This window comes from Diceros bicornis, chromosome 10 (genome assembly GCF_020826845.1).
Source record: "Diceros bicornis minor isolate mBicDic1 chromosome 10, mDicBic1.mat.cur, whole genome shotgun sequence".
Taxonomy (NCBI): Eukaryota; Metazoa; Chordata; class Mammalia; order Perissodactyla; family Rhinocerotidae; genus Diceros; species Diceros bicornis.
The window spans coordinates 50,636,894-50,759,649 of NC_080749.1; the positions used below are offsets into that span (position 1 = coordinate 50,636,894).

Here is a 122,756-nt window from a genome sequence, read left to right on the forward strand (position 1 = left end):
TCTTCGTTCTTGTGAGTTTTATGCCTTCTGTAATTCTTTTAATGCCATTTAGTGGTGTTCTATGGGAGCGAGGACAAACATCAGTGTTTTTCTGCCATATTTAACTGGCTTTTTTGTATAACACCATATGAAGCTACAACTAGGTGAAATGTACTATTTTTATTTCATAAATAGGATTTTGTAGAAACAAAGGACAGCAACCAATGTGGAGGGGCAACGAGGAGTACGAGGCCTGGGACAGAGCCCCTGCTACAGCCACACTGGCAGATTCTAGTCTAGTAATTGGTGACTTCACCACCCATGCACTACACCCTGAATCAACAAATCAGCACCTCTAACTGGTAAACCCCTGCTCATACCCGCTCCTCTCTGCCTCCCTCAGCCTGAGAGCATCCAACGTGTCAAAGTCCCCCTTTCCCTATCCTCATCTTAGAGATGAGTGAATCTGCTTTCACACGCAGGAAAGCTTTAGTCAAGAAATACAGTTTGGGGGCTGGCCCCACGGCGCAGCGGTTAAGTGCGCGTGCTACACCCGGGGTTCACCGGTTTGGATCCCGGGCGCACACCAACGCACGGCTTGTTAAGCCATGTTGTGGTGGCATCCCATATAAAGTAGAGGAAGATGGGCACAGATGTTGGCCCAGGGCCAACCTTCCTCAAGAAAAAAGGGGAGGATTGGCATCAGATGTTAGCTCAGGGCTAGTCCTCCTCACAAAAAAAAAAAAAAAAAGAAATACGGTTGGTCTTCAGTTCTTCTGTTCTTTTCACATATGACCTTGGTCCACTCAACAAACATTTCTTGAGTGCCTATTATAGACCAGGTTCTGTGTACATTGAGGGTTTAAAAATGCAAAGAGCAGTCCTTTGCCCTTGAGGAGTTCAAAGTCTCATTTACTCCAAGACTTCTGGCTAATTCCCATGTAGTAACTGGGACTGGCTCCTGGGTGGAGAAGGCACTGGGTGATGGCTGAGCAGCTGCTTGACATGGGATTTTCACTCACACTGACCCTAATTTCTTTCATTTTCTATGTATAGACATTGAAACTAAATTATTATTGAAGGTCACTAGAATTGAAGGTCACCAGAAATTAGCTTGGATCCCAGTGTATGACAATGTCTGTAAAAGTAAAATATCAACATTTCTCCTTAAAGAAAAAAAATAATCCCCAGTACTCCTGTAACTGGCGCATCATCTGTGCATGAACTCCTTGAATCAGGTCAACTGACAGGGGCTCCTGTGGTGACTAGTTTGTAGTAGGCTTCTTTCTGGGCCATCAGTTCTTCATGGGTCCCCTTTTCAATCACTGTCCCCTGTGACATGACAGCAATGATATCCGAGTTTTGGATGGTGGACAAGCGATGGGCAATAACAATGCAGGTCCGACCTTCTCTAGCTTTGTCCAGGGCAACCTGCACCGTCTGTGAAGAGAAGATGGAAAGTTGATGCAAAGACACATGATTGTTCCTTGGCCCACCATTGCAAGAGTTCAATTTAATGCCACTTGAGTAATAATGCTATACTCAGGGGTTAAACCCAAAGGCTTGATGTGAGAGAGAGGACTAAATAAGTATTTGCTGAACGCAATGCATCAATGATCTAAATTGCAGTCCACAGGCTGAGAAATTTCAGTGAAGCAAGAATGAACCAAACTACTGGGGGTCACTACATAATTTTACAATACCTGATGGTCTAGTTTGCTAAAATGAAACCAAGGAAACAATGTAGAGTAGCAGTTAAGTGGTCATTCCCCATACTGTTCTTCATTGAGGGCATTTTAGCTCTCTCCAAAATGGAATCCTGATTTTTAAGGAGCTAACTATAAATGGCAAATTTCATAATTGTGTTTTGCTCAACTGCATTTCCTTTCATGCAAACTGCATATCAGATACTGCCTCTTTCTTCCTGTTGTATGCTGTCTCCCTGCTCTGCCACCCAGATTTAGAACTATAAAATATGAAATGCCTAACAGATGACCTGGATTATTTTATTTTACTTAAGAAAGCTAATTATTTGCTGTTGAAAAAAATGTCACCCAGCCTAGAGACTCTTAAAGCAATTCTTATTTTATTTTATTATTTAATTTTTAATTTATTATTATTTTTTTTTGTGTGAGGAAGATCAGCCCTGAGCTAACATCTGTGCTAATCCTCCTCTTTTTGCTGAGGAAGACCGGCTCTGAGCTAACATCTGTTGCCAATCCTCCTCCTTTTTGTTTTTTCCCCGAAGCCCCAGTAGATAATTGTATGTCATAGTTGCACATCCTTCTAGTTGCTGTATGTGGGACGCGGCCTCAGTATGGCCGGAGAAGCAGTGCGTCAGTGCGCGCCCGGGATCTGAACCCGGGCCACCAGTAGCAGAGCACGTGCACTTAACTGCTAAGCCACGGGGCCGGCCCAAAGCAATTCTTATTTTAAAGTTAAATTTTTTTTATTTGAAACAATCCTATTTTAAATCACTTTCTCTTGATTATTGTCTTTTGGTTCCACAAAGTATTGGCAATTTCTACTGTTAATGAATCAGAAAATTGAAAATAGTGCCATTTTGTAAGGACAAATATTACAGCAAAAGACTCATTTATAATGATTTAAGACTTTAGAAAATCAATACATACCTTTTCACTTTCTGTGTCTAAGGCAGAAGTAGCTTCATCTAGTAGCAAGATCTTAGGATCTCGTACAATGGCCCGAGCAATAGCAATGCGTTGTTTCTCCCCTCGAGAGAGTTGAGACCCCTGGGACCCAACATTAGTTTCATATTTCTGGAAAAAGTATGGTAAGTTTGAGAACCAGAAACAGTCATCGCTCCTGTGCCACATGCAGCCCACATCAAAGACCCCTCTGCGAATTTAAACAATTTGTTTTTGAAATTGGGAATAGTGAATGAGTCCCTCTATAAGGAATGTCAAATCTGTTTAGGAATATAAGAAAAATATGGAGTTTATGACCTTTCATGCTGGGAAACGATGGGACTTTACATCTTCTTCTCTGCATTTCTTTTAGGTTTGGATTTTTGATCTCTTTCTCCCTGAGTATGAGATCCTCCCTGATTCAAGATTCTCTGATTTCCAAACTCCTATCTGGAAGATCTTTCCAAGATGGAATGAACCTAGGAATGCAAGGGCCTTTTGAGAGATCTTCTGGTTCATTCCCTTATTGAGGAAACATCATTCTGGAACACAAGCCTAGGTTTGAATCTCTACTCTGCTTCTTACTAGCTCTGTGATCATGAACAAATTATTTAAATTTCTTTGAGCTGTAAACTCTTCTGAAAAATTCAGATATTAATAACTAGTTCACATATTTGTTGTTTTAGATGGAATTCTGAAGGAAAATCCCTAGCTAGATGCCTGGCATCGCTACATAAATAATGGTTAACATTCATGGAGTATTTACCATGCATTGGGTATTGTGCTAACTATTCTAGCCAGATTGTCATTGAATATTCACAGAAATCATTTTCTCCCTATTTTATAGATTACAAAACCTAGGCACAGACAGGTAAGAAAATTGTGCAAAAACAAACAAGTAAATGGCAGTGAAGGTGCCATCTAAATCCAGGTACGTCTAGCTTCTGAGCCCTTGTCCTTGACCACTCCTCTACCTGCCTCCCACAACAAGGTCTGTTCCCCTCCCCTGACTCCCTCGCATCCTGACAAATGCTCAACCAAGCCAGGTGAGACTCATGACATCCTACTTTGTGCTTGTGGAGAAAAAGTGCTCAGTGAAGGCTCATATGGGTATGTCTGTATGAGAAAGAGGCAATAAATCAACTCTAAGCCAGTGTCTCCCACAAAATAAGTAGGTGCTCAACAAAGATTTGTGGAATAAATCAATCTGCCAGGGGACACACAAGCTTTGCTTTTCATTCAGGATATAGCAAATAGTAATTTCCACATGCTTGTGGGTTAGGCTCCTCAGGTTAGAACCAGGCCAAGAGCCTAAGACTAAAGAGGCTTTAGGAAAAGAACAAAGAAAAAAGCCCACCACTAACACCACAAAATTTATAACCATAATCACTTACAAAAAAAGAAGTAATTTTCCAGTGGTATTTAAAATAAAGAAGTGGAAAAGGTTAAAGGTAATATTTGGCTCCTAAAATTCAGTTTCCGTGTCTTGATTTTCTTTGTGATCAACCACCAAGAGAGACCTTTGGTGGATGGAAAAATGCAGAGTCGATATTGTGCTAAGATCAAACTTGGCTATGGAAAAGTGAGGTACACCAAGGCAGACGCAACTTACCCCACCACGCACAGTACAGGCTGCCAAGTAATGAAATAGTGATGATGACAATGATAATAGCAGCAGCTTTCTCCATGTGGCTCTTATGTATAGTCTTTCATTCCAGTGTTATTTTTTGCATTTTGCAGATGACTGAATGTCACTAAAGATAAGTAATTGTTCCACAGTTTCCCAGGTAGTGAGTGGCAGAGCTTGGATTCAAACCGATGTCTGCTCCAAATCTCAGGACTTTTTTCCACTACGCTAGGCTGATGCTCAAGGTACTACTGCTTTACGTCCAAGTTTTATGGCATCCTTTGTGTTGGATAACACAATATTTTCCCAAACTAAATAGTATGTTGATGAAGGCCTTTCATTTTGCTTAAAAGACTGAGACAGTCCCGGGGCACTAGGAAATAAATTGTTTGGCCTTTGACATTCTCCTTGAGCCACGGTCATTAGGCTTTTTGGTCATTCTACCTCTCCGCATCCCCATCTCCCACAGGGAGCGACTCTGACTGGGTACTCACCTCTGGGAGTGACATGACAAAGTCATGCAGCTGAGCCTGCTTTGCAGCTTCTATGACTTTTTCCATGGGAATTTCTTTGGTGTTGTCCCCATACTTGATATTGTCCATTATGCTACAGGCGAACAACACTGGTTCCTGGGAAACAATCCCAATGTTCGAGCGGAGAAACTGGACATTTACTTTTTTGCTGTCATGCCCATCTATCATCTGCCAATAGAGGTGACAACCAGGGCATGAAGTTTTAGATTCCAGTGGTGAGGAAACGTTACATTCTAGAGTTAGTGCTCTGCAGGACATTTGCTTTGTCTAAGAGACAGCAATCCCATGACTCTTGGAAATAAATTATATGCCTTTGACTTCCGGAAGTGATGTCTGTCAGGAGTGGTGTCAAAGTTATGCTCAGACTGTGGTTGTGTTTGTTTGTTTCCCAAACTCTAGCTCTACCAGGTAGTACAAACAAGAGAGGCACTCAGGACAGTATTTAGTTAAAAAAAAAATTCCCTTTATACTTAGGTGCAGCACATCCTTTACAAATATGCCGAATTGCTCAATTTTGAGACTCTGTAGGTTATTAAACTGGTTTTTCTATTTAAAGCTATTGGACAATATAAGAATCAAACTTGTTTCCTTGATTTTACTGATATTAACCTCTGAATAACCGAGATAATAGACCCAAGTAAGAAAGGAGTACATTTATTCACTTAGTCAATCAACAAACATGTATTGAATTACCTACCACAAAGGCACCATGCTAGGCAGTCCTTTGTCTGCTGTATAGAGAAAAAATAATCTCTGTTTTCTAGGAACTCATGGTCTAGTTAGGCAGTTAAGTCAGGAACTCAAATATCTACCATTTGAACTGTTTCACTTAAAAGCCCTAGAAGAGTAAAGGTACAGTATGTCTATCACACTACTGCAAACACACTACTACCACACACTTGGCCCTATGATTTCAGAAAAATATTATGTTAAATGCTGTGAATATATTATATTTTAGATAATTTCTCAGCAATGGAAAAAGCAAACACTATTAGAAAAAATATAAGGCATTCCTCAATAACAATTAGCCCTTGCTCATCTTCCTCTACTCATTTTCCGTAGTACTTATAGATTGCAAAGCACAATTTAATACTTAATTAAATACAGTCACGTGCTGCATAACGATGTTTTGGTCAACAATGGACCGCGTATATGATAGTGGTCCCATAAGATTAGTACCATGTAGCCTAGGTGTGTAGTAGGCTATACCATCTAGGTTTGTGTGAGTCCACTCTGTGATGTTGACACAGTGAGGAAATCACCTAACGACACATTTCTTAGAATGTGTCCCTATCGTTAAGTGACGCATGACTGTACTGGGGCTGTTTGCTAATTGTATATGTGCTAGTATTTTAAGCTCCTAGAAGACAGGAGACATGCTTCATGCTCCTTAAAATCTCCCATTGGGCCTGATGCAGTACTGCACATCATAGGTTCCAATTAAATGTTGAAAACGTTGAATGCTTGCATTTGGTAGCTTCTAACAACAAAGAGGAGTTTTTAAAATTGCATAAAAGGTGGTATTTCCCCCTTAAAAATGTTTGTAGAAATGTTTTACAATGATACAACAAAATATATTGTGTCTATGAAATGCAAAGAATCATTGATTTCTTCATGAGCACTGCTTCCTACCTGTGACTAGAACATTCACTGAGCACATTGAGAGAAATATACTTAATATATATGGTAATGCTGGAGACGTCAAGCATGAAGGATTCAGGTCCCTGCATGTCATGTATTTCACAGTCTACCTGGGTGGTAGATGTGATAGATCTGACATTTTGGGAAACTGTACCCACTTCTTTGCAGAGATCAGACACCTAGTGCAATGTGCTTTCTAGGTTCATCAACCACCAAATACTTTCAAACAAATTAAAAATCTTTATACCTAAAATTAACAACGGAAATGATTATAAATTACGGATCATCAACTCTTACTCCTTATTTTCATAATTTCCTGGATTCTACCAATATCTGTTTGCTTGTTTCCTTGCTTTGCTTGATGAAAGAGAATCTTTAGTTGTCTCTTTCAAGTTTCTCTCAACGTTTCTTTCATAATGTTATCTATCCTCTTTGCAATGAAGATTACACTATTCAGAGAAATCAGAAAGGTCTTTCTAAAAATATTAGAATTAAACAATCATCAAGTAAAATATTAATATTAAACAATTATCAAGTATTGAGCAGAATAAAACATTTTCAGGGGCTGGCCTGGTGGTGTGGTGATTAAGTTTGCAAGCTCCACTTCGGGGGCCTGGGGTTCGCCGGTCCAGATCCCAGGTGCGGACCTACGCACCGCTCATCAAGCCATGCTGTGGCGGCATCCCATATATAAAGTAGAGGAAGATTGACATAAATGTTAGCTCAGGGCCAATCTTCCTCATCAAAAAAAAAAAAAATTTTCAGACCCATGCCTCTGAATCATTTCTTAGAAAACTACTTGCAGATGCACTCCAACAAAATGAATGAGAATCAAGGAAGAGATAGATATACGATCTGGGAAATAATGGATCTAATCCAAGAAAATATTGCAGGAAACTCACAGGGTGACAACAGTTCAGCAGGTGCAGGTTGTAATCAGTCCAGGCAGTGGCAGAAATAAGGGAAAGAAGCAGGTCTCTCAGAATAGGTAGCAGGATAGAGACATTGGAAGAAAATAAAGATTTTATAAAGGCAGAGAATGCAGGAAAAAAGAAAGCCTCTTAGAAAAACAAGAAAGCAAATGTAATGCTAATATACCTCACTATCTGACTATGGGATGAACAATATTTACATAATCATAATAAAAGTTGTTAATTGATTTTCAACTCTTAGAATCAGCCTAGAGTAAAAGTATGAAAGATAATAAATGTTATAAATAGAATGTAAGCCTTTTGTATTCTTGATAATATAAAAGTGTAGTTATTAGGATTTGAGAGGTAAAAAGAGGGAGGAAGAGGTGAAAATAAAGGTAGAATTGCTAATATTCTCATCTTAGAAGGTGAGAATTCAAGAGATGTTATCTATAGGTGGTAGAAAAGAAACAGAAGTGTGTTAGTTAAATTTACAAATAGAGGAACTTTTAAAAGTGATATATCTATGTTGGGGGGAGGTGGGTAAGAGGAGGGGAGTGGTGAAGGCCAGCTAAATTTCCATCTCTTGAGAACAAGTCAACAGAGTGCCTAAATGTGTTAAATCATGAAACAGCAGCATAAGCATTTAATTTAGAGACATGAGGTAATCATTGGGAGATCTAAAAACATCAAGTGGTTAAAAATAGTTACCCTTGAGCAGAAAGGATAGAATAAGGGGTTTCTTTTTATTACAAATCTTTCTTATTTTATTTTGTACTCCTCCGCATATACTATTTGGAAAGAAAGAAACGAGAAAAGAAGAGAAAGAAATGCTGTGAAAATAAGCAATAAAGCAATCCATCAATTTTTCAAATATCCTTGCCAAGCTTTATGGCACAAGACAACCAATTTGAGTTCCTTCTATTATTTACATGTAAGCTTCTCGAATCAGGACTGTCTCAGGTTTTTCATAAGAAAGCCCCTTTCTTGCTCATTTATCATTGTGTTCCTTATCACCCCTGCTTTTTCCGTTCCCAGTCATTAGTTTCCTGATTAGTCTGCACTTTCTGCTCCATTTACGGGTAAGTGAATGCTTCTGTTAAATACACTCGTCTCCAGCTTTGCAGTGTGCCCAGTTTTCTTTGCCTAACTGGTCAGCAAGCCATCTGGAACTGGGAAGAATATGATTGTGAGGTAGAATCAGGTCAACCAGCGAATGACTGAAACTGGAAAATATCCATGGCAAGCACTTTAGAATGAGTCTGGCAAGGCACAATCTTGAAGACCACTTTTAGGGGTTGGAGATATTCTGCAGAAAACAAAATTCTCCAAAGCATTTGCATTGCTTACCACCTTCCCTTGGTCAGGATCATAGAAACGTTCCAGCAGCTGAATACTGGTACTTTTGCCACATCCACTGCTTCCAACAAATGCTAGTGTTTGCCCTGGACTAACCGACACTGAGAGACCATTCAGAACTTGTACATCAGGTCGAGAAGGATATGTAAATTTACAGTCAACGAAGTCAATCTGCCCTTGGAAGTTGTCCTGTAGATGGGAAGATTGGAATTATATATGATCTTACTAAACTGTAGAATATTGAAAATGCACCTAAATCTGAGATTTAAATCCCTGCTTAAGATACCTTCAACACCATGTCTCCAAAGTGCAAAGTATAAAGACAGCAATTTAGTGAAATGGTATTCTATTCCCTATTCTGGCAGGTGTAGAATAAAGGGAGGCTTGAGCAGTAAAATTAAAGGTATTTGATCTCTTATTCCGATTCTATCCTAAGAGGATTTCCTTGTCTTCCATTCCTTGACATTCTGAATGGAAGAGAATAGCCAAAAGATATGATTACATCACAGAAGCCAGAAACTGTCCAAACCCCTACAGCTCTGTTCCCCCAAAGATTTAAAATAAGGGCATTACACTTGAAATGACTTAGAAAGTTACTTGAGTCCTATATTGCAAAGGTGAATACCTTCAGTTTTACCATTGGAATTATGAATTCTGGACATGGATAGACATTTAATAGACCACATAGAGGCTTTACTTTTAGTGAGTTGAAGGAGAAACAGATCATTTGACCAATTTAAACAGATTTCTGAATTTAGTTTAACTTTGCTGGGGTTTAGGTTTGTTTTGCTCTTTTGAACATACTATCATATTTAAAAATAGGCAGGGAAGATTAAACAACATGTGTGGGGACTACCAATTAGAAGAAAAGATATTTTGTTGAGATCAAATTAATCTTCTGGGAGTCCACATGAGCGCTAACTTGAACCCAGATAAACAGGAATGAAATCAATATTATTGGACAGGAAGAACTGGTTTTTCTACATTCCATACCAGAACATTAGTAGAAAACATAGTGGTTGGGTAGGTCTCCAAAGATGCCCAGCTTCATTCATTCTGGAACCAAGTGTGTTTTATATTACACAGAATTTAGCATTCACTGGATATGGTTGCCTTATTCAAATGCAAGCATTATGAATAATTTTTAATGATAATTTACTTCATTCCTTTATGTTTATAACCTACTTCCTGTCCATTCTGAGTACATATGAGTGAACCCATACACTGCAGGAATTTAGAAGCTAAGTGATATTGTAGAACCAGCCGCAGTGGCTGTTCTGCACACACACACACACAAGTGCAACCCTCCCCCACTCTCCTCTTACCCACACCTCAGTTCTTACCCATTTTTCACCTGCACCACTGTATACATTGATCAGGGGTCGTCGGTCCAGCAGTTGAAAAAAGCGTGCAGCTGATATTTTAGCTTTGGCATAACTCGGGGTGTAAGAAGAGGCTCTTCCAAGAGCTGTCGCACTCATTACAACTGAAGAGATCACCCTGCAATCGGACAGACACCCAGGTGGAGAGGGATGTAGTATGGTTAGTGTGACGGCCTAAGAGGCAGGATTTTAGGAGTCTAGCCCTGGTTCTGAGCAGCCTTGAGTAGGTCACTTTAGACTTGTCTGGGAATGTGGGCTTGGAGAGATGAGCAGTTTTCAAATTGTGTTCTATGAACAAAGGGTGAGGGGAGGATTGAACAAGGGGGGCTCAGACCTCTAAACCCTGCTTCAACTAGAACAGCCTCTTTTAAATTTGTTTGAGAAAAAAAGACTTCTTGGGAAAAAAAAAGGAGGGAGGCTTGAAAGATCACCAGATTGGGTTGATTTTTTACAGTGCTAATGTTCTTTGAGTCTATGATAAATGTGTAAAAGATAATGACTGGTGATAGAAGCATCAATTCTGTACCAAGCACGCACGTCATTCATGCTTCAGACAGCGTGAGAAAGATACAATTGCCTGTGTTCTTCTACTTGTCCTAGCCTCTAACTGTATTCAACATGTGCATAATTACTAAGCAAATGAGTGAATGAATAAATGAATGATAAACATGGTGAGAGATAGCTCTGTTGCTGAAGAGACTATGATGCAAAGTAGACACTCTCCAAAGTTGTCCACCTGAACTGCCATGCAGAGCGCCTGGCTCAGTGGTGGTGGGGGCAGTGTCTTTGCGTGTTTTACTGCTCAGTTCATAAGCAGGAATTGCTTTAGGCCAGACTTGCAAACCCAAGCATCTCTAGGAGCCCAGTCCAAAGCTTAAAGCAATGAAAAGCACCTGGAATAAAATGGGAGATGGTGGAAGGTGATCTTGCAGTTTTTAAAGAGAAGCCAGAAATTGGGAGTTTTCCGTAGTCTCCCAATTTTCACATGTTGGCAAATAATTCTTCAAAAATCTTACATAAACTAAACAAGTCAACAGTTTGTGATTTCCGATTTGGGTTTGTAGCTCTAAATATGCAAAAATTTAGAAAATAGACTTTCCTGATTGGGGTAGGTGGAGTGGGACAGGAGAAAAAAATTCTTCTATCTTTCTGGAAGAAAGATACAAGACGAGAAGACAGAACTCGTGGCTTGAGAATGAACCCAAAAGAACAAATTTCTATTGGAACCTCTTTCCTTAATACCCTTCAAAGCTTTCTCAGACTGTTTCCCCTTCACCCCTCTACGGACTCTCACCCCACCACACCACCCCCGCGTACATGCACACTCAGTCCTTTGGTACCCTGACACCCTTGGGCTCTCACATCTGGAAATGTGAGAAACTGGACTCTAAGCTAATCTTGTCGCAAGAGCAGCCTCCAGCTATACGAAAAGAACATAATTCCCCTGTGCTGGCCTTTGCTGTCTCTACCTATGAGGAGTCTGCTGGAAACATGCCCTCTTGTTTACAGGAAGTAGAGTTCATTTTAAATAGTTCTGGGGCTGGCCCAGTGGCGTAGTGGTTAAGTTCGCACCTTCTGCTTTGGCGGCATCCCACATAGAAGAGCTACAACTCTACAACTATGATATACAACCGAGTACTGGGGCTTTGGGGAGAAAAAAGAGGAAGATTGGCAACAGGTGTTAGCACAAGGCCAATCTTCTTCTAAATAAATAAATAAATAAGTAAATAAATTAAATCAAGTTCGGATCCCGGGCACAGACCTATGCACCACTCATCAAACCATGCTGTGGCAACGTCCCACATACAAAATAGAGGAAGATGGGCACAGATGTTAGCTCAGGGACAATCTTCCTCAGCAAAAAAAATTAATTAATTAAAAAATAGATATATATTAAAATAGTTCTATGAACCATCTTATTCAAGGCCTCTAGATTTTTTCAGCATTAACGAGTATGGTAGATTGTGAAAATGGTTAATTCATCCTATTACTCTGTACACACCGCTTTGCAATATGACTTTTTTGCTCCTCAGTGATATTGAGATTTATAATAAGAAACATATATTTGGTCTTGGGCCTGTTCTGGCACAGAGCTCCTAAACGCTTGGAATTTCCTAAATTTGTGTGCCATCAAGGTGTCTTTTGTTATCTTAACGAAGTGAAGTGACATTTGAAAAGTTCCTAGGTAACCTAAGGATGAGGGCTGGTTGCCAGGGGAAGCAGCCATATGATTAGAAAGGTGGAACTTTCAGTCTCATACCCCCAACCCCACCTCCAGGGAAGGATAGGGGATCTGAGGGATCTGAGAGGGGATGGGTGAGCAGTCTTGTAGGACTGAGCCCTTAACCTGTGGGATCTGATGCTATCTCCAGGTAGATGGTGTCAGAGTTAAGTTGAGTTGTAGGACCTCCATCAGATGTCTGCAGTGTTGTGAGTGTGATAGCCATGTGAGAGAAAAGGAGAAACACACATCCGATCCTTTCCTCAAGAGGAGGATTCCACTTCTCTATTCTTTAAATCTGGGCTTGATTGTATGACTTTCTTTGGCCAAAGAGAGATTAGAAAATATGATGCACGCGGAGACTTGAAAAGTGCTTGCATGTGGGACTTGCTCTCTTTTGTTACACTTGGAACTCTGAGAACATAATGTGAGGAAAACCACCTCAGGTGAGTTCGAGAGGCCACATGGGGACAGAAGCCCACTTAGAAGCCTGACTGAGTTGGCCCAGTGCAGAAGAACCATCCCAACAACCCACAGAATCTTCAGAAATAATAAATCCCAGCTGCTTAAGACACCAAGTTTGGTATGGGTTGTTAAGCAGCAAAAGCTAACTGATAGAACCAGGCTGTTTCTCCCCAGAGTGTTGATCTTTTATGACCTTGGCTGGACAGTCCTCACCTGAACACATAGCTGAAATGGAGCCCCTCATGGAGGATTAAGTAACCTCCATATCTGTAGGAAGCAGAATTCGCAACAAACACTATGCATTGGGAAAAACCAAAGCAGATTCCATAAATATTCGCTTTTCGAATGGCTGTCTTGAATGGCTTCTCCAGCTCAGTCTCAAACGCTTTAATAAACCGCCTCTCCTTTCCAATTCCAGCAATAGTGCGGATATTACTGAGGGCTTCATTTGTAATCTGAAGAATGAAAAAGAGTTTTAGGAATAAAAAAGCAGAAATGACTACTTTTGTGACACTTCAGCTGCTACATGGATTAGATGTGGAGCAAATGGCAGAATGTGGTACAAATCAGAGACGCAGGCATTGTTTGGGAACGCAAAGAACTTGTTGGAGACCAACTCAACTGGACCACGAGTCAGTTAAACTCAAGTTCTACTTGATACTAACATGGCTTTGTTGCCTCCACTTGTGGAAGAGAGAAGGGAGAAAAAAAGTTACCTCCGGTTATCTTGAAAGCTTTTTAGCTTCTTTTTGAATTAATTTGAAATGTCTAAAATGGTATCTTTAGATGTCTTCTGAGACAAAAGATATTTAATAATATAAATTTAAAATATTAGATTCTATTTTCTTAAAAAATTAATCTGACCAAATATTATATAAGATAAATTAAAATTAAGTGTAAAGTTTATCTTTTAGCCTCTACTATGAATTTGAATTTGTTTCAATCCACACTCTAGGGTTAATAATCACTGTTTCTGAATTAGGGTCCTATCTAAAAAAGGCACAAAGGTGGGTTACTTTCTACCATTGGCATAGGAAATCCTTTTGGCTTCTGCCTACTTGGACAGTGTTCACATTCCCTCTCTTAAAAGAGACAAAACCTAGATTATAGTAAATTTGTTAAAAGAGTAAGGGTGTGTATACGTGTGTGTTTGGTTTCTTATACCTGATAAATGTTTATGCCACTGTCCCCTCATTTACCCCCTGGTACCAGATAGTAATTAGAACATATTTTTAAAAGTGCATAGCTAAAACCTGAGTGTATTTGAAACCTACACTGTCCTTCATGGTTCTATTTAGGAAAGACGTTGCCACAAGTCTAGCAGACATTGAAGTGTGAAAATTAAAAGTGTGTGTCATTACAAAGGTGATGGTTCCTTTCTGTGTGGGCACATGACCTGGAAATCATTAAGCTGAAAAAACTGAACAGACAGAATGCTGAACTATCCACTCTTGCAAATGAGAATACACCAAATTGGGATGTGGAAAAAATAACTATTTGAGAGGAAATTGAACATGTAACCCTCTGTGTCTGCCCTACTATTTGTCCATAGCTGCTCAAACTCATAGCTTCAGAGCTTTATCGTCACAGCCTTTGGGTGGAGGCACATATGAAAAGGGCTAGTGGGAGGTTGCTAGTCACGAATGTTTGCAGGCTAACAGCTTCTTTAAGTCTCTTTGTGTTACTCATTCTTAAGTTTGTCTGACAGCCACTCAGCCATAAACAGTCTGAAAATTGGGTCTAAGATTACCTGTCCCACTGTCTCCAGAGCCTTCTTGTCTTGAGAGGCAAATCCCGTCAGCATTCTAGTCTGTACAGCTCCCGATAAAGCCAAGAAAGGGAAGAAGCACACTACGACCAGGCTTAGCTTCCAGCTAAAGAAGAAGGCAATGATCATGGCAGCAGTGATGTTAGTGAAGGAATTGACCATCATCCCGATTTGAGAGCCGGTAGCCTGCAGATCAAAAGCAATCAACCAACTCAGACACACAGTCTCTTTTAGCAAATACCATCATGTGAAAAGGCTATTTTACACCAAAAAGATAGATTTTTTAAAATTATTATGATAAAATATACGTAATGTAATGTTTATCATTTTAGCCATTCGTTAAGTGTACAATTCAGTAGTGTTAAATACATTCACAGTGTTGTGTAACCATCACCACCATCTATACCCAAAACTTTTTCATCATCCCCAACAAAAACTCTGTACCCATTAAATAATAACCCCACTTTGTCCTTCTCCCTAGCCCCTGATAACCTATATTCTACTTTCTGTCTCTATGAATTTGCTTATTCTAGGTAACTCATGCAAGTGGAATCATACAATATCCTTCTGAGTCTAGCTTATTTTACTGAGCATAAAGTTTTCAAGGTCCATCCGTGTTGTAGCATGTATCAGAATTTCATTCCTTTTAAAAGCTGAATAATATTCCATTGTATGTATATACCACATGTTGCTTATCCATTCATCTTGATGAATACTTGGGTTGTTTTCACCTTTTGGCCTTAATGAATAATACCAGTTATGAACACTGGTATACAAATTTCTGTTTGTGTCCCTGCTTTTAATTCTTTTGGGTATATACCTAGGAGTGGAATTACTGGGTCATATAGTAGTTCTATATTTGAAAAGGTAGGTTCTTTTTTTTTTTGTGAGGAAGATCAGCGCTGAGCTAACCTCCATGCCAATCCTCCTCTTTTTTTTGCTGAGGAAGACCAGCCCTGAGCTAACATCTATTGCCAATCCTCCTCCTTTTTAACCCTTTTTCTCCCCAAAGCCCCAGTAGATAGTTGTATGTCATAGTTGCACATCCTTCTAGTTGCTGTATGTGGGACACAGCCTCAGCATGGCCGGACAAGCGGTGTGTCGGTGCGGACCCGGGATCCGAACCTGGGCCGCCAGTAGCGGAGCAAGCGCGCTTAACCGCTAAGGGGCTGGCCCTCAAGGTAGGTTCTTTTAAATAATGGGCTCCCCTAATGCATTTGAAGTCTGGATTAATGAAAGCTCATTTTATTCACAGCTTCTTGGGAGCTCATCTATTGACTAATCTCATTTCATGGGTGTCAGAGCCAGGGCAGTCATCCTGAGATTAATTCAGCCCTAAGCATGGGCTTTGACTTGCTTGAAAAACCCAAGTTTTTCAAGCCCAAGGCATTGGGCTTATGGTAGTATTTCTGATTATTCAGTGAAGATTTATGCTTGCTCTATAATTATAGTTTTGAAATTCATATAAGACTGTTACAAGACACCACTTTGATTCTCATTGAAGTTAGCCTACTCATTGGTACAAAGTTACATGCTGATTTAATACATAGCTGTTTAGTCAACACAGAGGGACAAAATGGATTCAGTCCCAATATAGGTGGAGCTTGGACCACTGTGGTAATTATTATCTACACTAATCAAAAAATCGCTTCTTGGCCTTTGGCTAAAATCAAGTATTTCTGTCATAGAGAAAGAAATACTAATCAAAAGTATTTGATGATTCCACGCCTTCATTTCAGTTGCAGCTATGCAGATGTGACCAAAGGTTGGTGCCTTCTGAGTAGAAAACACTTGGGTGGCTACAACTACAGGACTTCTTGTCAAAATTGTAGAGACTCGAGCATTATTTAAGACAAAGAATGTAAAACAACCAAAGGTAAACTATTAGGTAATCACCAGTACCAAGGCAGTGCTATTCAAGAATAATCTGCATCTTCATACTGTTTTGAAGACTCAAATGGAATATGAACTCTGTTGTTCAAAGAATTCCCATGTGTTGGTACTACCTCCCTTGAAGACAAGAGTAAAAAGCTAAATTATGAATTTATTTGTACACCTATGTTCATAGCAGCATTATCCACAATAGCCAAAAGGTAGAAGCAACCCAAGTGCCTATCTATGGATGAATGGATAAACAAAATGTGGTCTATACAAACAATGGTATATTATTCAGCCTTATAAAAGAAATGAAATTCTGACACATTCTACAACATGGATGAAACTTGAAGACATTAAGTGAAACAGGCCAATCACAAAAGGAAAAATATTGTATGATTCCGCTTTTATGAGGTTCCTAGAGTAGTCAAAATCCTAGAGACAGAGTAGAATGGTGGTTATCAGGGGCTGGGGAGAGGGAGCAACGGGAAGTTACTGTTTAATGAGTACAGAGTTTCTGTTTGGGATGATGAAAAAGTTCTGGATATGGATAGTGGTGATGGTTGCATAACAGTGTGAATATACCTAATGCCATGGAATTGTACACTTAAAAATGGCTAAAATAGTAAATTTTATGTTATGTATATTTTACTACAACTTTTTAAAAGAAAGAATTTCTGGTTGGCAAGGACTTTCAGGCATTATAGAGCATTTGAAAAGCAGCTGTGCAGTTTTTCTTTGAGATATTATTTTGTTTTCTTTTATTCAATTGATATTTTAAAAAATTAAAAAATGAATACAGCCTAAGACAGATAAAATATATATACGTGTATAACAATATAAATACATATTTATTTGTTTTCACAAAAAAGAGATCATACTCTACATATTACTTTGTACTTTTTGATTTTTTTCACTTAGAGTAATATAACCATCCCTGTAGATCCTTATGTATAACACTTTTAAAAATAGCTGACTAATATTCCTTAGTATGGATGTATCATAATTCATTCAACTATTTTCTTATTAGTGGATATTCAGGTAGTTTCCAGGGGATTTTATTAATTTTTTTGCATGAGACTGTCAGTTTCTCCTCATCTTTGCAAATACAGGAAGTTGTCATTTATGATAGTTGTTATTGAGCTGATAGGTAGAAAATGTTATCTCATTGTTTTATTAGTATTGCTTTATTAATGAGGTTGAACAAATCTTCATTTAATTGTCCTCTTGCATTTCTGTTTTTTTGTGAATTGCCTGTCTATACACCTTTTTTTTTTTTTTTGAGGAAGATTGGCCCTGAGCTAAACATCTGTTGCCAATCATCCTCCTTTTTTCCTTTTTTCTCCCCAAAGTCCCAGTAGGTAGTTGTATGTCTTAGTTGTACATCCTTCTAGTTGCTCTATGTGGGACGCGGCCTCAGCATGGCTTGATGAGCGATGCATAGGTCTGTGCCCAGGATCCAAACCAGCAAACCCTGGGCCACCGAAGCAGAGCACATGAACTTAATCACTATGCCACCAGGCCGTCCCCTATATACCTTTTTTCTAACCTTTTTTATTAGTTCATTTTTGTTCTGTTATCAATTTTAGGAGCACTACACATATTAGAGTTAATAGGTATATTAATTCTTGTTATAAACATTTTCTTAGTTTATCATTTGTTTATACACAAGTTTTAAATTTTTATGTAGTCTGACAAGTCTACTTTATAGTTTTCTGTATTGCTTAAGAGAATCTCCTCTATTCCCTCTATCACTACTCTATTCAACAGTGTTTGAAAGTACTAGTAATGAAATAAACAATAAAATAAAATAATTGGTATAAATATTGAATTAAAAAAGATAAAATTATATTTCTTTGCATATAATTTTCGCATACAAAAACCCGACTATATTAAATTTTTCAAAAATTGCAATTAATAGGTGAATTTGAAAAAGTGGATGGCTACAAGATAAATATGCAAAAACTAATACCTTTAGTCTCAACCTGGAACAAACATTTAAAAATGGAATTGAACAAAATATTCCATTCAAAATAGTGAAAAAAATACATCAAGAAAATGAACAGGGGCTGGCCCCATGGCGTACTGGTTAAGTGCATGCGCTCTGTTGCTGGCGGCCTGGGTTTGGATCCCGGGTGTGCAGCAGTGCACCACTTGTCAGGCCATGCTGTGATGGCGTCCCATATAAAGTGGAGGGAAGATGGGCACGGATGTTAGCCCAGGGCCAGTCTTCCTCAGCAAAAAGTGGAGGATTGGTGTGGATGTTAGCTCAGGGCTGATCTTCTTCACAAAAAAATAAATAAATAAAATAAAGTTCTCTCACTTGGTATGTACCCTCTCTTAAAAAAGAAAGAAAGAAAGAAAGAAAATGAACAAGATAGTGGGATATATTAATATAGCTATAAATCTTGGTAAAAACTAAAGAGTCTCGTTTGTATGTCTCTCTTGGGAACTTTTAGTATCCCCACAATAGTGATTTGTGTGTGTGTGCACTTGTGTGTTTTTAATCAGAATCAAAATGAAATTTTTGAAGAAGTCAAGATGATTTTAAAGTACATTTAGAATAATTAATGTCTAGGAATAGATAAAAGAAGGGGAAAATTTTTTTTTCTTCTTTTTTTTTTTTTTTTGTGAGGAATATCAGCCCTGAGCTAACATCTGCCAATCCTCTTCTTTTTGCTGAGGAAGACTGGCCCTGGGCTAACATCCGTGCCCATCTTCCTCCACTTTATATGGGATGCCGCCACAACATGGCTTGACAAGCGATGCGTCGGTCCGCTCCCGGGATCTGAACCTGTGAACCCTGGGCCGCCACAGCGGAGCGTGTGCACTTAACCGTTTGCACGACCGGGCTGGCCCATGAAAGAAGGGGAAAATTATTGTGCAGGAATCTGTCTTACCAAATAATAAAAATTTATCATAAAATTACAATACATAAAACAGTAAGGTTCTGGCACAGAGTAAATCAAATTGATCAATAAAAAAGAATAGAGAAACCCCAAGTAGTTCTAAGTGTCCATGGGAAGTTGATATTCACAGTGGGCCAGAGGATTTCAAATCAGTTGAAAATGGAATCTATATTAAATACTTTTGGAATATTTTCTATCCAGCTTGAAGGAAAAAATGCCAAATTTCCGCCTTATACCAATTTTAAAATAGATTTGGCCTGGGTTAGTGATCTCATTTTTTTAAAGAAAGGAAGAAAAATATTAGAAAAACTCTTAGAAACCTTTTGTTTTTTAAAGGATATGTAAAATTTTTGTGAAATGGTTACACTCTACTCTCTGAATTTTAGTTCTAGTGAATAACCTGAAAAAGCCCCTTGTAGATTGAAGGATGCAAAAATAGAAGAGATAAGATTATGGCTTATTTATTTAACCTAAGTTCAAGAGCAAGGTGAACTGGACACTAGAATACTCAGATGATGAAAGTGAAATTGGTACATTTCTTACCCCATATACAAAAATAAACTCAAAATGGATTAAAGACTTAATCCTGAAAGACCTGAAACCATAAAATTCCTAGAAGGAAACATAGGCAGTAAACTCTTTGACATCAGTCTTAGCAATGTTTTTTCTGGATCTGTCTCCTCAGGCAAGGATAAATAAAGCAAAAATAAACAAATGGGACTACATCAAACTAAAAAGCTTTTGCACAGTGAAGGAAACCATCAACAAAATGAAAAGGCTACCTACTGAGTGGGAGAAGATACTCGCAAATCATTTATCTGATAAGGGGTTAATATCCAAAATATATAAAGAACTCATACAACTCAATATCAAGAAAATAAGTGATCCTATTAAAAAATGGGCAGAGGACCTGAATAGACATTTTTCCAAAGAAGACATACAGATGGCCAACAGACACATGAAAAGATGCTCAACCTCCCTAATAATCAAAACCTCAATGAGATGTCACCTCATGCTTGTCAGAATGGCTATCATCAAAAAGATAACAAATGAGTGTTGGCGAGGATGTGGAGAAAAGGGAATCTTCATGCACTGTTGGTGGGAGCGTCAATTGGTGCAGCCACTATAAAAAACAGTATGGAGGTTCCTCACAAAATTAAAAATAAGAGACCAGCCTGGTGGCGTAGCAGTTAATTTCATGCGCTCTGCTTCAGCAGCCCAGGGTTCACAGGTTCGAATCCCAGGCGCAGACTTAAGCACCACTTATCAAGCCATGCTGTGACAGCATCCCACACATAAAATAGAGAAAGATGGGCACAGATGTTAGCTCCGGGCTAATCTTCCTCAGCAAGAAGAGGAAGATTGGAAATGGATGTTAGCTCAGGGCCAATCTTCCTCACTGGAAAAAAAAATTTTAAAATAGAACTACCATACAATCTAGCAATTCTACCTCTGGGTATTCACCCAAAGAAAACAACAACACTAATTTGAAAAGATATATGAACCCCTATGTTCATTGCAGCATTATTTACAATAGACAAGATATAGAAGCAACCTAAGTGTCCATCAATAGATGAATGGATAAAGAAGATGTGGTATACATATACCATGGAATATTACTCAGCCATAAAAAAGAACAAAATCTTGCCACTTGCAACAACATGGATGGACCTAGAGGGTATTATGCTAGGTAAAATAAGTCAGACAGAGAAAGAGAAATACTGTATGATTTCACTTATATGCATGATCTAAAAAACAAAACAAATGAACAAACAAAGCAAAACAGAAACAGACTCATAGATACAGAGAACAAACTGGTGTTTGCCAGAGGGGAGGGAGGTGAGGGATTGAGGGAAATAGGTGAAGGGGATTAAGAGGTATGAACTTCCAGTTATAAGATAAATAAATCACGGGGATGCAATGTACACCATGGGGAATATAGTCAATAATATTGTAATAACTTTGTATGGTTACTAGACTTATGATGAAGATCATTTCATAATGTGTAAAAATGTCAAATCACTATGTTGTACACCTGAAACTAACATAATATTGTATGTCAACTATACTTCAATAACAAATAATAATAATAAAATAAAAAAGAAATTGGTACAAAATTTCTTTAAGCAGTAAGACAATACATATTAAAACCCTTCAAAATGATTATACATTTTGATCCAGTGATTACATGTTGAGAACTAAAAAAATAATCAAGGATGTGCCAAGCTTGATGTAAAATGATATCAAGGATGTGCCAAGCTTGATGTAAAATGATATCAATTATTTGGGGGGCTGGAGAAAGGAAAAAACCTAAATAGAGAATTCTTTAAGAAATGATGATACATTAAAATGATGAATTATTCAGTCATTAAAAATCTATTGAAGAAGAATATATAATGACCAAAATATGCTCACATCAGATTGTTTTAGGGGAAAAAAGAAAGATTACAAAACAATATATAGAGTGTGACCCAAAGTCTGTGGGAAACGCATGTATACATAGAAAAAGTCTAGAAGGATCAAAAGTAAAATATTTACAGAGATTTTCCTCTGAGTAAGAGGACTCCATGTTCCTTTGAAATTCTCCCAAATCATTGTCCATATTTTTGGTTGAACTGGCTGGGAGTCGAGACATACAGTTCAGCATTATCCATCTAGGGAGTTTTTTTCTTCCATTAGCCTCACAAACCATGATTTTTCTTTTTTCCTTTTTTTTCATTTTCATAGAAAGTGAGTAGAGGTGTTGGGAGGCAAATTGACTCTGGTTACTTTAATCCAAGTGCCTGGTTTTATCAAGGTGTTGCCTCATCTTATACACATGTGTAGGTCCCCCGAACAAGGCTGCAGGTTCTGAGGTTTCGAAACCACAGCTTTGCCTCCCTTCGACAGAAAGACAGCTCTCCGAATGCTTCTAGATTCTAGATAACATTCGTCTTTCTTTCCTGTTTCCTGACAAGGCTCTTTCAGAGGCAGCTCAGAATAGCTTCTCGTTTCCTAAGACTAACTGCACCCTGGGCACCTGTGTAAGGAGGCTTTTCTCCACACACTCTTTGCTTCCACCCTCTGGGGGATACTAAAAAGTCTTGTGGAATGTGAGCCTCTGGGCCTGAAAAGAATCTAAGAAATGAGTATCAGGAAAGTTCTTCTCAGTTGCTACGCTCAGAGAAAATCCAAGACCCTGGTAGATGTTGACTCCAGCCATAATACTGAGTCTGAAACCTGCCTGGGAGACACTGTGCTTTAGCTGCTATTTGTCAGCATTGGAAATGGGGGAAGACGTGGCTCTGGGATAGCCCAACCCCGTGAGTTCCTATTCCATAGGAAATACATAGATAGTTATCAGAATACTCAAAGGATAGAATATCTAGTCCAGTTAACACACCGCTGGTCCCTCCAGAGCTCACCCCTTGAACTTGGGAAGCGTCTGTAGCAAGCCTTGTTGTCAGTGCTCCAGGGCTATTTCTGAGGTCATCAAACCAGCCAATGTCTTGCCCCAATATTGCTCTGAAACCAAATTTACGTAGCCTTTTTGTGAGGAGTTCTCCAGATTTAGCAAAAGCATATCCCTAAAACATAAAGGAGTCTTTAGTGATGTGTTTAACATGAAAAGAGGGGAAATACTAAATTACTTACTAAAAAATAAAATTCCTTACCTGCAGAAATTGAGTGCAAAGGGATACACAGCCCAGTGCTACAAAGAGCAGGCACACACCATTGATCTGCGACCTCTGTTCTTCTTTATCAGGAAGTGAAAAAGTCTTTGCAAGATGGTAAGCAAGGAAATAACTTTATTATTACAAATAATGGCAAAAGAAACAAATTCAAATATGTTTAAAAGAAATTTCTCTTAGGTATTGGGTTAAAAATGGTTTCACTTTAAGCATGCTAGCAATTAAACCAAAGTTAACTATGAGTATGTATACTTCAATTCCCTGTGGGGAGCGAAGCCTGGTGAATGAAAACCAATGGTTACGGTTTAAAGAATTTTTGTCTTGTTTCTTTGCCTGATGTAGGCAATTGTGTGAGTTTTTCTTTGATAGAGATGAAAAACATGATGAAATGTCTCAAATCCTTTGTGTAATAAGGAAAAGAAAAAAAGGAAGGAAGGAAAGGAGAGAGGAAGGAAAGAGGGAAGAAAGAAGAAAGGGAGGAAGAAGGAAAGAAGGAAAGGAAGGAAGGAAGAAGGAAGGAAGGAAGGAAAGGAAGGAAGAAAGAAGGAAGGGAAGGAAGGAAGGAGGAAGGAAGAAGGAAGGAAGGGAAGGAAGGAAGGAGGAAGGAAGAAGGAAGGAAGGAAAGGAAGGAAGGAAGGAGGAAGGAAGGAAGAAGGAAGGAAGGAAGGAAAGGAAGGAAGGAAGGGAAGGAAGGAAAGAAGGAAGGAGGGAAGGAGAAAGGAAGGAAGAAGGAAGGAAGAAGGAAGGGAGGAAGGGAGGGAGGGAGGGAGGGAGGGTGGGAGGAAGGAAGGAAAGGAAGGGAGGAAAGAAGGAAAGGAAGATACTTGAGAATCTGAGAATGTTATCTGGGACAAAATTCAAAGTATTATTATGACCTCTGTCTTTCTTAAATAATAGATGCAATAAAGATGATTTTCACACTCAGGTACCTTACCTGTTATTAGTTTTATAGATTATATATATACAAATAATACCATCATTAAAAAAGCAACTAGCTATCAGGACATCGACTGAAATTGGCTTAGGAGAGAAAAAGTTTCCATCAATCTGAGACTGACTGAGGTTGTTGCCTCTACATCTCCAGAAGCTGAAAACATTCCCCTCAAAACCCCACGGAAATTGAGAGAGGGTTTTTTTTCTGTTTATAATGAGCAGTAAACTGTACTCATAACTGTATTCTGAACTTACAGGCATGTGCTCCAGTAGCTGGCTGAGGACCACGCTGTTGCAGTAATAAAATGGAAAGAACAGCTGCGTATTCTAATGACACTGCCCTACAGTGAAACGGAGTTTAGGTACAATAAAACCTTCCTATTTCAGGCTAAGTGAGGGGACTGCGAGAGTTCAGAAAAAGTACGTATGAGAGAGCTATATAATAAATCTTTATTTATTGCTCTGAATTAATTTGAATAACTAAAACAAGACCAACAAGCTGTTGCTCAAAAAAACCCCATTTATTCAATGAATATTCATTGAGTGCCGGCTACATGCCAAATAAATCTCCCGAAAACATGGTATACTACTCCATTGACAAATCCTTTTTTGTAAAGCAAAAATAACCTCTTCAAATTATCACAAATTTCAAAGTGGGGGGAGGGGTTCTAGATTCATGAGATTTGCTGTTTCTAGGACAAAGTTTCTAGGGCCTTCATGGTTCTTAGTACAAATGAGAGTGGGTTCAGAAGTCACCACAGTCATTCTTCCCAGCGTAGACTAACTCACATGTTTACAGAGTTTACAAATTCAGGGATTTAAAGATATATTTCAGTTTGGTTTTGAAAATCACTATGCAAATCCCCTGCAGCCCCAAGCTGTGACGCAACAATTCCCATTCCTCCCTTATGTCACCTAATGTAATCGTGGACTATGGAACCCCAGACTAGCCAATTTAACTCTTATTTTATAGATGGAAAAGTAAAGCCTGAAACAGCAAGTCTTCTGTCCAAGTTTATTTAGCTAGTAGGTATTATTGGATAAGGAAATGCCTATTTTTCAGATTCCAGTGCAGTAGCTTTCTTCTGGGCATGTTCTCCTGGCTCTTGGTATTACCTATCTTCTCAGTGTTAAAAAAGAATGTTTGGCTAATGTTAAACACACACAACTGTCCAGTTCAATATTTCCATAATAATAATTCCCAAAATTCTGCTCCATGAGTTCTTTGTATATTCTTGTTGAAATGCAACCCAATGGGCTACCAGTTCACAGGTTCCTCTGTTCTTAGACTAGCTGTAGTTTGAGCATCCATCTGTGCCATTTTTGTAATGGTAAATTTGCTTAAGGAGAAAACAAACATTCAAGAAACTCTTAATATTTACCAGATGCCAAATGTGTTACTTAACTTACTTTAATTTGAGATAATTTCCTTAAATTAGGATTCTTGAAACAACCCAGTGAGGTAGATTTTCTTGAGGTAGAGATGAGGAAACTAAGGCTCATCAAGGCGAAGCCACTTGCCAAAACACACACAGATTGTCCAGAGCAGAGACCACTACAAGTGCAGGGCTGACTGACTCCCAAGTTCATGCTTTTTCCCAGCATGCTACATCCAAATTGCTGTGTTTGGAACGCTTGGCACATTTTCCAAGTCAAATAGACCCAGGGAAAGTGAATCAGATAAATTATGCCTTACATGTATATTAAGGCTTCACTAGATTAGCAACCAGGCTCCTAACAGTGCCCAATTGTTTGCTGGGTCCATGTTCCCAACTGTGGTCTCAATACACCAAATGCGAATATTGTGCCCTTTAGATATGTCACAATGAAAACAGCGCAATTAAAAACAGCCTATGATCTGACTCATGATTATACCCTATAAGATGAAAGCATCATGAATCTACCGATGAATATGTGATAATTATGCTAAGAGACAAACAGAAACAATCTTCTTTATCAGAGAGAAAAAATAGTAGCTTGTTTAGCATCATTCTCTGAGCAAATATAACCCTGTGAGAACATTACCCAGGAGCAAACTTTGGACTTCACCAACTAGATTGAGCTACTGTGGTCCTGCAGCCCTTAAGCGAAAAGCTCAATTGCTTGGGCTAAGTCCTTCCAAGGATTTCTGGTTGTGACAAGAAGAATCACAGAGAATATTCTCACCACCAATAACTGGTGGGGGCTCTAGGAGCAGTGGTTATAGCTGAATCATTAAGTTTTTTCTGACTTGGTCATTTCATAGACCACTAGAGCTGGAAGTATCTTAGAAATCATCTTTGTCAATCCTTCGTTTTATGGTTAAGAAAACCAAAGCCCACAGAAGTGGCATGAAGTGACCCCAGGACATACAGTACTTGATAAGTAACCAGTAGAGCTAGTTTCAGAAAAAAGGTCTCCTGATAGGGACTCTAGGACTCTTTCCACAGCAGCTCATATATAGGGTTTAGGTGAGGTTGGGTGAGTCTATTCCTTACTCTGCTTTTATGAGAGAGAAAGAGATGATCAGCAAAGAGGCTGACAGCCTGGATTTGTATTAAAAGCAACCATCTAGAGCATAGTCTTGGGTCTTTACAGACTCGACCCTACCCCTACACCTGCTACAGATACATCACTGCTCAGCAAGATGCATTTCCAGAGCCTCTCCCTACTAGAGTGTCAGCTTCACGAGAGCAGGGAGGGGCTTCGGTTCTCTTGTTCACCGCCCTGTCCCCAACATCAGCAACAGTGTCCGGCAAACGATGAGTGATGAATAAATATTTGTTGAATGATGAGTGGATTTTTCTGTTTAATGCCTGTCTTTCTCAGAGACTTGAATCTCCATTAGGGAAGGCACCATGACTGATGCTGCACTCCCAAGTTCCTAGCACCCTATCTAGGAGAGATAATCAACAAATAGCTGTTGAGTGAATAAACAAACATTTCTATTATATTTATAAGTTTGAACTTACTAGACATTAAGGAATATAAATGAATTATTTCAAAGATTTTGAGCATAAAGGGTTTCACATAACCAGAAATTCGATTTGCCAGAGTTGAAAGTCCCTGCGTTTTCAATTTCCTAACTCCCTGAAATTAGCATGATTTCCTCACTTACCACAAGTGGGCAGTGTGAAAATCAAAACTGTGGCTGAGGCCCTCCCTACACAGTCAACTTGATTCTGTTTGTGGACTATTCAGGTCTTTCTTTACAACTCATGCCTCTAGGGACATTTTTCTGGTCAGGACCTCTACGAGAGAGGCCACAGAGAGAGATGTATAAGGGGAAACTAAACCTTAGGACTCTTACTAAGCCTGACAGTGTGTTGTGCTGGCAAATCCTTTACACTAGGCTTCAGAAAAGCCACAGAGAGAGATGTATAAGGGGAAACTAAACCTTAGGACTCTTACTAAGCCTGACAGTGTGTTGTGCTGGCAAATCCTTTACACTAGGCTTCAGAAAAGCTGGATTCTAGTCCTGGCCCCATCACCTAATGCTTGTGTTACCTTCAACACCTTAATCAAGTTCTCTAAGTTCTAGGTTTGTCTCCTTGTTGACCTCACAGGATTTGTGTGTATGTGTAAATTTCAATTAGGAAAACATGATAGCATTTTGATAACTAATTTTGCAATGATAAGCTTTTATTACAATCTGGCTCTACAGTCAAACTGTCTGGATTTGAATCTCTGATCCACCACTTGCTATCCTAAGTTCTTCTATGCCTTGGCTTGCTCCTTTGTAAAATGGGAACAATAAGAATACCTAGCACAGATGGTTATTAGGAAAGTTTAGTGAGCTATTATATATAAAGTGCTTAGCACCTAAGCAATGTTTGTAGTTATTATTATTATTATCACCATTATTTTATTATAGTAATAAAGTCAGATAGAGAATATCAAAACTCCTAGGAAGTGAAAAGTTGAAATAAGCTTATTCTTTATCCACGTGCTATTTTACTTTTCTCTCCCTTCTCCTGTTTCCTCCCCTCTTCCCCATTTCAATAGTGCAATCAGCAGGGGAGCAGAGAATTATACAACATGCACTAACATCTGCGATTGTAAGTCAGACTTTGTACCTCAGCTGTTCAGCAAGTTCAAAATGGCCCTAAAATCCTTTTGTGTTATTCAAAGAACCTGCTTTGCATTCTGATTTGGTTTGCATATAGGTACATTACCCTCTTCTAACACTAAATTTGCAGCTATAGTGCTGTTTGTTCTGGACAGGATGACTACGCGAGTGTCCTGCCAGCCCAAATGAGAGCGCTCAGCTTCGCCTTCTCACCTTGTGTGTGATGGAGACTCGAGGCATTTTTAATCCTTTAGCGACGAGAAAAAAAGAGCTAACCAAAAAGAGCTAAATACATTAAAACAAAGAGCCAACCTCTCAAAAATGACAATATCCACTGATAGAAAAACAAAAGGTATGAGGAGAATAAAACTAGTCTAGCTGTTTGCTTACCCCAAGAATCTGGCTGAATAAAAAGGCATAGAGGGGTGTGACTGTCCCATTGACAGCTGCCCCCACAGCCCCTACCAGCACGTAGGGCCATTCTGGAGCATTGAATTTCAGAATCCTTCTAACTGGGGCAGGTTCAATTTCTTCTTCCACAGGAATGTCCTTGTCCTTGAGGGGAGAGAGGGTTACATTAATCATCCAGAAACATACACACAGATATTTTGCATATACTCTTTTATTATACAGCAGACCCTTTGGCACTCACAGATTTAAAAGTCATGGTTTGGTTGGTTATGAGTGACCTCAAAGATCCATGAGGTGCAGTGATGTGTTATTTTGTGAGAAATGGTCTTGAATTGCTTGAGACCATGCTGTGACTTGGAAGGGACCGAGCCTAGAGGGACTACTCATCTGAAGGCGAGCTTGCAGTTCTCATTTCATAATCAGGTATGAATTAACTCTAATACATATGTTGGATCTTTAGGAAAAGTAACCCCCCAATTTAAAAAAAATTTTGTGCTTTAGTGATATTTACATATTTGAGGACTTCTGAAATTTTCAGGATATATCCTTCATAAATATCATAATCTAGTAACTGGCTAAAGCTCTAAGGCAGGCCAGTATATCTGAAACAGGCAAAATAATTTTAAAAATTTATTAAGTGCTGTCAGCAGTTATAATTTGCATGTTTTCTGTAATGTGTTTCTTAGTTAGTACCCAGAAGTACATGGTAATCCATTTGGACTTCTGAATTCCACATTTTCATCACAAGCAGTAAAAATTATTTCAATATTTCCCTATTCTGACCTCTTTAGTTGCCATTAAAGTGTCAGAGCTGGCAAATTTTTATTCTCTGGAAGGCAAATATTATATCCAGAAGCCCATTATTTTAACTATCATTTTTCCCTGCTATAGATATTACTCAGTCTTTAGGCCCATTTATTCAATCATTTATCAAATTTGTTACCCATTTTGTTTGAGAAAGGATTTTAGATGGCTTATATTGATTTTTTTTTTTTACTTTTTCCATTAAAATATACTAAAAATATCTATAGCAAATTGACTTACAAAACTATTAATTGGCGCTCTTTTTCATTAACACATAGCAATTTATCCTTTAGGTAGCTGAATGTCAGGAACAGACAATAGCGAGGAACTTTAACTACTTTCCTTTTGATTACAAAGTCAATGACCACATTACCAATTTGATTTAAATATAAGTCTGGCGTCATGTCCATGTCATAATAGTTGCAAGCCAAATAGGATGGAGGAAGGCAGCTCAACTGGTGATGGGTTTGTTAGTGCCTCCATTTCAAGCTCTCTCTTGGCCTGCCCTCAACGTTTGCACTTGTCATTACTACTCACTCATGCAGCAAATCCTTCTGTTCATGATTTCATCTCTGACAGCTTACTAACTCTAGGAAATCAATGCCAGAGAGGAAGAAGGGCATCTAGGAAAGCATGAGTGGAACAGGTGTAGAAAGAACAGGGTTCTTGGATGAGCCCCACATGACCACCAATGAAATACATCACCAAGCACTTTAGTTCTCTGGGGCTCAATTACCTTATCCTCAAAATGAGAGAGTTGGACTAAGCTGTTTTGGGAAGATAATTCTCTATAGGTCTCTCGTGTTTCTACATATCTTGTGAACAGAGGCAATGTGAACCTTTGTTTGGACTATTTTTTCAAGGATGTTTGCATAGCAAATAGCCTTGAAGTACAGAGATGGTGTCTCCATCCCAAGAAAAGGGCACATGTGCTTACTGCCCGTTATAAATGAGTCAGGCTCCTCAAGGGCGGGATTTCTTTCCTGTAACATACGCCCCCTTCATTTGCTGGTGTCATCTAGCCCTCTTTGCATCAACTTATGGGAAGTAGGCACTGGGCTGGGAAACCAGTGCAAATGCTGTACTCTGGCTACTGCTCTTACTGTGAGTAATAAAGTCTTTTGTCTCTGACCCAGGGCTCTTGTGTATTCTGCCAGCATCCATGAAATTGTGTCAGGCCAACTTGATAACTTCTAATCGAGCAAAATATCAGACCCTTTATAGTCCGAGACAGTGGTGGTATCCAGATGTAGATGCATACCAGACTCATGTGGGTCAATGATTAAAAATACAGATTCCTGGGGCCAGCCTGGTGGCACAAGCGGTTAAGTGCACACGCTCTGCTGCGGTGGCTGGGGGTTCGCAGGTTCGGATCTGCTTGTCAAGCCATGCTGTGGTGGCGTCCCATATAAAGTGGAGGAAGATGGGCACGAATGTTAGCCCAGGGCCAGTCTTCCTCAGCAAAAAAAGAGGAGGATTGGCAGATGTTAGCACAGGGCTGATAGCCACACAAAAAAACAAAACAAAACAAAACAGATTCCTGGGTTCCATTACCAGAAATTCTAAGTTAGTAAGCCTAAGTGTGAATCTGTGTTTTAAAAAATACTCCTCCGGTAATTCTGGTGACAAAGCCCAGTTTGTGAGGTCCTCAGCAGTATATAATCTTCAAGACTCCTTCCAGCATTAAATGTCTAGGATTCCATGATTCTACGTTTTGAAAGTGTCAGCTGTGTCGTACCATCTAAGGATATTAAGCTCCAACATTTCCTGGAAACACTACCCCACATGATGATCCACTCACAGCCTGACATGACAGAAATTTTCCTGGCCTTCTGATACCTGAAAGTAAACTTAACCCTTACAACAAAAGCTAAGACATTTAAAAGCAATGTGAAGTAACTTTTGTCAAGAAGTTATCATTCCAAGATAAACTAACAAGAGGCAAAATTTAATTAAGTTGAATAATTTTATTTTGTTCCCTTGCACTAAAAGTTTGACTTTAAAGAAATCTGTCCCTTAATCCCAAAAAAAGATGTGATTATCAAGCCTGAATGATGCAAAAACTAGGAAACCTGTCCCTGAGTAAAGGACTTTTGATTGACTTTTATTTGATATAGCTAAAAGAATAATAGAAGAATAAAAGAAAACAAAATATAATTAAAGTCATTATGTATGGAAGGGTTTTATTCTCTGATTTGGCAAAGCTAAAGATATGTTTACTCATCTAAAAGCTAAAAATGAATTTATTCATCTTCTCTACTATATAGGCAAAAAATAAATATATATTTACATTTATATATATAATATTTACATTTATATTTATATATAAATTTACATATATTTATATATATTTATATTAATATATATATAAATATATGCATAGGGGAAAATTATATACTCATAAATTCACAGCACACCAGTAACTCACAGATGGAGATAAAATTATAAAAGTGTACGTGTGTTTCCACACTGCAGAGTTACTGCCTCTATTGTAGCAATGTCAAGTTGCACAGTGCTCATTTGTTTATCATGTGTAAAGAAGTATCCTGCCAGCAACTCCAGTGCAGGGAGAGGGACAGTGGCTCTTGTTCATCTTTGCAGTCCTAACACAATACCTGGCACGTAATAGGTGTGCAATCAATGTTTATTGGATGAAAGAATGAATGAAGCTTTTATGCCCATGGTGCATACATGCAACAAAACATTTACTTAAAAAAATACTGCTTGTTCACCTACTACGTAGATGGTTCAATACTAGACGCTGAGCTTTTCCAAGTTTCCTTCCTTCCATCTCCTTGTGTAGGTCAAGTGAAAATATAACTCCCTACTTAAATCTTATGTCCTGCTTTCTATACTTTATTACACTGGTTTCTTCATGCCAATCCATTGAGGTCGCCTGCCTCAATAACGGCTTTAAGATTTGATGATAAGAAATGGTAACTATGACAAAGGAGTAGTGATTCTCCAAATGAACAAATACTGATAGTCATTTTTATAAGTCCTGTCTCTGTCTTATCTCTTAACCAATGCCTAAAGCCTATCTTACAGTTCCCTGTGATGAAGTGATGGGTTTCTAATATTTGACCTTGACTTGATCTCATATATACTCTACCTTGTTTTTTTGTTTTTTTGGTGAGGAAGATTGGCCTTGAGCTAACATCTGTTGCCAATCTTCCTCTTTTTGCTTGAAGAAGATTGTCCCTGAGCTAACATCTGTGCCAAGCCTCCTCTATTTTTTGCATGTGGGACACCGCCACAGCATGGCTTGATAAGAGGTGTGTAGGTCCAAGCCTGGGATCCAAGCCTGCAAACTCTGGGCCACCGAAGCAGAGCGTGCAAACTTAACCACCACGCCACCGGGCCATCCCTCTACCTTGTTTTTTAGTTTCCTTGAAAAAGATGCCTAGATATCAGAGATTGGAACCTCTAGCCTGCAGGTTTCCCCTAATCCTAAACTTAATTTTATCAGCATTATATCTAAGATCTGACTCCATTTATGGGAGCCAAAAGCACAGGTTGGAGAGCAAGAGAAACAGGCTGTAGTCTTAGTTCTGTCACCAGCTAACCATGAGACCTTGGGTCAGACCCCTCTTAGAGTTTGGAAGTACAGACTTCTTACGAAAACATCTCTCCTAAGTTTTCAGAGTCAAAACTCTAAGAGACCACAAGGTGGAGATAACTCCTTTATGCAAGTAAACCTTTTGCACTGCACATAAGATAGAATATTTCCCAATTAACAGAAAGTAAGGTTAGAGCTTCTCCATCAAAATGAGAAAAAGAAAGGATTTTGCAAGTGCTTGCGGTTGCAGAATTTAACTATTAAAATACTTTAAAATTTACTTGGTGTTGGAAATTCGGTAGGTTAAATTTTATTAACCCTAATTCTATTGTTTCCTTTTTAAAAATACTTAATTCCTTAAATCTAAGAGACTCTAATATAATTATCATACAAACAAGCAATATTAATACAAGCATAAGACATTTTCCTCTTGGAGCGCTAGCAAAATCACATTGGCTTCCCTGTCTTTGTTTTCCTCCTTCTCCCTTTCTCTCCCTTAACTAGAGAGAAAACATAAAGTGGCATCCTTTTAAAATTACACTGGTTTACATGTAATTGAGTTTAATTGTTCCATCCTAATTTACAATGCTGATGAGTAGAATATTACACAGAGCATTTTTATTTCCCTAAAACTAATCTCTGTATTTGATTTAGGTTTCCTTTTGTTTAAATGACTCCCTTCTGAGTTTTCTCTGCATCATAAGAACTCGATGGGAATCTGATCTCCAGGTCTCTGGGGAATCTGATTGTTCTCTGCAACTTCAACAATAACAACAACAACAAAATCAGATTTTCTTTTCCTTTCTTCCTAACTCTCTTGCTTTTATTGTCAAATGTTTACCTAGAAACTAGAAAGAAAAGAAACATAAAAATGCAAAAATTGAATAGGATTGGTGCTATTATGTTTGACATTTCAATGTAGTGTTTGGTTCTTTCTCCCTTGAAGCTCTGTTAAACTCCATATATAATGCATCTTGTAGTTGTTAGTGGCAGCACCATGGACATAAATGAAACGCCCATTTTGAGAACTAGAAGAAGAGTTGAGTCCTTACTGGCAAGATGCAGTAAACAACCATGGTTGCTAAATATGTTTCTCTCACTGCAATTCATCCTGCTGCTTCTGAGAAAAAGTGTTCTTCTATGAAATTTATTTAAACCAACTCTATTAGATACTGAGACCTCTATTTATTCATTATTAACATGTGACAACTGAAAGAGAGCCTTAACGATCCTTCTGTCATAGTCACAAGATCATAAGTAGTACTGTACTTTTTTCCAAATTTGTCATTGTGAATCAATGTTTATAATTACTTCCAAAATGAATTCTCATGTTCAAAATTTTTTACGACAATTTGAAATTACATCATGCGTAATGGATGTGCTTGTAATTGAAATATCCTCTGCCTTATTTGCTTTGATAAATCTTGTGGTTTGGACTTTATTTTATTGTAGAAATTCAATTTTTCATCCTAGTTTTAAAATATCCTGATGTCCTACTAGGCTCGGGGCACTGGGGTAGATACCCAAGTTGATACAAGCACAAATAATATATAGTCATTAACTTTAAGAAGCTCATAATTTGGTAAGGGGATAAGATAACATGTCCTCAAATAAGGCTCAATAAGAAAATTGCTATGAAAAGATTCAAACGAAGAATAATGGGGGATAGAAAGTGAAAGTATCAGGGCTGAAGAATGAGGTGTGGTGATTAAGAAAGGCTTTGAGGGTGAGAGATGGTCTCCTTGTGTGAAAGTTAGACTGTGCCCACAACAGCTTTGATACCTGCATCCTTATGAAGAAAGTTTTATATGGCTATATGTGTTGATTCCTCTCCTATCTCTTCAATTTTTGTGTCATTTTGAATTACATTAAAATTAATAGTGTTAATTTTAAACACATCCTAAAACATTTGCTATAAAATTGTATGAAGTAAACAGATGTCCGTAAGACCAAATCAGCCCCCATTAATTCAAAATTTGTGATAACTTGTATAAAGGCTAGCCTTATCAAATACCTTTGTTGATCAAACACTTTTGGCAATTACAATTTAAGAAAGAGATTTAAAAACAAGGGAAAAAAATGTTTTCAGATATCCTTAAAAACTTTAAAAGGGTACCAAGATAATCAAATACTACGCTAGATACATGTAATTTCCCTGTGTTTATTTCAATGGATGGTCTAAGAATTACTAATTAACAAAAACTCTAGTTTTTGTTACCATGTATTCTTAAAAGCAGTTAATTAAATCTGTTTCTTTTAAAATATTGTGTAAAATTTAGAGTTTTCATCATGTCCTAATGGGTTCTCCCATTTAGTCTGACTCAGTAAATTTTTACTAGATATAGGCCTTGAAAACTCATACAGGATTCTCAGGTTTAAAGGGCATACAATAATCCCCAGGAGCGACTTCTTCCATTCCCCCATGAGCGACTGGTGCCTGACCTTTCTGTCTTCTTCATGAGTAGACTTATGATTTACAACAGCTAATGGAGGTTCATGTGCCAGGTAAGAAAGCTGAGACTTGGAACGTTGCCGGATGGAAGCTCTGTAAATAGAAAGATGAAAGAGTCTGTAGATGGTGGGCAGGCTGGAACAGGACTCAACTGGTGTCCAAGTTTATATCACATGTGTCAAATAAACAGAAATGTTTGCTAGGGCACATGGTAACCAGAAAAAGGAGCTTCCTGGTTAGGTTTGACAGACCTCTTCTTAGGGCAAAGCTAATCAGGTTGGTTGCTCTGGGCCCCAAGCTAGACCCTGTTTCAGAGTGTACTCAAGAAGGGAGGAAGAGAAGGGGGGCCAAGTTGTCCCACTAGTCCACCAAAAAAAAAGATTGAAGACTCAAATCCATTCCAAATCCTCATAGTACTGCTAATTGCTGTAATGGCAGTGGTCCATTGACTCTACTTCCCTTCTGGTTGTAGGTTATAGCTTTGATCTCTCTCTCTCTCTTTCTCTCTCTCTGTCTATACCTGATGTTTACTTTAGTATAATGCTACTCCGATACAAATGAGCAAGTAGGATGAAATAGAGCCCCTAGTGAGATTTTCCCCAGGCTATATACCATCCCTAGGGATGCATTTAGTTAACAAATATCTTACTGAAATATAATTTAGCTTATACATATACATTTAGCATATTCATATACATATGAATATGAATAAATATATTTAGCTTCATTCATTCATTCATTCATTCATTCAACAGAGGCTTATTGGACACTTACAACACACAAAGCAATGCCAGGTGCTGTGAGGCATAGAAAGACTGGTCAGTCACAGACTTCTCCTTCAAAGAACTTAAAATCTTATAGATGAGCAACGTGTGTACCCAACCTTGATGTAAGGAAGAATGAGGTAAATGCTGTAAGGCAGGTTTGAATAAAGAAACGTATGGCAGGTGTTACCATGAAAGGCTTTGTGGAAGAGATGGCTAAGGTGGGATTTGGGTATTTGTAGGCTAGAGGGAAGAGCACTTATGATTGAGAGAACAGTGTAAACAGAAGCATGGAGACAGGAGAAAACAGGGTTACTAGTACAGTAAGTACAGGATAGATATGGGAAGTGATTGGTTCAGGTTGTTTTGGTTTTTTTCCTTAGATTTTTTGGGACGGAGACTCCTACTCTCCTCTAAGTTAAACTTGAAAGAATATGGCACTGGGAGCTGCTGGCAATTATGTTGAGACCCTTAAAGAGAAAAGCTTCCTGAAAAATGAAGCCAATAGTGAACAAAACGAGAGTTGAGAAGGGAAGAGGGGGAATCTATATGTATCTTGGAAGTATCACTGAAGTCCCAGCCTTGCCTGAAGCCAAAGCATCCTTGGACTATTTAGTTATATTAACAGATTCTCTCCCTTTAAAGGTTAGACCAGGTTGGGTTAGGTTTCTAGTTATTTGCAAATAGAGTCTTAAGTGTGAGAGGCAATGCTGAAGACTTGAGAGGAGGGAAGTTACATTATCAAAGCACTTAATCTGAAGTAATATGTTGTTGAGAGAGATGTTAGAGAGTAGGAGACCTGCATCAACTGTTTTAGTGCAATCTAGATGGAACCATTCCCAAGTCTCTCTCTGTCATTTGTATTTAGGTGAGATTAGACTAAAACTATTATCAAGGTGGTGCATGTCTATTATATATACTCATCTAGCCTTCTTGTGAAGGCAGTAACACATCAACCTAATTATTTTAATGTGTTCCCACATTCTGTTAATGGCATTGCCATCCTCTTAGTCACCCAGGTTCAACAAGGCACATTTATCTCAAGTCTTCTGTCTTCCTTGTTCTTGCACATTCAAACTGTTGCCAGGTCTCATTATGATCAGGCATAAAGCCACTCCTCACTCCTACTCCCTGCTACCAAACTGGCCTCTGGGACACTCCAGTTCCCTCCCATTAGACCTGAAACTCTACAACAACAGAGTCGTTTCTTAGGGTTAGGTAAGTAAGGTCAAGTTGTCTTCTCCAGAAGGTGTGAGGAGTAGGCATATGCCAACTGGAGGGAGCAGAGTGCATGACAGGGCTGAGACTTAAGGTCATGGACCTAAAACGCAAACCCAGAGCCTTGGAAGCCAAAGTAGGTGTATGTGGAGAAGGAGAGGGCATCAAAATATAGTTGACTACCTCCTAGTTCTGAGCATGGGAAGACCTAAATCCTTGTCCCCTCGGATTTCTACTACTTTAGTCTTATATTTCTTAAGTCTCTCTCTCTCTCCCTATTCCCCAAACCCTTCCACCTATCTAGCATAGGCTGTCCCAGTGAGACCACGGGCAGTAAGGGTACTAGGCAGTTGCCCTACCTGCCATATGTTTTCCCCACCACTCTACCATAAACACCCCTTTTCAGAAACCTATAGCATCTGCCTCTCCCTTTCTCAGAAGCTGTGTACCACTTCTCACTGCAAATAATAATTAATTCAGGGAATAAAAGCTCTGTCTCTCCCAACATTATTATTTAGAAAATTAATTACTGTTATCTATTAAATTGTCCTTGAACCTAAAATATATTACTAAAGAGGGGCTTAGCCATCAGAAAGACTGAAGCTAAGGAAATAACATACAAATTAACATTTCATTTAGTCATCTTTTAGCAAAATCTCTGTCAGCATACACAGTGAGATATTTTTAACAGACCTTCTTACTCAAACTTGTAAATATTTCTCTGCAGGAGGTTAATAGCTACTTTCTGGGTATAGCTTGTATTTCTGAATTTCTCATCCTAGTCACCAAAAGGTAGAATTTGTGAGAACTAATAGCCAAATATGAAATGTTTATATTAAAAATGGTTATCTGGTCCTAATAATGAACTGTAAGTAAAATACTTAGAACAGGGAGAATTTTGTTCATCTGAAAAGTTAAGAAATTATTTATTTTCTTGTTGACAGACCATGAGATACACGTCCTCTTCGCAATCTTTAACCTAGTGATAAAAAGAGATGCTGAGTCATTCTCTGTGTTTAAGAAGTTAGCTGGTATCTTCAGGTTCTGATTCTAATGGCCCTTATAATTTAATTTTTTTTATTCCAGTCAGAAAAACAAGATTAAATGTAATGCAAGATGTCTATAAAAATTGGCAATATTATTAGGCAATTGCCAGTTTCTTAGGCAATTTTTATAGCTTTTACTTTATAGAGTAACTTGAAGCTATTGCTTTATTATTTTCCAAATTCAATAAATTAATTAAAACTAGCATTTCTTGAAAATTTTCTGAATAGACCTGGTCTCAAAAGGAAAAATAAAGAACCCTAAGCATAAACTCAGTAAATTATTCTTTGAATATTAAAAATAAATAAATCTGTGTTTGAACTACTTGGAGCTGTTGCATGAATGTTTTATTTTAAACCTTTTTAACCATTTTTCAATGAACAATTCACTATCTTGAATGAGCAAGTCCTACAACTGAGCCTTTGCTCAGAGCACAGCCTTGAATTAAATGTCCTAGAAAAGGTAAGGACAATGGTAGAGAAATATGCTGTCAGCCCATTGCTTACCAATAGTCTCCTAACATGAAACAAAAATCTTGAATAACATTTTCACAAATACAGACAACTTCTCCTGTGTATTAAGAATTCCTCTAAATACACAAACTTTTAACATTGAAGGAACTATTTTATTGAAACTCTTAAACCAGGATGGAAGACTAAAAGTTACAGTCTTGCCATAGCATAGGCCAAAAGTGTGTTTTGAAAGTGAATACTCACATATTGATCCACAAAAAAACAAATGGTTCATGTTTAGGAAAATTCTCTTTAAGCATCAGAAAATACATTAGAAATATGTTGTAAATCTATTCCAGCTCAGTAGGTTAAAGAATGGAGCTAAAGATGTGAACTTGACCTTCATATAAGACAGTGCTTCATACCACAGGTAGCTTTGGGGACAAGACTCAACACAGAATTTTTAAAAAATTTTCCTTTCTAAGCTCAATAAACAGCATTTTAACTATAGAGCATCTCTATCATGACCCCATCCCCAATAAAGTTCAAATAAAAAATCTCCATGAACTGGAGACAGAAATGTCAGTATAGTAACCAAGGATTCATTTACGTGTTCGTGTTACACTAGACCTGGGCTCTCCTTGTGGTACCTGAGATATTGCCTGAGGATCATAGCTGCAGAGGGCTCCTAGGAATAATTGAAAACTTTAAAACCTGCTCCATGGCTTGAGCTTACCTTAAACTAGCCTGGTAGCTCCCTCTGCTAAAGGTCTGTTTTCTCTCAAGTAAGGCACCTTCAGTTTCGTCTTTTCCTGTTCAACACAACACAAGTGATTCCTTAGTGTATACAATAAGCAGAACCATATAACAATAAAATTATTTACTATGCTTGCCTAGCATATTGTTACTATGTCTGATGCTAAAACATTCTATTAACTTTAGTGCAGTAAATGAAACTCAGCACTTGTCTAGCACATTCTAACAAAAAATTTCAAAATACTCAGCAAGATTGAATCTTTTGAATTGTAGATAGTCTATGTGTTGTCAGCACAGAAATAGATATCCCATAGCTGCAGCCTAAATGAATCATAAAAAACTTAAAGGAAGCCCACTAGAAGTGGGAAAAAAATGATAGACTCACCAAATTTTTAAAAAATCTTTTCAGAATAAATCACATGTTCAATGTCATCATACCCAATGGAGTTCACAAATCCAGATATGATATGGTAGAGAGAGTTTGAAGCGGTTGGTTAAGACAGGTTGAGATAAACCACCAAATGTGAAAATTCAGATTGAAAAAGAGAAGGTGCACTAGGGCCAGAAGTTATCTATTTACATCAGTGAAAATAAGCATAAAACTTTTTAGTCACTAATTCACTCAACCAATCAGAAGAGAGATCCTACTGTGTGCAGGACACTCTAGGAAGCCTCTCCTATTTGCAAAGTGCAGGGGGGAAAAGGGGAAGGAATTGAAAGTTCTTCCACAGAAGACCTGGGTTTTACTCTATGACTTGATCAATAACTAAACCTCCTGAGTTTCTGTTCTTTTCTTTATCGTCTATATAATGCCTCCCAGGGCTGTGGGGAGAACAAACAAGACAGTGTATACTAAAATGCATTGATATCCATAAAGCATTATATATGCTAACTATTTAGCATAATGTACAAGCATAATGGAAAAGACACTTGCCCTTTACGTCCTCTTCATTAAGAGCTTGATCTCCTTGACTTTGCAAAGTCACTAGAGTGAAGTAAACTCCTTTCCTTTCCAACAATTCTTTATGGGTGCCTCTTTCCACTGCTGTACCATGTTCAAATCCAATAATGACGTCTGCGGCTCTGACTGTGGATAGGCGATGAGCGACTGAAATGATTGTGTGTCCATGCTGAATCTGCAAGAAGGTACAGTGAGCCATTAAATGAGACCATAAGACAGAGCTAACTTTGACATTTGGATCATCTCAGAATCCACAGGTAAGTCAGAGCCTCAGTCCCTGGGAAAATCCTTAAATAGGCCGTGTAGACATTAGAAAAGGCCAGCACACTTTCTCATGGTCATAAACACCATCACACATTGGTCCAGTTTCTGCTATTAATTAACAGCTAAAAACAAAAAAGGAAAAATTTTAAATCACATATTATAAGGTAGACTAAACAAGATTTTAAATGTGCAGCTTTTGGAAGCACATCATACTGTCTTCTATTCAGCTGTGAGGAACATTGTAGTCAGTCAGTAATTTTTAGACAATCAAATTAGATACACTGACTCACGTAGTGTTTCTCTCTCTCTTTCTCTCTCCTCTCTCTGTCTCTCTCTCTCCTCTCTCAATGAGCTGCGTTTCCTACAGCAGCACAAGCATTTCCACACGGACCTGTACAGTGAACTCAGACTTTCAACAAACCTTACTCAATGCCTCTTGTACCATGGCTTCACTCTCATTGTCCAGTGCTGAGGTGGCCATGTCCAACAGCAGGATCTTGGGGTTTCGGACAAGGGCCCTAGCAATGGCTACTCTTTGTTTCTGGCCGCCACTCATCTGGCCTCCTCCTTCTCCAACAAGAGTGTCGAATTGCTAGGAAGAAGATGACATCAGTAATGAAAAGGAAGAATTTGATGGCTCCTGACACTGATCCATTATGAGGTCCTTTCTAGCTTCCTCCTCAAGCATGAATTTTCACAGGTCCAACTTTAACTGAAAGAAATACCCTTTCCTGAAACAGCTTATTGTCTAATCGATATTTGTGTGTAAGGTAAAGAAATTGATTTATTCTTTCATTCCCAGGTTCACTGGGCTGTATAAATGTTTCTCTTTAGCTCAGCTACAAATAAAATGTTTCCACCAAAGTAAAAGTTGATCAGGGTCCCGAAAATCCATATTAAAGGATTAAAGCATGTATCAAATCCTTGTCTCTTTTCTCTAGCTAGACAACACAGCAAAATGCAATGCTAACACTGTCTCTATACCATGAACAAAAGCTCACACTAGCTTTATAATCATTACCATCTACAGCAAATAGTTGCTGAGTATCGTGCATGTCTAGCATTACGTTGGCATCTCACAATGAGGCATTGTTGTCAGACTCTTATTTTGCTTATTATTAGCCAACATGAGTTGAGCACCTACCATGTATAAAGCATGGAGCTGAGCTCTTTACACATATCATCTCATTTAGTCCTCACAGATGCCCCATGATGTAGGTACTGCTGTTCTCCTCGATTGGAAATGCTGGGGTGTAAGGGGTAAAGTAACTTGCCCAAGTTCATAAAGCTTGCAAGTGGAGAAGCTGGGACTTGTATGGAGGCAGTCTGATTCTAAAGCTTTATACGCTTTAACCACTAGACTATATCACACACAGCTGCAATCCTATTCAGGTAATTTAGAAGGCCGAAGAGGAAGCGTTCTAGAGCACTGACTCCGGAGCCAGACCACCCGGGTGTGAACTTTGTCTCTCCTTCCTTGAGCAAGTTATTTGACCCCTGGGAACCTCAGTTCTCCATCTATAGACAGGGATAATAATAGTAGCTGCCTGACAGGATGCTTGTGACAGTTAAATGAGTTAATAGATGTAAGGTGCTTAAGACAGTGCCTGGTACGTAGTAAGCACTATATATGTGTTAACTAGTAATAATAACTCTTCTTGGATGTAGCAGACCATTGGCCACAAAGTCCATATAAGTATGCTATAAGTATATGGAGCTGGTTTCTGTTGTTGTTGTTTAACATGAAGATAAATGCGGAATTGTTTAATATGTGGGATGCAGTACTGAGGACACAATATTAGCTGCCTAAGCACAAGAAAATTAAAGAACAGTGACAATGGTAGACATCAAAAAAACATTGTGCAAGTTCCTGCCACATGACAAATTTATCATCTGCATAGAAAAATGCTTAATAGATGGAATAAGGAAATTGTATATATGTCAAAGGGAGTTTTTAAAAGAAAGTTCCCCAGTTTGCTAGATTTTTAATATAGTAACAACATGTTTTCAGACAAAGGGGAAAACTCATGGTACATTTCCAGGCATGAAAGTAAAACACGACATTAAGAGTTTAATGATCTAGGATTCAAACGAAAAGAAATGCATATTATTGTGTGACTTTTTTCCTCCTATGACTTCTGGGTTTCCCTCTGGAATGAGAGGCTAGGGGTACCTGTGGCAGGTCCATGATGAAGTTGTAGGCGTTGGCTTCCTTGGCAGCTCGGATTATATCTTCCATCGTTGCATCTTCTCTGCCATAGCGAATATTCTCTGCAATGGTGGTGGAAAACAGAACGGGTTCTTGCTCCACTATGCCAATCTGAGCTCTAAGCCACTGAATGTTAAGAGAGCGAATGTCATGGCCATCCAAAGTCACCTAGAGAACAAGAGCAGAACATCACATCTCTTAGACCCCTTCTGAATCGTAATACTATGGTGTACTTGACCTACAGGGAGAAAAAATAGAGACTGACAAAATTGTAACAGAAACTATTCCTCTTGTACTGTGGTTGTTAATATAAGGATGACAATATATAATTGAAATCAAGTATAGCTGTAGGAAAATTCATTGCAGAAACACAAATGATGTAAAGGTCACTTAATTTAATACTATTGGTCCAGGAATGGAAAAGTTTCAATTCCTCATTAAATAGTAGAGTCAGTTATTTACCATACTTCGAATATTTTTATTATCTTTTGACTTGTGACCAAAAATGGACTTCAAAAGGATACAATGACAATAAGTAATGATCCTTATCTTGTGTATGTGTTTTATAGTAAAATCTTACTTTCTGGCCAGATTCATCAAATAACATTTTGCTGTTCAAAAGCAATTGAAAGTGTAAGCAGCATGAGCAAATAAAAATTACTATTAGCAAAAACATGAAAATTTTACATCAAGAAACCATGATTTCTATATAGTCAGAGTGTAGTTATGGTGGTATATAGTAGAGAATACCCAATCCGAGAATGAAATATCTGTGAAAAAGGAAAACTCGATTATGTCTGCCATGTCAGTGTAACAGTACGTGCATTACAGAAACTCGTTGCATTGAAGCCATTTAATATACGGTCAAATGATTCTATCTCAAGGCATCAAGGAGATGTTGGCAAGAATGATTTTGAGACAGAGTGAAAAGAGCATAGCCTTTGGCATCCAACAGACCTGGGTTTAAATCTGGGGCAAGTCTCAATCTCTCTATTACTCTCTGCTTCCTCATTTCTAAAATGGGCATATTTACCTTTGGGGATCATTGTGAAAGTAAGTAACCAGTTTTATAAAGTACTTGACATATAATATGTAATGAATAAATGTCAATTATTAATAGTTATTTTCTTAGTTTCAGTCTATGTTTATAGTCAAATAAACACAAGGAAAAAGAGACCACATAGTTTGTGAAATTATGTATATATTTTTTTAAACCTAACTTCTCCAAGTAGTAATCAAGAGCTGTTTTCTGTGAATTCTAGCCATGTAAGGTTTCCTATCTTTAGCATTTGGAGAACTTTAGGAAACAATAATGATTATGTCACAATGTGAAGAAAGAAATGGAAATGTTAGTTCAATGAAGAGGCAGCAATACCATTTTGAATATATCTGCACATTCAGTTGTATCACTGAGTGAATGGGTTGGTAATTCACTGAACATGACCACTATGCAGGGAATTAGTCCAGTCAATTCAGTCAAAACTCATTAAGTCAACTACACATGTCAGGATGGTCTTAGTGTATGCTAGGCCTTTGTGCTTGACCACTATATCATCATTTGCAATCTCCTGTCTCCATGTATTGAAAAGTTTCTGGAAGACACACACCATGCCTTCACTGGGGTCATAGAATCGCTGAATGAGCTGTAGTGTTGTGCTTTTCCCAGCTCCACTGGATCCCACCACAGCTGTCATTTCCCCTGATTTAACGACCATGCTGAGGTTATTTAAAATCTATGGAGAAAAAAAAAAAGAACAATGTTCAGATTGTCAGCAATTAGGCTACAAGTTAGGATGCTTTGTGAAGACACCATGTATCTATTTGGTTATGCCCCCAAAGCGATATCCATCGATATCCTTCAATAACCAGTAAATCAGTAAACAGTGCCTAGGATGAGGTTTTAGTATTTAGCACATTAGTTATTATTTAACTGATAGTTGCAGCCAACAAATAAAATGTTGTGTTGTAACATTACTGAAATAAATAAGTCATGCTAACTTTTAAAAGTATATTTCAGAATCTAATTTAAAACACTTCTGAAATACTAGGATACCCCAAGGAGACTGTCTCGATTAGTTGAGGGAAGAAAGCCATTTAGTCAGAAATATATTACTAATTTACTGATCACAGATTAATAATAAACCAATTTGCAAATTTTAAGCTGTCATATACTTGTGTCGTGTATGAAAATACTACTTGAATAACTTTACCTGACAAATGTTTGTGGTGTTTGCTAGCTACAAAGCACTGTTAAAGGCAGGGACTGAATGCTGAGAAGTCTAGACGAACAAGAAACTAACTCGTAACGATCGGTTGGATATTTTCACCACTTCAGTGGTGATTTTTGTACTTACTATGTAAAGGTGGTTTGGGGTCCTCTATGTGACAAAATCTCACATGTCTTTCATTTCACACAAGAGAGTCAGGCTTGCAAATACATTTCCACTCACTGGACTGTATAGGACTGTAAGCTCCCCCAGGGCAGGCAGGCATCGAGTGTACTTTTTTATATTATAGCCCCAGTACAATGTAGCGCCTAGCAGAGCTAAATACATACTCATGAGATGAATGAAGAATATTTATGGGTCTAAGTAAGAAGATTTTACTAAAACAAACTTTGGTATTGGGAATAGAAGATAAAACAGAAATGAAATAAATGTGTTTCAATTCAACCAGTATTTGTTGAACAGCTATTATGAGTTGGTTCTGAACAGATATTATAAAGGACTTTTTTAGCCATCCATTCAAAAGTCTTTACTGAGGGACTACTATCTTGTGATTTATATTTCACAAAGCACTTTTACATATGTTATGACATTTAAAGTTTACATACATATGTGATATATAACATTAATCAAAAAGATACCTTAGAAATGTAATCAGAATATACATATGTCCCTATGTTATGTATATGTACGGTATATGTGCGTGTGTATATATATATTTACCTACATTATAGGCATGTAGTATCAGAATTAAGTTGCATAGGATTTAGTTCTGTGCGGATAACAGAAATATTATTAAGAAAGGGTGGCTAGAGATAGTCTGTTAAAAATGAAGAATAAGTCTCATTTCAAAGCCAATTCATTCAGGGGGAGTAGATCCTAATTTTCCTATAGAGTGATTGCCTTGAAAGATACTTGCTCAGCAGGTGCAGGAAAACTGTACATTTTCTTCACCACATGCCTGGGACAATCACCTAGTACAAGGCGCGGGAGCATAGTATCACAAGATTACCTTTCCTCCAAGGACGGACCTAGTGACCATTGTGAAGGTACAGACGGGAAGTACAAAACGACAAAGACAGCACATTTCCTTTGCCACTTCAGGCCCTACCCACTGAGCGTGCTCCGCCTTCTGCAGTCTCTAAGGAGGTGGTTGACAAAGCTGTACTTCTTGATTGTTCTGCTTGCCTTGCAGTTTATTTAGCTTGTGCTTACAACGACAGGACTTGCCACTCATTTCAACAGAGCATCACAGTTGACTTCACCTGAATGTGTGCCAGACTGCGTTCCTGGCAGAGGGATTTGCACATTATTATTATCACAAAGGACTGTGGTAGGTCACCTGAGAAATGACACAACACCTGAGGACACATCCGGATAAACATGCTTCTGTTCCTTGTTCCTGGAAACTGAGTCATGCTTCAGAAAAACAAGTAATTTGTGGCTCTGGAAATGAATCATCAAAGAAGAAAATGCCGTTGTTCCTGGGGAAAAGATTGGCACTTACCTTCACCTCTGGTCTGGAAGGATAGTAGAAGGTCACATTATGGAACTCAATTTCACCCTTAATTCGATCCAACTTGTAACCATCTTCTGACATGCAGTCGATGATGGGTTTCTGGAGTGGAATATAAAAGGGATACAGCAACTACATGTATTATATGTATTTACTGTCCATCTCAGTTTGAATTTACTCATAAAACAGAACAATAACCAGGTAAAACATTTCAGAGCTATGCTAAAGATAAGTTACTTTCACATTAAATAATTATTAATAATAATAATAATACCATTTATTGAGATATTAATATGGGATATATTACTATATATTAATAGCATTAATATATTACATTACATATATGATATATTGATATTTAATCAAGCATACACAAATAATTAATATGATTAATTATAATTAATATAAAATATGTCAATTAATATATAGTATTATTACATTAGTAAATGCAATTTAATGTTTTATTATTTATTGATACAATACTATGACATACTATTATATTATTACATAATAATATAATATATAGTATTGACATAATTAATATATTAGTATATAATATATTAATATTATTATGAGTTGTTATATTATTAAGATATCATGGAAGACAATGTACAACGTGTTTTAACATGCTTTTCTTGATTTATGTAATTGTCACTCTAACCTAACTAGACATTTTTTCGCTTGAGGAAGTAGAGGAGTCTCAGAGAGCTTCAATAGTTTGCTTAAGGCCACATACAACCAGTTAACCAAGCTGGGATCCAGTAGTACTCTACATTTGAGTATCTATTGTAGATGATGATTAAAAGTAACTGAATATCCTCAAGTGGTGTCTTCAAATACTACCAACTTTCAACTGATATGCTGAATTTCACCTCTGTTGTTGTTAGTAGTGAGCCTCTAGAACATAACCATTCCAGTTAATCAGACAAGAGTGAGGGCCATCTCCTGCTACCAGAACACTTTACAGTCAGCTTCTTCCCTCTTCCACACTAGTGAGAGAAATTCGTCATCATATCTCTATTTGAGGCTATAGTGTAATCTACTTTCTTCTTCTTGGGTCTCTAGTAAAGATAATAAAATAATGTTTAAATGTCTTAATTGTTTCTAAAAAGCTTCAGGGGTGTTTTCAACTCATCATCTTATTTGAGCATATAAGAACCCTAAAAATGGGGTAGAATTTGGATTGCTCAACATTTCTGTGTGGTTTTCAACAACCTCTTTATACTCCAATATATGAAACCCCAAAATATAAGACAGATATAGTGATGAGCAGTTTTCTCAGGCAGGTAATAGCCTCATTGTTTAACAAAAAATACTTATGGTTTAGGGGACCCACGAAGCACCTCTGGATTTCCAGGGCTCCTAACTCTTAGCCCAGGGCATTTTTTCAGAGAGGAAGAACAATATATTGCCATCTTCCACCTTTTGTTCTTGGATTTTGACTCTCTAGCTTGACCACCAATGTGTTGCAATAGATTAACCAGGAAAATCTCAGCCAGGCTACCAGGGTCCTTTACAAGCTTGTAAAGACTTTCTGTCGCATTTAGAGGATAATCCAATCTTATGAACCTGGCCTTAAAGTCCTGCATGATCTGGCCCCTTCCAATCTCTCCAGCCTCTGTCCCTTGTTCACTCTGTTCAGTCACACCAACTGAAATTTAGTCCTTGTTTTAGTTCCTTGAACTCACTAAGCCCTTTTCCAACCTGGAGGTCTCTCTTCTCTGAATACCCTCCGTGCTCTCACCTCCCTGCACCACTCCTCCCCCCAGGTCCCCTTTGCATGGCTGATTCCCCTTCTTTGCTTCTCAGCTCAAATATTACATGTTCCAAGATGATGTCACCATCACTCAATTTAAAGACTCCTTCCCCCACCCCAATTACTGTCACCTTGACCTATTTTATTTCCTTCATTGTACTTATGACTGTCTAATATTTTCTTTCTTTGACTGTGCCTACTTCTTTATTGCCTGTTTCTCAGTATGGTATGAGAGCAGGGGCCTTATTTGTTCTATTTCACTCTTGCTCTCCCAACTCATAATGGAGTCTGGCTCCTAACAGCACCTATTAAGTATTGTTGAATTAAGAATTGTGATAGCTCCTCATATTTTTTAACATTGAGGGTAAATTCCTCAGGAGTTCATTCCTCTCCCCACCCCCAACCTGCTAATGGCCTTTACTTCCTACATACCCGGTCTATTGTTTCAAAAATGCTGGTGGCCGCTGCACGTCCAGTTGCAAAGGCTTCCAAACAAGAAGACATATTGCCAAGATTTAAAGCTCCTACTACGACACCAAGGAAAATCTGAAATGAAAAGAGATAGACATCGTTTTCATGTGTTTTTGTCAATTCGTCAATAGTGCTCACTATCATTTGGACTATGCATGTAAACTCGGGGATTTCTCAGAAACACTCTTGCGTGGGAATTTGAAAGCTAAATAGCTCTTTGGAAACACCTGGAATAGTTTTTGTTCTGTAAGGCATCTCCAATTTTTCTACTGATTTAAAAGACTACATTATTTTTGTCTGAATATCACTCTTCTACAAAGAACATGTTTTGAAATGAGTAAGAGGTCTAAGCAAGGCAGCTTGTAGACATAGAGTGGGTTAGAACAGTGAGATGATAATTTGATTCGTTACATAAACAGCCTTATAATGGTTTTCTGGTTAAAGGGTCACTGAAAACAATAAAAACACTACCGTTAGCTTGACTGTCTGAGACACTAGTACATGCAATGCTGATCTGGTACTACTCTACTACCACTACACCACTACTAGCATAATAATAACAATAATAATAAGATATGTTCCTAAGTGCTTTACCTGCATTACTTCATTTAATTCTTACAATAGAAGAGGAAACCGAGGTGTATGGAGGTTACCTAACTTACCCTATGTCGCAACATGTATTAAGTGGTAGAGCAGTATTTGTACCCAGGTTCTTGACTGACGCTCTTTCTAGCTCCCAGGCTCATCTGCTGCTGACTGCATGCAGGTGGAGTGACCAGATTCCTGTGCAGAGCTGGGAAGCTATCCTTTGACTCACCAACCCAGCCATCTCGCTAAGTTAGGGGAAGCCTGCCTAATCAGTACCAGATATTCCTGGCAAATAGCACTCTGTTTATTAAGAGGCAATGAGGCAATTCCTTAGATTGGCCTCTAGGAGGAGCACAAGACTCCTTCTCCCCAACCCTTCAACCAAAGAATGGGTGCTAGTCACATGACTCCCATGGAGGATGTTTCATTGGCTACCATCTAGTGGGGACTGGAGTTATTTGCTGAGCTAAAGGTTGGCTTCTGTGGGAATGTTATCTTTTTCAGGTAACCAAATGATCTTAGTCTGTGGTGGTTTCCACGTAATCAAATGATCCTGGTCTGTGGTGGTTTCCATGTAATCAAATGATCCTAGTCTGTGGTGGTTTCCATGAGCTGGATTCTCCCACTGGTTATATCACATCGGGGCTAAATACTCCTGACTCTCTCCCCATTCTCTTTATTCCTTATGGCCTGACCATGAGGCCTCTCAGAGCCTTCCAGTCATCTCCCTCCCTCTCCAGTAACCTTTACATTCCACACATCAGGATGACATGGGCCAGGCCCCTTTTTCCTTCTCCTTGAATTCCCTACTCTATCTATGGGGACAAACATCTTCTCTTCGTCTGCCCTTCTTGTTCCTGTCCTTAATTACAGCAGGTAATTCCTCCCATGGGCACATTAATCTTTCAAGCCCCAGTTTCTTTATCTGTAACACAAGGATGATGATAGCATATGCCTCATGAAATTGTGATGAGGATTAAATGAGATAATATGTGTAAAGGTGATTAATTGAATGCCAGCCACATAAATAATAGTGATGATGATGATGAAAGAAATGAGATTCTACACCTAGGAAGTGATAAGACGAACAGACAGAACAATACTTGTGGTCTAATTTTGGTTAAGACCACCTTCACCAGAGATCTTCCTACCTGAGCAAAGAAAGTCTTCCCCACATCCTAGATCAGGGGTCAGCAAATATTTTCTGTAAAGATCCAGATAGTAAATATTTTAGGCTTTTCAGGCCATATGGGCTCTGAAATAACTGGTATTCAATTTTGTTATGTAGCACAAAAGCAGCTATAGACAACAGTAAAGAAATGATTGTGGCTGTGTTCCAGTAACACTTTATTTACAAATACAGACAGCAGGCTGGATTTGGCTTGTGGGCTATAGTTTGCTAACCCCTGGTCTAGATTCTAGACTAATTCACTAGGGGCCTAAACTGATGTTTGGGGTCAACTCTTTGCTCAGCCTGGCCTTGCAAGCACTACCTCAAGCAAACGTCTCTCTCAGAGTTCTTAAGTGAAGAATGAGTGAGACAGGACAGAGGCACATACCTAATACCGTCACAGTAGCTAGCACACATCCCAATAGACCTTCAGTTCTCACCCCAAATATCACACTCTTTAGGCCTGTGAACAGTAGTGTGGGAAGAGGGAGGGCAAGAGAGACTGCTTGGGGACAATCTGTCTGTGGGTGTGCTGTGCTGGAGAAAAGGGGACCTGTGGCCCCTTGGAAGATGGATTCAGAGGTAGGAAAACAGTGGTTAATGGATCAGGCCCTAGAGTCACAGAGACCTGAGTTCAAATCCCTCTCTATGCCACTTGGCACATATTTCTCAACCACATGGCTCTGTTTCATTTTTAAGTGGTAGTATGATGACATCAATTACAGAATGAAGTTGTGAGTATTATATATGGTAATTGTATTAAATACCCCACTCAGCGCTTGACAACTTGTACGCCCTGAACAGTCTACTCTCTATTACTGCTAGGTGTGATTTTTTATTATTGGGTCCCGAAACTAAAGAGGGGCATGAAAGAGCAGCCTTCTGCACCATTCAGTTCCCATTCATCTTTTTTGTCTGTGTACAAATGATACTAATTACAGTCTTTATGTGAACTACTTACCATTTACGCCCAATTACCATGCGGCCATAATGATTTTGTGCATCACAAAATGTGTTAGATTAACCTAGTTGTTAATTAGTTTAGTGGATTAAAAACGGTCAACTCAGCTCATGCATATGCAACCTTCATAGTTTCCTGCTCAGAAGTACAGACAAAAACGTGCATGAGTGTTCGAACAAGAGAAAGAGAGAGAGGGAAGATGAGAGAGAAATAGAGAGACACAGAGAGAGAGAGAGAACAATCAATGATTATACTGTTAAAGGATGTCTCTCATCTTCCCAAAGAAAAATTTTCTAAGGTGTAAGTGGAAGCTTGCAGGAAGAGGTTAGGAGTGAGAGGTGAGGTTAGTAATTGATAATTAAAATGTTAGAGACACATACTATGGCATACTATGTCTGCACATCGTAAGTACTCAAGAAATATCAGTTGAGAGAATGAACCATTTACGGAAGGTATAAAGTAGCCCACAACCCAACTGGCAGGAAACTTGAAGGTGAGAACTGTTAAATTAGTTAAACAAGAAGGCCATTACACTGAGGTGGCTTTAATGCCTTAAGGGTCTATATAAGCAAACCAAAACCCAAGCCTGAATGCCTCAGGGTGAAGAAATCAAAACCTAAGGAAAATTGATCACAAACAGCCAATTAGGCTTTCCTAAAGAAGACAATCGCTTAAGCAATAGCCAATCAAATCATTTCCTTGCTTTGCTTCTGCCTCTTCTCTATGTCTTTCCCCTAGCTCCTATGAGTGGAGCCCTTCTAACCACTCTGGTTTGGCGCTCCCTGATTGGAATTATTTTTGCTCGAATAAACTCCTAGACATTTTTATATGCCTCAGTCTGTCTTTTAACAGAACCGTAAAATCAGATTCTTGGTAGAGAGAGTTACCCAGGGATTTTTTAATTCAGTGTTTCCAATTGGAATTGCGTATTATTTAAGTTTCAATTTACCAATTCATTTTTCCCTCTGAACTGTTGCACGTGCACACCTCTGTCCTCTCCTTGCAGGCACAGAATGAAAGGAAGGATGTCTTTTCTCAATGCATGTCTCTCGCAGAACGAGCAGATATAAACAGCTGGGACTAAAGTCAGCTACTGGTATCTCTAGTTTGGTAAATGTTGAAAGTTCTCCAGAGTCATTAGATCAATAAAGGCAAGGGACTTTACAGTTAGATTTCAGACCTGCAGTATCTTCACTGGCTTTTCTAATGTGCAAAGCTACATTAAAGTTGTTAAGAAAGTGGTTAAGTTACTATAATAGTAACACTTTCCATCTATGCTACCTCTGTAAGGTTTACAAAACACTTTAACGTGTACTATCATATTTAATTTTTTTTAAAGAAGTTTTTTTATTTTTAGAGAATTTATTTTTTGAGGAATATTTGCCCTGAGCTAACATCTGTTGCCAATCTTCCTCCTTTTTTCCTTTTTTCTCTCAAAAGCCCCAGTAGATAGTTGTATGTCATAGTTGTACATCCTTCTAGTTGCTCTATGTGGGACGCTGCCTCAGCTTGCCTTGATGAGCGGTGAGTAGGTCCGTGCCCAGGATCTGAATTGACGAACCCCATGCCGCCAAAGGAGAGTGCGTGAACTTAACTGCTATGCTACCAGGCCAGCCCCTCATACTTAATTTTTTTAAACAAAGTTCAAGTGATGCCAGTTGTTCATCTTGCAAAGAAGAACTGTATTTAAAAAAGTTGTTCTTAGTGTATTATCATGCTCTTAATGAAATAAAGTCAATGGATTAGAATGATTATAGTTTGACCATTTCCATTCAATTTTCCCTAGAAATGTATTTGTATTAAAGCAGTAGATCTCAAATTGCAGGCTTTCAGCTGGCAAATTTCTGGTATACAAGGTTTTGATATTTTTCACTGTTTAACTGGTACCTGTCCTACCTAGAATCTGGAACCAAAATATCTTATTTAAGAATCTTATATAAAACTACTTCCTATCTCCATGCTTTTTAAGTTAATATACTTAATAAAATAATTAATAGGCCAAATGAAACATATATTTCATGTTTTACTTCCCTAACCTCATGGAGCTTACTGTGTGAGGGCAGGACGGGGTGGGAACCAATGTAAATAAACACAAATGTTAAATTTCATTCAAATGCTCTGAAGGAAAAGTTCAGCAAGCCATATAAGAGAATGAAAGATTGGATGAGCATGGAAGGCCTGACTGGGGAAGTGCCATTCAGCTGAGAATCTGAACAACGACAAGGGTCTAGCTGTCATGAGAATGGCCATAAGCTAAGGAGGAAAGGCCTTGGGATAGTGAGCAGGAGGAATATCTTTCCCTGACCCCAGCCACACCTGGTTACCCTGCTATTCACTGTCAAGTTCCTTGTCCCCTACTTTATAGCATGTGTTACCATTTGTCATCACGCACGTATGTGATTAGTTAATTATTGCTTATCTTCCCAACCAAACTATAAGTTCCATCAGAGCAAAAATGACATTTCTTTTGCTCACTCTTGAATCCCCAGCACTTTGTATGGGCCTGGCATATAGTAGATGCTCAGTAATTAATTCCTGAAACAACAACTAAGAGCATACTGAAAATTATAGTAGCCATGGCATTAGCTATAGCATGGTTATAGCACAAGTGAGCAATAAAATATGTTTGTATTATCTGTTCAGTTGAGGATAGTATTGGCTTAGTATTTTAGTAACTCATTATGTTTCACAAATATGTCCATATCTTGTACTATTATTCAGCTCAACTACGTGAGCTGTTAAGTTTTAGCTGAGAGGTCACTGACTTTCCATTTTCATGTATATTATCTTTTGAACTCAGAAAAATTATTGTTTTACAGCTGTAAAATCTTCAGTTAATTGGAAATCATTAAATCGCTGATCTCATCAATTCAAATGCCCAGCATCCCTTTACTATAAAATGTATAAGTATTGCTTGTTTCTATAGATGAACTCCATAAAATCATTGATGTTTTCCTCTCTCAGATACTAAAAGAATAAACAAAATGCCTTAACTGTGGCCTTTTCTGAGATACCAGCAGGAAATGTTATGTCTAGGTCATTAAGATCAAAGTACCTGGACGAGGGTTCCTGCTGTATATTCTCCATCATCCAGAACGAGTTTGGAGCCATACCAGAAGGCCAGTGCATAACTCAAGAAGATGAGACACCACATGAATCCAGTAAAGAATCCCATCACTATCCCTTTTCTAATTCCCCAACGCTGGGCAAACACAAGATTTTTCTCATACCTGTGAAGAGAAAACATTTGAGTCTATTTCAGCAGCAGCAGCAGCTGCAGCTCAAACTAAAATGTTTAAAACTGCCCCCAATGTAGTGGTTTTACTCAATGATTACAAAATCACCCCAAACACAGAGCAGCTTTAGGGAAAGAAAACGACAATAACTTCCGTGTAGTTATTCAAAGTTTGTTTCAATCTGGCAATGAAACGTGTTGAAGAAAGTTATGCCTAGGAAAGCCTAATAGTTAATTACTTTTTGGACGAATCGTGGGATAAGCTTTGCCCCAAGAGAAAAGAATTTTCAACACAAATGTTTGGACATGAAAGATCTAGTACTATTTGTGCTTACTGTTTTATTAAGTCATATAACATGCTTTCTCTCGGAAAATGATGCAACTATATCCCCCCACCCAGGTTTGAAACTAGTGTTTGCACCAACTCCTCTACATTGCACCAACTCATCTGCCCTGTGACCAAGAATGTTATATTGCAGCATGACTGGTCCAGTTCACAGCCAGGGGACATAGATAACTATGTGGAAATTCAACCCAAGCACTAACCTTCAGTAAGTCTATGATCTAGCCATTAATAATGGGCACTGTCTTAAAGCTCAAGGATTCTGTAACTGCCTTCCTACATCTCAAAAAATAAATTCATGGAGACCATTTCACAGGACAAAACTGAAAGTCTGTCCTGTTACCATTTTTAAAACATTTCCACTGCTTCTTTTCTTAGCAATAAAAGATAATATCTTTCATGGTGGAGGACATATGCTACCGAAATTTTTTATGAGAAATAAGGTAACTTCACAAACCAAAAAAGCAAAAGGAAAAGAGGATAATTAGGGATTGTAAATCATATTCTCTCTTTTTTTTTTGGTCAATTTGGTAGCAGTTGAGAATGACATCATCAGACTAGACCTACAACAAATGAAATAAGGGTTTAATTAAGTTGGTTATTTTATAAAATCAGTACCTGGCACATGGTAAGCACTCAATAAATACTAGACAAATGGAAGAATAAACAAAAGCAAATTTTTGACAACTGTGCTGTTTTGGTCATTTAAGTTTTTATTTTCATTAAGAATTAATCTCCTAGAAGGATTGTATACAACATACCAATGCTAAATTTTGTTTGATCAAATGGAAATCTTATCAGACTTTATAAAGAGCATGTAGTACAGTAGCTGAATAAAACATATTGAATAAAAAAGTTCAATAAAAATGTGTAGAATTGCATTTTGGATCATGTAGGCTTTTCCTTAATGGCAGCAAACAGGCATGAAGTATAGTATGTGTTCCTATACATCAGCAGAGTTTAAAATAAATATCTAACCTAAGATGGCTTTCTAAAAATCACCAACAACATCTTCAAAAACACATAGCTAAAGGCTTGGGAGTCCTTTTAATGCTTTGACCAATCTAATTACTCTTTTTGCTACCTCTTGAACAAAAGCTCCCTCAGGGTACCACAGACCAAGGTGAATCTGCCACTTTGTACAAAATGGGGAAGATTCGGGGTAGTATGTGGACCGACAAAATTCAGGAAAGTGGCAGACATTTAGATTAACCAACCTTTCAACCTCTTTGTTCTCACCACCGAAAGCAGCCACTGTTCGCATGGATGAAATGACTTCATCAGCCACTGACCCTGCTTTGGCATAGGCCTTCAATTCCTGGTCAGTAAACTTGGACACACTCTAAAATCCAAAAGAAGAAAATAAAATGCGAAGACCATTAGGTAATTAGGTAAGTCAGCCTATCACTCAGTGATTCATTTAGCAGAGTAAACACGTGGCATGGTTTAACACAAGACTAGATTCTCACTGAAGTAGCATTCACCGAGGAAAGAATTTGGTCCAAGTTGATTCATGTTAAGCCTCATCCATGGGTGTTTGGTTGTTGACACATCAAAATGACTCCATTAAAAGTCAGCCTCAAAAACTCTCTCACAGAGTGTGTCCCAAATAGGGCATTCTGTGAGACTACAGTGTTGCAGTCATTATACTAATGAAGTTTTCAAATCAAACCATGGTACGTTTCATTGCTATTGGCCAAAGACCAAGGTACAATTTACAGACAAACACCGGAGGCAAAGATGGGAGGCCCGTGCAGGCATGATATTAGTTAGAATATAGAATGAGAGAGATTCTGAGCATGCAAAGGCATGATGCTGCCGAGGTAATTCCTTTCCATAGGAGAGAGTTTCAGATAAATATTACACTATTTCGACTCAACTGTAGGGGCTTATCTAACTAGCTTTGCTGTTTACAAAAGGAAATAAAAAGACATTGCACTTAATATTAAACGTTATTTTTTCTAAAATTTGACTTGGTTTGAGTCCTAGTTAAAATTAGCCACTAAAGAAATCCCTGGCACAGATTAAGAAACAAGAAGAGGGAAAAGTAAAATATTGTGGAAGATCAAGTAACTCAGAAATCTAAAAAATACCCAGACTAAGGGAGTTTATTCTCCAAGAATTTTTCCAAACTTTTAGCAGCAAAACTCTTATCCAACAAAATCTTAAACAAAACTTTAAGATGCAAGATAAGTAAAAGTTGTATTTTATTACAACATACTTATCTCACAAGTCCACGTTATAAATTTTGTGAATTGAAAAGGCAACAATAAGGAAAGTGAGGCTATTTTCATCAATATCAAAATTTGAAGGTGGGTGTTTTGGTGACACTACAGTTTTTACCACAATCCTCTTCTAATTTCTTTCTGAAATATGTATTGCCAGCATAGTAAGGAAAAAATTAATTAGTTGTGAATGTTATCAGTTTTTATTGTAATGGCACATTAAATAATCTTAGAATACTTCAATTAAACTGATGCGGAGCTTAAAAGATTTATAATGGGAAATCTCTAACAATTGCTCATGTTTCTCATCGTAAGGATAAGAGTCAGACAAAGGCACACAAAACCCACAACAACTTCTAATATCACCCCGCCACCCTTTTTTTTGTCCTGCTTTTGAATTGAGCCAAGAGAATCTGCTTCTATCATTTTACACAAACACGCACAGACTTGAATTCAAGAAAAAACCAGTGCAAAGATACAGCATTCCAAGTCAGCGACACATTTGCAAGAAGTTGAAACATGGGCACTGAGATGACAAGAAAATCTGTGCTCTGAGCCCGTTTAAAACCAAGTTAACCAGGGCCGGCCCCGTGGCTTAGCGGTTAAGTGCGTGCGCTCCGCTACTGGCGGCCCGGGTTCAGATCCCGGGCGCGCACCGACTCACGGCTTCTCCGGCCATGCTGAGGCCGCGTCCCACATACAGCAACTAGAAGGATGTGCAGCTATGACAGACAACTATCTACTGGGGCTTTAGGGGGGAATATAAATAAATAAATAAAATCTTTAAAAAAAAAAAAAAAAAACCAAGTTAACCAGGGCTGGCCCCGTGGCTTAACGGTTAAGTGCGTGCGCTCGGCTGCCGGTGGCCCGGGTTCGGATCCCGGGGGTGAACCCACGCACCGCTCCTCTGGCCATGCTGAGGCCCCGTCCCACATACAGCAACTAGAAGGATGTGCAGCTATGACAGACAACTATCTACTGGGGCTTTGGGGGAAAAATAAATAAATAAAATCTTTAAAAAAAAAAAAAAAAAAAAACCAAGTTAACCAGACTATGTTTTTGGTTTCCAAGGTGTTAAATGTCACATATGATCCATTTGAGTGTGAATATTAGTTTATCATGGGTTTAAATAAAGAGATTAAATATATTTGGGGGTGGGGAGCTGAATCAGATGTTTGCAAAACCCCTGATTGGAAGCTCCTCCGTGGAAGTTGAGGCTTCCCTAGAATGCAACTGGAAAGAGTTTGGTAAGAAAGACTGTTGTAAACTTTTGTGATGTGGTGGATTGGAAAAAAATAAGAGCTAATATCTCTTTAGCAATTAACTCCATGCCAGATGCCATGCTAAGTGCATAACATGGATTATACCTTGAATCATCACAAAGATTTTGGGAGGTATTATCTTTATTTTAAAGATGAAGAAACTAAAGTTTTGATGGGTTAAATGTTATCTTTCTTGAACTAGGTGGCAGAGCGAGGTGGTGACCTAGTTAAGTGGAGGGAGCTCTTTGCTATTGTCACTCTGTATTACCTGAAAAACACTGGAGTAATATCGCCAGTGGATTGTAGAGGATATTTTGCTAGAAAATATCATCATGGAGATTTGTACCTGTTGCTCAATGATGTGTGAGTGTGTGTGCAGCTTTTCACTTGAATTCTATTCTCACTTACAGCATATTATTAGTGTCTCTGGTCCCATGACCTGATATCTAATGTGGCTGCTCTAAAAGTAAGAAACAATAATTTCTCAATTCTTGGGAGTGTTTTTAACTGAGATGACCCAAAATTCTTACTCCTACAGTTTGTCTTGGCCTGCATACCTGGAGAAAGGAGACCATGACCAGGATACTGCAGAAAATGGATCAGATAACCTCTCTCTGAAACCGATCAGATGGAATGAAGAACAAAGTGTGATCGCAGAAATCTCTTTTATGTGCTTGTCACTGATCTGGGTACATTTATTGGGTCTTTTTGAGGGGAGCATTTGAGCTTGGGAGACCATGGGAAGCAATAGGCATATTGGAGAGTGGGTTGGGATTTGGCGTCAGACTTCTTTGAATTTGAATCCTATTGTGTCATTCGCTAGCTGTGCAGTCGCAGACAAGTCCCTTTACCTCTCTAAGCCTCCATTTCTTATATTTAAAATGGTGTTAATACTTTATAAGATTGTCGTAAAGATTAGAGATAATGTATAAGAAGCTCCTAATAGTGCCTGGCAAAACAGTAGATGCTCAATAAATGCAGCTGTTATTGCTATTAATACAATAATATTGACATTGTTAAAGCATCATTAATCCTTAATCCATGGAAGGTTATTTGATACTGGGGAATAATCAAACAAAATAAGTGAAAATAGTCATAATTATGTTGACTAAATATACTGAGGAGAAGAGAATCAAGCTTCACATTTTTGGCTGTTTTTCAGTGCACATGTCTTCCCATGAAGAGAAATGAGAAGACATTCTTACCAGACCAATGACGGCTGCTCCAATCCCAATGAGAGGGCTGACGGACATAATAACCAAGGTCAGTTTCCAACCCTGGTAAAATCCCAGCAGAAATCCACAGATGCTCGTGGTCATGCGCTGAATGAAGATGGCCGTTTGGTCGGCAATGGCGTCGTTGATTTTATTAATATCACTAGAAACGAGATAGGCTTTGATCACTAAAACTGAATGTGATCAGTTCAACTATCTCGCTGAGAAATCTCAGTCTTTCCCTTCTAAACACTCTCATCTCTGTACCCCATTACCCTTGGGAAACATAACAACTCTCACATCTTGGAAAATTTGCTGCAACTTGGGATCCTATCAAGCCTCTCCCTTCACAGTCAAGTAAGTTTGTCTTTAACTCAGCTTTCCCAACTAGTGTCCATTCAACGCTGGCAAAGTCTTTTGGAAACCATCTTATTTGTCTTGTTCTTTCTTATAGCTAATATCCTTGGTCGGTCCTAAAAGTCTTTCCTCCTTTATACCTGCTAAATCCTTTCAGCCTCAAGGTTCTACTCTCATACCACTTAATTCATTAAACCTTATATAATCCCCCAGAAAGAAGTAATATCTTTATCCCTGTGTTTCCATAGCAATGTAATAAATCTGTATATGTGTGTGCGTATGTGTATGTATAAATTACTGCATTCTGCTTATAGGCAGTATAGACTAGTGGTTAAGAGCACAGACTCTGGAGCCAGACTCTGAATTTGAACACAAGCTCTTTGTGGGCAAGTTACTTAACCTTTCTGTGCCTCAGTTGCCTCATCTGTAAAATGGGGATAATAACAGAACCTACGTCAATCAGTAGTAATGAGGATTAAATTAGTTAATACATGTAAAGCATGTAGCAGTGCCTAGCATATAGTAATTAATTAATATGTGTTAGCTCTGATTATTTATTTATTTACTTGCACCTCTTTCTACACTGTAAGTTCCTCGAGATCAGGAGTTCTGTGGTCTATCTTTATGCCTTGCATATTGGTTGAATATAGTTACATTAAATTCTTATTCCTGGGAACATTCTCATAATCTCTTGCCCAGATGGAGCAAACAGGGCTTGGGACTTGATAGCAGCAAAGGACCTAAGACATCACCTAGAGATCAGACAATTGTATTCTGGCAAGGTTGAGTACCTGTTCAAGGTCATAGAAAGTAAGAGGCAGAATGAGTGCTGAAATCCAGGAGTCCACATATTCAGTCTGCTTTTGTCTTCACTACACACTGTCTTTCATGGGACTTCAAAGTTCAATTCAATAGGTTTCAACTGGTTCTAACTACTCAGAGCTCATTCAGAATCACTGGGGGCGAGGGAGCGCTATTAATGACCCAAACTAGTATTTAGGTGTAAACTGGATTTAAGTCCAGTTTCTAGCTTAAATATTTATCAAACTATTTTTTATTTTTTGGACTTTGTTTTTGTGTGCAGAAATTGCCTCAACAGACAAAGCAAGATAACTACTTTTAATTGTTTTGTTTTCCTTATAGATACACAGATTGTGACATGTCTCAATTTCTCCTTTTGAAGCCAAATAACCCTACTTCTTTTAACTCTCTTCTACAATACTTCATTTCTAATGTTTTGATCAAGGGCCTACAAACTGAATTGTAGTATCCTGGCTTTCAATTTTTTAAGGATCACATTTGATAAGATATTACCTATGAAAAAACCATGCTACTTAACAACAGTCCAACTTAAGAGACAAAACATATCAAAAATAACTGAAAACGTGTTTCCAATTGTTATTTAATTTAGAAACAATGATTGAATTATCAAAAAATCACACATACATTAAAACATCCTACCAGCTACTTACTCAGAAAATCTTGTGTTCAGCTCTCCCACTGAATTGCAGTCGAACCATCCTATTTCCATTCTCATTATTCTCCTAAAGTAAAGTTTTCTGATTTTCTGTGTCTGATGAGCTGCAGCAATTACCCAAAAGCATATCTGGAAATGGAGCAAAGGAATGTTTAGCATCACGATGTTAAAAATATTCGTAGAGGCCGGCCCGGTGGCGCAAGCGGTTGGGTGCGCATACTCCACTGCGAAGGCCGGGGGTTCGCTGGTTTGGATCCTGGGCGTGCACCGATGCACCGCTTGGCAAGCCGTGCTGTGGCAGTGTCCCATGTAAAGTGGAGGAAGATGGGCACGGATGTTAGCCCAGGGCCAGTCTTCCTCAGCAAAAACAAAAAAAGAGGAGGATTAGCAGATGTTAGCACAGGGCTGATCTTCCTCACAAAAAAAATATATATATTCTTAAATTCCTTCTTCTCTTTGCAGAAGAAAATACTCTTCAGTAACAGTTGTGAGAAGGAGGAAAGTAATTCACAAAACGCCTCTTCTTGTGATCTAAGGTGTGAGCTCCGGCATTTGCTGCCAAAAGTGGAGGTGAGCAGAATAACTGTGAACAGGGAAGCCAGAAGATTTGGGTTTGAATTCAGCTCTGACACTTTTAGACTTAACTTGATTGAGCTTCACTTTCCTCGTGTGTAAAATGAGGCTCACAGAGCCGAAAGTCGATTATTGTTCTTAAATCACTATTTTTCCTTGCCACTTCTGAGTGAATTTTTCCACTGAGAGGCCTGCCAACAAGTATTCATGCATCATTTTCAGGCTGTTGGACAATGATTTTCAGAGAAAGTAAGACGAAAATTATAATATAAGCAGGGAATCTGCTGATAGTGCCCCCAACCAAGCAAAATAAGCCTGTCATTAAAAGAACTCCCAGTGTCAGAACGGGAAAAATGGATTCATTTCTCTTTACAACTAACACTAACTTCCTGGAATTCTTGAATGAATAGAGGTGGGAGGATTCATTATTTTTTCTACAGAAGAAGGCAGAAGATGAAATATTTTTCTTCCTTAATAAGGGTTAAGTAACTCCAAGCCTTTCCATGGCTTAAATCTAGAATATGCTCTAGATTCAGTTTATAGAATTTGCCTTGGACTCGAGCAACGTTTGGTGAGACTTTAGCGACGAAAGAAAAAGAAAGTAAAGTTTCCTCCAACTCCCCATGCCCGACTTTCTCCAGGCTTCCCACTCTCCCTCTACAAACACACCCATGACTGTCTATTTCTGAGTTTAGAGGAGAGGATGAAGTTGGGAGGGCAGGAGAGGACAGGACATTGAAACTAAAAGTCTCTTCTCCATCTCGCTAGACAACTGCGTGTATCCTCCTCCCCAACTGAGAGGAAGAATCTTTCCCGTTGTCTCATGTTCCCCCTGAAATAAAACTTTCGTTTTAGGACTTTTGTAGTCCTTAGGGCATTTGAATAACTTAAAAGTTCAAGAGTACACTTTGCGTTTCCTTGTAGTGTCTTTGAACCCAGATGTTGATCTGTAAACAAAATGGAGGTGCTACTAACTTGAATATATGCTGTGATAAGGACGGCAACAGCGACTCCAGCATAGTAACCGGCAAATTTGATCATTTCACTTTCAATGTTCAGCAACCTTCAAAAGACGGAAAAAAATGTTAAGACTCACAAGTAGGATCAAGCTACCAAAGATTACATTTATGAGTACAGAGGAATTCAAAATATATGTATTATGTATTTCTATTAACTATGGGTAAAGCATTTTATCTATGTAGAACTATAATCAATCCAACCAAATCCCTAAATGGACCTTGTGGTACCAATCACAGGAAAGATGCTTACCCCCTTCATTTTTGTAGGCAGAGATGCTAGGGTTGTGAAATAATTAATTGGTGGTTGTTGGAAACCAGGGGACCCTAGATGGCAGCCCAGTCCTCTGTCCACTGAGGCCCCTTTCACTCATGCTTGTTACACAGTGCTAGAGCAATCATAGCTAGAGAAAGGTATTAAAAAGACAGACAGGTGTCTGAAAAGACTGGTAGAGAGGTGTGTGCTGTAAATAAGGACACTTACTGTTACCTCCTCTAGGAATCTAAGCCAGCTTTTCAACTCCTCCATCTCGGAGCGACACTGTGAGAAACGTGTGTCATCTTCCCAGAGAGAGAGAAAAGCACTTTATCAGCCCAGTCTTTCTGCAACTACAGGCCATTAGGCTTCATTCTCCAGGACAATTTCTAAGGTTGAAGCCAGAGAACTTGTGGGGACTAGCGGACTAGCAGGAAAGCTCTACAGCCTTTTTCTAGCACAACTATCACACTGCGGCCCAGGGTTTGGGATTGGCGGAGGCAGGGAGGGGAGGAATTATTCTGAAATTGCTTTCAAGAAATAAGGAATTTTATATTTGGAAAACTAACATATTGATGGATGAGAATTCTGATCCTCAGGGACAAGCTAAATGTTATAGAGTCCATTTCTTTAGCAAATCGGACAGCAGCCTCCTTAGCATAGATGCTCTCATCCTACATGCGTTCTGCTCTCAGGCCTTACCTTGTCACCCAAGCTTGAATTGTTCTCTCCTCTGTTGAACTCAACCAAGTATTGAAGTATAATACAGAACAAACTATTGTTCCAAGACAGATTTTATTGCCATCTTGCACTATTATTCAACATCTCTATTGAATATATTTATATTGAGTATATTTATGCTTGTCTTGCTAGTAAAGTGCAAGCTACTTGAGGGCAAGGGCTGGGTTTAAGCTGCTTGCTCACACTGCCTCAAGCCTGGTACAATACCTTACATACGGTAGGTACTCAATAAATGTTTCTTGATTTTTGCTTTGGCTTTCAAAATACTAATGAGGAAAGGAAATAATTGCCTTGGTCAACCTCTCTGACAGTCTCCAAACCAGCTAATATGTCTGTGTTCACCACATTCCCAGTCTTTCATGATGATTCAGGGGAACTCAGAGAATGAACAAGACCTAGGAAACCATACACTTATCTATAAATATCCACAATCAGAGGCTCTTATAAAAGCTATCTTTGTACAGAGTGTATAATGTAGTATTCTGAGTAAAGCCTTCCAATGTATAAATGAGCCCATCCTGTCTTCTGTTTTTGAAATGAAATTTGATGTCCCAAAAGGGAAAACTATGAACATTTGTCAACAAATTTTACTTAGATTTCCTGCGGTGCCTTCATTCTTCAGACACTCCAAGCAGAGATGATAGAGCGCTTGTCATGAAAAATGCAGCTGCCAGTTATGAACAAACCTACGCAGAGTGCGAGTCCTGGGCACTGACCCAGCTCCAGGATTTACTGGAGAAAAGTTAAGGAGAATTATATCATTACTGGATATGCGGATAAGGACATATGTAGTGTATGATTCTTTTCACTCTTGAGGCACCCCAGAGATGAATGATTAACTCATTTCTATTTTATTCTGGGAAGAAGTTATTAGACTACTTGAGAATATTTCTGGGACAACAGGACAAACCTATCAAAAAACTGATATGAAGGAAAAGAGCAGGCTGGCTTGGTTCTTTACTGCATATCAAACTCTTCATCATCTGCATGGTGGAAAGCTCTTGTGATTATAAAATCCTAGAAAGGATTCTATAAAGTGTGCAGGTGATTTGGACGATAAAATGGGTGCTTTTCTTTTTAACAGCAAAATTGACATACATCTACTTGAATAAATTAAGATTCTCCTGACTCATTTACTGAAGAGAGAAGATGGGAGAGAGATGACGATTAGAGGGAAATGGTAAAAGATATTTCACAAATTAAGATATGAGGATTCTTACCTTGCTTTTTATGAAAAACAAATGCATCGTAAAATCGAATCGCTCAATTTACACCTCAAGGTTTCAGATTTACTAAAGCCATAGGTTTTTCATTTAAAATACTTAGAAAGGTGCATTGCTCAACAAGGAGTTTCCCTTTCAATGGTTCTCAGGCACTGTAGACCCAGTAGCACTGACACTTGAGAGTGAACATCAGTGTCAACTCTAAACTGAGTGCCACAACCTAGAGGAAATGTGTCCATGTCCTAGTTCTAGAACGTTGGAGGCTCTGTATTTCTTAATGCATAGGACTGTGACCTATGGACAAGTGGCTTATCACTGCATAAAGTTGCTTTATAGAACATCCATACACTATGGTAGCATACTGCCAGAATCCCTAGATTTTCATTTCAGAGAATCCAGGACAATTTTTTTTACCCAGGAAGCTATTTTTTGTTTGTTTGTTTTTAATTAAACTTTTTATTTTGAGATAAGTGTAGATTCACATGCAATTATGAGAAATAATACAGAGAGATTATGTATGCCGTTTATCCGGTTTCCCCCAGTGGTAACATCTTGCAAAACTGTAGGACAACATCACAGCCAGGATGTTGACATTGATATAATCAAGATCAGAACATTCTCATCACCACAAGGATTCCTCCCATTGCCCTTTTAAACCTACACATACTTCCATCCAGCCCCCACTCCTCCCTTAACCCCTGGTTATCACTCATCTGTTCTCTATTGCTATAGTTTTGTCACTTGAAGAATGTTACATAAATGGCATCACACAGTATGTTACCTTTTGAGATTGGCGTTTTTCCACTAAGCATAATTCTTTCAAGTTTCATCAATAGTTTGGTCCTTTTTATTATTAAGAAGTATTCCACAGTATAGATGTACGACAGTTTGTTTACTTACTCATTGAAGGGTGTCTGAGTTGTTTCCAGTTTTTGTCTGTTGCAAATAAAGCTTCTATGAACACTGTGACAGGTTTTTATGTGAACATAAGTTTTCCTTTTTCTGGGATAAATCCCCAAGAGTAGACTTGCTAGGTTGTGTAGCAATTGCATGTGTCATTTTTTTTAAAAACTGCCACACTGTTTTCCACAGTGTCTGCACCATTTTACACTCCTATCAGCAATGTATGTGATCCAGTTCCTCCACATCCTCACCAACATTTGATGTTATCGTTATTTTTTATTTTAGCCATTCTGATAGATTTGTACTGATATTTTGATTTCAATTTGCATTCCCTAACAACTAACGTTGCTGAACATCTTTTCCTCTGCTCATTTGCCATCTTTACATTCTTAGTGAAATGTCTCTTCATGTGTTTTTCCCGTATTCTAATTGGATTTTTTAATCATTGAGTTTTGAGAGTTCTTTATATATTCTAGATTATAGTTGTTTGTTAGATATCTAATTTGCAAATATCTTCTCCTACTCTGTAGCTTGTCATTTCATCCTCTAAACAGGGTCTTTTGCAGAGCAAAAGTTCTCATTTTTGATGACGTCCAATTTATCAATTTTTCCTTCTATGGATTGTGCTTTTGGTGTTAAGTCTAAGAGCTCTTTGTCTAGCCCTAGACCTGAAAATGATCTCCTATGTATTTTTCTAAAAGTTTACTGTTTATGTTTTACATTTAAGTCCATAATCCATTTTGAGCTAATTTTTGTATAAGTTCATTTTTTTCCCATGGATGTCTAATTACTCCAGCACCATTTGATAAAAAGTTTATCTTTCCTTGATTGAATTGCTTTTCCATCTTTGTCAACAATCAGTTGGACATACTTGCATGGGTCTATTTCTGAGTTCTCTATTCTATTCCTCTGTCAATACCACACAGTCTTGATTGCTGTAGCTATGTAATATGTCTTGAAATTGGGTAGATTGTTTCCTCATACTTTATTCTTCTTTTTCAAAGTTGTTTTAGATATTCTAGTTCTTTTGCCTTTTCATATAAATTTTAGAGTAATCTTGTCTACATATACAAAAAAATCTTGCTCTCAATCACAAGGGTAAACAACTAATATACTTACAACCATTCTGTCCCCTTACAATCATTCTGTTTTTCACTTTCTGTATAGTATTCAATAAATTACATCAGATATTCAACACTTTATTATAAAATAGGCTTTGCATTAGATGATTTTGCCCAACTCTAGGCTAATATAAGTGTTCTGAGCACGTTTAAGGTAGGCTAGGCTAAGCTATGATGTTTGGTAGGTTAGATGTATTAAATGTATTTTCAACTTATGATGGGTTTATCAAGATGTAATGCCATTATAAGTCAAGGAAGATCTGTATGTTTGTCTGGTATTTTATGTCCTTGCTTAATTCATTTATTGGTTCTAGGAGATTTTTGTACATTCTTTGGGATTTTCTATGTCAACAATAATGTCATCTCCAGTAGAGATGGATGTTTTTCTTCCTTTTAGATCTCTATTCTTTATTTTCGCTAAAAAAATTTTAATTGCAGTAAAAAACACATAATATAAAATTTATCAACTTTACCATTTTCAAGTGTACAGTTCAGTAGTGTTAAGTAGTGGATCAGTATTCCTTTTATTTCCTTTCCTTCCTTATTGTACAGGTTAGAACTTTGAGCACCGTGTTGAATCATAGTGGTGAGGGCATATATCTTTGCCTTGTTTCCAGTCTTAGGGAGAAAGTATTCAATCTTTCACTGTTAAGTATAATGTTAGCTGTAGGATTTTTTTTTTTTTTTTGGTAGATGCTCTTTTTTAAGTTCAGCAATTTCTTTTCTATTCCTAGTATTCTGAGAGTTTTTATCATGGATAGTTGTTGAAATTTTCAAATGCTTTTTCTGCATCAGTGGAGATGATCACGTGGTTTTCTGTATTAGCCTGTTAACATGGTGGATTACATTGATTATTTTTCAAATATTGAATCAGTTGTACTTCTCTAGAATATGCCTCATGTGGTCATGGTACATAATTCTTTGTATATATTGCTGAATTCTACTTGCTAATATTTGTTAAGATTTTGCATCTATGATCATGAGGCATATTAATCTGTGGTTTTCCTTTTTGTAATATTTTTGTCTGGTTTTGGTATCACAGTAAAATTAGCATCATAAAATGAATTGGGAAGTATTCTTTCCTATTATCTGGAAAATATTGTATAAAATTGGTGTTACTCTTCTTTAAACATTAGGTAGAATTCACCAGCAAAAACATATGGGCTTGGAGATTTCTTTTTTTTTGGAGTTTTAAAATTACAAATTCCACTTCCTTAATAGTTAGGGCGATTCAAATTATTTGTATCAAATTGGATGAGTTGTGGTAGTTTGTTTTTTCAAGCAATTGGTCCATTTCTCTATGTCAAATTTATGTGTGTAGACTTGTTTATAGTAGTTCCTTGTTATCCTTTTGATGTTTGCAAGATCTATAATGATATCTTATCTTTCATTCCCAATATCGGTAATTTGTGTCTTCTTCCTTTTTTCTTGGTCAGTCTTGCTAAAGGTTTTTCAGTTTAACTGATCTTTTTAAAGAATCAGCTCTTCATTTCATCAATTTCCTGTATTGCCTTTCTGTTTTTTATCTTTATTATATCTTCTCATCTGCTTGCTATGCACTTATTTTGCTCTTCTTTTTCTAGGTTCTTGTGTTGGGAGCTTAGATGATTAATATGAGACATTTCCTCTTTTGTAATGTATGCATTTAGTGCTATAAAATTTCCTCTCAGCACTGCTTTAACTAATCCCATAAATTTTCATAGTTTATGTTTTCCTTTTCATTCAGTTTAACTTTTAAAAATTTTCCCTTGAGACTTCCTCTTTGACCCATGGATTATTTAGAAGTACATTGTTTCATTTTCCAACATTTGTTAGTTTTCCTGCTATCTTTCTGTTATCAATTTCTAGTTTAATTCTATTGTTGCCAGAGAACACACTCTGTATTATTTCAATTCTTTTACATTTGTCAAGGTTTGTTTTATAGTCCCAGATATGTCTACCTTGGCATATGCTCTGTAGGCACTTGAAAAAAATGTGTGTCCTGCAGTTGTTGTGTGGAGTATTCCATAAACGTTGATTAAATCCTGTTGTTTGATAGTATTGAGCTCTTCTATATCCTTGATGATTTTATGTCTAGTTGTTCTATCAATTGTTGAGAGATGGGTTTTTAAGTCTTTTACTATAATTTTGGATTTGTCTATTTTTCCTTTCAGTTCTGTCAGTTTTTGCCTCACATATTTTGCAGCTCTGTTGTTTGGTGCATACACATTTAAAATGGCTATGTGTTCCCAGCAGACTGACCTTTTTATCATTGTATAATGTCCTTCTTTGTCTCTAGTGATTTTTTTTGTTCTGAAGTCTTCTTGATCTCATATCAATATAGCCACTCCTACTTGTTTTTGATTAATATTTGTCTGAAAAATCTTTTCCCATCCTTTTACTTTCAACCTGTCTATATTATTATAGTTAAAGTGAGTTTCTTGTAAACAGCGTATAGTTAGGTCATGTTTTAAAGTCCATTCTGCCAATCACTGCCTTATTTGGTATATTTAAACTATTTAAATTTAATATAATTATTGATATGTTAGGACTCAAGTATGTCATTTCATTTTTTGTTTTCTGTTTGTTCTCTCCGTTTTTTATTTCTCTGTTTCCTTTCTCTTGCTTTCTTATGGGCTACTCAAACATTTTTTAGAATTCAATTTTGGTTTATATTTAGCGTTTTTGAGTTTCTCTCTTTGTATCGCTTTTTTAGTGGTTGCTCTAAGAATTACATTATAGTATATCACTTATCACAGTCTACTGGTGGTGTCATTTTACCAATTTGAACAAAGTATAGAAACATTACCTCCCTTCACATACATTTACTCTCCGCTATTAATAATATAATTGTCTTTAATATTTCCAAATAACACTCACATCAGACAGTGTCATAATAGGACCATATCAGACTGTTATAGTTTTTGCTTCCATCATCAAACATAACTTAGAAAACCCAAGAGGAGAAGAAAGTCTATTTATTTACCCATGGTTTTGCTTACTATGTACTTCCTTCTTGATGTCCAAGATTTTTTTAATCCTTTTCTGTTTAAAGAAATTCCTTTAGCCATCCTTTTAGGGTAAGTCAGCTTATAATACTCTCTGTTTCCTTCACGTAAGAATATCTGATTTCCCCTCCGTGGAGATGGTAGTGAATGTCTTGACTCTCTGACCCCACCTGAGCAGGTAGGGGAAGAGGTGTCTCATTACAGTAGCGGTGGTTCAGCCTCCACGTGTTCTCCATTGACATCATAGGGGTGGGGTGGGGGAGAGACACAGCAGAGGCTCATTGCCACCTGGCAAGGGTGGAGGTCTAGGCTCCCAACTCAACATCTGCTGGCATGGGTGAGAGTGAGGTTACAATTTTTTTCTGTGGTGTTTGGCTGGAGTCGAGTAGCTATTGTCTGAAAGTTTTCTATTTGGCTGCCTCTTTCTGGTCCATTATCTAGAAAGAGCAGGATTTTGTTGGGTCTTTTGTGACTGGACTTATTGATGTTTCCAGGTTGCAGCTTTCCCAGCACCCAATATAGTACATACGAAGCCTAAAGAAAACCCAGGGAACTCGCAACCACATCATAACTTGGGTCAAGAGATCTCTAATCAGTCTGCCTTCTTTTAGTCACTTTTCAGAGTATGATGTTTGTTTTATATGTAATGGATTAAACAATCCAATCAAAAGGCAGAGACTGTCAGACTAGAGGAAAAAAACAAGCTCCAACTATAGACTGTCTACAGGAGACACACTTTAGATTCATAGATACAAACAAGTTGAAAGTAAAAGGATGGAAAAAATGTCATGGCAAAGAGTGACCATAAGAAACCAGGAATGGCTATACTAATATCAGACAAAATAAACCTTAAAAAATTGTTGTTAGAGATAAATATCATTTTATAACAATAAAAGGGTCAATCCATCAGGAAATTATGACAATTATAAACATATATGAACCTAACAACAGAGACCCAAAACACGTGAAGCAAAGTCTGACAGATTCATGGGAAGAAATAAATAGTTCAACAATAATAGGCAGAGACTGACTATTCCAGACTTTCAATATTGGATAGAACAACTAGGTTGAAGATCAACAGGAATAGAAGACTTGAACAACATTATACTTAACAATACTAACAGACATCCTTAGAACACTCTACCCAATAACAGCAGAATACACATTCCTCTCAAGTACACATGTAACATTCTCCAGTATAGACACATGCTAGGCTATAAATTAAGCTTCAATACATTTAAAAGGATTAAAATAACACAAAGTATATTCTATGACCACAATGGAGTGAAAATAGAGATTAATGATCAAAAAATTGAGAAATTTCACAAATACATAGAAATAAAATAATATACTCAGAAACAACCAATAAGTCAAAGAAAAATATCACAAGAGAAACTAGAAAATACTTTGAGATTAATGAAAATGAAAACATAACATATGAAAACTTATGGAATGTAGCTAAAGCAGTTCTTAGAAAGAAATTTGTAGCTCTAATTGCCTATATTTGAAGAAAGAACAAAAATCTTAAATCAATAACCCAACACCTCACCTTAAGACACTGGAAAAGAAGAGAAAAGTAAGCCTAAAACAGGCAGAAGGAAGAAAATAGTAAAGATCAGAGTGGAAATAAATGAAATAGAGATAGGAAAACAATAGAAGATAGCTGATTCTTCAACTCTCCCATCCCGAGATCTTTAACTTCATCACATCTGCATAGATTCTTTTTTTTTCCACATAAGATAACATTTAAAGATTCCAGGGATTAGGACCTGGATATCTTTGGGGGCCATTATTTAGCCTGCTAGGGCTACAATCAAAATATAGATAGTGGCAAGTGTTGGTAAGGGTATAAAGAAATCATACACTGTTAGTGAGAATATAAAATGGTACAACCACTTTGAAAAACAGTTGGCAGTTCCTCAAATGGTTAAACATATAGTTACCATATGACCCAGCAATTCCACTTCTATGTATATACTCAAGAGAAATGAAAACATATGTCTGCACAAAACTTTGTACACCTATGTTCATAGTAGCATTATTTGTAATAACCAAAAAGTGGAAACAACTCAAATGTCCATCAACTGATGAATGGATAAATAAAAGGTATTATATCCATACAGTAAAATATTATTCAGGAATAAAAAGAAACGAAGGACTAATTCATGCTACAACATGGATGAATCTTGAAAACATTATGCTAAGTTAAAGAAGCCAGTCACAAAGGACTACATAGTCTATGATTCCATTTATATGAAATGTCCAGAATAGACAAATCTACAGAGACAGAAAGTAGATTAGTGGTTGTCTAGGGCTGAGGGAGGATGGTGAATTGGGGAGTGATAGCTAAGGGGTATGGGATTTCTTCTTGTGCTAATGAAACCATCCTAAAATTGAATGTAGTAATTGATGCATAACTCTCTGAATACACTAAAAACCATTGAGCTGTTCACTTTAAATGGGTGAATTTTACAGTATGTGCATTGGCTCTCAATACAGTTGTTTTAAAAAGTGTTTGGTCTTTCAGTATCTAACTTCAAAATAGTGCTTGAATGCATTAGCTAAATGTACATTGCCAAGAAAATAGACTGAAATCTAAGAGAAAGTACAGACTCAGATGTGTACATTGATGCATTCATATGTGGGGCAAGTGAGGACATGAGATTCCCAATGGCTGTGGTAGTCAGCCTCCAAGGAGCCCCTAATGATTCTTGTCTCTTGGTATTCACACTCTTGTGTATTCCCCTCCCAAACTGTACCAGGATTGGTCTGTGTGACCAATAGAATGTCGCAGAAATAATGGTATAACACTTCCACTATTTAAGTTATAAGACTTTACGGCTTCCTTTTGAGTTTTTACACTTTAATTGGATAAAAGAAAAGAAAAATAAACTGCATTGTGACATTTGAACTATTTGGACTTCCCCTTCCTTCATCTTCTTTTATTCTTTTACCTTATTGTTTGACTGTTCTGAGCAAATAAATTCTGATAAGCAAATCAGGAGGCCTGATGTTCTGTAATCCTTTTCAGCATTATTCACTGAGAGCTATTTGAAAGGACTTAGCCTAAAAATTCTATCCAATGGATTATAACTATGTGGAAACCAATATAATGAAAGAGAAAACAAGCTCCTACCATTATACATGCATTCTAATGTTGATAAAATCATTGAGTTGCCTTATGTAGTCCAAGACTAATACATCTATTATAATAGGTGCTGAAATTGTACTTTTTGTGTGTGTGTGTGAGGAAGATTGGCCCTGAGCTAACATCTGCCAATCCTCCTCTTTTTTGCTGAGGAAGACTGGGCCTGGGCTAACATCCATGCCCATCTTCCTCCACTTTATATGGGATGCCACCATAGCATGGCTTGACAAGTGGTGCGTCGGTGCACGCCAAGGATCCGAACCGGCGAACCCTGGGCCACCGCGGCAGAGCACGTGCACTTAACCTCTTGCGCCACTGGGCCCCTGAAATTATACTTTTAACGGTATGCTTTTTCCAAGAAAGAAAGTTGGGAAAGAGCTGGGTAATTTTGGAGATATATTAGCTACTTACAGTTAGGAAAATGTCCTCTCCCTTCTCCTCTGTCCCACCCAAGTCCATTTTCACAGTAATCTTACTTTTTCCTACATAAAAGCTAAACATTTATTCAGAAGTGCAGCAAACAGTATTCATGTCAGTGACCATAATAGCTCACAGTTAAAGTATTTAACTCATCAAGGTGTTCCTGGTAAAGCAATGGCTGAAGAAAGGTGTGGTCTACACAATTTCAAATATCTGTATGAAATCTTTAAAACAAAAGACAAATGTCCATTTATATGCCATTCACATTGACATGTGAATTCTGCCAAAGCCAATGAATTTCTCAAAGCCCCCATTTTTTTTGCACTATTATTATTATTATTATTTTGGTGAGGAAGATTGATGCTGAGCTAACATCTGTGCCAATCTTCCTCTATTTTGTATGTGGGACATCACCATAGCATGGCTGATGAGAGGTGTAGGTCCGCACCCAGGATCTGAACCCGCAAACCCCAGACCACGAAAGCAGAGTGTGCAAACTTAACCACTATGCTACCAGGCCAGCATAGTGTTTTGTACTATTTGCACACCTTCAAGTATACTACCTGGTAAGAGTGAATAAAATGTGAGTAATGGACAGCTTCAGTGAATTCCTCTATAACGGATGCCTGTGATGCAGGCATTAAATGTAAATTCATTCTTTAATTCATCTAGTAAATATTTATTAGTACCCAGTATCATGGATATGTCTCAAATTTTGGCCCCTCTCACATTTATTTCCAAATTTTAAGGCACAACAGGATATACTTACAGGAATTTTCCCTTGAAAAATTTATCTTCATGAGCGTTACTAACGATTTGGGTCAATTTGCATGATACATAAGTCTGAATGCATTTTTTTTCAAAGAGAGAAGTGGTAAACTTTACATGTTGTTGTCATATCACTCTTTAAAAAGCAGTTCATTTCTGTCTTCCAACATAAATGAAAGCTTTAAAGATTGTCATCGAAGACAGTCTCTCTTTTATACAAACTGTTCTGAGTTTTACAGATGAAAAAAACTTTCAAATTTAGAAAGAAAAATACATATTTAGACATTAGGAAATGTATTTCTAACAAGTGGGCTTATTATTTTTTAAGGAGTAATTCTGCACGTTATATGTTATCTTGTACTTTTCTGTCAAGCACCAACCAGTTTGTAACTACATATTTATTTGTATGGTCATTGATTTAATGATGGTCTCACCCACTAGACCTAAGCTCCACAAAGATAAGGACCATGACTCTTACGATGACCACATTGTATGTTATCTTGTACTTTTCTGTCAAGCACAAGCCAGTTTGTAACTACATATTTATTTGAATGGTCATTGATTTAATGACGGTCTCACCCGTTACACCTAAGCTCCAAGAAGATAAGGACCATAACTCTATCCTTGATGCTTACATGATTTCCTAGTACTTACTTGGCATTCACAAAATTTTGGTTGAATGAGTGAATGGATGAAAGACCCTCAGAATAGATAATATTAGGGAAGAGCATCAGTGATTTAGAAGGAATTGTTCATAATCTGGAATCAAGCCTGTGGGAAATTTTAAAAATGAAGGTAAAAAATATAAATTCACTTGGGGGAGCCATTCTCAGTGCCCTTCCAGCCAGGATGTGCCCTGCCCTTGGTTCTTGAGCCTGAGTGTGTAAGTTCATATGTGCAAATGAGCATGGTCTGGCCCTGAGGCAGCATGAGGCAGGCTGCAAAGTCCATGATATGACAGTGAGTCAGCCTGTGTACACTACAGACTCACTGATTACAAGGCAGCCTGTCGGGCTTATCACAAGGAGAACAGTAGCACAGTGAGCTCTGGCTAATTCTGCATGACTGCCTTCTGTTCACAGCGCCACACCACTCTTCCATAGAAACTCAACTACCGTGACTGGCGGCCCCTACTCCAAGTCCTGTAGCACACTAATGAAATTCCCATTACAGAGAGAAGGCTGAGGATCAAGTAGATCATCAGCCACAGCCACAGAGGCTGAGGAACAGAAGGGAGTTAGTAAAAAAAAAGGGAAGTCTTAGATATGAAACATGACAAAGACTCAAGTAAAATTCACAGGTCCTAGCGGTGTTAAGTACTGGTAGCGCCATCCTCAAGTCTATAGTCTACAAAGTGGTTAAAATTGGGTAAAAATGTATTTAATGGGCAATTTACAATTCTGGTTTTTTTAGGATTTAAAAACTTGGTAGGATAGGAAGAACTCCAGGGCAGAGTAATTTGTGGACATGGATAAATTTGTTTCTGTTCGCTCTGTGTTAGATACCACTCCAGCTCAGTCAATAAAGTCCTCTTTACACATTTTGAATTACAATTTAAGACATGAGCAAAAAAATGAAAAATAGCCTACCCACAAGGCGTTCCATTTGTCACGTTCTGGTTGAGGGAGCTGTTGATCCATACTACGGTGTTATTCACACATGCTTTTCCAGGGATCTTGAGTTCTTGTACTTCAACGTCGTAGTCAATAAAAGCATCTGTTATTGTGCCAAAAATGAGTAGCACGCCTGGATAGGCTAGTCCATGGAGAAATGCGCATAAACTTCCCACAAACATCAGCCAAATGTCAGTTGTTGAAGCAAATCGAAACTTGAAAAACAAAGGATTCAGAGATCATCTATGGGTGAAAAGCAGGAGAGGTAGGAGGACTCTTTAATTTTAGTTGCTAGATTCCGATAGATAGTATCCAACACCAAATTTTATGGGAATCATCTTAATTGAACAGTAGAGTTCTCATTAAGTATGTCAAAATAAATGGTCATCAATTATCTAAAACATTAGACTCTTACATTGTTAGTTCATGGTATTTCTTTCCGAATCTCTGAATTCATTCTTTTTACCTCAAGAGCTGACCTTAGTTCTTAGCTATTCATCCACAACTTGAGGGAGAAACAATCACTGGCACTGATGTCATTGCCATGTGAATATACTGTGTGGGCCATTCAGCAAAAGCATGAATTGGCCCCAGAAATGATATTGACAATGAAGAGTGCCTATTTGTGCCTAGAAATGCCTCCACCATGTGCAAATTTGGGGAAAATACCTATACTATGAAATTTCTAAAGATTTGTCATAAGAATAAATATACATGATCTGATTACTGTGGTGATTTTCATTACTAAGATGACAATTATGGGCTTAGCAATTATTTTCCAGGATACTTTTCTGATCTACCAAATAGGATTTGTGTGTTTAATCAGCAATATATTTCTAATTGCTACTCAGCATGTTATCACACAGACAAAGTTTATGACAGAAAAAGTGATCACTGTAGACAGAATCTGCCCATATGACTCAAGGTCATGATCTGAACAATTCACAGTTGCAAAACTTATGTCATGAATCAGCACAGCTTTATTACCAATTGAAAGAAGCCAACTTGACCGCTGCTACTTTTCTTCTCATCTTGTAACCTGAGGAGAAATACATAGAGATTTACAGACTGTCTTTTCCAAACAATGAGAAATTCTCCCTAGATAGTGATTTAATGTCATTCTTTTTTCTTTGTGAGGAGGACTAGCCCTGAGCTAACATCCGATGCCAATCCTCCCCCCCCTTTTTTTTTTCTTGAGGAAGATTGGCCCTGAGCTAACATCCATGCCCATCTTCCTCTACTTTATATGGGACGCCGCCACAGCATGGCTTGACAAGCGGTGCGTTGGTGCGCACCCAGGATGGGAACCTGCAAACCCCGGGCAGCCGATGTGGAGGGCACGCACTTAACCGCTTATACCACCAGGCCGGCCCCAGTGAGTCCTTCTTTAGTAAGAAAGAAAGTCTCCACTGGGTGAGAAATTCTTGCCAAACCTGGCATCTTAAAAACAAGCTTTTATCCTTCAGATTTACCTCTTCTAGAGACTTCAGTATACCTACATCAGAGATAACTTCAGCAGAGATTCAATGAGGTTTTTCTGAGAAGTATCGAGAGAAAATAAAAAGTGTTCTATACTCCCAGTTATACTAAAAAATAACTATTGGACATCAGCCTTGACATATTTCTACCTACATTTCCTTGTGGGTAAATTAAGGTGGTTGAATTAGCTGATTTAAAGCTTCCTGTAGCCCTTAAAAATTTTACAACTACATTAAATTGTGCAGATATAATGAGCATTCAGAAAAACTCCCATACTTCCCATAAAATCGTATTTCCTCAGTATTTGTTATTCATTTCATTTCTCATAAAGTTGTGCTTAACACTTCTTTGACTTTCTCAACTCCAGGAATCTCTACTTCACCTGAGTCATCCATTCATGGATACATCTTGGACCTTTCTTTCACTGGGAACCACTCTACTACATCAGCACTCTGGGACTGCCCATGCACCTTGTTTTCTCACTTCCTTCCTCCTTTCACGCCTATTTGTCATCTCAGTAGAGACCTGCAGTCCTTTAAACCCTTCATTAACTTATAATCACTCAGCTCCATCAAGATTTTGCTTCCTTCCCCAGGCATCTCATGTCCCACTGCCTGCCATTTGGACCACACTCTCACCATCATCCTCAATCCTTTTCTCCAATTCCTTCCTTGGAAATTCCATCTCTGCATCCAACCAGCTGTTCGCCTCTCTCCTCTTGAAGCTGGGCTGCTGGGCCTGCTGGAGACAACCTCTCCACCATGTGAAATGGATGCTAACACATGCCATGCCTAGCACTCAGCTGCCCTAAGCTTCCCTTCCAGCTCAGAGTAGAATCCCAAATCCTTGCTGAAATGTCCAAGGCCCTCCACAGTCTGGCCAATGGCTTTCTGACCTTCTCTCCTTCTAATGCACTCCAGTTCTCACCACCAGAGCCACCTGGCCTCTTTGCTGATCTTGGTCCATGCCAAATTTGTTCATACTTCTGGGCATTTGTACCTGCTATTCCCTTTTTCCAGAATGCTCTTTCTTCAGATACCTGCATGGCTAACTCCCTCACCTCCTTCAGACTTTCTCTCAAAAGTCATCTTCTCAAAGGGGCCTTCCCTGGCCAAAGTCTTTAAAATTTCCACTTTCCCCGACATCATTTCATATCTCCATTCCATGCTTACCTTTTTCTTCTTGGAAAGAAAATGTAGATTATTCCTAGTTACCATGCTAGATACTTTATTTATTTATGGTGTTTATTATGTCTCCCTCACTAAAATGTAAGCTCCTGAAGGGCAGATATTTTTGCCTATTTTGGTCTTTTCTGTATCCTCAGCACCTACAATACTGTTAAACTACTCGTAGGTACTCAATTAATATTTGTGGAATGAATGAATGAATGAATATGGTCTCCAGCCTTAGCTCAATCCACAACACTGTACTTCATCCCACATCCCCACAAATTGCTCCCATTGCCCTCGGCAGATATATCAAACTTTCACTGGGATCTTCTCATTCTACATTACCACATCTATCAGGAGATAGATTCAATTCCTCTAAAAGCCAAAGAACTCACTCAACCTTCCCGCTCATCTTATTGCCATTTATCTGTATCCACACCTGTTTTCATCTTTTTCCCACCCAGTGAGAAAAGTGTGGTTCTTCTGGGCCCAGGCTGACCCTACCACTCCTAGTCCAAAGCTAATGTTACCACACCCTACATCTGCCTCTGCCATGAATTACTTAAGATTCCTTAAATACCTTCAACCTCTCCCTTTCCACTGTCTTTATTTCATGAACTTGCCCTTCTGTCTTCTAAGTTAGACTCCATCAAATCCTGCCCTCAGGCCAAAGTACGATTAGCTGACATTTGTTTTTTATGAAGATTTAAAATTTTAAACTAAAGACAAATATCTAACAATTAAATTTTAGATTTCTACTATTTGCCTATGGGAAGAATCTGGGGTTTAGGGACCTCCCCTGCGCCTATGAAATCATACTTGTCCAACTTTTCCTCTGCCCATTTCAGACAGAAATTCTTGGTGTTCTGGATGTATAAGGGAGATTTGGACCCAATCCAGAAAGGATATTCCAAAAGATTTTTTTTTTAATTTTTTGTTTATTGCAGTAACATTGGTTCATAACATTGTAAAAATTTCAGGTGTACATCATTATACTTCTATTTCTGCATAGATTACATCATGTTCACCACCAAAATACTAATTACAACCCATCACCACACACATGTACCGAATTATCCCTTTCACCCTCCTCCCTCCCCCCTTCCCCTCTGGTAACCACCAATCTAATCTTTGTCCCTATGTGTTTGTTTATTGTTGTTATTATCTACTACTTAATGAAGGAAATCATATGGTATTTGACCTTCTCCCTCTAACTTATTTCACTTTGCGTAATACCCTCAATGTTCATCCATGTTGTCACAACCAAAAGATTTTTATGGTTGGTTTTGGTTTTTTGTTTGAGAGGAAGATTGGTCCTGAGCCAACAACTGTGCCAGTCTGGCTCCATTTTGTACCGGTGACGCCTCCACAGCATGGCTCAATGAGTGGTATGTAGGTCCAAGCCCAGAATCCGAACCCGTGAACCCCGGGCAAAGCGGAGCAGGCGAACTTAACCACTATGCCACTGGGCCAGCCCCAAAAGGTTTTTGAAATCAAATTACAGTAATGTTTTAAAGAGAAAAAGAATGGATTATCTATACCATTTTATAGGAAGTGCAATGTACATGAAAATATTATCTCTGCTTTGTGCCTTTCATAGGAATATTATGGAGTTATTCTAGAAAAGATGATGTGTTGTTGAAATAGTCACTTACCTTGAATTTTTATCGTTGTTATCTGTCAGGATAAAAACAATGCATAAAGCAATTAATAATGACAAAATGCAACATAGTCATTAACAATTTCTCTCTGGAAAACATTCCTATAAGTTACTTTTATTCATGGAACATTGTAAAATGATTATTTGCTTTTTCTCCTTTCTTTTGTATTCTTTTTCTCTCCATATTGTAGAAGAAGACACTGTTTCAGGTTTAGGACTGCTTGCTTCACTGCATTTCTGGATTCTTCTCCAAGATATGAAATATTTGTATCTTTTGACATCAACTGGAGACCAATATTTCTTTTTTTTTTTTTTTTTTTTTTTTGTGAGGAGATCAGCCCTGTGCTAACATCCGCCAATCCTCCTCTTTTTTTTGCTGAGGAAGACGGCCCTGGGCTAACATCTGTGCCCATCTTCCTCCACTTTATATGGGACGCCGCCACAGCATGGCTTGCCAAGCAGTGCGTCGGTGCGCGCCCGGGATCCGAACCAGCGAACCCCGGGCCGCCGCAGCGGAGCGTGCGCACTTAACCGCTTGCGCCACCGGGCCGGCCCCCAATATTTCTAAATTAGCTGAAGAAAATCTGATTTTTTGAACTATCAAGTAAAATGAATATTTATTTATTGTTTGGTTCTTTAGAAACATGAGAATTTACTTATTTAAAATTTAGACCACAAATTAACTAGGCAATAAGAGATCATTGACACTTTCATGCCTGTAGAAGCCATAGGACTGAGCCACGTATTGTTTTCCCCAGCATTGGTCAGAGCAGATGGAAGGTAGGAAGTAAAAGTGGGGGTTCAGGGTCATGAATGTATGGAAGCCAAGGTGTTAATGTCAACCATCACCGTGTGACAGCACATCCTGATTCCGCTGGCATTTTAATTTAATTTAATTTAAATAAGAGTAAAGAGGTTTATAGTGTAGATAGAGACTAGCATCTTGGGTTTTGAATCAGACAGAACTGGATTAGGATTATGGCTCCATTAGTTGTTAGTCATGTGATCTTTTCCAAGTTTTTAAAAATTTATCCAGGTCTCAGTTTCTTTTTCTGTAAAATGTAAAATCATAGGATTTGTTAAAAAGAAAATAATGATTACTTTGGATCAACTGTGCTCACTACATGCTAGGTACTAGTGCCATGGGCCGCCTTTCCCATCTTCTCATTCTGGCCAGCACAGTCTTGGTACAGTTCCTCTCAGGAAGCAGCACTTACTAAATAGTGACCACTATAATCAACTATAACAGTATATGAATAAAGGTAATAATAATAGCCAATGCTGGAACAACTCTACTCTACCTAAGATATTTACAGGTGAGATGCTTTCACTCACCCACACTCCGTGCATTTTTACCTGGCACTTTCAGACATTCCATTACACAGATTCTAGGGAGAACCATCCATTCCTGTGTAAGAAATGTGTCCAGTAATAATTCTATACACTGTTGCTGATTTTTCTCTGTCCCTTAAAACTTTCTAGTTTGTCCCACTTTTGTTCTAACCTCTCTTTGTGCAACAGACAGTGAGAGAAAAAGGCCACTCACATGATCCATCTGACTCAAAGCCATAATTCTCCTCTCCAGATTTCTTCACGCTGCGAAGAATTACGGAGTCAGACATGGTTAACCCTAAAAAAGAAAAGAAAAGAATTATTGCAACTATTATCCTTTTCTCTTCTTTAATCAAAGTAGCCAAATGAAAGAAGAATTTGGTTCAAGAAATACCCTTCGCTAACAATCTAGGACAAAAGCAGATTTTTTATTTAGTTAACAAGTCCATATAAGAGTCTAATTATTGGGAAAGATAAATCCAAACCACTGATTATGATTTTCTCTGGTCAATGAATGGATAGTTGTTTTTTATTTGTTTGTTCTTTCTGCTTATCTGTACTTTATTTATTTTTTTTTTAATGAGTAAAAATAAAAACCGCAAGAAGGGCACAACCAACTGGCAACATTCTTGGCTTAGTGTAGCTGACCCATGACACCCAAATAAATACTGCTGGGTTGCCTTCCGTGCTCCTTTGTAAATGCAGGCCCTCTATCCAGAATATGGTGAATCCAGCATGGACAGGGGAACTGCTACCCAATTCACTTCATAAAACAAGTATAACTTTGACGTCAAAGCAAACAAGAATGTTATAAGAAAAAAATAGAATTATAATTACTTTTGAAAATAGATTTTTAAATACTAAATAAGATATGTTAAATATAATTCAGCAGTTTATGAAAAAAATATAATGAGCAAGGTCGATCCCAGGAATGCAATGATTGTTTAATGCAAAAAAATTTGATCATTTTGATAGATGCAGAAAAAGTATTCAATAAAAGTCAATATCCATTCCTGATTTTTAAAAGCCTATAAAATTAGAAAAATCATTAGTTTGCAACCCCAATGAATAAATTTTGGTTAATGATCAGCAATGAATTGTTGTTAGTGCTCTTGAGTCAATTGTGACTCCTAGCGACCCTGCGTACAGCAGAGTGGAACCTTGCCTGGTCTTTTTGCACCATCCTCTCACCTTCCAGTGCTGTATGACACAGTGTTCAGCAGCTATTCATAGGGTTTTCATGGTCAATTTTTTTTGGAAGTGGGTGACCAGGTCCTTCTTCCTAGTTTGTCTTAGTCTAGAAGCTCTGCTGCAACCTGTCCACCATGGGTGACCCTGCTGGTATTTGAAATACCGGTGGCATAGCTTTCAGCATCACAGCAACATGCAGCTGCCATAGTGTGACAATCGACAGACGAGTGGTGTGATTCCCTGACGGGGAAAGGACCTCAGTGGTGAGAGCGCCGAATATTAACCGCTAGACCATGAGGGCTGGCTTAGCAATGAATACTAAAACCATTAATTGAAATACAGGCAAAGATTAAATATTCAATAATACAAAGTGTTGTGAAGATGTAGGGGAAAGACACTACATTAAGTCATTATCTCCTTAAGCTCCTCTTAGCTGTGACAATTTCTCATACTTTTCTTGTTTTTAATGACCTTGACAGTTTTGAGCAGTTATTTTGTAGAAAGTCCCTTAAAGTGGGATTTATCTGATGTTTTTCTCATCATTAGACTGGAGTTGTGTATTTTACGGAGAAAGACCCCAGAGGTAAAGTACCCTTCTCATTACATCATATCAAAGGTACTATCAGCATAATGGTACCTATCAACATGATTTATAAAAAATAAATTTTAAAAAATAAATTCAATGTTAAGAAACAGAGAAACATTATTTAGGTAGTTTATGAGGTAAGTAAAAATAAAAAAATGAAATGAACCAGGTTCAAAATTCTTTTTTTCAACAACAAAATTTGTTCAATACAGCAGCATTATATTCAGAGACTACAAAGTTTGCTGGCTATATCACTTTTGAAATTTTAACCCCAAATTTAAACTCTTTGATAATAAAATAATAAAATAACTTTAACAGTAGTCATAATATTGCATCTCTTAAGTTTAAAATAAGACTTTTTAAAAAAAAAATCATTCTCCAATTATTTTTTCCCTGGCTTAGCTCTTCATTTAAAAAGGTTTCTTTCTACTGGTGTGCAAATACTTGGCAGAATTTAGAGGCCGATGGTGTAGTGTATTGCCGTGGACTTGGAAGTCTCACAGACTCTGGTACTGCCTATGGCTTCACTCTATGTTATTGGATATGTTTTTTAACCTCTTTGCAGGCCCTAAATTCTCCAACTTTCAAGTCAGGGAGTGGTGGTGATGATGCTAAAATCTGCTTTGCAAGACTGGTGAGAAAATGAAATGAAACTGTGTCCGTACATCAGCTGGCACAAAGAGAGAAGGCAGCTAAAATTCCCTTTGCCTTTCAAGCTTAGAGACCGCGTCACCCCTGTACCACCTCCTACCTCTCCCTTCTGGAGTCATTTGTAGTAACATACCCTCTATTATGGAGGAAAATGCTGATCAACCAACCTACTGTCTTCACTTTCCTTCTCTGTACCCTCAGGATTCTGTACATTAGATTTCACACTATGTTGCTTACATTTTACTTCTTTCTGAATGCAATGGTTTTTGTGATCTCTATTTTACTATTAAAAAGTAACATTCTCAAGGACAAATGCATAGTGTGGATTTCTATCCCACAGCATTGTCAATGCCCTTCAGCCAAAAACCACCAGGAGCACACCTGTAATTGAACAGTCTGCAATTATTACTCATTGCAGCAAGGGAGAACACGCTGTGGGGGCCCATGGGATGCCTCAGGAAGAGGGTGTTAGGAAGAACCTATTACAGGACTTGGGCTTTAGTTAGGTGACTTGGGAGAGGGTCCAAGGTAGTGGGGGTTTACTTCAGATTGGATGCTATCAGAAAACCAGAGCAATTTTATGATTGGGTGCAGAAATAGCAGTCACTCATTTAGCAAGAGAGAGAGATGTTTAGTATTTTGTGGTTTGCACAATGATCTTGTTTTTGCCTGTGCTTGGACAAAATTGTGAACTGGACTTGCTTTGTCTCATTTTATCCTGGTCTCAGAGTGACCTTGTCTGAGGTTGGTAAGATGGTTAATTTTATGTGTCAATTTGAGTGGGCTAAGGGATTCCCAGGTAGCTGGTAAAATATTATTTCTGGGTGTGTCTGTGAGGGTGTTTTCCAGAAGAGCTTAGCACTTGAATTGGTAGAAGATCACCCTCACCAATGTAGATAGGCATCATTCATTCAATCCTTTGAAGACTTGAGTATAACAAAAAAGCAGGGAAATTGAGGGCAGAGGACCTGAATAGACATTTTTCCAAGGAAGACATCCAAATGGCCAACAGTCACATGAAAAGATGCTCAACATCACTAATCATCAGGGAAATGCAAACCAAAACCATGATGAAATATCACCTTACACCTGTTAGAATGGCTATTCTCAAGAAGACAAGAGACAACAAGTGTTGGCGAGGATGTGGAGAAAAGGCAACCCTTGTGCACTGTTGGCGGGAATGTAAATTGGTTCAGCCACTAAGAAAAACAGTACGGAGGCTCCTCAAAAAATTAAAAATACAACTATCATATGATCCAGCAGTCCCACTTCTGGGTATATATCCAAAGGAAATGAAAACAGGATATCAAAGAGATATATGCACTCCCATGTTTATTGCAGTATTATTTACAATAGCCAAGACATGGAAACAACCTAAGTGTCTGTCAACAGAAGAATGGATGAAGATGTGGTACACATATACAATGGAGTATTATTCAATCATGAGAAAGAAGGAAATCCTGCCATTTGCAACAACATAGACGGAACTTGAGGGCATTATGCTTAGTAAGATAAACCAGAGAGAGAAAGACAAATAGTATATGATATCACTTATATATGGAATCCAAAAAAGCTGAACTCCTAGAAACAGAAAGTAGAATGGTGATTAACAGAGGCTGGGGGTGGGGGAGTTGGGGAGATGTTGTTAAAGGGTACAAACTTGCGACTAGAAGATGAGTAAGTTCTAGAGACCTAATGCATAGTGATTAGAGTCAACAATACTGCATTGCATATTTCAAAATTGCTACGAGATTAGATCTTAAATGTTCTCACCACAAAAAAGAAATGACAATTATGTGACATGATAAAGCTAAAGGCACAGTGGTAATCATATTGCAATATATAAATGTATCAAATCAACACATTGTACACCTTAAACCTACACAATGTTAAATGTCAATTATATCTTAATTAAAAAATTAATTAGTTAATATTTTCTAAAGGCTGAGAAAGGGTGAATTTGCTCTTTTGCTTTAGTTGGGATATCCATCTTCTCCTGCCCTCAGACATCAGAGCTCCTGGTTCTCAGGCCCTCAGACTCACATTGGGACTTCACTATTGGCTCTGCTCATTCTCAGTCCTTTGGATTTGGACTAGAACTAGTCCACTGGCTTCCCTGGGCCTCAGCTGCAGACAGGATTTCTCAGCCTTCATAATCTCATGAGTCAATCCCTCATAATAAATATCTTCTATATATCTATATGTTCCCTATTGGCTCTCTTTCTCTGGAGAACCCTGACTAACATAGTTGGTATTCTATGAGATTGTTTATTTCTAATAGGAGAATAACATGGCTTAGCTGTGAGTGCCAGGCCAGCTACTGAATATCTGGGGCTGTTCTTCTGTTTGTTTGTTTTCTTTCTCAGTATTCAGTGCATCACTCTGAACTTTGGTAGTCCACTGTTCCCTTTTGACATACCAAAGAGCTATACTTCAAAAGATGTATGCTCTCCAGTGCTACCGGGTGTGCGTCGGTTGCTCAGTCAGAAATGGAAGCTGGTTGCCTTATCTCTGGCCAGCTCAGAAATGGCAATGATGACTTTTGAAGGCCATTATGTTGAAAATGTTAATTACTTGCAAGCTCCCACAAAGACAGTGGCAATTTTATAACACTAAATTTGGGAAAGTGCAATGAGATACCAAAATTACTAGAAAGAATAAACGAAGGACCCGTTTATGGTATTTTCCGGAAAAGGGGCTGTTTCCAGAATTAGATGTTAGATGAATTGCCTCATATTATTATAAGGTCTGATATATCTTTAGATCATGTTTTCTCCCACTGGTTAATTCCCTTTTTGTTAAAAGAGATCCTGGGAAACTCATATAGCAATTACTGGAGAATACGTCTGCTAGTCTCTGAAACACTGAAAACATAGTGGGAATCTAGTTTTCAGTGATAAACAGATTTTTTTACAGGGTTGTGAGAGTATGTGTCCTTCTCTCTTGTACATTCTGTGATTTAAGAGTGCTGTGATGTTTTGTCACATTATTTTTCCCCATCAATGCAAGCAGATGTAATGTCATCTAATTCTACTCTCTCAGCTATTATCTATGGCACCTAAGCTAAAAATTTGTTCTTGAGCTTCCTGAAGTGTGTGAAAGGTATTTGGGTATCATACATTGCAGGAACCCTTGATTAGGGTTTCTTAACAATTGATAATAAAATTTTACTTTAACCAACACAAAACAACTCAGAGTTGAAAATAATGTACCATGCTATTTCCTTTTCATGCTGCCTTTATATTTGGTAAATTATTTTAATCTCTGAAAAATCTCTTTGGGAACAGAGTGAGAATTTTCAAGGTCTTTCAGAAAAATTGTCTTTCAATAAACTTAAGAGAATCTAGGAGTTAAAAGTAGAAGATCAAGATTTCTAAGCACTGGTCGGCAAACTTTGGCCACTAATGGAATCCCCCAAGCCCAAGCCAATACTGGTGTCCCGCTCTGCTAAATGTCACGTGGTCTACAACCTGTGTAGTACATGTGCTTCTGTTTAACTATCCAGGGTTGAAGTTTTCTTTTCTTTGATAAAACATGTAATCTTATCAACACAGAAGCCCACATTAGAGGACAATCTCCTGACATTTACAGATAGACATATCAAAGATTTTTCTGCCTTGGAACATTAGCAACAATATTCTGGAAGACCACTGCTGGGAAGGAGAGAGCAGTACCTGGATGGGTTGCCCAAAAGAACCCGGGACATTGACAGACCCCAGAAACGGGACTAAGTGAGCAGTGCCACAGGGGGCTTGAGGCTGTCAAAATTGGAGGAGATACAGGGTTCTACAAGCTGTGCCAGCAGCAAATCAAGGATCCTAAGAGTACAAAATGTCAGTGCCCACCATGGACCATAACACCAAGACTGCTGGTGTGACTTCAATACACCAGCCTAGAGCAACAGATGAGTGGACTGACCTTCACCAAAGGCTGAGATCAACACTAGCAACTGGCTATTGATACTGCAGAAGAAGTGGAAAAGAAAGGAAGGAAGGAAGGAGGAAAGGAAGGAAAGAAGGAAGGAAAGAAGAAACAAAGACACAAAGAAACAAAGAAAAGAAAGCAGTCCGGGTTCAGAATAGTTCTCCCAGGAGCTGGAATCCTTCCAAGCTGAAGGATACAACGACAATAGCAGCATTCTGCCCACTGCCTGTTTTTATAAATAAAGTTTTATTGGGACACAGTCATGGTCATTTGTGTTTGTTTTATCTTTGGCTGCTTTTGTGCTACAATGGCAAAGTTGAGTAGCTGTGATGGAGAATATATCCATCTCTCCCAGGCAATGCCTACAACATTTACTGTCTAGCCCTTTACAGAAAATGTTTGCTGACCCTTGTACTATGAGGTCAGTTCAGGACAGCCTGAAGCCCAGGGAGAAATCTTCCAGGACCTGATTTACCCAACCTGAAAGTCATATGGAGCACCAGCCCTCCAACCAGCCCTATCCTCGTGGAGCTTATAGTGTGGCAGGGAAGACAGATGACACATAAGAAATTACAAGCATGATGATGGCAAGTGAAGGGGAAGCATGGGCATCTCCTAGACCCTCAAGCAGAGGACTCCCTTGTCTAGAGAGTTGAAGAAGGCTCTGGAACCAGTGCATTTAGCATGGACCTTAAAGATGAGAGCGAGTCAGCCAAGAGAACAGGAGAGAGAAGAGTGTTCCAGGCAGGGAAGAGCACATGCAAAGACCCAGAACTGAGAGACAGTACACAGGTTCAAGGACCCAAGGATGTCCAGTGAGTCCGAGGGACAACTCTGAAGGATGTGGCTGGTTGATTCCTTGGGGCCTCATAATTCTTAACATTGAGGACTTGGGACCTTATCCCAAGGGCAGTGGGAACTAATAAAGGCTTTTAGATAAGAGAAGGATATGATCATATTTATACTTTAAAGAAACCTCAACACTCTGAGAAGGCTTGGGACTTGGGAGCCCACACCCAGAGAGACTAGGAAGTCAGTTTGGGAAGAACAGAAATCCCCCCAGACCAAGCAGTGGCAGACCCTCGTGTACCAAGTACAGGAGCATATGCAGTTCATCTCACTCCCAGGCAGACAGGCCTGAAGTGACCAAAGGAAACAGGCTGTGAGATGCGACACAGTCAAGCCAATGGTGCCCAGGCTCTTGTCACTTTAGGAGATGGGTTCTCAACTCTATCAGTACTCTAGGTTTTGAATTTTCTCTGGGGAGATTTGTTCTGCTTTCCATTTCATTTTCTCCCAAATATTACTTTTGAAACGTGTTGATCTTGCCTAGACTGAATTCTGGCGGAGGAGCCTGAGTTTTTTCCACATCCAGGCTGAGATGGTAAGGGGGATCTAAATGCCCTAACAGCCATTGAGGAGCTGGGAGGACAGCAAGAGTTACAAGGCCAGTCTCAGGAGTGGAGTGGCCGTCCCCCCACCCCTTATCACACTGTGAATATTCTCCTTGGCTTTTCTCCTGTGAAATCTTCCCCTCTGTAAAAGCTTTCAAGGCTGCCAGCTCCACAAACTCCTCCCTGAGCTGCTCAGAGAAAAAAGCAAAACTGCTCCTGCTTCTCTTGAACTTGAAAGTAACTTTCTAAGCCACAAATTCCAATTTTTTTAAAAGCCTTTAAAATGTCTTTCACTGCTGACATTTAGGGATATAGGTGGGGTACCTTTGTTATTATCAAACCCGGCAATTGATTTATTTCTCCCAAGGATCATTAGAGGAGGAAAGAAATATTAATTTATGCTAAGAAGCAAGAAAAAAAAAAAAGAAAGAAAGAAAAATATTGCCTTACAGATAAGCCAGTTGTGCGGTGATAGTGTGTGTCAAAAATGTGGAAGTCACTGTCCAGGGATAGGATAAAATGGGGCCCCTTTAGCCCCAAGGGCTACATCTGATGGAGAAGGGAAAGAAATATACAGTGATCCTCATGGGACACACGAATATCCTTTCTTCACAGAGTCACAATTGAGATGAAGAACTAAAGAATTGCTGTTGAATAAAATAGAATTTAACGCCAAAGTTACTCACAGCTCTGCTTTGCCTCTAAATGCACAGTTTTTTTGTCTTCACAAAGCAACACAAGACTCTAATACGTGATTTCTGCAGTGGAACTGGGGCATTTTTTAGCAATTTCAGTGTCTTTTAAAACCACAGAGTAAGCAATTTTTTTTCTAAATCACTTCCTCATTCACTTCCAGCATTCATTAGCAAATATCTGTCACCATTACTCCTAGTAGTGGGATACACAAATTATTCAGGGAGCTTACAATCAAGTGGGGAGAGGGGCATGTAAACAGTAACTCCTAGGCAGCAAAACGGAGGCTTCAAACAGAAATAATTACAGAGTTACGGAGCAGAGCAGGAGGGTAGCTAAGTCAGGAGGGGTTGAGGGTGGTGGATGTGGCTGCACACAGAAAGAAACTCTATTAAACAAGAGCCTATAAATAAGTTAATACTTTCAAAGCTTAATAATAACCACTATTAGATCCCAATATTTAAGAGTTTTAGATACAATCATTATTATTTTTCTCTAACATGGCTAGAAAGCTAGTCTCCCCCCAAAACATTTAGAAACACTGCACTTTACTCTCAGTCTTAAGTGTAAATGGTATTTGACCTATGTGTTCAAATCATCAGTGACATGTGATTTCTAAAAATGGAAATTAGATTCTAGAAACCAACTTCTCCCCCTCTAGCCATGCATCCAGAGCTCGTATTGTTTTAGCATCTAAATTATTGAAAACTGGGAGAATGAGGCAATGATTGTGGTGTTGGAGAAAAGATAGTTGGTGTAGTTCTGTATGAAACCAGCCCCAGCCTTCCAGGGTAGGATCTGTGGTTATCAGTGCAAACAGAATTGTACTTTCATGAAGCCAAGTTAAAAAAGAAGTTCACTGGCATTTTTACTATGGGCAGATTATTCAATCTATTTACCCATTTGCACCACATGCCTCCATACCCCAGACATACACACACACACACACACACACACACACTCATGTTCTCAAAAGAACTGATGCATAAATAACAAAATGAGACAACAGACAAGAGCCATCTGTATTGTATGTAATATTATGAAATCATTAATGCATTTTGCAGGTTCCTATCCAGGCATTGTGGTACTGTTTATCACACAACAAGAGGCCAGCCTTTAGTGAATCAGAATCACAATGCCCCACAGTGAGACTTAGAGAAAATGGACTTTCAGAACATAGTCCTCAACTGCTGTAGACAGTATAAGTCACTTACCTGTGAACGTGAACTTGAGGAAGCCAGAAGAAACAATGGACTCCACTGGAGAGAGTGAAAGCGTTTTACAGCCTTTTCCAACTTCAGTTTACATCATTACAAAGCACTGAACAGAAGTCAAGATTTTTCGAGAACATTATCTATTTGCTTAAGAGTCAATGCCCCGAAGGCCAGCCTAAGCACAGTTCAGTGACATCTGAGGAAAGGTTGAACTTGCTCAAAGCAATAACGCTAAACACAGAGTGTACTTGGAAGCCCACTGAGGGTGTCAACAGGCTTTGCAAAGTGCTGACTCACCTCAGAAGGAGAGGCAAGATGTGGGCAGGGGGCGCCTGGCAAGAGCACTGTGATTCTGACTGTGTCCAACTCTTCTTTTCATGGGCCTTTATTTTTGAAAAGTTACTTAAAAGCTTAACAAGACACACACACACAAAAAATACCTTTAAACTGTTCTCCTCAATTTGAATGATGACTCTTGGAAAATCCTTAGGTTGCAGCTCATGTGGTTCTTAACCCAGTCCCAGAGTTTCGTGGAAACACCTAACCTAAAAGAACACCTGAAACAGCCTTTTGCTCAAAACTCTGAGTGCTCCAATGACCCTTGCACCCTGGCCTGAACAATCGATAACTGCAGACTCTACCCACCAGGTGAAGCCTGTGTAAGTAGAGATTAATGATTTTTTAAGAACTTCAAATTAACAGAAATCCCAATCAAACAAACACATATAGCTTCTCCAATGGCTTTGTGCTGCCCATATCTGCTCCTCTCCCTTCTTGTTAATCCTTCCATTTTCTCAAATGCTTTTATTTTGTATCTGTCTCCCTGCCTGAGCTAACCTTTCCCTAGGTGTGCCTCACTATGTTGAATAATAACAGTGAACACTGGTCACGTCCTTGTTGGGTACCTGGCTCAGTTGAAGAGTTTTCTTTGTACCACCTTATTTGGGCGTCTCAACACCCTAGGAGTTAGGTGCTATCATCATTAATCCCATTTTATAGCTGAGGAAACTGAAATACGGAGAGGTTAAATCATCCACCCAAGGTCTTACCACTCATAGGTCTGGAACCTACATTCCCAACTACTCTGTGTGAAGCTTTTTCCACCTCGTCCTCTGAAAGGTTGTCAATAGGTCAGTGCTTCTCAGTTTGCAGAAAATAAGATCAAATTAAACGATAAGATCACATTTTCTCAATTTTAAATTGTTCTGCCATAAATTTTTCTTTAAAATGTAGTGTCTAATACTGTTTGTCTCTATTGGAATCTATATATAAGATGGTTTATGATTTAGCCCCAAATTTTGTGTGTTATTATATTTATATGTTAAAATCTCAATATATCAAGGTTAGAAAAGAAAAGAAATTTCTAGATGTTCCCTTATCTGAACTGGTTTGAGAAGCCCTGGGATGAGTTGACTTCTGAGGTGACACAAATGTAATAATACTGGGTTTGGCACTAATTAGGACCTAGGAAAAATATACTGCTAAGACTGGTGTCAAAGAGCATATTACCTATGTTTTCTTCCAGGAGTTTTATGGTTTCAGGTTGCACATTCAAGTCTTTAACCCATTTTGAGTTAATTTTTGTGTATGGTGTAAGATAATGGTCTACTTTCATTTTTTACCATTGGCAGTCCAGTTTTACCAACACCATTTATTGAAGAGACTCTCCTTTCTCTATTGTATGTTGTTGATTGTTTTGTCAAAAATTAGCTGTCCATAGATGTGTGGGTTTGTTTCTGGGCTCTCAATTCTGTTCCAATGATCTGTGTGCCTGATTTTCTGCCAGTACCAAGTTGTTTTGATTACTATATCTTTGTAGCATATTTTGAAATCAGGAAGTGTGATATCTCCAGCTTTGTTATTTTTTCACAGGATTGCTTTGGCTATTCAGAGTCTTTTGTTGTTCCACATAAATTTTAGAATTTTTTGTTCTATTTCCATGAAAAATGTCATTGGGACTTTGATAGGGATTGTATTGAATCCATAGATTGCTTTAGGATGTATAGACATTTTAACCATGTTAATTCTTCCAATCTATGAGCACACAATATTTTTCCATTTTTCTGTGTCTTCTGCAATTTCTTTCAACAATGCTTTATAGTTTTCAATGTGCAGGTCTTTCACCTCCTTGGTTAAATTTATTCTTAGGTATTTTATTCTTTTTGTTGTGATTATAAGTGGGATTGTATTCCTGATTTCTCCGTCTGCTGTTTCATTGTTAATGTATAGAAATGCAACTGATTTTTGTATGTTGGTTTTGTGCCCTGCAACTTTTCTGTATTTCTTTATTATTTCTAATAGTCTTTTGGTAGATTCTTTAGGATTTTCTATATATAAAATCATGTCATCTGCCAATAGTTTTACTTCCTTTTTTCCAATTTGGATCCTTTTTCTTTCTTTTTCTTCCATAATTGTTCTGATTGGGACTTCCAGTACTATATGGAATAAGAGTGACGAAAGTGGGCATCCTTGTCTTGTTCCTGTTCTTATGGGGATAGCTTTCAGTTTTATACCATTGAGTATGGTGTTAGCTGTGGGTTTGTCATATATGGTCTTTGTTAGTTGAGGTACTTTCCTTCTATACCCATCTTATTCAGAGTTTTTATCATAAATGTATGCTGTATCTTGTCAAATGCTTTCTCTGCATCTATTGAGATGATTATGTGATTTTTAAAAACATTTTATTTATTTATTTACTTATTTTTTGATGAGGAAGATTAGCCCTGAGCTAACATCTGTTGCCAATCCTTCTCTTTTTGGTGAGGAAGATTGGCCCTGGGCTAACATCCATGCCCATCTTGCTCTACTTTATATGTGGGACGCCTACCACAGCATGGCTTGATAAGTGGTGCATAGGTCCATGCCTGGGATCTGAACCTGTGAACTCCCAGCCACTGAAGTGGAGCATGTGAACTTCACCACCACGCCACCGGGCCAGCCCCAATGTGATTTTTATTCTTCATTTTGTTAATGTGGTATATCACACTGATTGACTTGCAGATGTTGAGCCATCCTTGCATCCCTGGAATAAATCCCACTTGATCATGTGTATCGATGACTTTTTAATGTATTGTTGTATTTGATTTGCTAATTTTTTTTGAAAATTTTTGCATCTATGTTCACCAGTGATATTGGCCTGTAATTTTCCTTTTTGTGTGTTGTCCTTGTTTGGTTTCGGTATCAGGGTAATGTTGGCCTCATAGAATGAGTTAGGAAGCATCCCCTCCTCTTCAATTTTTTGAAGAGTTTGAGAAGGATAGGTATTAAATTTCTTTGAATGTTTAGTAGAATTCACCAGGGAAGCTGTCTGGTCCTGGACTTTTGTTTTTGGGGAGGTTTTTGATTACTGTTTCAATCTCTTTACTTGTGATTGGTCTATTCAGATTCTCTATTTCTTTTTTTTTTATATATAATTTTTTCCCCCAAAGCCCCAGTAGATAGTTATATGTCATAGCTGCACATCCTTCTAGTTGCTGTACGTGGGACACGGCCTCAGCATGGCCGGAGAAGCGGTGCATCGGTGTGCGCCCGGGATCCAAACCCGGGCCGCCAGCAGCAGAGCGCGCGCACTTAACCACTAAGCCACAGGGCCAGCCCTCTCTATTTCTTCTTGATTCAGTTTTGGAAGATTGTATGATTCTAAGAATTTATCTGTTTCTTCTAGATTATCCAATTTGTTGGCATATAGCTTTTGATGGTATGCTCTTATAGTACTTTGCATTTCTGTGGTATCCATTGTAATTTCTCCTCTTTCATTTCTGATTTTATTTATTTGAGCTTTCTCTCTTGTTTGCTTAGTGAGTCTAGCTAAAGGTTTGTCAATTTTATTCATCTTTTCAAAGAATCAGCTCTTAGTTTCATTGGTCCTTTCTATAGTTTTTTTGTTTGTTTGTTTGTTTTAGTCTCTTTCATTTATTTCTGCTCTGATTTTTATTACTTCTTTCCTTCTACTGACTTTGGACTTTGTTCCCCTTTTCTAGTTCCTTTTGGTGTAACATTAGATTGTTTATTTGAGATTGTTTTTGTATTGTTATAAACTTCTCTTTTAGTGCCACTTTTGCTGTATTCTATAGATTTTAGTATGTCATATTGTCATTTTCATTTGTTTCCAGGTATTTTTTGATTTCTTCTGTGATTTCTTCCCTGACCCAATAGTTGTTCGGTAGCATTTTGTTTAATCTCTGTGTATTTGTGACTTCCAGTTTTCTTCTTGTGGTTGATTTCTAGTTTTATACGTTGTGGTTGGAAAGGTGATTGGTATTATTTCATACTTCTTAAATTTATTGAGACTTGTTTTGTGGCCTAATATGTGATCTATCCTGGAGAATGTTCCATGTACATTCAAAGAGAATGTGTATTCTGCAGTTTTGGGGTGAAATGTTCTGTACATATTAATTAAGTCCATCTGGTCTAATGTGTCATTCAAGGCCAATGTTTCCTTACTGATCTTCCATCTGGATGATCTCTCCATTGATGTAAGTGGAGTGTTAAAGTTCCCTATTATTGTGTTACTGTCAGTTTCTCCTTGTATGTCTGTTAATATTTGCTTTATCTATTTAGGTGTTCCTATGTTGGGCACATAGATATTTGCAAGTGTTATATCCTCTTGTTAGATTGTTCTTTTTGTCATTATATAATGCTCTTCTTTATCTCTTGTCAGTTTTTGTTTTAAATTTTATTTTGTCTGGTATAAGTACTGCTACCCCAGCTTTCTTTTCATTTCCATTTGCATAGAATATCTTTTTCCATCCTTTCACTTTCAGTTTGTGAGTATCTTTAGGTCTGAAGTGTGTCTCTTGTATGCAGCATATGTATGGCTCTTGTTTTTTAATCTATTCAGCCACCCTAGGTCTTTTGATTAGAACATTTAGCCCATTTACATTTAAAATAACTGTTGATAAGTATGTACTTCTTGCCATTCCATTACTTTTTACTCTGGATGTTTTTGTAGTTGTTCTCTGTTCCTTTCTTCTTCTCTTGCTCTCTTCCCTTGTGATTTGATGGCTTTCTTTAGTGTTATATTTGAGTTCCTTTCTCTTTGTTTGTTGTATATTTATTATAGGTTTTTGGTTTGTGGTTACCATGAGGTTCATATATAGTAACCCATGTAAATAACAATCTATATTAAGTTTATGGTCTCTGAAGTTCAACCTCTTACACTTTTATGCTCTCCCCTTCATTTTATGTTTTTGACATCATATTTTACCTCTTTTATTTTTGTGTATCCCTTAATCTCTTATCATAGATATAGATGACTTTAGTACTTTTGTTTTTTGACATCCATACTAGCTTTACAGGTGGTCGATTCATTACTTTTATTGTATATTTGCCTTTATCAGTGATATTTTTTATTTAATAATTTTCTTTCTCCTATTTGTAGCCTTTTCTTTTACACCTAAATAAATCCTTTTAACATTTGTTGTAAAGATGGTTTAGTGCTGATAAACTCCTTTAGTTTTTTCTTGTCTGGAAAACTCTTTCTCTCTCCTTCCATTCTGAAAGATAACCTTACCAGGTAGACTGTTCTTGGTAGAAGGTTTTTTTCCTTTCAGCACTTTGAATATATTGTGTTGCTATCTTGTTGCCTATAAGGTTTCTGCTGAAAAGTCAGCTGATAGCATTTTGGGATTTCCTGTGTATGTCACTTGTTGCTTTTCTCTTGCAGTTTTTAGGATTCTCTCTTTATCTTTAATTCTTGACATTTTAATTATAATACGTCTTGGTATGGGCCTCTGTGGGTTCATCTTATTTGGTATTCTGTGTGCTTCCTGTACCTGGATGTCTATTTCCTTCCCCAGGTTAGGGAAGTTTTCAGCTATTATTTCTTCAGATAAATTCTCTGCCCCTTTGTCTCTCTCTTCTCCTTCTGGGACACCCATAATGCACATGTTAGTAAACTTGATGTTGTTGTCCCAGAGGTCCCTTAGACTGTCTTTGTTCTTTTAAATTCTTTTTTTCTTTTTTATATTCAGCTTGGGTGATTTCCTCTACTCTTTTGTCTGTATCACTGATCCATTCTGTGTCATCCACTCTGCTTTTGATTCCCTCTTGTGAATTTTTCATTTCCATTACTGTATTCTTCAGCTCTTATTGGTTCTTTTTTTATATTTTCCAATTCTTTGTTGAAGTTCTCACTGTGTTCATCTATTCTTCTCCCCAGTTCAGGGAGCATCCTTATGACCATTATTTTGTACTCTTTATTAGGTATATTGTTTATCTCTGTTTTGTTTAGTTCTTTTTCTAAGGATTTGTCTTTTCTTTTATTTGGAATATATTTCTTTGTCTCCTCATTTGCCTACTTCTCTGTGCTTATTTCTATGTATTAGGTAGGTCAGCTACAACTCCCAATCTTGGAAATGTGGCCTTATGTAGGAGATGTCTTATGGGGCCCAGCAGCATGCTACCTTCTCGTCACCTGTGCCAAATGCTCCAGGGGTGTCCCCTGTGTGGGTTGCGTGTGTCCTCCTGTTGTGGCTGGATTACTATTTCTGTGGGTGCACAGGTAGGCTGGGTTGGCCCCAGGCCAATTGGTTGTGAGACCTGACCATGTGCGGCTGCTACAGGCATGTTTATTGGGTGGGGCAAGCCCCTGGCATGGCTATTTGCAAGGTCTGCTAGCACATAACTACTGTGGTTTTGCTGGTAAGAGAGTCAGGGCCTCAGTGTGGCTGGTTGCTAGGCCCAGGGGGTACACAACTGTTGCAGGCTCCTGATGTAGCTGGCCCCATGGCCCTGCTGTGCTTGGCTGTCTCCGATGAACTGGTGGGCAGGGCAGGCTTCTGGTGAGACTAGTTGTGAGGTGCACAACTATTGCCAGCTCACTCTTGGAGAGGGCCGGTCTCTGGTGAGAACTGGCTACATGGCCCTGTGTTGCACAGCTGTCTCAGGAGTGCTGAGGGGCAGGCCCCAGGTTCATCGTCACACAAACATTTCAGACATTGTTAGGCAGAACAGGTCTCCTGTGTGACTGTTTGTGAGGCCCAGCAGTGCAAGTCTGCTGTGGGCTTGCTGGTGGGTGGGCCCAGTTCCTGGGGTGGGCTGCCTGCCTTGCCTTGCTATGCTCGATTGCTTCAGGTGCTCTAGTGGGCAGGGTAGACCCCTGAGCTAACAGGATAGAGGAAGGATTCCAATGGTGCCTGCCAGCATCTATGTCATCTGTGTCAGTACAACTGAACTAGCTCACAATAATGGCTACCACCAGTGTCTAAGGCCCTGTGGGATGGGCCCAGCCACCTCCTGCCTCTCCAGGGTACACTCTGAGCTTAGTAAGTGAGTCTCTTTTACCAATGGACTATGCACTTTCCTATCTGGTATTTTAGTGCTGATTTCTGGGTCAAGTGAGTCTGTGCGGAGGCCCTTTAAGAGAGGTTTTCCTTTCCCTGAAGTTCTATAGTTTTCCCGGGTATACTCCCTCATTGGTTTTCAAAACCAGGTATTTTGGGATCTCATCTCTCTTGTGCTGGATCTAAGAGCTGAAAGGCTTAATGTGCAATTCGAATTCCCTGCTCATCCGGGAAAAGCCTGATACCTTTGAGATTGCTCCTGGCCATGAAGTGCCACAGCTGGAGTGTGATTTTTTTCTCAGCAGGGCTGTATCTCTGCCTCTTCCACCCTCTCTGGGTTGTCCCTTTTTGTGGAGTTCTTTTGATCCAGTTTCAAGATCTCTCTCATAGGAAATTGCTGTACAGGTAATTGTAGGTTTGTTGTGTTCATGGAAGGAGACAAGTTCAGGATCCTCCTACACTGCCATCTTTCAAACTCCTCCTGAATATTTAAATGTGTGTAGATTTGTGGCAATACTGTGCAAAGAATTAATTTTATTTTGTGGATTTTTGCCTAAACACTTTGTCTTCCAAGTCTTTCATTCATAGTGTTATATATATTTTTTTGCTTGTTGATTCATCTCCTCATTCAGCTTCACACTTTTGTTCTTTTTTTTCACTAAAATGTCTTCTTTCGTTAAGAAAGGTATCAGTTTCATCCAAATACTAGGATGCACATTTGTAACCAAATGAAAACCATTTGTAGCCAAATGAAGCCATAATGAAACCCAACATGTCAATCAACCAGTTATTTCATCTTTTATGGCAAAATTGCCTTTATGGCCAGTTAGTTGTGCAGCAAAAATGTTTGCAGCGAAACTGCTTGCAGCAAAGACTCTTAAGGTGAAAATACCTAGAACCCGTATCCTGCTTCTGCCACTTACTTGTGAAGTGATTTAGTTAAGTTAATACTTGCTAATTATTTCTCCCTCATATAAAGTTCAATAGGCCTTGAGTGAAGGGAAGCTTGTGGCCAGGGAAGGTGCTCTGCTCCACAAGTCATTCAGGGACCCAGGCTGAAGAGGCTCTGCCATCCTTAACATGTAGCTTTCAAGGTCTCTTTGGACATTGACATCTAGCCATCACACAGGGGAAGAGAAAATATGGAGCGTTATGTGTGGACAGTACCCACAAGCCAAACCTGGAAGTGGCATCCATCAATTCCACCCATATGACATTGACCAAGTCTCTGTCGTATGGCCACACCTAACTGCCAAAAAGACTAGGAGGTGAGGTCTGGCTGTGTGCTCAGGAGGTTTGGTTAAAAGCTAGCCAATCTCAGGAGATGGGCTTCAGAATCACAACAATTGAGTTTACTTACTAGCTATGTGATTTTGGGTGGGTTATTTAATCTCCATTACCCTCAGTTTCTTCATCTGTAAAATGGGAGTGGTAATACCACCTTCAAAGGGTGATGAAGCCTGTCTGAATTTACCTGTACCATAGATTCTGGGCAAATATGCCACATGTGGAATGAAAGTGTTTTGGATGTGGGGGCAAAGCAATTTCTCCTCCAGCAGCAGTGCCACCATCCAGTTGATCTGACTCCCAGGGATTATGCCCTAAAATTAGGAAGTTTTAGTTTTGAGTCTGAGATTTCAGTCTATATGGATGGCAGTGAATATACATCCCAGACCCAACATCCCCTGAGCCACCGATTAGGCACCATCCTTAATCACATCCTGCAGCCATGAGTCTTGCTGGCTCTGCCCTGAAAAATATGTGTTTAAGGTTTTTTAAATGAACTTTCCCAATCTCATTCTGTCTAGTCAAAGGTGCCCCTGATTGATCCGTATGATAAGATATCAATAGTCTTGGAGTGGAGGCCATTCCCAACGTCAGTGATATCCAAAAAAGATTGACCCCATGGTTGTGCAGGGGTGATTTGATATTAGTGTAGTAGTAGAACACTGTGAACCAATAACCCACACATTTCTCCTCTTTCACTTTCTTTTATCCTGTGATTCTCCCCCAGGCAGGCAGTTAGGTGAATTTTATATATTTTGCCTCTACCAAAATTAGTATACTCCTAATTATGTTTTACAGACATGTAAAAAAAGACTAGAAGAAAATACATGAAAATATAAAAGTGATTATAGGTTATAAAAATGTGAATGTGGGTGAGTTTTATTTTCTTCTTTGTGTTTTTCTCCATCTTCTAAATTGTATACAAGAGAAAACTATATTTTGTAGTATGCAAGTTATTAAGTAAAAAAAATAAAGTATATGACAAAAGTAATGTCTATAAGGACATTTATACTAATAATGATTTATTTATAATAATTATTTTTTAAAATATATCTAGAGGTTCTGGGAGTTCTCTAAATATTAGCTGTGGTTCAGTCAATGCTTTTCTGCCCTGAAAACTATCACCTCTGCAGAAAAGATCAGGCCCTCATCTGGACATCACAAGCAAAGTTTTCTGTGGATTTGAAGTCTTTGTCTGCATTGCAATCCTCGTTTATCCTAACACAGGCCAGCCCAGTGTGGTGGTGCCTGAAGCTCCTACTCAGTGGTATGACCTAATGATCCTAAATCTGGAGGCAGCCTCATCCCACTCCAGACCTCTGCCCCTGGGCCCACTTCTTCCAAAAGCTGGCTCTAATCTGAACAGCCTTCAGGATCCCCTTTGGCTCCACAAGTAGTCTGTCTCAACCCTATGCCATGTCTACCCTTAGCTCCTGGAACACCTCTAGGCCCTACTTGTTTGGTTAATTAGAGTAAAACACTTGACACGTACACAACACTTCATGATGGTCTTCAAATCATGCTTCCTTTAAGATGGTTACGGAGACAAAAGTTAAAAGTAGTCACTTGAGTAACTTCAATATATATTTAGATGTTTTATGCTCCCCCTAGAATTAACAACACCAAATAAGACCATTTAATCATACTCTTAGCCAGTTGTAGCTTACAACTATCTGAATGAAATACAACGAACTCCTCAGCTATTTATCTTCTTCAGCACTCAGTATTTGGTCAGAATTTATATTTTTGTTTCCCTCTCTAATAAGGAAAACAGGCACAAAAACATAGACTTTATTCATGAGCAAATCTTTTGTCATATTTTTGAGTGTGGTAGTTCTCATCTTTCTCTGAAGGCTCATCACTGCACATACAGTATAAAAATTATGAGGGAGCATCAGTAATTGGAGAAGGGAGAGGAATAGATGAAATAAATAAAGAAGAAGAAAATCAGAGAGAATCCTGCTATAGAACAAAATTCGATAGCAAGTGGTTGTGCCTACGGTGTTGAGTAGTCATTTGAACAGTCAAATGAATTAATTTCTCACTGGAGAGAGGCAAGCCTGCCTGAGGCTTTGGGCAAATTGGGTTTTCATGTCTCTGCTTCACTCAGGACACCTCCCTTCTTAAAGTGATGCATCAGTCTTGGAAACCATTCCTTTGTGGGGGTGGAAGAGGAGGTGGTAAGAAGTGAATGGTTGTTAATAGTCAAGCATAGGTCACAGTGACCCACGCCAAGTGGTTGTAAATAAGCTGTGAGTGGTATCTGCTACTCCCTAGCTTAAAGCAAGGCAATTTATTCTTAACACAACATACCTTGGCAACAAGGAACCAGTTTTACCAAATTAGTCAATCTGTCTTTGGAAAACAATCCAATAACCTCACAAAACCAAAACCCATTTCTCTACGTAAGCTTTTCAATCCAGGTGGATGTTAGTAAACTAGTATTTTAGTTTACTAAATATTATTGTTATGTTGCAGGCTGTTCAGAGCTCCTCAATTCCACTCTTACAAACTCTGGGTGACTCCTTAACATACCAGGAAACTTAGCTTGTGAAACACTGCTCTAAAGCAGTGAGCTATCTAGACCTGATTCACTAATTCATTGCTTCTCACTGAAACTTGTCTAGACACACATTTGAGAATGTCACAAATTTAAATAACAATGACTAAGAGTGAATCACTAGGGAACCCAGGTCATGAGTGTCAAATCTCAAAATGAGGTAGGACAAAATAAAGGACTTGCAGCCAAGTTCAACCTGCGTGTGACTCTGAGAGAAATGTTGAGGGGGCTGCCATCGCACTAGGGATTCCTTCTCAGTTCAGCCCAGAGGTTTCAGCTGACCTCGTGTCAGAGTTCACACTTACCTCTTCCAGGATGGAGGCAGGCATCCTTATCTTTCGACCACAACCCTTCCCATATTAGCTGACTGCTATATTCTCACTTCCTTATTGGCTATGGAAGGGTGGTTTTCTGCATTCTTAGGAATTCATTCCAGGAACTCACATGTTATTTGTGGGAATGTACAAATGACAGTCACTAGTTCTTCTTTTTCTTCTGGACTATTTGTATATGTCTGTATTTTTAATATAAATGAATGTGTACAGAGTTTGTGTGTGCCAAGCGGAAGCATAACTTATACTGTATCGTGTTCTAAGTTATAGTATTTCTCTCCAAGTCAGACCTCAAGGAATTCTATCTGGTGACCATGAGGTGACATACCAAAAAATGAAAAGCCACATGTTGAGATAGTAGGGTAGAAAGATAGAAAGAGCCTGGGCCTTGATGATATGATTGAGCCGCTGAACCGACCCTGAAACCAAATACCTCCAGATTTCACGTAAAGTGAAATAATTACTTTTATTGCCTGAGTGACCATTCCCAGGATATTGTTTCCTATGCAGCTAGATATATGCTAACTGATACTCCTTCCATTCCTAGATAGCTCCAGAAACTAAATTGTGTCATTACTTTTCAAGGAGGTATAGGCAAACACACACACAGACACACGGACACAATTTTATACATTCTGAAGATTTTATCATAGGGAATTCAGAAAATGACACAAGAAAGTAAGAAAAGGAAAAAAGGAAGAAACAGTCCAACTAAGTGACTTCAATGATTAATCTCAAATTTTTATTCCAATGACTTCTCATGGCTTCTCTGAGTGATCCCCCTCAGAAGTGATTACTAACTTCGCTCTCCTCCCTCTCTTCCCGATTCCTGATGTGTCACTGCCAACTCAAATCCACTGTTAAAGGATTAAGCTTTTCTCTCCTCCATATGTCTACTTCCTGGATCCCTTTCACATTATCAGTATTGTGAAATACCTATACTTAATTCAGTCAGCCATTCAGGGTGACAAACTTTCCATCCTAGAACCAGGGTCCGATTTGTCCATAACCTCACTGAGAAGGCTCTAGTGCTGATTAATGCTGCTGTGACTTACTCAAAGCATGGATTAGCCACTTTTTGGCAGGACCTTAAGGTTAAGCTTGTCCCTCCAATCCCTGCTGAGATTTCTACCACTACATAGAGCCTAAAAATAATAATCAATAGTGTTCAAACTGGTAGCTGCAAACAGCTCACAATTAAGGAAGCTGTGCTGAATGGTTTTGTGGCCACTGAGGCATGGATGTGGTTTTATATTGGTGAGATCATAGGCAAGTGTGGCATTATTGGCTATAATGTTTGAGGACCAATCTTTAGCATCTGATTATATTTAGTTTACTATTTGAGTGTTCTTGGACCATGTATGATCATATTGGTATCTCAATAAAATAAGATAATGTATGATAAAAAAAATACCTATCCCACAGCCATCCCAGTGGCATAGTGGTTAAGTTCACATGCTCCACTTCTGTGGCCCGGGGTTCACGGGTTCAGATCCCAGGTGTGGACCTACACACTACCCATCAAGCCATGCTGTGGCAGCGTCCCACATACAAAAACTAGAGGAAGATGGCCACAGATGTTAGCTCAGGGATAATCTTCCTCAAGCAAAAAGAGGAAGATTGGCAACAGATGTTAGCTCAGGGCCAATCTTACAAAAAAAAAAAAAAAAAAAAAACCCAAAAACCTATCCCTTCTTCATGCATGAAACCCCATTTATCACTTCTGATATCTCCTACTATATCCTAAATTCCAAAACATTCATGTTTAAATTTTATAACAAGGGTAAAATTCACAGCAATGCTAAGTTTGCATATCCTTCCTCATAATTTCCACTGCTGCTTCTCAATCATCACCTTTAAATCTCTAAGCCCCTAAACTACTTATAACTCCCACTCTGAGAAACCACTTCCGCTTTTCTTCACACTCCCACTTATTCACATTTTTTTATTTCTCCTTTCAAGGGCCTGCAGCTGTGTTTTCTGACACAGCTGTTGGATTTTATCTTAACTCTAGTGTCCTTTGCTCTCATTTTTATTTCATTCTATCATCATAACATTTCTGATAAATCCCTCTTATAAACCATGGCCGTTTGAACTTTGTAAACAATCCAGTGGGTTTAGCTTCTATCCCTCTTCATTGGTAATTCCTGGTTCCTTGTGAACATAAAGAATAAGACTCCTCTCTTGCTCTTGGCTCATCTTGACATTCCATTCCTCCATCGCAGAGCAAAGTCTTTGAACAAAGCAGACCATGTTCCTGACACACACTAGGAGAAGAAGAACAAGAGAAAGTTAGGGGTTCACTCTCATTGCTGGAATGTGGGCAGGTGCCCAGGGAATACTTAATGCTTGTTACCCCTTGGGAAGAACCAGAATAAGACTGCTTCTGACCCCTAATCCAGTCATTCTCTCATTTATTCATTCAACAAATATTTATTTATCAATGACTGTTAGCTTGGCGTCTTCATAGGCACTATAGCTAGAGATTATGAGCAAAACAGACATGGTCTGTTTTGAGGAGGCAATTTACATGGAGATGGAAATCCAAATGGACCAACTGTAGACAATGTGACCTGAGAGACACATTTTACATTACATTACAGTTATCTTATGGTATTAGCTCCTTCTTGGAACAGGCCCTTCTATTTTAAATTCTTTTAGGCAGTTGAAAGGAGGACGTCAAAGTTTCTTTCAGAGTCTTTTGTTCTTAAAAATAATTAAGCCAAGAGGCACATTTTGGGGTGGCGAATTCTGATCCCCCACAGTCCCACCTTTGAAACTTTAAGAAGTTTCACAGTCCTTTGAAACTTTAAGTTTTGTAGTCCAGAAGCTGAGTTGGTAGATTGTCCCATCTCACTGAACACATTTCTTGGTCCTGATAACAGATCAGTCCAGTTAAATTCATTTTAGAAGGTGGTGAGGCAGGTGGCTCCCAAAGTTAGGTCTATATTGTGGAAGCAAGCAATCAAGTATTTACTAGAGAAAATTTCTATGGAAACAAGAAAAACAAGGTTAATGGTTGGAGTGAATTATAAACCAGTTTCTGAGCTGAGAGGACAGCCAGTCAAGAAGGTTTTTAGATGTCAGAGTTGAAGCATCTTTTGCCCTTGAAATGTCTCTGATGATGTCATTGAGTGTTCAGGTATCCTTTTGAGTGGCTTACACAGCAACAGGCATGCTATCGCGGTGATCTCTCTTAAGTTTATATCAAGTTGTTCAGCTTCAGCTTGCAGAGCTTTAGGAACAAGGGTGGTTTCAGTTCTCAATGATTTCAAATAAAAATGATGGAAAAAAATGAAAATGTTAGTTTGGAGATTTGTAGCCAGGTATTTCAGGAGACTAGAAGAATTCAAGATCCAGTCCATTTTATAGGTAGAAAACAAAAACCTCAAAGACAACTAACAGAACTAGAATCTAATCTTCACAAATGTGTATTATAGTTTTTTACTGAAACACAATTTTTCTCTCTAAAAACACCCTCATTTTTACCAAAGATAGCAAAATTAAGACTAATTGGTTTGTGAAGTAGGTCTAATTTCAATAAATTTGGCCCAATTATTTACCTAAGTACAGCAAAAATAGCAATTGATTATATAGGCTCTTGAAAACCTACTTTGCTAGAACTTTTTATAAGAAATCTCACATTGAACTTTATAGGCCTCTTGAAATCAGGAAAACTAAGCCAAGGACTTTGTCTCAGACTTTGTCTTCAATACCTATAGATTTGGGTGAATTCCTCTCTTCTTTTGAGGTTCCCCAAACTATTTCAAGGTTCCAGGCATCTGCCAGAGGAGTGACCTTCTTTACTCACCTGGTTAGGTTGCTGGAAACCCTGTAAACAAGGTACCAGGCCAATATTTCCATGTGGCTTTATTTCATAAAATCCGGTCTTTGTTCCTCAAAAGCTATCTGGACATATCTGAGTCTATGTATGTTTCTCTCAAATATGACATTCCAGTCAAAGCTTTGGTAATATAACCAATGTTTCCAATTGTGTCCTGTTATAAGAAGAACAGATTCTTATTGAACTTATACAAATAACTATATTGCCATGAAAATAAGAATATTCACTCGCTAAGAGTTTTCAAATTCTGGAGGGATCAGGTAGGGAGAAAAAGATAAATGTTTCAATTCTGCTTACAAAGGTATAATTTACCAAATTGCTATAAGTCATAGTTAGCTTAAGAGGAAAGAGAAAAATGTTTCCTTAAATCTGAAAAAACAAAACATTTAAAACAAGCAACAATATTTTAAACAAAAAGTCATAAAAATTAAAATCATCCTCAACAGTTCATTCAGCCCCAGGTAATCAACTTTTGATCTTGATCTTTTTTTAGCAGTTTCATGAAATCATCAGTTTCTCCATTAGAATTCTGTAATTTTTTTTTACCCAGTTCAGTTTTATGATCTGAAAGTTTATCAGAAACCTGTATTTTATTTTATTCTATTTTATTTTAAGGTTCCAAAATAGGGCATTTATTTATTTTTTTTAATTTTTTGTTTATTGCAGTAACATTGGTTTATAACATTGTATAAATTTCAGGTGTACATCATTATACTTGTATTTCTGCATAGATTACATCATGTTCACCACCCAAATACTAATTACAACCCATCACCACACACATGTGCCGAATTATCCCTTTCGCCCTCATCCCTCCCCCCTTCCCCACTGGTAACCACCAATCCAATCTCTGTCTCTATGTGTTTGTTTATTGTTGTTATTATCTACTACTTAATGAAGGAAATCATAGGGTATTTGACCTTCTCCCTCTGACTTATTTCACTTTGCATAATACCCTCAATGTCCATCCATGTTGGCACAAATGGCTGGATTTCATCATTTCTTATGGCTGAGTAGTATTCAATTGTGTATATATACCACATCTTCTTTATCCATTCGTCCCTTGATGGGCACTTAGGTTGCTTGCAAGTCTTGGCTATTGTGAATAACACTGCAATGAACACAGGGGTGCATGTATCTTTATGCATTGGTGAGAAACCTGTATTTTAAAGTAAGTGTCAGAGTCTTTTCCATGAATCTCTCTGATGATAAAACATATTTGCAAAAGCATCAGAGTAAAACAATAACTGTCTGTAAATGACAAAAGACTTAAAAGTGATAATTGACAAAGAAACTTGGTTATTTATGTAGACATAAAACACTAAGATAATAACTAGAATCATGACTGATAACCAGGGAAGATCAGAATTTTACAAATGTTATATAATTTTTAAAACACTTATATTAATAACATTTACCCACATATCATAGGTCCCTTTGAAACAATTCTTACTTATCCACTCATCCATGGTGGCAGTTAAAGATTTTTAAGTGAATGCAGAAGATTAAATGGCTGTAAGAAAAATCTTAGCACCTGTGATTAAAGACCTGATCAAAACCATACAGGAAATTTATTTTGATAAAAAATGAAATCCCTATCCTTCTGGTAGACTACGCAAAGAAAAACCCTTTCATAACCTCTTTATTAAGCACAGAGTAAAAGTTTAAGAAAATTATCCTTTTAAGAGTGGGGAAAAAACCAAATTCTTCTTTTGCACTAGCTTACTTTTGATATTAAAACTCATTTACTTAATTAAACTCATTTTAATGTTAGCCAACTTGACTATGAACAAAACTCTTTTTTCAGAATTCCTCTTTCACAAACCTTCTATAAATTTCTTTTTTTACATTCAGAATTTGTCCCATGTCTTCTTTCCTTTTTTCCTTCTAGTACTTTAGGACAAATTTATCCTTTTTAACCAAACAAAGAAAAATATTTCCATTCTTTATACTTTCTTTACTGAAAACATATATCTTATTTTCCTTGAATATGTATTTTCCTTATTTTTCATAGCTTTAATCACATATTAGAATTTTTAACCCTTAGAAACTTTAATTTTTAAGTACAAATTAAGCAAGCAATTATCAACTGTCTTACATTAGCATTCTGTGGCTTGGCAAGTTTATAAACACTTTATGATTTCTAGAAACATGTTACCTTATAGTACAATCTTTTAATAAAATACAAGACATGTTTACTAACAGATCCAAACACTTTTTAATTTATCTGTAATAAGACAAAAGTAGGTAAACTTAGACATGTTTAGCAATTAATATTTTAGTATTTTATCTTATTTGGAAATGATCTAGATATTGAATGAATTTTCCATCATTTAATTTAATCAAGCAAAACTTCAAAATTTCAAGTTACTAAAGAGATTTTGAAAGTTATTAAATACATGTCATAAAATATAATTATTGCTAAAAGTTTAAACTCATCTCATTTACATCTAAATTATTTGTTCCCAACAATTATGCTTAGATTACTCACAAAAACTTCATGAGACATTAGACAAAATTAGCTATCATTCTAAGCTATTTTTGCTGACAAATTTGTAACAGGAATAATAGAAGCTTATTTCACTAGTAAATTCAGGCTGCATGTCTGCATCATATCCAATGCTGACAACTCTGAGGACATGTCTATTTTAATCAAACCAACAAAATTAAATAAGATTTCATTCACCAAAGATTATGCCATATTACATTAACTTTAAAGACATTTGGGTTAGTTTCTACTATATTTAGAAATAATTTATGTAAGTGCTTACGTTAAGCCAATTAAACAGAGCTCTTAATTTCTGGCCATACCCTCTAGAGGTAAAATATCACACACATATGACATACATATAGACACACAGGTAGACACAGAGACTTTATAGCTTCCATTAAATTTTTGTTATGAATCAGATGTAATACATAACTCACTAGTTTATGAGAAACATTTGCATTTCAAAGAATGGCTCTCAGGTCCTAGAGAAGATGGGAGCAGAAAATCTACATCATAAAGACACAGAGAAAGCAGTCAAGTTTTCTTCAAGATGGAGTTTCTGGGGCATATTTGCCATATCAGTTTCTAATGTCTCAATCTTGGGCCGGCCCCATGGCTTAGCAGTTAAGTGTGCACGGTCCACTACTGGCAGCCTGGGTTTGGATCCCAGGCGCTCACCGACGCACCGCTTCTCCAGCCATGCTGAGGCCGTGTCCCACATACAGCAACTAGAAGGATGTGCAACTATGACATACAACTATCTACTGGGGCTTTGAGGAAAAAAGAAAAACAGAGGAGGATTGGCAATAGATGTTAGCTCAGAGCCGGTCTTCCTCAGCAAAAAGAGGAGGATTAGCGTGGATGTTAGCTCAGGGCTGATCTTCCTTACAAAAAAATAAGTAGATAAATAAATAAACAATGTCTCAAGTCTTTTGTCTCAATCAATATCTAGGAGCATTTTCAGAGGAACAGGGGAGGCTTTGGGGTTGGCAAAGGACAGGTGAACTTTGAATTGCTTCCTAGAGCCATACTTCCGGTCAGAGATTTGCAACACAAAGACGGTTGCTTCCAGTTCCCCAAAGAACTGGATTACAGCCTGAATGACAAAAAGAGGTTGACCCACCCTTCCAGCTACCTTTTTCCAATTGCTTCTTTATATCAAAGAAGTTTTTAACTTAAGAGGTGAATCAAAAGACTTTTATTTTCTAAAACTTCAGGACAACATATCACACCTTTAAAGTCTGCACAAAGCATTTAACAAAGGCCCTTTTTTCTAAACGTACAATTTAACCCTAGACCAATTTACCTTTGGGGGGGGATGTTTTATTATCCTTTCTATTAGCACCTGATATTAGCCTCTAGCTTTTATCTCACTCGGTGTAGGCTCAGGCAACCCTATTGACTTCCCTTTAGCATGTTTAATTAACACTGTCTGAAGGGCAGATTTATATGCTGTCTTATAATCAGGCATGGGAAACCTTCCCTTTTCCTAGTGAGACACAATGTCTGTCCCCACAATACAATCTATAATACAGTCAGGCAAAAAGAGATACAATCACTTCACATAAAGCCTGTAAATATATCAATTTTTCTACAAAATTTCTTCTGAAGTCCATCAACTTTTATACCTCTAATCGTAGCTTTCATTAGGACTTTACCAATGGGTCTTGGTCATATAATTGTGGATAGGGGAAATATTCCCAGTCAGACATTTTAAAACATACTCAGGCAAAGTTGATATAACCACTTTATATAAAATTAGCTCAAATATTCCAACCTTTATAATCTTATCAAAATTTTTACTTTTACATTGTCTCAATTCAATTGTAACCTGAGTCAAGTTCTTAAGGCTAGTCATTATTCTTTTTGTTTTTCTTTTTTTAATTTGGCCTTCCCATAGGTATCAATAAAGCAATTATGATGAGACCTCTCACAATTTTTTTTCCCAATTTAGGAGTTTTCCCAATTTAAATGATCCATCGTCTGGCCACATTGATGAGTAGGATCTTAATAGCAACTCATACCAATAAGCTTAACCATGGACACAAGAGGCATCCCCAAAAGAGATGCAGAAAGTTCACTCCCAAAAATAGTCTAAGAAAGCAAAGGCCATCATTGCACAACAAGCAATGAAGGTTGAGATGATAAAGGCCCCTTATGAAAGCAGTTGGTACCACTTATGACAAATTCCCCTGAGAGCTGACACAGCTGGACAAAGACAGCATCTTGGAATCCCACTCTACTCAACTGGCTGCCAAGATGCACACTGGTACATGCATCCTCTGGATGGCAGAGACCAAAAAGTTCACAAAGCCAAGATCTCAAGGCATAGAACAAGACAAAAGAAAAAATATAATCTTATATGCACATTAACAGCTTTAGCTAAGCCTTGGTCCCCGGAGCCAGATTAATACCTAGGAGGGAGGTACCACAGGGTTGGGTAATGTGTGTGATTTTACAGAGTACCTCATCATTGCATGGACATTTTCTTGTGACCAACTTATAGTTCCATAGGAGACTTCTTGAGCACCCTAATGGCTCTTAACTGCTCGACCCATGGCCACCAAATTTGTGGCCCTTTTGGCTTCCAAGCTGCCCTTAGCAGCAGCTTTCACCTCATGCACATATTCCCAGACAACAGGCTTATAGATGCCTGCATCTTGCCCTGTGGTTTTTCCTTTTTACGACAAAAGACAAAAAAAGAAAGACAAGGAAAAAGAGTGTCTATCTCTGGGTGGAAAAGGATCAATAAACCAATGAGTACTCAAACCAAATCCTAGAGTCGCTAGGTCCAAGAAGCTAGCTTCACCAATATTTTCTCCTGCTAATCCAAATTTAGCAAAGGTAAAAAAAACCCTCACCACTCTTGCTTCCATTGGACCCTGCAAGCAGAGATCTGGGAGACTGACATGGTAAGAACTCTTACTTTCTGCCAGCTCTTGTCAGGGGTCCAGGATCTCTCGGCTGCAGTAGTCCAAGAGTGAGCAGTGTCCAGCCAGTGAAATTTTATCCCATGCTGTCACCGACTAGTGCCCGGAGGAACTCAAGGGTGGGTTTGGAAGCATTTAACTGTTTTTCAAAGTTGTTTTTTTATGTTAAGGAGACACAACCAGGAGCTGGCCCGGTGGCGTAGCGGTTAAGTCTGCGCACTCTGCTTCGGTTTCCCAGGATTTGCAGGTTCAGATCCAGGGCGCTCACTGATGCACTGCTTGTCAAACCATGCTGTGGCAGCATCCTATATAAGGTAAAGGAAGATGGGCACAGATGTTAGCCCAGGGCCAATCTTCCTCAGCAAAAAAATAAAAGAGGAGGACTGGCATCAGATGTTAGCTCAGGGCTTATCTTCCTCACAGAAAAAAAAAAAAAGGAGACACAACCAGAGACTACCCTGAAGCTAACCAAGCCTCCCTACAAGAGCTATGCCTATGACCTTGCCTTATTTTTAATGTGAAGATCTCTTCAAGAGGAGATTAAGCCTCATTACCATAATCAGCAGTGCATCTGCCTCTTCCTTTTGATTATTCACTCCCCAACTGAAATATAAGTTCCTGCTTCCTTTTGTTCCAGGATGCCATGACTTTGGAATGATTCCTAATGGCCTCCTATTTGCTGCAAATACACTTTACTTTGTGAGACAACTTCCACTGGTGTAGAGTCTTATTTAACTCACCAGGAGGCAAGCCCACTGGGTTCGGTATCAATCTAAGTCACCAAACTGTAGGGGAAGAAGATAAATCCTTTACCCTCTAGGTCCTTCTGGCTGGTCTACAAATTAAATTGACATGAGACAGAATAACAGGAGAAAATCAAACAAAGCTTTACAACATATATACCTAGAAGAAACCCAGGAAAACTGAGCAACTCGCCAAAATGGTTGAGGTCACCACCTTAAACACTATTTTTAGCTAAAAACAAAGGAGGGTGTTGGGGGTAGTAGTTTGGGACTTCAAGGGGGAGGAAGATAATTTACATGGAGATGGAAATGCAAATGGGCCAACTATAGACAATGTGACCCGAAAGACACATTTTACGTTACATTACAGTTGTCTTATGGTATTAGCTCCTTCCTGGAACAGGCCCTTCTATTTTAAATTCTTTTAGGCAGTGGTGGGGGGGTGGGGGGAGAGGTCAAAGTTTCTTTCAGAGTCTTTTGTTCTTAAAAATAATCAAGTCAAAGAGACCCATTTTGGGGTGGCCAATTCTGATCTCCCACACAGGTAATCGAGAAAGCCGTGTGCATGCCCAGGGCAGCATGCATGCTCAAAAAAGACTGTAAGCTTTCACTTCTGGCTGATCTTTAGGCTCAGCATAAGCAGGAAGTGAAGGCTAATTCAAAGTTGCAAATGGCCTGGCTAAGCATTGAGGAGTGGCCCAACACAGAGCCAATCTGTAAAGATCTGAAGACAATTTTCTTTTTATTTTTTCTTGGCTCCAGCCATTTAAGGAAATCTCTGTCAAAACACTAGCTGACTGCTAAGCTAAAAAAATAGAGACTTCAGAGATCAACAAAGAATACATTCTTTATAAAAATAGCTTAGAAAAGTCACTAAACAAACAATTACAACTCATAAACTAAGGAGAAGAGGGTAGGGGCCTGGGACTTCAAAGGGGAGAAAGACAATTAACAAGAAGATGGGAAAAGCCAATGTTTGGTAAACAAATGTTTGCCATGTCATGCAGAGACAATGGGACACAGAGAGGAATCTGATCACCAGGCCCTGCAGAGCTCCCTGCCCCAGCTTGCCACATCTAGCCCATATTCTTTGTAGTTATCTCTGGTGATAATTCTCTTTCTGAACCAGGCTCTCTATTTTAGACAGTTAAGGGAAAGGTAAAAAAAAACTCTTCCTGTGTCTTTTGGGCCTTGACTGTCTTCAGCTCAAAATAGTCTGCATACCGAAGTGGCACATTCTATGGGGACTTATTCTGAATCCTATGGGAGAGCAGAATTTGCCACACAAAAATATGCCTCTTTGACATACGGATTATTTTAAAGAAACTACAGACAAGGAGAAGCTCTGAAAACTGAGTAAAAATTACCCTTTTGTGAGAGACATTTACATTTATAAGGAAAATCTCCCTGTGTAAGTCTATCTCCCTAGCTGGACCAGGAAGAAGGGGATGGCTAAGTCTCTAGAAACTCTTATCAAATGGAGAAGGCAGTGACTTAAATTTGCATAACAACCTTACCCTTGTTTACTGTGCCTTTCCTAGTAACCGTTCATAACTTACCTCACCCCCAACATCCTCTTTTGTCTTTAGCTGAAGATGGTATTTAAGGTGATGATTTCTGCCATTTCAGAGAGTTACTCAGTTTTCCTGAGCCTTTCCCATGTAAACATGTTATTAAACTTTCATTTGTTTTTCTCCAGTTAACCTGTTTTATGTCAATTTAATTATTAGGCCAGCCAAGGAACCTAGAAGAGGAGAAGGAAAATTTTTTCTCCCCAACAACCCCTTCACTTTTTGTGGGGAAAAAAAAAGTATAATATATGTTGAGACACACAAACACATATCATAAGAAAAAAAAGACTAAATGTACTCTATATTTTAACAGTGATTAAAAACATAATGATATTTTGGGGGATCAGAAGAAGAAACTTTGACCCCCTAACTACCTTAAAGAATTTAAGATAAAAGACCTGTCCCCAGGACAGGCCATCACCATAGATAACTCTGGGTATCTGTACACTGAGAGGATCCTTGCTAAGCCCATTCTTATCAAAGTTCTGTTTATCAAACATTTGCTTTTCCATCTCCATGTGAATTGCCTTCCTCCTCTTTGAAGTCCCAAACCACTACCCCCAACACCCTCCTTTGTCTTTAGCTGAAGATGATATTTAAGCTGGAAGCTCCACCGTTTTGGCGAGTTACTCAGTTTTCTGTGTTTCTCACATGTATACATGTTATAAAGCTTTGTTTGATTTTCTCCTGTTATTCTGTCTCATGTCAATTAATTCATAGACCAGGCAGAAGGACTTAGAATGGGTAGAGGAATTCTCTTCCTCCCCTACAATATGGATTTTGAAGTAAGACAGACTTTGGTCTGAATAACTAGGTAAGTAAATTTGATGAATTATTTAACCCTTCTGAGTCTCAGTTTTCTCACCTATAAATTAGTTTATAGTCTAACAACGGATAGGGTTGTTGTGAGGATTAAATAAGATAGTGCTTGTCACGTAGTGCTTGGGAAAATAAATGAAAGTTTGTTAGTATTACTCTGATTTGCTAATTAAGGAATAATTTTTCTGTTATTTCTCCATTTTTCTCTAATGAGACTGATTTCACTTTTATTTAATAACAAAACTAACTAAAAATAATAGTAAAAAACATTTCTTGAAATTATCCAGATTTTGTTTAAATGTCAAACAAGCCTCCAAACAGATGGAATAGAGCCAAAACCCAAGTTCTGCAGCCCCCTGTTCAGCAAAGGAAAGGCTCCCCACTAGGGAGGAGCTGGAGAAACCTGCCCCCCTGCATTGAGAAGCTGCCAGCCAGGAAGTACTGCAGGTACATTGCAAAGACAAGGCACAAGTTTCACCTGGGACATTTACTTAAATGTCTGGCATTGCCCTGGAGAGCCACTGACTGATAGCTGGGAAGTTAACCTGTAATTAGGCCAGATCTACTTCAACATGGGCCATTTTCTGTGCCTACAGCCAACCAACTTCAACAAGATGTTATAACAACGGTGTGTCCCTTTTTGGGGGTAGGTTTCGTTAAGAACACTGCCATTTCCGAGATGTGATATTTTGCACTCACATTAGTTCATAGGCAGATTGCTTCCAAACTAATAAGTCACGTTTTAAAATAAACAACCACCAAAAACCCAAGTTGACTTAATTGTATTGAAGCAGGACAAGAACATTATATTCAGAAAAGCAGAAAGGCTAATAGCATTTCACAAATTTTAGTCAATATAATAGTGTCAATAAATCTTGCAAACCAAATGAACCCCGTGCATCTAGATGATAAAGATATTTAGGTTTAAAAGCATCAATTGTTTCAGACATTGCAAGCTTGGTGATGGCCAATTTGTGTTCCATATTATTTGTATTTCCCATAACACATGGCAAAGTATTTTGCACAAGAAATATCTAGGGCCTGGTTGGTTTTGTTGATTAATATCCAAAACACTTGAATTGACATTTGGGCACTGGTGCCTTGCAAAGACAGGCTTGACAGCATAACCATAGGGAAAGAACTTGATGTATTTTATAAAGTAGTGTGGGGGATCAGAATTGGCCACCCCAAGATGTGTCTCTTTGCTTTGCCTTGATTATTTTTAAGAACAAAAGACTCTAAAAGAAACTTTGACCTTCCCCTTAACTTCCTAAAAGAATTTAAGATAAAAGACTTATCCCCAGGACAGGCCATCACCATGGATAACTCTGGGTATCTGTACACTGGGAGGATCCTTGCTAAGCCCATTCTTATCAAAGTTCTGTTTACCAAACATTTGCTTTCCATTTCCATGTGAATTGCCTTCCTCCCCTTTGAAGTCCCAAACCACTACCCCCAACACCCTCCTTTGTCTTTAGCTCAAGATGCTATTTAAAATGACGACCTCGGCCAGATGGCTGAGTTAACCCAGTTTCCTGTGTTTCTCCCATGTATACATGTTATAAAGCTTTGTTTGATTTTCTCCTGTTATTCTGTCTCGTGTCAATTTAATTCTTAACCCAGCCAGAAGGACCTAGAGGGTAGAGGATTTGCCTTCCTCCCCCATAGTAGCAATGAGGTATCTTACTTTTTAAACATCATTATGGCAAAGGAGAAGGGAAATTTGAAAGCATATTTAGAAGTATAAAAAACCTACAGCAAAACTACACCTTCCATTAGGTGGGCAGTCTGTTCTTAACAAGACATTCATCCCAGGCACAGGTTATGAGACCTGAAGCTAATCTCAGTATGTCTACCTCCTCCCCTACAATGCTTTAGTTCAGGAGAACATTGATTATATATAAGTATAATCAATGTAGTTTACCTAATTGTATTCAAGCAAGACAAGAACATTATATTCAGAAAAGTAGAAAGGTTAATAGTATCTCACAAATTTTAGTCTCTCTCTACATATAATTACACACATATATATATCAGTCTTTCTTTTTAATTTACTTAATTTCTTTTAAAAAGGCACACGTATTTGTAAAAAGTTTTATATAAATAACAAAGTGTAGTTATACCATGTTTTAAACATTTTTACAATAAGATATTTAAAACATACATAAAAATAGACAGATTAGTATCCTGAACTCCCACATACCTGTCATCAACTCCACCATCAACCCACGGCTACACCTAGCCCAGCGACACCCTTATCCACTCCTCGCACTCCTGAAGTATTTTGAAACAATTCCCAGACATCATATTATTTCATCTATTAATATTTCAGTAATTAGCCTAAAGGATAAGTGCTTTTTTTTAAATAACCATAATACCATCATCACATCTGAAAAATGAACAATAATTACTTAATATAATCAACTATCCATTATTTAAATTTCCAATTGTCTCATAAAAATTGTCATAAATGGATTTAGTGTTGTTTTAAAGTATGTTCCTTTGAATTAGGATCCAAATAAGATCTGCATATTGCAGTTGATTATTACATCTTTGAAGTCTCCTTTAATCAATAGATTCTCTCTCCATTTTTTTGCATATGATTTATTCTTATTAAATAAATCCAGTTGTCTGTCCTTAGAATTCCTCCATTGGTTTCCCGATTAGAGCCCCAGGGTATAGTTTAACTTGTTTCCTCTATTCTCCTTATTTCTTGAAAATTGATAATTGGATGTAAAGCCTCTATTAGAGTCAAGCTTTTTTGTTTTTGGTGTTTTTTTGTGGGGAGAGGAGATGGTAGGACTTTTTCCTAGCTAGCATTGTATTGGATAATATCATTTTCAGTGCACTCTTTTTTGTTTGTTTGTTTGTTTTGGTGAGGAAGATTGGCCCTGAACTAACATCTGTTGCCAATCTTCCTCTTTTTGCTTGAAGAAGAGTGGCCCTGAGCTAACGTCTGTGCCAATCTTCCTCTATGTTGTATGTTGGTTGCCACCACAGCACGGCTTGATGAGTGGTATAGGTCCACGCCCAGGATCCGAACCCGTGAACCTGGACCACTGAAGCAGAACACACCGAACTTAACCACTATGCCACCGGGTGGGCACCTCAGTGCAGTCTTTTAAAAATATCTTTTCCTTTTTCTCTTGCTTTATCCTCTCTTTGTTTCACCTACCCCACCTGTCTACAAGTGATCCATACTAGCAACCCACTGCCTATCCCTCCAAATTTTCTCCGTGTTCACTTAAATATCTTTATGCACATGCACACAGAGATTCCCTGCTCGCTTTACAAAAATGAAGTCATGGAAAGCCTCCAAGCCAAGTAACAGAGCTCTAATTTGTTCTATATAATGGCTGCAAAATAATATTCCAAGTTCACTCTACCACAATTTACTCAGCCATCCCACTTGGAGTGGCAGTCACTTTGTTCCTGGTTCTTATTGCCATATCTCATTCATATATACTGGCTTTTGTTTTTATAGGCTAGATTCCCAGGAGTGGGATTGCTGGGTCAAAAAGTAATATGTATTTTTTATTTTAATAGATGTTTCCGGCTTTCAAAAAAAGGCTGTAGCGCTTCACATATCTATCAGCAAAAGATGAGATTATCCCTTCCTCCACAATCTAAAACAGTCTCAAGGAGCAAAAATATAGTCACAAATGAGAGTTGCATGTTGGGAGCTTGCGAGGAGAGGGGCTCATTCAAGGAGAGGAAAAAGCTCTATGGGATTCCTTAACCAGCAATTAATGAGCTACTGGTGAGTGATTCCTCAATAGAAATTCATTCATCTTCTATCTCATGAGCTTAACACAGGCCTGGCACAGAATAAACAATTCAGAATAACCCAAAGCAGTCGGAAGACAGTAATCTCTAACTGCTGAGAGTTATCTCTAACTCCTCTCCATTTCAACTGATCCCAGTGAGTTCTTTCCTACTGGATAGTACTTGCGTATTATGCCATGTGATGTATCTAGCATCTGCTCTTAATTTCATTTGATTTTATCTATCTTAGCTAAGATTCTGGGAAAAAGTTGTCTTGGATTGGAAGAAACCAGGAAACTTAGCAAAAGGATCATTCTTAAACCAGGTAACTTTTTTTGAATTCTCTACATGTGATGGTCACACCAAAAGGAGTACCCACCTCCTTCCCTCTGTGAGAGACACATTTTTTTTTATTAAGCCTCCACTCTTATTCTTGAAAGTCTCCCTGTTGCCAGGAATCCCCAGTGTTTCTGGTCCTTTACCTCCATTCTCATCCATCTTCTCTCTAGCTCTGTTCACCTTTTCAGGACAATGATCCCCAATATAATACTCCTCATCCCACCTTTCAAACCAAGACCTCTTGTTTGAGTAAGCTAAACGGATGTGTGTTCTGCAAATAAGAAAAGTATTTTTTCAAACAATGTACTAAACGTTCCCATGACTCAGTCCCTAACTATTAGTATATCTAAAGATCTTAGAGTATAGGGAAACAAAAGATCAGCCCAGCTTCATCTTACAGTGGGGAGAGTCAGGAAATACCAAATGAGTAACAAATCTCCTAGTTTTGACCAAGCGTAGTTATGCATTTATGGCCAGCATTTGCAATTAAGCTGCTTACATGTCAAAGGCGTTGTTGACATAGTAAGGGGCCATTTATAGTGGAAATAAGAGAACTGTCTGTTGACAAAGAGAGGAGGAAGAAATTACAAAGTTTACTATTTTAAATGTGAAGTCATAATGCCAATTCATAATTATTCAGAGAAACACACTCCACTGTGAATGACCTTGGAGAGAGGATTGTATTATTATGCCAGGAAGGAGGAAGTCAACAAGCACACTCCATAAACAGCCTTGCCCTTGGCATTCATACAAGAGTGACACCAGCCATACTTCAGGAGTCGGATCCACCACAGCCTGCAGGGCTGGGGTAAGTGCTTTTCTCCATTCCACTCCCATTTCAGGTTTATCTGTGGCTTGGGCCTCCCCTGCACAGTGGAGTTGCAAGAAGCCTAATGTAGGGGGGCCAGCCTCGGTGGCATAGTGGTTAAGTTCGGCTTGCTCCACTTCAGCAACCGGGGTTTGGTTTCTGGATGCAGACCCACACCACTCGTGGCCATGCTGGTTTGGCAACCCACATACAAAATAGAGGAAGATTGGCACAGATGTTAGCTTAGGGCAAATCTTCCTCAGCGAAAAAAAAAAACCTGATATATGTCACCTGAGACAGCCCTGAATTTGGATCTCCTCCTTGTGTTTTGGTGTCTGGAAAAGGGCAGAGAAGGCACCTGTGGGCAGAAATTGGAGAGAAATATGGGAAACATATGGATTTAGAAGTAAAAGGAGAGTCATATGTTTAGTGTTTTGTCCATGGCAGTCTATAGAATTACCGTCTAATTATCAACATTGAAATTTACACTTGAATGAAATCCACAGTGCAATCTTCCATTTTAAAAAGAACTAGGAAAAAAATAGAATGGCAATTTGGATTTTTTACATCACCTTTGATGACCAGAAGTCTGATGTAGGGAGAGTTCTGGACAAAGTCGCACTTTCATCGGTTGCGTTATTAAGGAATGGAATGAAAGAAAATTTAGCACTTGAGATGTGAATTTGAATGCAGATATGGTTACAGTCCAGATAAGGTGATAGTGACAATGATTTCATTAACTGAACACCTAAATGGGACCATTTAACAAGGAGAGCGTGTGTTCCAACCGTGGTGCCAGGGCTACTGAAACTGAACTCTTAACATTGGGTCCACTGGAATTGAGGGATCCAGACACATGGCAAGAATTCTAATTCTCAATATGCAAATCTGAGAAAACATCTGATTTTTTAAAAAGCCTATTTGGGAAGATTTTAAAACAGGGCTGCACTAGACAAGAATATTGAATCAGCAAAACTTACTAATGTTACAGTATTTTCTTTGCCCTTCTCTCTTCTCTGCTCCACGACCACCCTGATGCCTGCAGCTCTCCACCTCTCAGTGATGATAACTTGCTCACAGGCAGGGTCTGACATTAATCATTTATATCTTTCTTTGTGTGGATTTAAATCAATGTATTATTTCTCTAAGAGATTTTCTATTTAAGCCTTACCTTGACTTGGGGAATGTTAAAGGGGATGAAGTATATTTGGCACCCTAAATCTTTTTTTGTGTGTGAGGAAGACCAGCCCTGAGCTAACAGCAGATGCCATTCCTCCTCTTTTTGCTGAGGAAGACTGGCCCTGGGCTAACATCCATGCCCACCTTCCTCTACTTTATATGAGATGCTGCCACAGCATGGCTTGACAAGCGGTGCTCAGTGCGTGCCCAGGGTCGGAACCTGCGAACCCTAGGCCACCAAGGCGGAGCGCGTGCACTTAATCACTGTGCCACCAGGCCGGCCCAGTGGCACCCTAAATCTTTACCTGAGTAAATTTCAGTCTTAGTTTTTTGTTCTTTTGGAGAAAAAAGATCCCCATTTAATTTAGAGGGTGATACCAATGTCTAGTCTCTACCAGACAGATATGTTCATTCATCTAGTCACCCCGGCTAAACCACAATAAACTGTATTTCTCAAAGAAGTAACACAGAAGCCTGGGAAATCTGAGATGTATAGCAATAAATTGGTATGTAAGGAAGCTGAAACTAAATGATCAGTGGCGTTCGTATCTGTGTGTGTGTAAGCAGCGGGGATGGTGCGTATTAGCACCATCTCTTCCCCCTAGTCATCTGCAGCTGCAATACTTTCCATTGCAGTCCCAGGACATGCCAAGTCAATAGTGATAGATTAGCAGACATTTGGTCCTTTTGGTGTGGACCAAATGTCCTGCAAGGATTGTGATAAGCTCTGAGACCAACTCTGGGAAGGAAGGGGGTATCCTTTCCTATTCTCAGTGGTCTCAGTTCTAGAAACCACTTCAGTAAAGTCTCTTTGTCATACCTTAAAATACAAATTAAGACTCATAAATAAGTCTAAAACCTCGTTTCATTAAATTATTTTGATCTCCTTGCTTTTTAATGTTTTAAAAAGTGCTAAAAAGAATCATCAGAGACAGATTTCCCCTAGGAGGGAAGGAGTACTGAATCAGCAGAGGCATATTAACGGGAAGAAAAAAAAAAAACCAGTGATCATGAATAATAACCATAATTTAAAAATTAAATGATTAAAACAATGTACCAGGCAGTTTACAAAATGTGT

General features: G+C 38.3%; 1 protein-coding gene and 1 pseudogene across 3 annotated transcripts; one reads left to right on the forward strand and one right to left on the reverse strand.

The window, feature by feature from the left end:
• Nucleotides 1-1,205: 1,205 nt before the first annotated feature.
• Nucleotides 1,206-82,364, reverse strand: ABCB11 (ATP binding cassette subfamily B member 11). 3 transcript variants are annotated; one of them, XM_058549197.1, is made up of 27 exons: nucleotides 82,289-82,364; nucleotides 80,738-80,759; nucleotides 77,422-77,473; nucleotides 76,411-76,649; nucleotides 63,214-63,301; nucleotides 61,661-61,794; nucleotides 59,823-59,994; nucleotides 56,348-56,472; nucleotides 54,608-54,782; nucleotides 48,794-48,907; nucleotides 46,597-46,707; nucleotides 44,472-44,597; nucleotides 42,829-43,032; nucleotides 41,077-41,247; nucleotides 40,365-40,566; nucleotides 39,411-39,480; nucleotides 35,187-35,289; nucleotides 28,361-28,525; nucleotides 22,972-23,076; nucleotides 22,723-22,884; nucleotides 14,517-14,720; nucleotides 12,980-13,221; nucleotides 10,042-10,198; nucleotides 8,690-8,887; nucleotides 4,749-4,955; nucleotides 2,613-2,759; nucleotides 1,206-1,419 (listed from the first exon to the last, which is right to left on the reverse strand). In XM_058549197.1, the coding sequence occupies exons 1-27, from the start codon at nucleotides 82,362-82,364 to the stop codon at nucleotides 1,219-1,221; spliced, it is 3,972 nt and encodes a 1,323-aa protein (XP_058405180.1). In that variant the 3' UTR covers nucleotides 1,206-1,218. The 3 variants fall into 3 exon arrangements, with proteins under 3 accessions (XP_058405180.1, XP_058405178.1, XP_058405179.1); XM_058549195.1 differs by having other exon boundaries at nucleotides 39,411-39,486; XM_058549196.1 differs by having other exon boundaries at nucleotides 40,359-40,566.
• A 6,746-nt stretch (nucleotides 82,365-89,110) lies between these two features.
• Nucleotides 89,111-104,490, forward strand: LOC131410445 (ATP synthase subunit g, mitochondrial-like; annotated as a pseudogene).
• The last annotated feature ends 18,266 nt before the right edge of the window (nucleotides 104,491-122,756 follow it).

Excerpts from the sequence above, each read along its gene's own strand:
- ABCB11 (XM_058549195.1), bottom strand. The coding sequence starts at position 82,364 with ATGTCTGACTCCGTAATTCTTCGCAGCGTGAAGAAATCTGGAGAGGAG. Across the intron at positions 43,033-44,471 it reads ATGACCCCAGTGAAGGCATG|GTGACTTTGGATGGCCATGA; the intron begins GTGTGTGTCTTC and ends CTTGTTCTCTAG. Across the intron at positions 23,077-28,360 it reads TATTCAGCCAGATTCTTGGG|ACTTTTTCACTTCCTGATAA; the intron begins GTAAGCAAACAG and ends CATCTTGCAAAG.